Source organism: Pinus tabuliformis, chromosome 5_2 (assembly GCF_031772625.1).
Source record: "Pinus tabuliformis cultivar Carrire ecotype Pingquan chromosome 5_2, CPIR1, whole genome shotgun sequence".
NCBI classification, from domain to species: domain Eukaryota; kingdom Viridiplantae; phylum Streptophyta; class Pinopsida; order Pinales; family Pinaceae; genus Pinus; species Pinus tabuliformis.
This window is the reverse complement of record NC_142306.1, coordinates 936,240,268-936,384,446: the sequence shown is the minus strand read 5'-3', so window position 1 is coordinate 936,384,446 and position 144,179 is coordinate 936,240,268.

Genomic DNA, 144,179 nt, shown 5'->3' with positions numbered 1-144,179 from the left:
ATGTGGTTGCCTCATCTCTAAAGTTCTGCACTATCCACCATTTCCAATTGTTGTTCCATAGCCATTTCTGTTTTTTTATGTATTCTTCAATAGTAGGACCATTATCTTTTCCTGTAAACAATAGAACCTTGCTAGAAGCCATGAAGAGGGTTTTGAAAAAAAATGGTGAAAATTTGAATTTGTCACAATTATGTCAATATTGCTCAGAATCCCTATTATGACCTATTTTCAGAAATGGAACAATCATTTTGCATCTACCCATGTGATAGAAATCTTGATCCAGACACTACAATTTCAAATCTATGCTGCAACTCTCCCGCCGTCACCCAAAATTTCTGAAATAAGAGCCGATTTTAAATCAGCGATATCTCTCTCATCCAGACTCTGATTCCACTGATTTGTTTTTTGAAATTAGGTGTTTTTTCACAAAGATTCCAGATCTACAATTAGATTTTGTAGATATTGCACCAAGATGTCTAGATCTGCGCCACAAACTCACTGCCCTGAAAAATTGTCTACAACACCACTGATTTTTAGATCAGCGATATCTCCTTCATCCGGACTCCGATTCAACCGATTTTTTTTTTGAAATCGGCTATTTTTTCAAAAAGAATACATATCTGCAATTAGATTTTGCAGATCTTGCACCAAAACATACAGATCTGATCTGCAAACTCGCCGCCCTCGAAATCCTGCAAAAAATTAAAAAAAAAATTCTCCCCTTGTGCCCAAGAAAGTGCTCTGATGCCACTTGTTATAGATCTGATCTAAAATTATAAGATAATGCAAATATACCCAGAAACAATAAGAGAGAAATAGATAGAAATGCTTCCTTATTATCAAACCCTTAAGGTAGGGCAACACCATACATTCACTCCTTAAGGAAGGAGAACACTCCACAAGCCATATGCTTGTTCATATAATAATCCTTCACTCTCTTCCTTGACATGGAGTCTCTAGCCTCTATATAGGCCTCATACATACAATACCATGGGTCATTACCATGGTTCCCTCATACCATCAACTAATACCATGGGCCCATTACATTATTATTAACTACTTGTGGTCCCTTACATGATATGGGTTAACCACCTTATTTATTACTATGGCCCATCCCATTATTACATTATTACCTTGGGTACCTCCCTTGGTACCCCATATTATCCCCCCTAGGCATATAACAGAAAATTACTACCACGGTCTGTGACAATAGCTTGTGGGACACCAAACTGAGAAATCACATGATTGAAAATGAAAATAGTTGCAGCTTCACCATCGTCTCTATATGTAGGCATCGCCTCAGCTCATTTTTTAAAGTAATTGACTGCAAGGATGATATGTCCATGCCCCCCAACTGAGTGAGGTTTACAAGTGATGAAGTCGATGCCCCATTTAACAAAAGGATTGACAACTATGATTGGGTGAATAGGAGTGGGAAGTGCTTGCATTTTGCGATCATAAATTTGGAAATTATGGAATTTTCGAACTGTAGTGATGGAGTCTTTAAACATTGACGGCCAAAAATTTCTAGCACGTAATATATTTTGGGCAGTAGCATACCCAGACATGTGAACACCACATGCTCTAGAGTGGCAGTCATTCAAAGTTTTTTCGGCTTCTTCAAGAGTTAAACAACGTCGGAATACATAATTGATACCACAACGATAAAGAGTGCTGCCAATAATGTTGTATTGTTGGGAATGGTATCGAATTCGCTGATGATCGGTTTTGGATAAATCAGGCCTAAAATTTTGTGTTTTGAGATATATAATGATGTCTCCATACCACGGATCAGACACACTAATAAGAAAGAGAGATTCGTTAGAAAAAGAATCTTTTGCTACAATTTCTATATCAGTGTGGGGGAAGTCAAGCAATAATTCAATGAAAACCAAGGATTTATTTGATTTGGATTTTTCAAATTCTAGATCAAACTCTTGTAAAATGACCATCCACTTCAAGTATTTCCCCCTAGCAGTTACTTCGTGAGAATATACATCATAGGGTTGCAATCTGAAATGACAGTCGTTTTTTGGAGAAGTATATAGTGATGGAATCATTGAACAACTTTCACAACTGCCAAGGCTAGCTTCTACAAATGTGCATATTTAATCTCAATTTTAGTGAGACTCCTACTCAGATATTAAAGCACATGTTCGCTGTTAGAATCATCCCCCTGGACTAACACCATGCCTATGGTGGCATCAGATGCAGCTACTTACAAAATGTAGTCTCGATGATAATTGTGTGGATGCAGTAAAGGCGCATTAGTCAATGCATACTTTAACACACCAAAATCTTTATCAACAAGCTCATCCCAAAAAAATGGAATACCCTTTTCAAAAGTCGAGTAAAACCCTGTGTTAGTTCAGCATAATTATGGATGAATCTATGCAAAAAGTTTGCTTTCCCTTGCAAAATTTGGAGTTTAGTCAAGCTAGGAGCAGGTAAATTCAAAATTTCCTCTACCTTGAGAGGATCGACATGAATGCCTTCCTTTGAAACGATGAATCCTATAAGGCAATCAGATTGCACACAAAAAACACATTTGTGCAGATACAAGCGAATATTGTAATGCCTACACCTAATGAAAATCACTTTTAAGTGCATTGGGTGATCCCATTTCATGGAATGAGTTGGGAGGTCATCTAAATAAGGCTTAAATATATGCTTGATATCATGGAATGCGTAAGACGTTGCTTGTTGAAAAGTTACATCAACATTTTTTAGGCCAAATGGGAGTTTGCGATAAGAAAAAGTCCCCCATAGGAATATAAACGTGGTTTTATATTGATCGGCAGGGAGTATGTTTATTTGATTGTAGTCATAAAATCCATCCATAATGGAAAAATATTCATTTCCGGCATAGTCGTTGACAATTTGGTTGATATACGAAGTTGGAAATTTGTCCTTGGGAAAAGCTTTATTGATATATTGATAACCAACACACACTCTAATGGTTCCTTGCTTTTTAGTAACGGGCACAATATTTGATACCCAATCGGTTAAAGGAACATGGTAAATGAATCCTGATTTCAACAATTTCTCAACCTCAGTTTTGATAGCAACAAATTTTCCCAGATGTATAGGAAATATTCGTTGTCTGACTGGCTTAACATCCAAATAGGTTTTTATTTCATGTACAACAATGCTAGGGTTGATTCCTGGCATCTCTTCATAGGACTAGGCAAAAATGTCATGGAATTCTTGAAATAGGGCTTTGTAAGTTGAAATCTCTTCTAATGAACAAGAGGCTCCTATATGAATATTTTCAATTATTTCGAGTTTCACTGAGATATCGATAGGTATTGTTGCTGATATGTTCCCTAAATTCTATTCAGAACTGGAAGAAAGGGTAGATATTGGATTCTGAGGATCGCTAAGGGTATCATATAAAAATAACGATGAAAAATTATTCTCCATTTTATCAAAAGATGGTAAGAAAGTTGAACAATGATGAGTATTGTCCCATGGCATTTCATCCAAGGTCATAACCTCCATAATCCCTTCATCAGTTAAAAAAACTTTGTTAAAAGGATCAGGCATAGAGATTGGTTCTAAGCGTGACAAATGAGAATATTCATCTGATCATCATCAGAGGTTGATGATTTTGAAAAAGACTGAATGGCCTCATAGGCTAATTCGAAAGGACTACGAGGCATTTCATCACCATATAAGATCATTTCTGATTCCGATAGTACTTTCCATGGATCTCCCATTTCGAAAGTACTTGATGTAATCATGTTGATCTGTGCTTCATTCTAAAGAAGAACAAGTGGAGGGAACACTAAAGTTCCCATCAAAGATGAGTCTTTGAGCATGCTAACAACAACTTCTTCATATGGAGTGGTCAATTTTCCAACAAATGGGATATTACCGATAGAATTAGGGTAAGAGTTATAGTAGGATAATTGATCTACTTTCACAATTATTCCTTTGTGAAGGAAAATAATCATCCTAAAATATGACAAGACTATTGCCGCCATCGCATAAGTCCAGCTCTGGCCAAGCAAAAGGTTGTAATCCAGTTGAGCATCAACAACCTCAACATCTATTGCAATTGTTTTTCCTTCTAACTTGAATGAAAAATCATTTAAAATTCCATACGGATGAAAACCTCTTCCATCGAAGGCTTTCAAAGTCATGGGAGATTGATTGATTGTTGGATAACTTAAAGCTTTCCAACATGAAATGGACATAATACATGTTGACGCTCCTTCGTCAATCACTGTTTGAAAAACTCCTCAAGTTTTGACGTGAATTGGTATCTAAAAATCCAATTAGTGTGGGAGACCCAGGACATGATTATCGAGATAAAAAAACAATCAAATGGGAGTCTTGAGGATCTATAGCTCCTATCGTTGATAATAATAATTTCCTTTGCGTTGGACAAGTTTGCAGCACTTCAAGGGAAGACATGGTTGAAGGTGACATATCCAAATCTTCGATAATGTTATAATTTTGGGCAGCCCTCGCGTGAGGATTAAAGGCTGACTTGCGAAGCATACCCTTAGGAGGAAGATGAAATACCATATCAAGATTTGGTTTTTCAATGTGTAATGGTTCAGAAGAAGGAGAAGTAGACGTGAAAGTTTGACCAGATGAATTGGAGTCATCTCCATTTTCAATAGGACTCTTCGATGTGTAATATTTGGATCTCATTGCTACCATAACTCTGGAAGACATCATCATGATATCTGCCGACAAGGATGAGGAGGATTGGTAGTGAGAGATCATTTTACTGTCTTGAGGAAAAGGATCCTTCAAAACAACAAGTGTGGGTGAACTTTTGATGAATTTTGAAACTTCAGCTCGATGAGGGCACTCCTCAATATAATGATCTTCCTCATAAATCAAGCAAGGATATTGAGGTTTCCTCTTTTCGTCAGATGGTTCATTCTTAGTTAATTTCTCCTTAGAGCGTTGTCTTGTTTAGTTTTTCCTTTCCCCTTTTTATTATTTCTGACTTATTTACCTTTGCCAGTAGATGAATCTACAATGTTGATTTTAGAAGTATTTCTGGGAGAAGGATCTTCTTCAGGTGAATCACACAGAGCCAAAACTTGAACATTCTTAGAATTTTTCTTTTTGTTCTTAGTCTTTTGGCTCACATAACCAATCATGCCATGTGCGACATGTTATCTTGGAAGAGGTTGATTATTTGGAGTAGATTGGGGTAAATCTGGGATCTTTTCACACAAAGTACCAGACTGAGTATAAACAAGATCAAGATATTGAGCGTGAGCAATTACCTACACTTCAGTTACAATACCCCTTTGGCCACATCTTCAGTTATTACTGGTAAAAGTGATTTTATAAACCATTCAACCAGAATCTGGTCTGGAATGTATAGTTTGACTAGGCGACGTCTTCGTCTCCATTAGTGAATGTGATTTGAGATATGGGTAAATGTTGTCTGCTTTAAATAAGTCAAAAGTTTAGTTCCATTTTCATACTGAACAGGTAATTGAAATTGGGTCAAAAAGGTTGTAGCAAGGGAATTGAATGTGTTGAAAGAAGCACGTGGTAATTCCACATATCATTTGGCTACTGAACTGATTAGGGTTTGTTGAAAAAGTCTTAATTTAATAGAATCATCATTTAATGAGTTGGACGCACACCAAACATGGTAGGTCATGACATGGTTGGACGGACCTTCACCCGACTTACCTTCAAACTTAGGAATGTCAATGGGAAACTTAGTAGGAATGGCTGGTCAATAGGGTAAATAAAGTAGTGGATCATTACTTAATCGAGAGAGGTCAGGGAAATCCAAAGTTGTAATGAAAGGTAACTAGTGATTGGGGTCTTGCGATGGATATTGATAACCCTGAGGGGCAAGTCCCGTACTAGGAGGAGGATATCCAGTATATCTTGGGATAACCAGAGCAATTGGGATCTGCATACCTCTTGGGTATCCAGGATGAGCCATACCATATTGCAGTTGAATAGGTTGTTGAAACGTATGACCTGAGTATGGTTGATTCCGGAAGGTGAGATTTTGACCCATTTTACCTTGAAAAAACTGTCCTTGAAAGGGTCGACCTCAGAGAAAGTGAGTTTGAAAAGGTGTGGCTTGAACAAACTGACTCTAGGGTATAACTTGGAAAGATAACCCTTCAAAAGGTACTTGCGTATGTTGGAACACTAGGTTGAACAACCGGTATTTGAGGTGTCGATGGAATTGTAGGAATGGATTGAACACCAGATGCCTGAGGTAAAGACTGAACAAGAGGTTGCATAGTAACTTGTGACGTAAGTGGGTCAACTATTTGCGATACTCCTAGAAATGGCGTTTTAGGTGAACTTGACCCTGGGTTTTGAATAGATGTTTCCATAATAGACTGCCCTACACTTTGATGGGTACTTTGAGTGAGTTGCTGAAGTGATTGTTGGGCAGGTGTCGATGAGGTAGCCTGGACGGTTGGTTGAATTTGAGAAGACATACCTTCAAAAGGTAGTTGTTGCATAGGTTGTTCAAGAGGTTGGCCAGGTTGATACAAAGGCACTTGAGAAGCAACAAGAATTGACTGTTGAGAAGGGTTCCAGATTGTATTCAATCCAGGGTAAGGCATTCCATAGGTGGATTGAGGCATAACAGGCTGACCAAAACTGGTTTGAGGCATTTGAGCATAGTTAAAATAGTTTTCGACAGGGAGTTTCCCCCCAGCTGTAGGATAAGGTCCACCAAAAGGCTATCCTCTAGGTGGAGGATGTGATGGTTTACCCTCAGGTGGATAATAACCACCTGTTGGGTTAGCTTGTGGATTACCAACATTACCAAAAATCATATTAATGGCTTGTTTAGATGCCAAACCTTCATTGATAGGGTTAATTACACCATTTGACATGTTTGAAGACGGGTTCAAGGAAAAAGCTCCTGAATAAGCTCCTGTGAGAGAGTGATATCCAGGTGGTAAAAGACTACCATACAATGTGGACTTCGGAGAAGTGGAATACATGGATGTATCTGCCACGACACCTCTAGGAATCATTGTGGACCAGTCAAAATCGGGTACGGTAGAATAAGGAGTAGTGTAACGCAGAATCCCTTGCTCTAAAAAGTTCAAGGGTGTAAAATACCAAGGTTTAGGGTGAAGAGATCGAAAGAAAAGTTCTAAGATATCTGCAGGTTCATTGATAGAAAATAGAGGTTCTTCTTCTTCGTTTGAAGCAATTTCTTCAATGTCAATAAGACCAGGAGGAAAACTATCAATAATGATAAGTTTCAAACGTGGTGAAAGTGGAGGATCTAGAAAATGTGTTGTAGCAGGTGTACGAATTTCAGGCTCAGAAATATCAGACTTAGGTTCGTCAATATTTGGTTCAGAAACGAGATTTCTATTAGAAGTTTCTCTAGTATCTGATTCAGTTTGAACGATTTCAGTAATTTGTAAATCAATTGCTGTTGAGTGTGATGTTAAATTCCAAGTTTGATCAAATTCAGGTTTTGTTACTTTAATGCTTGAAATAGTGGATTTATAGGTTGATTACCTTCAATTCCTTTTACACTAGAATCTATAATAGTAGAAGTTTCAGTTTTTGCTGCAGTTCCAGTTTTAGATGATTTATATTTTTCTGCTTTAATCTTCTCTAACTGACTTGGTGTATACTCGGGGGGATCCCCGAGTATCCTACATGATTTTCTTGGTAGTTCCACCACAATGAAATTTTTTTAAATTATTAGTCACACAATATCTAAATTACACCTAAAGTCTCTAAAAAGTAAAAAAAAAAACACACATAAAGTAACACGTGCTAAAAAATCTAGTAGTTCAAATCACACAAACTTACTCTTCACATAGATCAATATATACTAGTTGGCGATGAAATCCAACATTGAAGAGATCAAGGTGAATTTTTTTATAGAAAATGAGTATTTGGACTAGTTACCCTGACAACTTGCTTAATGAAATGGTCTAGTGCAAGTAAATCTGCTATAAACCATCTCGAGCAAAGATTAACCTCCAAAGTGTCCAAGTGAGTCTAGTAAATGTCTATTCAAGGTACAACAATACCTTCCCTCTGTCGTCACCTTAGGTAGAGCCCTAGGATTATGGTCACTATGTTCACCAAATACAACAATTTTACCTGGGGGGACAGTTGTAGATCAGACATACGCACAAGGGCAGAGTAACAAGCTCAATCCCCTTGAAGGCTCCTCTATATGATCAATTGGAGGTTTACTGTCAAGTGAACCCAAGTACCTTTTGGCACCGTTGTAATACGTGTAAATCACTATATCTAAGCCAATGAAGTGGGTTGGATCACTTCACCAGAGTCAACATGACCTCGTGCTTAACTCATGTATAAGAAGAGCTTCCCCGAGAAAAATGGAAATACTCGGATTTTCTCTCCCTAACTCAAGATTCTATTGTTTGTTTGTAGCTTTGGAAAGTTTACTTCCTTCCCTATTCCAAATCCCTACACTTAAGCTAATGTAGGTGAAAAGAGCCCTAGAAAATATAAAATTCTAAGGGAGTTTTAATTAGCGTTGTATTATTAAGCTGTTTCTTTTACTCAATGTGTAATGGAGGTGAAACTTATGATGTTGTGACGAATAGAAATCTTAATGCACTCTAAAATGCAAAAGGAACTTTCAATTTTTGAAGAAACTCTATTTAGAGAAAAGAAAGAGTTGTCTTTGATTTTTGAGAAATAAAATGCAACAACTCACAACTTTTCAACTTTCCTAAAAACAACCAATTTCACTATTTTGTAATGAAAAATGTAGCCAACAAACTAATTTCCAGATTTCCCTAATTATCAAAATAAACTAACAAACTCTTTTCTTCTAATCACTTGAAACTTTCAAGCACATAGAAATCAATCAAGAAGATGAAGAAAAGACATATTCTCATATGAATGCTTTGATTTGATGATAATAACAATGAAATCACAATTTTTTTTCCAAGATGAAAGCAGCAACTTCTTTTATCAAGCAAAAGTAACTATGATTTTTCCACAAAAGGGCAGGGTCTTCAGAAACCATAACTTGTAATTCAAAGTGATTTTGACTACAAATAGAAAATTTTTGAAGCTTAACCAATGTGTTTGACAGAAAAAAATAAGAATATCAATGATAAAAAGACATTCAAACTTGTTTTGATCAATCAACAAATCAACTAGTCAAAACCCTAAGGTATTCTTCCAAAAAGACATCATTTTCAGAAAATCATTAACAAAGTAATCAAATGAGTTCAGAAAAGACAACACACAATCCAAACAAATAGAATGACACTTTCAGAAAGACAAATTCAGATCTGGCTTGAAGCTATAATGAAATTTTCAAGGCCTGCGCAGGTGTTCAGTAGGTAACAGTGCGCATGCGCTCAGTTGCTATGACAAAAAGGGTGAAGATCTATGCTTTGTGTACAAATAGAAACAATGCAGGGAAGAAAAATTAAAGAAAAAAACTAGAAAATCAACCAATCAGATCTAAAAGGCCATTAATTTATGAAGACTTAGGGTTGGATAAATCAGAAAAATCAGAAATCAAGGCTAAGGAAAAAGATGTGAACAGAGATGTTCCCTAGTGGAGTCACCAGTTTGTTACACCAGAAAATCCCTCTTGCGGACAAGAGTGATCTCCCTAGATCCTAAATGGAAACTAGAAACAATCATGACAAATGAACTGACTCTTTCCCTAAGTTGAACTTAATTGAATTACAAGCAGTCTAACTGATAGATAGACCTCTTACCGGTTTCACGAAATGCCTAATGAAGATCATTGGCTGTGACTTGATGCATCTATTCAATGCTTAGTAGAACCTGCAAACATAAACCATAAAAAGGATCAAAAGCACATGTGATATAGTAATTCAAAGAACTTAGCCTAATGATCAAGGAAATTAGGGATTGAACTTGCCTTAATGAACATAATAACCAATTGCAAATTATTCATCATTCATAAAAGACAAAAATAAATGGGAGAAAGTGCTCATTTGTATTAATCAAAAGATAAGAGGAGCCTTACAACCTTCGCCTTGATGTCGTGAGGTCCCTCCCAAATGCCTTCAATCTCCTCCTTAGATCCCAAGCTCTCCAATCTCAAACTAGCAGCATAAGTTTGTATTCGTTGAATTATGACCTCCTTCATCCCTAAACGCTCTAGTCCTTTTATAGATCAAAGAGGGGGAAGTTTCAGATCCCTACAAAAAGGATGAACCTCATTTAGTGAAGGATTAGGTTAGCATGCGAAAAGAGATGGAGATGCATCTTATGAGGGTTATATTTTGAATAGTCATCACTTGGAAGCTTTCAGTTGGGAAATATTCGACCAACTAGGTTTCTAGAATGTACTTTTTATTTTTACTTTATAGAATTCACTTGCACGGATTTATAGTTACAGACAGAGCACAACTCTATGTTGTTCTCATATTCAATTTTAGGCATGCGTGGGAAACACTAGAGAAATCGGCGCAGGTGGAACTAAACAAGGTGTGAGAGCTATTTGACCCAAATTTCTCATGGACTTTAACATATTTTGAGTTGTTGGACTTCTAAGGGAGATAGTTTCAACATGTTCACAAATGATAATAATATCGATAAACTGATCAAGTGACATGGCAACAAATTGACGTGTAACAATGAGGCAAATAATTTTAACAAATGGAAATTAGTGAGGGCTGCAAAACATGAAGCATCCATTTAGATTTGGTCCAAAATAAGTGTGGGTTATAATTGTGCATTGTTGGAAACAAAGTTGTGTTGGTCATGTATCCTTAACAATTTTCATTTGTTTCTTATTATGATATTCTCATTCACCAACTATAGTATTCATATCTATAGTAAAATGAAATAAATAATTTCATACGAAACCCATGATTCAAATCTTATTAGGTTAGCTTTTGTGGTTGAGGGTTGTGAATTACAAGGAGGAGGTCACAGGGTCAAGTCCTTGGGCTTGCCTCCTTTGTGAATATTGCAGGTCTCACTCATTGTCCCTGCTATATTATGTTGCCAAAACTATAGTCAACCAATTTACCCTAGGTACCATCGTCATTTAAATGAGGAAAAGTTCCTCACTAGTTTATCAATATATATATTTCAGTAGACCCATAAAAATCAAATAGAAAATTTATTTCATCTACAAATGAAAGGGACTTTACACGGAGATAGAGAAAGAAAATTCAAATTATAAAATATAGGCCACAACATCTTCAATTTATTTCTTGCTGACCAATGTCTTGTGTAATAAGATAGAATTACAGGTAAGAAAGTTTTATTTTGATCTATACAAATAGGGATTCTATGTGCTCTGATGTTTTTTAGTAGAACATGTAGAAAATTAATAATGGGGTTGTCATGTGCCTACCTCAAAGATGAAATCAAAGTAGTCATATGTAAATCTTGTGGTATGTTTAAATCAAATTTATTTTAAACTTATATTGAGGAATAAATTATTAGTTTCATAGAGAATTAATTAAATATTAACATATGTTGTAGAAACTCCAACTCTGTTTTTGTCTCAATCACTTTGCAAAGATGTAGTTGAATCCTATTAATACCTACCCACTACATCAATTCAAGTGTTGGAATTGATACTTTGATGCAGTGTTATTGGTTGGCATTGATGTCAACCTACTTATGGTGGCTCTATTAATGCATATGTTTGATGGTCTAGGCTCTTATGTTCCTTGTAGAAGTTTGATGGTCTAGGATCTTATGTACCTTGCAGAAGTTTGACCATTTAGGCCTCTTGCTCTTGATTATTGTAGATATATTAGTATCTTATGTTGGTGAGTTTCAGGTGATTGGATCGATGTTTCAAGGTTTTCATGTTGTCCACTGATTATATATGAAGTTGAGTTGCAAAAGGTGCTGCAGAACAAGGCGTTGAAGTGCATACTATGAGGTGCTACAAATGACTAGTTGAGGATGGCTTGATGAGCTGAACAGAGGTTGCAGAGTTATTTATGAGACTTTTCATGGCTTGGACAATTCCTACAGATGTTGGAGGAGATAAGAAATAAGTAGGATGCAGTTCTAAGCTAGAGTTTGGTTTTGGACCATCCTCTGGCCACAAAACATGGAGATAAGTTTGTGCATGCGGTTGAAGGACTCCAACCACATGGAAGAAGGCTTATCCATGCGGTTGCAAATGAAATCTAGTAGTATTGTGCATGTGATTATGGCTTGAAATGAAAAAACCTCTGAATTCCTAGCACATCTTAGTAATTCCACATGATTGACACCAAGGTAATTGCTTGTGGTTTTGTGAATAAGTTTCTATTGACTTAATCAACAAAAAAAAACAAGTGGTTAAGGTGTGAACACATTGATCAAGCGAGTAGTGGAGAAAATGGATAAAATTGTTTGAATAGATTAAAAACGCTATCATTTGGTGGTTACACAATGCACATATTGGAGAGTAGAGGTGTATGTAGAGCCAAGAGGTCGAAATTATATAGTAGAAGAATATTCAGAGGAAAATGGTAGCGTTCAGAGTATAGAAATATGCATGGAGAGGCCAACATTGGTGATTGAATGACGTAGTTCGATTTGCTGGTAATGACATAAATTGCAACAATTGTAGTAGAAATAAATCTAAGCCAAAATGTGTTGATGATGGTTGAGAAAATTTTAGAGCATGTTACTATTGCAGAGTTTTAGAGCTTGATGGAACATGAGATGAGGAGAGCATAACTCCTTGGTTATATGACTAATTTATTTGTGTTTGTAGGGGAAAAGAATTCTCATACATGGTTGTAGTTGTGTTTCATGTTTTATATGGCTATTTATATTGCATTATTGAGTTTTTGCATCTAGATTAATTGTAGAAAATGTATTGAGGTAGTGTGAGTTGAGTATGGTGTGTGGATGCGAGAGAGAGCTATGTATTAATTTGATTTGCAGCTAATGTATTTGAATTTTTTTTGATGATTCAATGACTGATGTTTTGTTTGAGAAGAAAGTGTTGTCTTGTATTGAGAGTTTTGATTATGTGCTATGAAAATATTGCTGTTGTGATGTTCATATTGAGCAACTCAATGACTCCAGTTTGAAAATGCATGAAATGTGAACCACGTAGAGGTGTGGAGTGGGGGCTCTAGAAAAATAAGTATTGAGAACAATTTTCTTCATAGTCCAATGCAAGTTGGGTGAGGCTTGTTGGTCGTGGAGGCTTCTATTGAATGGTGATCCGTAGAGTCGTGAGATGAAGATCAAAGTTCCTTATAGATAGTTTCCATTTGTATACTCTATGTATTGACTTTTTTGATAGATAGTAAAATATATTGAGAAACACAACAACAACAAGGGTGGTTTTTGACCGAGAGGGTGTTTTCCATAAGATATCCTATGTCCATATGTGATCTGATGATTTGTGTTTCATTGTGCATGTTTACTTTATATGCTTTGGCTCTTATGCGATGATAGTTATTGAAGTTTCATATTAAAATCTATTGCTTAAATGTTGATTTATGAATTGTTTAATATATTGGAGAAAAAGTTTAAAAGTTTGGTAATTGATACCATTATTGATTCACCCCCCTCCTCAATAGTGACCGTGGTTTCCAACAATTGGTATCAGAGCCCGATTCCTTCTAGTGCAACTTCACCACTGGAAGCTAGATCATGGGCAACTAGGGAAAATTTTCAGCAGATGGATTTCCTCTTCTAGATGGACCAGATTATATGCTTTGGAAGGTGAAATTTGAAGCATACCTTTTAACTCTTGATGTGAATATTTTTATTTCAATTGAATATGGTATGTAGGATGAATTTAATGAGGAAGCCAAGAAGATCATTTTAAAAGGATTATTAGATCATGATGTAGCTAAAGTGATACACAGTGTGACTGCAAAAGGAATCATGGACAAGCTACATAGTTTGTATGGAAGAGAAGGGTTTTAAGATTCAAAAATTGTTGAAGAACCCCATTGTATTCTTGAAGAGAAAGAGAATGATAAAAAACACTCCAAATTCATAGAAATAATATATCCAATTTTATCTCTAGGACATAGTGAGAGAAACGATGAGAGTAATGACATGAAAATCATTGATCTAAAGATTCAACATGAAGAAGTCATCAAGGAAAATGAGATATTATCAAATCAGCTGCAAGACCGAGAGGCCTATTGTGCAAGATTAGAAGTGGAATTATCCTCTTTGATATGTGAGCTTGAAAAATAAAATAATCAACTATCCTAGGAATGAAAGTTGGAGAAAAGCACCAGAATTTTGGATGAAATCCTTATCAGTCAAAGATCTCCTCTTATCAAAACCAGATAGGTTTTTGAAGGAGAATCATGCCTTGTGAAGGAAAAGGAGAAAGTGGAGGATAACCATGTAGTAGGAAATCACATGTCCACCACCATTGAAGTCAATAAAGGCTCTATGAAGCAACATGATCAAAAGAATCCAAAGAAGAAAAGAGATTATGCAAAGTTTTTCGGTAGAAATCACATAAGAGAAAATTTTGGCCGATGCATTTCGAACTAACAAGTGTGGTTCATCATATGGTCTTGATGATGAACCACACTTGTTGGTTCGAAATGCGTCAGCCAAAAAATTCTCTTATGTGATTTCTACCAAAAAACTTTGCATAATTCATTATGGATCACAGAAACCTGAATACAAAAAAAAGAAAATAGATTATCAACAGAAGCAAAGGAAAGAAGATCACAACCACACCATGCAACAATTTAGAAAAGTAAGGAAGCATCCAAATGTTTATGGTCGAGTAAATCAAAACCAAAGGTATAAAAATTTATTTTATGGGTATTGTTTTTCTTGTAATCACTATGGACATCGCTCTATTGAATTTAAATATTTTGCAAGAAAACAAAGATTGTTTGATAACTATTGTTTCAAGTGTTGAAAACATGGCAAGAAAGCTCTAGCTTTTAGATATGATAGTACCAAGCCTAGAAAAGAAGCAAGCTCATTGATGAGGATAAAGAAGGTATGGAGGAGAAAAGATGAGTTGCAAAGAACTAGCTCTTCAAAGGATTTCAAGGAAGGATAAACCATTTTGCAGAGAGATAATCTACTCAGGGGGAGTAGATATTTGTCTTATGCCCAATAAGAGATGGATTCAAGAGAAGCCAAATGTGATAGATGCATGCAAATAAGAGAAGAAATTTTATCATGCATCTAATTTAAAGTCCATAAGACCTACACGAGGCATGGAAGGAGAGCACATAAGTCTAGGGGGAGTTCTACAAGGTTTGAAAAATAACATGTCATTTCTATTTTTTTATTATTATCTCATGATTGAAGATGTTTGAAACCATGTTAGAAGAATATTATTTTTCTATATATGCACACTAACAAGAGTTAATGCAACAATAAACATAGGTTTATGGAGCAATGGCTCATTCTTAGGGGGAGCTTGTCATTGTTTTCATAATTTGCAGATCTAACTCTTATATCATACATGACATTTTGTTGGAAATATTGGTGATGATTTGAGTAAATAGTATTACTCTATTGAAACCCTCACTCATTGTGTTTCATTAGATAGTCATCCTTCTCATGAGGAAGAATCATTGATGTTTGCATGAGTTTAGAGGGTTTCTAGTTGGTTCTCTTAATTTTTAAGGAGTATTGATGCATAGTTTTTGCACATTGTATTGGTGCTAATGGTTGAATTATTGTACATTTCATGCGTACCCTCATTATTCATGTCCTCCACATTGTGTCTCCATGAAGCTTGTTGGCTTAGGGGGTCCTAACCTAGGTTCAGAGTTAGTTTCACCAAAACAATCCCTACACTACTGACCCTTTCGGCATCAATCCACGCTGCACGAACCGAAGTCTCACCCGAAGCAGTATGGGGGGATGCTGGAACCAAGTTTCCGCACCTAGAGATCAATGTGATGTCCTTTTGGTGACCTAGATCTGACTTCACGCAGACCTCTAGGCTCCTGCGACCTAGTGATGTAAATTCCCTTAATTGGCCTCTAGACCTACGTGAGGGTCTATGACTGACTTTTGCGGACCTTCAACAAGAAAATTAGCTACTTATGCGCCCCTTAGATTATCCTTAGATAAGTAATTACTCAGAATTACCTAAGTGTTTGATAACTTTAACAGAAAGCGTTAAGATCTTCATGTAATCACTTAACATTAATTGCATTCAGATAACAATACAGATCAAGTAAAGTCGCACATCAATACATCATTATTTTATAAAACCATCATTCATCACAGTATATAGCGCATTCATACATAATATAAGTAAAGGGACTAAATGCATGAATTTCTGGAACAATCTTCTTTATTGATATTCAGCAAAGGTTTACAGACTCGAAAATTCCCTGCGCACTCAGTTGCAGGGGTCCGCGCACTCAGCTGCAGACACTACTCTAGGCCTCTGTGCACTCAGCTACATAGACTTTCCCTCCTATAATACTTCTATCTCTGTGCTAGAATTCTTCCTTTGTGCCCATTGAAAAAGCATCCCCATGCCTTAGAATCTCTAAGACACACCTATTTATATAATCCCATGGTTTGCAGACCATGGGTAGATCTCAAAATCTGACTCAACTTTACATAAAGGAGGGTAAAAACTATTTTTGACTCTTAACTAGCTACGTGCTCTGCAGCCACAGTTTGCGGAGACTTTTCATCTTTTTACATCAAAACTTGGGCTTTTGCCCCAAAAATGACCCAGGGGACCCCATCCCAACAAAGCCATATGTCATTTTTCACATCATATTGCTTTGAAGACATGTAGTTTTATAGTTGCCATATATTATGTCATGTCATGCAAGTTAAGTTAAGGATTTAAATTCAATTTTTTCTTATGAGGATCTTATGTTGGGGACATTTAGATGTACTTTCTAGTGATGATGAGGTTCATTCTCGCTGATACACATTATATCAATAGAATGTGACTAGAGCTTGCATTGCATATCCTTCACCTATGATTTATAGTCACTTCATGCCTAGAGAATGTGTTAGAGAAACATGGTTGCATGGTTGCTATTGCTGATTTTATCTAAGGCTTACTTGCCTATGGAAGTCCTGAATTGTTGTTTTCATATCATATTATTGAATTTGTACCATTGATGTTATTGCTGATTATTATGCATATGTGTTGTTGATTCTAGAAAAAAAAAAGATCGGGTTGGTGGAGTGAATATCTTCACATATGTTAGTTACTTGATGATTAGAGGTTTTTTGTTGCTTACTCTTTAGCTAAAGGTTATAATGTTGCTTGATCCATGTGGATGGATAATAGTATTTTGTTGCTTATTACTACGTGTTGATGGATAGTTTCTGCTATTCTTTGAGGCTTGTGATGTTGGTGTTGCTAACTATTGATGTTTCAGATTTCTAGTTCATGACATGTATTGGAATGTTTTGGAGAGAGTAGTGTATACTCCTTATGGCATGAAGTTATTCATTTCTTGATCATGAGATGTTGTTTACATTGTCACAAAATTATACATATGACCTATAGCTCTGTGTTTGCATTATGAATCCTTGTGTTATCATTGCTTATCCTTAATGTGTTAGTTGAGTGATCCATGAATTGGAGAAAATTGTGAGTCATGGGTCATATTGTATGTGTGGTCATGAGTATATTCTATGTATTGCATCCATTTATTGTTGGGTTTTGTTAAATTATTTCCACGACTAACTGAAGTAGTGAACCGAGGGGTTAGAGGGGGGACGGAGCCCCCCCTTCATTGTGTCGATTGTGCAGTGGGGGGTTTGAGGGGGGCGGATAGCCCCCCATTACGGGGTCCAGGGCAACGCCTCGGGATTTTTTTTTTTGGACCCTATATTAGGTTGGACGAACCTACCTATGGTTTTCGGTCCATGATTTTGGACGCAATGGTTTTCGTTCCATGGCATTGGATGCTTCGGCATGTATAAATATGTATTGTAACATTGAAAGGAACATAATGAAAAATGAGGTTGGTAGTCACGGTTTTGGGATCCAGGGGAAATCTCTGTGTATATGTATTTTATGTGTTATGTTATGGCTATCATTTATTTTCTGTGTTTTAGAATTTGTATGCAGCTAATTTCTGTACAGGTTTAAAACCTACATTTGGTATCAGAGTTGTTTTGGCTTCAAGGGGACGCCTTTGTTGCTGAGGGGTTTCATTCGGCCCTGTGGTAGACCTTGTTCAGTGGGAGATCTGTGAGATCGATTCTGGGTGTGAAAGAAGATGGCAAGCAGTGGAAATATAGAGATCGAGAAATTTAATGGTCAGAGTTTTGAGTTGTGGAAACTCAACATGGAGGATCTGTTGGTGGATAAAGATCAATGATCGCGGTAGATCTAGGTACTAAACCAACGAGAGTGTCCGATGAAGAATGGAAGAAGTTGGATCGGAAGGTAAAGAGCACATTATGATTGTGCGTCTCAGATTCAGTATTGCTGAATGTATTATGGGAAGCTATGACGAAGGCTCTGTTGATATTAAAATTTCAGATGAAGATAAGTGCATCAGTTTGTTATGTTCTCTACTAGATTTGTGGGATAATCTGGTTATTGCAATAGGTAGCAATGCAACTGCCTTGCAGTTTGATGAAATAGTATCATCCTTGTTGACGGAGGAGATGAGGCAGAAAACTATGGAGAGCCAGAATGGTGATGCCTTGTTTGTACGAGGAAAACCTGTAAAGGTGGTGTGCTTGAAATTTGGAAAGGAAGGGCACAAAAGGGACTGTAAATCTAAAGCTCCTAATAAAGGAAAGGGATCTGATGATGCTCCTTCTACAGAGGCAAAAACCACCTCAGATGAAGGTGGGGATGTGTACTTGGCTTCTTCAAGTACACATGTAGATCATGAGGCATGGTTGATTGACTCAGGTGCATCCTTTCACTTCACTCCCCATAGAGAGTGGTTCTGCGAGTATGAGAAATACGATGGTGGTGATGTCTTCTTAGGGGATGATAGGAAGGATAGAATTGTTGGTCGTGGAAAATTAAAGTTGAATTTGCAAGGTGGAAGGGTTAGAACACTTCCAGGTGTTCTGCATATTCCTGCATTAGCCCAAAATCTGATTTCTGTAAGCAAGCTGGATGATGCAGGTGTAAAAACAGTGTTCGAGAAGGATACTTGAAAGATGGTTTGGGGAGCATTGGTATTGATGCAGGGATTTTGGATTGGAACTCTCTACAAGCTACAAGGTAGCACTGTTGTTGATGGGTGCAATAGTTTTGTGGTTCTTGAAAGTGGAGCGGAAAATCTAGTGGTCTCTGGAGAGAAGACCATGTTTTGGCATCAAAGGCTTGGACTATTGAAAATAATACTGAGAGGGGGGGGGGTGAATCAGTATTATCTAGCAATTTAACAAATCTTCCTTATTTGATCTTTTGAATTAATCTTGCATATCAGTACCATAAAATAATGAGCATGAACAAAGAAAATAGACAGTCACACCAAAGAACACAAGATGTAAGGTGGAAACCCAATGTGGGAGAAAACCACCTGCTGCAATATGTCTCTATCTTCTTTCAATTTAGAAATTCTTTTACAATGATTTTGTACTGGTGCAGTCCTTTACCAGTACGCAGGCTGCAACCTGCAGAGAGCTACAACTCTCTTTCGTTTTCCAGTCTCTCCTGGAAGGGAGCTACAACCCCCTACTTCTTTTCATACAAGGACCACTTTTCATAAATTTTCAAACTGGATCCATAAGCATTAATTGATCATCAAGAGTGAGAGTATCACCCAATCAACTGTAGTAACCAGATCAACAATAATAGGACCAAAACCCAGAACACAACAATGATAAACAAGGATTTTAAGAGAAGGAAGCACCCTGCTCAACTGCCAGCCTGAGTCCGGACTCACCCTGTTCAACTGCTAGCCTGAGTCCCTGGACTCACCCTGCTCAATTGCTGACCTGAGTCCCTGGACACACCCTGCTCAACTGCTAGCCTGCGTCCCGGACGCACCCTGCTCAACTGCTAGCCTGCGTCCCTCGCACTGAGTCTATTGAACTGCCTGCGTCCCGGCGCACCTGAACCCTTCCTGCACCTGCGTCCGGCGCACCTGAAATCTTCGCTCCTGCGTCCCGGACGCACCTGAACCCTTACTGCACCTGCGTCCCTCTGGGCAAAGATTTCAAGACTTTAGAAGTAACCCAGACAATCAGATCTACAGATCCGAGCAAGAGCCGAAGAGATCTCGGTCCATCAGATTCGCCTTGTTTAGATCTAGACCAGATCTTACCCTCATAAGATGTTCAACCAAAAACATGATTAATCCAAATGAACTCCTCTGCTTTATATAGGCAAGCTCCTCCCCAAAACATGGAACAATACCACGAGCCGACACCATAGAAACACAAAACCGTCGGCTAGATACCACACAAGAAACCCCCACGTGCTTTTCTCTGTCTTGAAATGTGTGCATTGAGTGGACGCACCCCCTGAACGGCTGGCCTGCGTCCCTGGACGCGGGTTCTGCATGGTATACCTGCGGGGACGCACTTTCTGAACAGATTGCCTACGTCCTTCTTAAAAATAGAGAAAAGGTTCCTCTACCGGTGAAGGTTCCTATTCCTGTAGGTGTAAAGTTTTCTCCTAAACAGTGTCCCAAGACACACGAAGAGGAAGAGGACATGTCCCGTGTTCCATATGCAAGTGCAGTCGGTAGCCCGATGTATGCAATGGTCTGTATTAGACGAAACATTGCACATGCAGTGGGAGTATTGAGCAGGTTTATGTCAAAACTAGGGAAGGAGCATTGAACATCAGTGAAGCAGGTTTTCAGGTATTTGCATGGCACTAGTGATTATAGTTTGTGCTACCAAGGAAGACCAGGATTGGACAGAGTTTTGGATATCCATGGCTTTGTTGATGCAGACTGGGCTGGAGACCTGGATCATAAAATATCTACAAGTGGGTATGTGTTTAAGCTGTTTGGAGGTGCAGTTAGTTAGATGAGTAAGAAACAATTAGTACTGGCACTATCAACTATAGAGGCAGAATACATGGCAGCCACTCATGCAAGAAAGGAAGCAATTTGGTTGCAGAGATTGTGTTCAAGTATGGGGTTAGTACAGGGAGCTATAAGGATACACTGTGACAACTAGAGCGCAATTTTCTTGGCAAAGAACCTTGCTTATCATTCAAAGACAAAGCACTTTGATGTTTAGTATTACTTTGTGAGGGATATGATAGAAGACAAAAAGGTGTCGCTGGTAAAGGTGGACACTTTGAAGAATACTGTAGATGAATTGACAAAATCTGTGAGCTTTGAGAAGTTCTCTTGGTGTAGAGAAACAATGGGCGTTTCAGGGCTGGATAAATTACTAAGCTCTCACGTGGCCCCCCGTGGAAATAAAAAAAAAGTGGGAGAATGTTGGGTTGTGTTATATTCTTTCCATGACTAACTGATGTAGTGAATCGGGGGGTTAGAGGGGGGGCGGTAACCCCCATTGTTTGGGGGGTTTGAGGGGGGCGGGTAGCCCCCCTCTACAGGGTTCGGGGCAGCACCCCGGGAATTTTTTTTTTGACCCTATATTAGGTTGGGTGAACCTACCTATGGTTTTTGGTCCATGGTTTTGGATACGATGGTTTTCGGTCCATGGTATTGGATGCTTCAATATGTATAAATATGTATTGTAACATTGAAAGGTACATAATGAAAAATCAAGCTGGTAGTCTCGGTTTTGGGATCCAGGGGAAAATCTATGTGTATATGTGTTTTATGTGTTATTCTCTCGCTATTGTTTATTTTTCATGTTTTATAATTCGTATGCAGCTAATTTCTGTATAGGGTTAAAACCTACATTTATTAGTTTTCAAAATCATTATGTAGCCAAGTGATATCATGTGTCAATTTTGCGTCATTGGTGGAGTCATATGAGTGATGTTCATGTATAAGTGAGGAGTCATATTTCAACTTTGAGGAGGCATTGTATAGTCACATTCTATCAATTTTGTAGCCATGTAATAGGCCTATGAAGCATTGTAATTTCACACCTTGGCTACATCTTTCTTCCATTGGGCTGGGTTTTAGGCATCAACTGATCATGGTTTTGGAATGTTTGTCGTAACATAATCCAACAATCCATTTTCATCAAACACTGCCTCCATGTGATCCTTCCAAGCAATAAAATTTGAGCTGCCTTCCAAGGCATACTCTAATCTCAGTCCATTGAAGGCATTTCTCCCAACTCTGAGGAAATCCTGCTACACTAAAGCTGCAAATTTAGACCTCCTAAGGAACAACTTCAAAATTATTGTTCTAATGTGAATCTCGCTTGGATACCATGTAGAAATTTGATAGAATTTTAATTACTCAAGAAATTTAATCTAAAATCAAGAGACACAATTCTAGTCTACTAATATGTGGAATGAAATTTAGAATTTAAAATAACATGCATAGACATGCAATAAGAAAAACAAAAAATACATAGTTATTTCTAGGGGAAGCCAATTGAGAAAAACCCCTTAAGCTTGTTTGTAATAATAAATGAATTGATAAACTACTACAATTGCTAGCTCTAGCTCTAATCACAACCTACAAAAGAATAATTGTTCTCCTTCTCAATGAACAACTTCTAGCCAACACTTAGCCAAATATTTTCTCACCAAGGCCCTTATTTCCTTGAAATATTCCTAAGGAAATTAGGCCCTATTCTTTAGTAATTTCCTCCAAATATATTGTGCAATTCCCAAGGATTGATCACTAATTACATGCAACACCTGTACACTCAACACTAGTTTAAAAATGGTGTTACACTACCTTGGAATCTCCACCATAGCTGAGAAATTCAAATTCCTTGCATGAACAAGCTATTTTTGGTTGATTGATCAGTTAATTGGATGATCTTTGAGTTAGACTATTGTCCCATTGCATAACTTACCTCCAACTAGTTTTATTAACTGTTAGAACTAATTTAACTGAGTACAACTAGAAATAATTGAATTGGATTGCTATAAATTAGAAATCATTCATGCATAACTAAACTCCAAGCCCTCTAACTTGAATTTACTGAGCTAATTGAGTGACAAGAGCCATGTCACCTCAGTTAGTTTCCTCCAAGTTGTCTACTAATGTGGAAATTTCTAATTTTCTCAATTTGACCAAGGCTAATCCAAATTGAGCCTTTCTTGCTACACTTCTCAAGATAGTTCTAGGGGTCAAGCGTGATGGACCAAAGCTTGAGACTATGCAATGTGCAGTTCTGGAGGCCTGGGCAAGATGACTGTGTAGTTGAGGAGCTTAGTGAGGCAATCTTGAGCCTTAAATTTGTCTAATGCATAGTATATGAGAGAGAGAGAGGCCTAGGAATTTGACAATAACGTAGCTCAAGAAGGTAGGATGATAACTTGAGGCTTTCCATTGCGCAATGCGCAGAAGGAGGTTGACTGGGAGGATGAATTACGCAGTTTTGGAGGTCAAGGGACCAACGTTGAGCACTAAGACTACACAATGCATAGTACTTGGAGGTAAGAAATGTGCATTGCAAAGTTCTGGGAGGAAATGGATCAACTTGAGGGTTGACACTACATAGTGTGTAGTTCCAGGAGGATGAGTGAAGTCAAGTTGATCAGGTAGGAACTTTCCAGTATTTGACTAAGTGTGGGATTAATGAGGTAAAAGTGAGCGAGGATAAAAATTGAGCACGATCACACACTTATAAAAATCAATGAAACAACATTGATCACTCATTACACAAGAATGACAAGATCCCCTCAATGCAACAACAATACAAGAAACTCCTCCAAGTGCAACACTTAGGATGTACTTTGCGACAATAGTGATGACACTAGTATCACAATGCATAAAAATTTGGGAATGAGTGCAATACATGTATATATGATAAATAGGACTCATGGGTACCCAAATTACCCCTTGAAATTAACCATAAATCTTCTTTTGCAATGTGCAACACTTCCCATGCCAAAAGATGACACTTGCGACATTAAGAGAAAAAGTGTAAACGACACTTGCAAAAGCTTAAAGAAAGTGTAAGTGGAGCATGCCAGAGTGAAGGTAACATGAAAATGACATTTATCAAAGTGAATTCAAGAAAAAATGACATTTGAAAACATGAAAGAGACAATTGAGAAACCAAAGGTGCGTCAGAGAAATAATTGGGAAAACTCACCAAAATAGAAGTACAATCGCAACCAAAAGTGAGAGACTATCAATTGAAGTTCTCATTGACTGTTGAAATAGGTTAAATATTACACAAGTACTATCTTAATGGATTTTTCTATGTCTGTTCAATCCTGTGTAAAGAAATTCGCTCATGAACTCTTTACGAACTAAGCATGTGTGAGTAAGTGACTTTGACACTTAGAAACCGAGAAGAAGACTTAAACACTTAGCGTAACATTAATTGATCATGAAGTGGCAAGGGTACAATAGCTTGTTAGATCCTTAGTAGGCTCCAAAATTCATGTGTAAGAATTTTTTTGAGGGTGTTGATCGTAGCGACAACACCATGGGAAAGAGAAAAGAACTAATGGGGCATATAGTAGCAGGTCTCAATCATGATACATGTTGGAGAGGGAGGACATAGTTATAGGTGGAATATGGTTGAATACACCTAACAGGAGAGGTAGTGCTTATGCGTCCATTCTAGTTTTGTTTCAGAGAGAGATCACCATCGTCATTACTTCCAACATCCTTATAGGAGGAGTGAGAAGTAGTCCTTACCAAAGGATTTTAAGAAATCCAAGCCTCCTACTTTCCATGGGGATGTGAAGAAACTAGAATATACAGAAGCATGGCTACTTGAGATGAAGAATTTATTTGAATTTCATGACTATTCAGAGAATATGAAAGCTAAGGTAGTAGTATTGAATCTAAGGGAATAGTAGATATCTGGTGGGAATATGTGAAGCATGTTAGAGGCATCATGATGGAGGATTTAGTTGGCATGAGTTTAAAAGACTCTTCAGGAAGAAGTACTTATCAGAGAGATATTATGATGGAAAGGCTAAGGAATTCTACAAGTTGAAGATGGGGTCTATGATAGATGAGGAGTATACAGCTAAGTTTTTGGAGCAATTGAGGTATGTGTCATACCTTAAGGATGAGAAGACAAAGGTTCATAAGTATATTTCCTTTAGCATTTAAGGATTATATTGAGTATGATGATCCTTGGTCATTGGAGGAGGCAATTAGGAAGCTGAAGCATTATTATGAGCAGTTTAAGCACAAGTATGATCCTAAGCGATATTGGTAAGGTAATGATAAGACTAAAGGAAAGTGGTCCAATAAACGAGGAACACCTTAGGATGCTATTGGTAAAGAGAATGTAGCACTTTACAAGAAGTTCAAGGAAGTTAAAAGAGGACATGGATTTCAATCTAAGGAGCAGAATAAGGGTGATGGCGGGAAGCCCTTGTAGGATTGGGCTTGTGGTGGAGAGAATCACAAGAGATATTGTCCATTGTACAAGGGTGGCAAGCATTATATCTACAATGATCAGGAGGCATAGACAGTTGGGGATGTTGGTCATAACATTCCTTGGATCTATGCAACACTTGATAACAAGCAAGTAGATCATCAGACATCGATTATTGAGATGGAAGGTAAGATTTGTGATCAATTTGTTTCCATTTTGATTGAACTTGGATCTAATTATAGTTATATCAGTCCTGACCTGGTGGATAAGTGTTGCTTGAATAAAGAAGTGCATTCAAAATATTGGTTGGTGATTGTAGAAATTTTGCAAATTCTCTACAAATCTCGCTCTGACACCTATGTAGAAAATCTAACTGTAGATTAACCCGATAATGAAATATACCAAAGAAAAATACTATAACCTACTTCTACTATCAATTTACGGAAGCTTAAATATCGAGCAAGATCGAGCTGAACACACATAACCAGAAGAAGAAGAATCAATGCACATGAAACACATGAAAAGACTTTGGGGAAAGCCTCAGCTAAAAACCCCACTATCTGTATTATCATACAAGGTGGAAATACATCAGAATTATACAAAGCCTTAGCTCTCACAGCTAGCTAGCTCTTAGTACAATCCTCTTGGATGCTCACAGGAAAACAAAGATTCTGACAAGCCTTCCTCTCTGCCCTCCAAGCTCCTATTTCCCTGTGCTATTTCTCCTGGGTGATCCTCCTGTTACCAAGTGGAAAAATCTCAACTAAGTGGAACATTGATCTCACACCCTGTCAGAACTACACAATCCTCAAGGAACCTTGCCTTGACTGCATGCATGAGTTTCCTTTATAGGAAAACACATGCAACTGATATTACACTGTCCTTGTCTTTAATCTCAACTAGGTATTTCTCAGAATAACCATGCATGAGTTTTTGATGAGGGAATCTTTAGTTATCTAGAGTACACTGGTTGAGTGCATGCATGGATCAACTGACTAATAACTCACAATTAGTTCCTCAAACAGTTTGGAACTAATTTAACTAGACTTAACTCAGTAAAATGAGTTAACTAATTACAACTCAAATATAACTCAATCTTATCTCCTTAATTAAGGGATAATCTCCTTAATTTAAGGGATAACTCTTGCATGACTTCATAAATACTTCTAACTTGAATTTCTCCAACTAATTAATCCATAATGAATTAATTAATTAATTCCAAGCAGCTAGTGAGACTAAATTTGATTTTAATTCACAATTTTAATTCAAGGACAAATTAAAATTGGAATATTCTGGATTCTATTTTTATCATTTCTTGTTGCTATTTTCAACAGTGATCAAATATTGATCAAGGACCTTAGTGATAGCTCAAATTTCAAAGTGTTTGAAAGAGGTCAAACCTGAGCGACTGGATAGATCTCATCTTCCTGATTCTGGTGCCGCAAACAGTTCAAAAAACTGACACCATATGAAGGAGTTATCACAATTTGAAAAGTCTAGTAGACTGCAATTTATGGACATTTGACCAAGAATAATTTGATTTTTGGAAATATTAAAAAAAAGTATATTCCATGGAATATACCTTGGAATATTCCTCAAAATATTCCCTTTTGGGGTAAGCGCTAAACCTTTCCTTAAACTTCTTTCTTTAAGTTCTATATTGAGCACGTGGGTAGCATTCGGAAATTGGGAAACGGTATCTTGCGCGAACAAAAAGTTGTAAATGGTATTCTACGATTTTAGATGATTAACCTTTGTGGTCAACATGTAGCACGTGAAAAATACTTTTCTCGTGCACTCTCGACCTGAATCGGTCATACAAGAATTCACACGAGATTGCGCGACAACTGTTCGATTGGACAAGTCACATCGACGGTGGAGATTGTCCAAGTTAGTTGGTGAGCAGATGACACGATATCCCTTGGATCGAGTGGGATAGATCAATGGTGGAGATTCCACTATTTGAAATGCTTCCAATGTATACGTAGCCACCGGTTGCAAATAGTTGACACGTGGTTACATGACTGCCAGCTCTACGTAGGATTATCCCTAACTGCTAGGATTATACTGCCTCATATGCGCGCCCAAATAGTTATGATAACAGCTACCTCCGAAGGTCCGACTTGGAGGAGCAGACAAAAAGTAGATATGCTAAATTTAACTATAGTTAAGTGCATTTCACCAAATTTGGTGGAGTATCCCCAGGGGATATTGACTAAATGCACTCCAGGAACAGTTTTCGACCAGAGAGAGAGTGAAAAAAAGAGGCTAGCTAGGCTAATTGGAGCCTTCTAAAGCCAATGGAACAGTCCAAAGAAGCTGAAGAAGTCATCTTCATAGAGAATTTCATCCAGGGAGGTTTTGGAGCTCAGGGCCACCAGGGGTTGGAGGCAGTTGTAGGACCTACCAATACTCGTTCTCAGGGAACCAACAATGATTCCTGACTGTAATGATCCTTCTAAATCCATTGCGGGGATTTTCAGAAGCATTTGAAGACTTCTAAAGTCTAAGATGCTACAGGGAAGTTTCAAGCAGCCTAGTGCTAACCGTGGAGGAAGGCCTAGTTTGGGGATGCAGTGCTCAATGGTGAACATGCGTATACCTCTCTTTCTTCATTATGTGAAGATTGATTTGTAATTCTTTGATGTTAACCTGTTGTACTGTTATTTATCATCTGAGATAGTTGTCATTGTATATTACTTTTGAATTGATTCCTACATTTTGTCACATCTGCCATGCATTTTGTCACATCTGATATATCTTCTGTAGATTCATCTAGTTACCATATACAAGTGAGTTGTTCTGCTACAAGTGGGTTTCCATGAAGTACAACACATACATTATAATGCCAAAAATTCCTAACTATAATGAGCCTTATGAATCCATTGCAAGGATTTGCAGAAGCATTTGAAGACTTCTAAAGGCCGAGATGCTACAGGGAAGTTTCAGGTAGCCCAGTGCCAACCGTGGAGGAAGGCCTAGTTTGGGGATGCAGTGCTCATTTTGAGCAAATGATCAGTCTATTTTCAGTGTCTGATATGTGCTAGAGATAGTAGATGAGGTTTTAATGATAGTTAAAGAATTATGAAGGAGTTAGTGCCATCAAGAAGCTCAGGGTAGCTCAGAGCACTGATTGAAGGAATCAAGTCTAAGGGAGCTTAGATCTATTTGCAGAGTGATGACAGCCATGACAGGGATATAGATGGTATTCTAAGCCCATTGGTTCAGTTCAATAACCTTTGGAGTTAAGTGTGGAACTTGTAAAATAAACTTTTCCATAATCCCAAAGAGCCAAGTCAAGATGACAAAAGCTCAAGGAGATGTAGCCCATGATATTTGGGTGAACTCCTAGATTAAATTTGTTGTTATGTGTTGATGTTTATTTGCTACATATATGTGTTTAATATCAGCATAAACAAGTGGACTTAAAGAACTTAAATAGTTAAAATAAAAAGACATACACCCGTTTCAAGTATTTAATTATGCAAATGTCATATATAAGCTAGATCATTTATTTGTTTAACTGAGTGGGAGGTTCTTGTAAGCATAACAAGTTATCAAACCCCCATTTCAGATCAGGTAGTATCAGAGCATGGTTTCTTTATTGACAGAGCAATAGGTTACTTTTTTGTTTTGAAAGGTGTTTAGATAGTACAAAGAATTTGACTGTTTGATTGTTTGTAAACTAACTATTGTTTGAGTTTGCGAAGGAGAAAGGAAAGCTACTGATAGCTAAGTCAAGGAGAGGAAAAGAATGAAGAAGGGCTGAAAGCATTCTCCTTACCCAAAGGACCTCAAGGAAACCCTTGAAGCACAAGAGGGTTTCTTTGCAAAAGGAAGTTTTAATAAGAGTTTGACTTTACAACCATGTAGTTCAGAAATTTTGTCAATAGATTCTAAAAGCTTTGTGAATTTTGTTGAATTTATTTTGTTCATTTTGATAATGACAACTTCTACAAGTGAGTTTTCAAAATCCTCCTCCTTCATTAGATTCTTTGATGAAGAAATGAAGCGAGAATTGTTCATCATGATGTATATGGTGAAATAAATGTATGAAGATGAAAGGAAGAGCACCAAACTTTGAGAGCAGTTGAATTCCGTGAAGGAAGAGAAGTAGTTGCTTTTTAACAAGTTGAAGGAAATGGAGAGCCAATTTCATATTGCAAATATGAACCTAGAAAGGATGCATGAGATGGAGACACAACTCCTTGTTGCCAAAAAAGCCTTAGCTAAGCATCAGTTTGAAGAAGAGGTAAGAAAATCCTAGTTTGTCTTCAATTTCCTCTAAGAATGTCTATGTTGGTTCTTTTGAAAAAACATACAAGAGTCATAGGTTCCAAGTTGATGTTAAAAATGGGCTATGAAGGAAAAGGATTGGAAAAACATGCACAAGGCATTGTTGAGCCAATAACAGTTGAGGAAAGGCCTCAGTATTTGGGTCTTGGCTATGGACAATCTTGTGGAAAAAAGTTCCAAAGTAGCCATGAAGGCGATTGAAACAGTTCCTATAAAGAGTTTCATTTTAGGTTCTCTACCTCAATTTGTAAAGATTTTATTCATGGGGAACGCAATTGTTTGAAACATACTTTGCAAGAAGAAGGTGTTCATAAGCATTCACTCGAACAAGGGAGTTGTGAAAGCTCTAAAATCATTGAAGAGATTGATGGTGGTCCGAAGGGAGCCACTTCTTCATTCAGTTCACCTTCTCATGAAGGAAACAAAGGTGAAAGAGAAAGGTATAAATCTGATTTCAATCACATTTCTTTTGATTATGTTAAGCATGGTAAATTTCCACATAATGTTATAGACAATTTTGTGCCTTACAGAAACAAGCATGAATTGTCAATAATCCAAGGGATCCAAAGTCCCTAAACATGATGTTCCTACCCCTAGAGGAACAAGGTCAGCAAACCAACAGCTCTCAGATCAGTTCTCCATCTGAAAACACTCAAAAACAAGCAATCCTGAAATCAAAGCAGGTGCTCCACTGGGTTTCTGCGCTGAAACACAACTGCTCCATGGTGTACCTGCGTTGCAAAGCAGGTAGAACAAAACCCACCTGCGTTGGGCGAGTTTGGACATGTGGCACAGTGAGTCATTGCTTTGGAATCTTCCAAAAATGACACTTGGATCAGGTATTTCGCCTTGTGATGAGTCAGAGGCTTTGTTTCTCCAAGTGGAAGCAAGGTTCACCAAGTGGACTCAAGAACTGAAGATCAACTAAAGATTAATTGAAGAGAGAGAGGACACAAGGCAGCTACACATCAGTTGCAAGCTGACTCATCCTTTCTCAATTCATCTATATATTGAGCTCTCTCCTATGAGCTCAGGAGGCTGGAATTTTGTGCAAAGTAATGATATGCTGTTGGTTTCATTCTCGAGTTATTGGGTGATTGTTTGAGAGAGGTGAAGAAGAGAAATTCTTTCTGCTGGGAGGTGTTGCTGGGTTGGAGCCTGCAATGGTTGTAATACTCTCAGAACCTTTATTTCTTCATTAATAAAAGCTATTGAGGTTCTTCTATGTGCTCTTGTTTCAATTATATATTGTGATGATTGCATGTTTGGTTTACACTAATCCATGAACCAGTTATTATTGCATGCCTCTTGTAGTTTCCTTCTTTGTTGTTTTGCAGGATCTCATTGTAGCTGGGCGAGGAAAAGGACAAAGAGCTAGGAGCAAGTGGTCAAAAGGGAGAGATTGGATTCGACATTAAGCGCAAGGCAACGGTTAGTGCTTCCTCCATTCTCTTTTGCTTTCATAAAGAAGAAAACCTTCAGTAGTTTGTTTTACAGTTGTTGCTAAGGAACTGTCACCCTTAGAGTGGGTTAGGGTCATCCGAGTCGGATACTTTTCCCTACAACAAACTGGCGACTCCGCTGGGGAACGTATCCGTTTGATTGTGTTTGTAGTATTTTTGCTATTCATTTCCTGAACAAAAGAGTACCAAATTGAAAAGCTTTTGACTATATCAAAAGCGAAGTAGAGGGGCTGCTACTCTTGCTCATTTTCTGAGCAGATTCATGATTTGAAGAGCTGATCTACAAAGATCCTTGTAAGCTCTTAGTGATAGCTTTGCACCTTCTAAATCATCCCTTTGAGTGTGCTTGACTGATTGCTTCTGATTTGAGCAAAAACCGTGCATTTTTGAGAAAATTATGACCCGGAAACTGTGAAAACGCAACTCTCGTTTTCCAAAGCAGGTAGTACACAGGCTACCTGCTTTGCAACGCAGGTCCCGAACTAGCTACCTGCGCTGAGAGCCAGTTTGACTGTGCAGAGCCTGCGTTGACCCAAATTTGCTTAGTGCATTTGGGGTTTCCTCCTTTCTCTTGCCTGTTTTCACTTAGTTTTGTTGCTAGGTGTCAGTCTTGTGCCTGTTTTGAAACCAATATTACTTGCCATCATTCTGCCTCTGTTATATAACGAAATTGTACTTGTTCTTTGTATTTCTTGCTCATTTACAATTTCCCATAATGAAAAGTAAACTAGTCATGCTTTTGGCCTCTTAGATCTGAACCTGTGTTAGGCGTTTTGCTGGTCTAAAGAGTTAGCTTGTTTGCTGTCCATAGCTGGTTAGTCATTTTACTTTCGTTCGTATGGTTTGATTTCATGTATTTCCAGTGACTAAGCAAGTGAATCTTAAGGTGTCTTTTGATTTTGGACAAGCTTGTTTACTTTCGCTTTAAATCGAAATCAAAGTTATATAACCACTTTCTTTTTGTATCCATCCACATTAAGAAAGGGAAAAGAAAATACATGCATTGTGCATTTTGCATTTGACTGTGTGCTTGACGATTTAGGAAAATTTGCATTTTAGTGTGTGCTCTATGATCTGTGCGAAAAGATTTGCCTTTCTTTTCCCTCAGTAGTTAAGGTTTTCAAAGTTGAAAGATTGAAAAGTTTGCTTCTCATCTTAGACTGCATTCAGGAATTTGTTATATACATCTCGTGGTGATCCTTAAAGACAAACTGATAAGCAAGATCAACATTAAAATAAATCCAATTTACATAACAACGCTTTGTAACATAACACAAACACATAGAGGTCTAGGTAGAGACGTGTTCCGGCGTCGTTAAACATAGTGACTGTCGATCTCTACGAAGGTGGGTGATTCCTCCTGAGAGTCGGTGGCACTAATACGGACTTGTGCTCCCACGTACCGTCGCGTATATATTGGGAGACCCCTATAGGCAATTATCCTTTATCCATAGGAAGCCGTGTCGACCGCCCTACTGATCGCGATGCAGTGAACACAGCATTCACGAAGATCGACCACCCGTACCGTAAAACGTATTCTGTGGTTTCGCGAAAAGTTTGGCACACCCTCTGCCTAGAACTCCAGAGCAGTTTCTTTTGGCCTTTTTCAAACTCTATAACTGAAAAAGTCCATCCGAGCATTTGTCACTTCGGGCTCGTTAAAACATCGAAGGTGACTAGAGTCATCTTTAGCTTTTTCTCGACTCTTAAAACATGAAAAAGCAAGTTTGTGTCTAAAAGCGTCGTTAATAAAATTTATTTTAAGCGGAACAAAATCACCTGTTATTCCCACGTTGATCTTTCAGTTGAAAAGTATGGAGCCCACCAACCAAGGAGGCAACCTTGGCGGAAGTCCAAATCCCTTCTCCTCTTGGGGAGATGTTGGTGCGCCTCATATGGCAACATTGTCACTTCCAGGATTGACAATTGGCCTACCTGTATGGCTCTTTTCAACTAATGTAGTCCAGATCGCCACTAATCCTGAGCAGTCGAATCAACAGTCAGACCAGTCTAGGACTACCCACCAGCCTTCCACTTCTTACCATACTTCCTCTGATCCTTCATCTTCGCAAGGTAGAGCTGGCAAAAGTCAGTCTCCCAAGGAGAAGAAGGAAAGGAAGAAGAGAGAAAAGAAGCAGAAGGAGCCTGTGGCGAAGGCGACTGGGGGCAAGCAAAAGACAGCTGACAAAAACCCACACACTGCACCGACCGGGCCTAAATCACCATGTGTCATTTGCGAAGGGGTCCATTTCCATCGTGATTGTCCTTGTATTCCCCGGATACTAAGGGACTGGTCCCCAAGATTGCACAATCCGGTAGCATCAACCTCTGGCAGTCATGTTGATTGCAATCCGTCAACTAGCGAGAGTGAAGGACGAAGAGGGAGACCAAGATCACCTTGTATATTGTGTGAAGGCGAGCATGCCATCCACAGATGTCCATTCCTAGATGAGGCAAAGAGAGTTTTGGAAGATCGTTCGGTTTTGCCGTTACGACTTCCTCCTGGATACCAAAAACTCGCGCCTAATCCCTCGATAGTTGAAAATCCAGCTGACCCGTCCAAGTGGTCAGCTGAAGTGTCGGTCATTGAGAATGAACCTACTCAATCCAGACCAGACGAAAGTCTAAAGGTCGAAACGGCAGTTGACCCGGTTCTTCCTTCAGAGGTTTCATCGTCCAATGACTCCGTCATTGAAGACCCATCTTCAAATGACACCCTCACTAAAGAGGATAAGGATGACACCGTCCATATTCTTTTCATCAACACAGACTCTGATGAGCATCAGGGCAATGCGCCCATTCCTTTATCGCAGGAAGGAACATCGTCAGGGTCGTATCCGGCCGTATATTCGGTCCCACCACCAAGCAACCTAGTTGTATCCTTTGATTGGAATCAACTAGGCAGACCCCGGTTACCAGCCAGTATCCCATTCAGAATCATAGTTCAAATCTACAGAATGGTGATGGCTGGAACTATCATTGATGAAGGGGCATCTGTGAGTATCCTTTCCTCTGTTGCTTGGAAAGCACTGGGTTGCCCGGCGCTTTTACCTGAGATGAGAAATCTATCAGGTTTTGATAAAGGAACCAGTCACCCGTTAGGGATTCTCCCCAATGTTCCGGTTACATTGAAGGGGAAGACAGTTCGCATGAACATCATGGTCGTCCAGGGACCCTTGGCATATAACTTACTCCTTGGACGAGACTATATATATTGCATGGAGGCAATAGTGTCCTCACTCTTTAGAGTCATGTGTTTTCCGCACGAAGGAAGAATGGTCCAGCTAGTAGACCAACTTTCATTTCCAGGATCACGCATTGCAAATAGTCAAATACCATCCCTTAACGGTTTATTCGCTCAAGGAATGCCACCGCCCCCGGTTCTACTTCCCGATGAATGCGAGTAATTCGGAAAGAAAGAACTGGGACCCAGGGGGCATGCGCCCTGGCCTGCCTCGGGCAGAGAAAACCTTAGGTATAAAGTTAATTTCCGCAGAAGGATGGACTAGTCCGTACCCCGTCCGGCAGAGGAAGGGAGGGTTGTTCTAGGATAAAATTCTTTTGTCAAATTTATGTGAGCGAAGCAATCGCTCCCTTTGTCTAAAGAAGTGGGCTCTCCTAAGGAGGGGGTCTATTTGTGGCAGCAAGAAGCCACCATCTTTGAATGTCAAGCCTCACCCATTAAAACAAGCTGTTTTGAAGGATAAGTAGGGGCAGTCTTCAAAGAAAGAGATGAAATTGCTGCAACAAGTAGTCACCATCCTTAGCAACCTAATGATAGACATCGCCGAAAAGAGAGTTTAGTTTGCGGCAGCAAACAAAACCATTTTTCGGATAATAAGTAAGAGATGGCAGAATCTCGAAATTATACTTTATACCTGGGGGCATGCAAACCTTTTGGAGTGCAAGCACGGGACGACTTTTTATTTTTTTAAATTTTTAGGTCCTCCCTTTAAACCTGTAGGTCTAACCCGTTAAACTCGTAGGATTAGCCGTTTCCAGCTTGTACAAAGAAAGGATGAAGGGCAAAAGTTAAAACCTGCCAAGTTCGAGTAATTAGTGAGGTATCGCTCCTTAAATAAGATTACCTCACCTAAAGCATTCCTTGTATTAAGACTGGTATAATCGAGCAGTTTTAGCAATGTTCATGCTCGTTAAAAAATAAACGCAATCATCGAGCAATTTTTGTGCAGAAGTTCATGCTCGTTAAAAAATAAACGTAAATTGTGAGCAATCTTTCCCTAGCAGTTCAAGCTCATCCAGAAAAAATGAACCGGTAAACAACCTCGAGAAATGTAACCTTTGAAAGCCATATTAAAAGCCCTTGGTCGTGTTTATATGCCATCACCTCCATCTGTTCATTTGGCCAATCGTTCACCTCCATATGTTTGTTTACCCATTTTGAGGAACAGCTGCGAAGAGTGATTTCACTTAGCCATCCTTGTGACACTGCCGTGATTGGAGAATTCCAACCTGTACCTGGAATCTGCTGCTATCCCTGTTCATCACTCGTTCCTCAAAAGACGAGTCTTCTTTGAGCTCTTTTCACTAACTCGTAAAATATGAAAAGTTTGCCGAGTTTTGGCCTTCCAGCTCGTTAAAGCGACCGGAAAGCTATCCCTCCTCTAGATTTTAATCTTTTTGGACCTGAGGGATTATTGCACAAAAAGATCGAGCGCTTGTTTTGTTCGGCTCGTTAAAGCAACCGAAAATTCATCCCTTCTGTATTGTTTTAAACTTTTTCGGACTTAAGGGATTAGATGACGAAAAAGGAATTTCGGAGTTAACCTTTCGTACCTTTTCAGACTCTCTAAAAATGAAAAGGACCGAGTTTTCCTTGTCGTTAGACTCGTTAAAATGATTAAATAGCGACAAACTTGTCTTTAGACGAGAATGAGTTTCCCTATCGCTAGGCTCGTTAAAACATAGCGATGGGCTTGCCCGAAGGGCAGGTTATAGAACAAGCATATGTTATCCTCCTCAAGCTTGACAAAAATAAAGAGGTACTGGTTAGCAATGACTGGGGAAAAATTGGGAGAACCTCACAGTATTAATGGTAGCAAGTCGCTCTTGAACATGACACTTTGTCCTCCGTACCGCATCGGGTTGGGTTGTTTCATTCACCGGTCGCAGAACCATGGTCCTCACCACACCGTCCACAATTGGGGTAATGCTACCAATCCATCACATCAGTGTCGTTATATGTTCAAGAGATGTGGTTCTGTAAAGAGTCAACCGTGTTCCACCCACTACCATACATTATCCTTCATCCACTTCATGACCGCCACCCTGAATCATACATCACAGTTTGTTTTCACCTCATCATAATCACTAGCTCCGTTCCGTGTCACTAATGTGGGATTCATTAAGGCCCTCCTTTGACGGACCGCTCCTTGTCGACATCAGCTCATTATCCAAGGAGTTGATCTAGGAATACCCCCCCCTCAGTACTTTGAAGCTTGCATGCCTCAATGGCAAGTTTCTCACTTCTGGCGACAGGTATACATCAATGACCTTCGACCAGAAGATTTTGCATGGTGGTCAACGCCAAGTCCTTTATTCCCACCATGTAGATTGTACTGCCGTACCTTGAGGGTCATCATCCTTATCGGTGATTCCTCTCGCGCTTGTTAACGGTTTACATCATTGACCGGTAATCAAGCGATGTCTTTCCATGTTCGACTTTAAGAAATTCTCACATGGATCGACTTGTACATCGAGTGAAGATCGGAAGAGATTGAAGACCCCGGATCTAGTTTCATCCATCCGGGCTGCGATATATATTCAGGACATAAAGACATTTGATATGTACATCATTGCAACAGATGATCATCCTTTTCAAAGGATGATAAATTCGGCAGAGAATTATCAGTCTAGCATCAGACGATCGTCTGTTCTATGTACCAAAATGTATTTATAAAGCTGAGCATGGGAATGCCCGCCTCAGCTAGATCATGAAAAATGTATGAAAAATAATGTATTGTATTGTATCTTATTACAGGACACTTCTCAGCAGATCGAATGAACTTCGGATCCTCTCAATAAAGCATTTCACCCGATAAACGACCTCATACTTTAGGGGGCATCTGTTATAGACAATTTTGTGCCTTACAGCAACAAGCATGAATTGTCAATAATCCAAGGGATCCAAAGTCCCTAAACATGATGTTCCTACCCCTAGAGGAACAAGGTCAGCAAACCAACAGCTCTCAGATCAGTTCTCCACCTGAAAACACTCAAAAACAAGCAATCCTGAAATCAAAGCAGGTGCTCCACTGGGTTTCTGCGCTGAAACACAACTGCTCCATGGTGTACCTGCGTTGCAAAGCAGGTAGAACAAAGCCCACTTGCGTTGGGCGAGTTTGGACATGTGGCACAGTGAGTCATTGCTTTGGAATCTTCCAAAAATGACACTTGGATCAGGTATTTCGCCTTGTGATGAGTCAGAGGCTTTGTTTCTCCAAGTGGAAGCAAGGTTCACCAAGTGGACTCAAGAACTGAAGATCAACTAAAGATTAACTGAAGAGAGAGAGGACACAAGGCAGCTACACATCAGTTGCAAGCTGACTCATCCTTTCTCAATTCATCTATATATTGAGCTCTCTCCTATGAGCTCAGGAGGCTGGAATTTTGTGCAAAGTAATGATATGCTGTTGGTTTCATTCTCGAGTTATTGGGTGATTGTTTGAGAGAGGTGAAGAAGAGAAATTCTTTCTGCTGGGAGGTGTTGCTGGGTTGGAGCCTGCAATGGTTGTAATACTCTCAGAACCTTTATTTCTTCATTAATAAAATCTATTGAGGTTCTTCTATGTGCTCTTGTTTCAATTATATATTGTGATGATTGCATGTTTGGTTTACACTAATCCATGAACCAGTTATGATTGCATGCCTCTTGTAGTTTCCTTCTTTGTTGTTTTGCAGGATCTCATTGTAGCTGGGCGAGCAGAAGGACAAAGAGCTAGGAGCAAGTGGCCAAAAGGGAGAGATTGGATTCGACATTAAGCGCAAGGCAACGGTTAGTGCTTTCTCCATTCTCTTTTGCTTTCATAAAGAAGTAAACCTTCAGTAGTTTGTTTTACAGTTGTTGCTAAGGAACTGTCACCCTTAGAGTGGGTTAGGGTCATCCGAGTCGGATACTTTTCCCTACAACACATAAGCGTTGGAAAAAAATTACATGTTCCTTTTTTGGTTTGGTTAACCATAGTGTTTCTAGATGTTGGAAGAAAATGGCCACATACAAGAAACTTTTGAAGAAAAGGAGGCAAGAAGCCAAAGGTCCATTAGAAAAGGAAAATTACGTTGTAAAGTGGATGAACATATGTTGCACTTATTGCCATAAGAAAGGACATATTTCTGAAAAGTTTTGGACTTTCAATCCAACAACGCTTCCACGAAATTTGAAGAAAGTGGAAAAAGAGAATGGAAAGAATGGAAAGGAAGTTTCCATAATTGATGTGTTTCAAGATGATTCACATGTTGATGTCGATGTGTAGTTAAAGGAAGTGCCTTTAATGTGGATTAGTAAGAAATTTATCCAACTAAAGTTGCATGTCTTTTGATTTGATACACTTCTTTGCCAATAGAATGCAAGTTGCAGGGTGTTACCAAAAAGGTGAATAGAAAAGTTGAGTATGAGACATGCTTTATTACAACAAAATTATGTTCATGTCAGCTTTGTAAGTACATTTACATATGATTGAGGATCTTGTACTTATGGTTGTTCTTGAGAGAAAGTTGAAGAATGGAATACATACATGAGGATGGTATGTATGAACAAAGGAATGTTGATAATTTCATTACATTTGAACATGTATGTGTAATTAACTTGATGGTCGATTGCTTTGTTCAAAACATGCATGCAATGTCATGCAGACTTGGAAGAGTTGATTTTATCTCCAAGATTGAAAAAGGGAGATAATGATGAAGTGTTTCACAAGAGGTGGAATTCTTTTTACTTTGAAAAAGAATCATCAAGTTCTTTTTGTACATGTTTGACTTGAAGAGTCAGTTGTTTGAAAGGGTATGATTTTTTCGGCTTGTGATTTAGTTGATCATTTGTATACAAGATGTAAAGACATGATGATGATTCACTTGTTGTGAATTTATGTCGTCAAGTTTTTTTTTTTCTTGCATTATGTTGCTTTTGACAAGATGTTAGAAGAAGATTTGCAGCAGCAAAATTCGCCATAGGAGTGGCTTGGTAAGAAGCAGTTTGACTTCTTGACCCAGTAAAACATACTTTCATTGGTACATATGCAAATTTCAGTTTAGTATGCATGTGTTTATGATGTAATCTCACGTTTTTTTGAGCCACCTTGTGTCGATGATTAAGGAAGTGATGTTCAACTACCTTTTGTAAACTTCTCAACAGAAATTCTGAATGAGTTCAAGGAAGACAGTTCTTAATAAGAGGAAAAGGCCATCTAGGAAGGGAAGTGTTGACTACCTTCGAATTTTGGTTCAAAGGCACTAGCCATGCAAGGCGAGTGTATGGAGGGTGAAAGAAGAGGTTGCTGTACTCTCATCTACTGTACAGGTCAGTATATTAGTCTTTTGGGGTCCAAAAGATTCCTAATGGGGAGGAGTGATTAGATATTGATCAAGGACCTTAGTGATAGCTCAAATTTCAAAGTGTTTGAAAAAGTGTCGAACCTAAGTGACTAGCTAGATCTCGTCTTCTTGATTCCGGTGCCATGAACGGTTCGAAAAATCGATACAGTATGGAGTTATCGCAATTTGAAAAGTCTAGTAAACTGCTATTTATGGACATTTGACCAAGAATAATTTGATTTTTGAAATATTAAAAAAAAGTGTATTCAAAGGAATATACCTTGGAATATTCCCTTTTGGGGTAAGCACTAAACCTTTCCTTAAATGTATTTCTTTAAGTTCTATATTAAGCACGTGGGTAGTATTCGGGAAGTGGGAAACTGTATCTCGCGCAGACAAAAAGCTGTAAATGGTATTCTACGATTTCACGCGATTAACCTTAGTGGTTGACACATAGCATGGGAAAAATACTTTTCTCGTGCGCTCTCGACTTGATATCGGTTGTGCAAGAATTCACGTGAGATTGCATGACAACCGTTCGATTGGACGGGTCACATCGATGGTGGAGATCGTCTGGGTTAGTTGGTGAGCGGACGACGCGATATCCGTTGGATGGAGTAGGATAGATCGATGGTGGAGATTCCACTATTTGAAATTTTTCCGATGTATATGTAACCGTCGGTTGCAAACAGTTAACTCGCGGTTGCATGACCGCCAGCTCTACAGAGGATTATCCCTTACCACCGGGATTATACCGCCTCATATGCGCACCCAAATAGTTATGTTAACGGCTACCTCCAACGGTTCGGCTTGGTGGAGTAAATAAAAAAGGCAAATATGCTAAATTTAACTAGATTTAAGTGTAGTTCACCAAATTTGGTGGAGTATCCTTAGGGGATATTGACTAAATGCACTCCATGAATAGTTTTTTACCAAAGAGAGAGAGAGTGAAAACAAGAGGCTAGTTAGGCTAATTGGAGCCTTCTGAAGCCAATGGAACAATCCAGAGAAGCTGAAGAAGTCATCTTCATAGAGATTTTCATCCAGGGAGATTTTGGAGCTCAGGGCCACCAGGGGTTGGAGGTAGTTGTAGGAGCTACCAGTACTCATCCTCAGCGAACCTACAATCAATCATAATGGAAATAATACTGAGAGGGGGGTGGGGGGGGGGGGTTTGAATCAATATTACTAACTCAATAAATTTTCATTTCCATAGGCAGATTTGCATACGCTACTTTAGCTAAGTGAACTAGCATGTACACGCAACTGCTATTAAAGCAACCAACGTATATGCAAAGAACTTTTGATTTACCCAATTTATCATGTATTGAACTTTAACCAGTATGTCAGATATTAATTAGAAAATGCAGTAAAAGAAGAATAAAGTATAAGCATCACACATGAACACCAAGATATAAGGTGGAAACCCAATGTGGGTAAAAACCACATGCTAATGTCGTCTCTGTCTTCTTTTAATAATAAGAAAATTCTGTTTACAATTTTGTACCGGTGCAGACTTATACCAGTACGCAGGCTTCTACCTGCAGAAGGCTACAACTTTCTATAATTTTCCAGCTACTACTCGAAGGGAGATATAATCTCCTAGCACTTGTACTAGCCGATATGTTTACTAGTACGTAGGTGCTGACCTACAGAAGGCTACGACCTTCTTTCTTCCTCCAGGGACCACGTTTCATAAATTTTCAGACTGGATCCATCAACAACATCACAAGTGTAATTCAATCATCAAATATATATGCATCAACTAATCACCTTTTGAACCAACCACAATTGAATCAATCAATCACTTTGACAACCCATCAATCTGATCATTCAGAATACTGTCACCAGACTTCAGTAACCAGAACCCAAACCAGAACCCAGAACTCTGCAACATCAAACATAACCAACTAAAACATATTTTATAAGGTATACACTTCTTTCATGTGTCGAACCTGTGTGTATACACACTTTTCTCAAAGCCAACCAGCATAAACATATGCAAATATTAATTCATAATTCTACAGCTATTCCAGACTTCAATTATACCCAGATCATATCATTTACAGAATAATATATGCGTCAGTGTTCAGATCTAGAATATTCATGAGAAAAAACACATAATTATAGTTCATTTTACGCCTTAAGATCCTGATCCATCATTATATCTAGTTCCTCATCATCCACTAAGGTTCATCCTTGGTTCAGATCAAGCAATGCACCATAACCCGATAACCTGCATACTAGATCTCACACTTCATCAGATATTCAATACTTGCACACCTTGGCCTAATGATCTTCTCCTCCTTTTATAGTTTTAGGTCTTTCTCAATACCATGGACCAAAACCACTTAGGACCAAATACCTAGGGTCAATACCTCGGACCAGATACCTTAGACCAATACCATGGATCAAGATACCATGGAGAAAATACTTCAGACCAAAAATTTATTTTTCCAAGGTATACACACTTTTCCTTTTGTGAAAGTGCGTGTGTACATATACGCAATTTGTATACAATGAACCTGTGTGTATATGCAACTTGGTCAATGGTGAACCTGCGTATACCTCTCTTTCTTCATTCTGTGAAGACTGATTTGTAATTCTTTGATGTTAAATTGTTGTACTGTGATCTATAATCTGAGAGAGTTGTCATTGTATATTACATCTGAACTAATTTCTGTATTTTTTCACATCTTCCATGCACTTTGTCACATCTAATATATCTTCTGTAGATTCATCTAGTTACCATATAGAAGTGAGTTGTTCTACTACAAGTGGGTTGCCATTAAGTAGAACACATACATTATAATTCCAACAATCTCCCCCTTTGGACTTGATGGCAACAACAACACCAAGTCACTTTCCCCTTTTGACATCAAGGGCAAAGGGCTAACCAAACTGACGACTTTCAATAGCTGAATATTGATCATGCTCCCCCTAGGCACATGTTGAATTATTTGATTGAACTCCCCCTTTGTTCATGTTGAGATGTACTGTATCATCCTTGCTCCCCCTGAGCACATGCAGAGTCTGCAAATATTTTCAAGCAAAAATAACATGACTCTATAACTCAACTGAGTGATTTTCACCTCCCTATCACCAATGACTCATACATACATCCACTCTCCCAACCAAGTGGGGATATACCAATTGTTTATACACATGACTGAAATATAGCAATTATTACATCATCCTTCCCATGCATAGTGGAGGTACAAATTACATCATATGACCAAAAGGGACTCATCAAAATACTACAACAGACAGAGACAAATTATTACATCATAGGTCTTGATATGACCTTTACATCGAATGATAAACATGATATTTATAACAGGGACCAAAAATCTAAACAAGACCATGATAGTCATCAACAACTATCATACACCATGTATGATTTGCTCCATAAGCATTTGTGAAAAACATCCAGACCATCAACCTGTATATGTCCATAAAAAAGAATCACCTGAATCAACAACTATGTGGATCTGTACCGAGATATTCTAAGATAATGCCAACAATGCATTATTATAAGCATATGCTCCCCCTGAACTTGTGCTAAATGTTCACTGTCAGATTTGATCATTGCATATATCAGAAGAATTATCAAGGAATCATCATCAATTAGATATACATCAAGTTATCAACAATGGATGAGAACCAACATATTTCCACATGTCATCAGCAGATTGTAACCATCATCAAACAGAGCAGATAATTCACTAAACCATATTAGACCCCTTTCTCCTGAGTCTGGCCCATTGCTTTTCCTCAAACCAACATATACGCGACTGTGCCCACAGAAACCAGCGTATTCATGTGACTACACTTCATGAAACTTGCGCATAACAACCTTTCTCAAAAAAATGGATTTTAACAGTAGGATGATGCAGCAACTACTCCTAGCTTCTGTCTGAGATATCCGGATGTCTCTCTGGGTAGGGGTTTAGTGAATATATCAACAACCTGTTCTTTGGAGGGAACATACTCCAATTTGACATTTTTTTCAAGCACTTGTTCACATAGAAAATGATATTTGATGGGTATTTTCTTGGTCTTGGAGTGCATGACTGGATTTTTTGAAGTACTGATGGCACTTGTATTATCACATAGAATGGAGATGGGTGGAGTACATGTGATCTGAATGTCTTGCAATGTTTACATCATCCAAAGTAGTTGTGTGCAACAAGATGCAGCAGCCACATATACTGCTTCAGTTGTAGATAATGCAATTGAAGTTTGTTTCTTGCTGAACCAAGACACTAACCCGGAACCCATATAGAATGCACCACCACTTGTGCTTTTTCTATCATCAACACTTCTTTCCCAATCTGCATATGTATATGCATGAAGAATAAGATCTGTATCGCTAGGATACCATAAACCAAAGTTCTGTGTTCCTTGAAGATATTTGAAAATCCTTTTGACTGCCTGAAGGTGTGATTCCTTTATATTTGCTTGGAATCTTCCAACTATTCTACTGCATGCATGATGTCAGGTCGGGTACCTGTTAGATAAAGCAGACTGCTAATCATGGATCTATAAGTTGGTTGATATACTTCTGCTGATTCATCATTTGAGATGAGACTACATCCTCTTACCATTGGGGTACATACTGGTTTAGAATCTTCCATGCCGTACTTTTTCAAGATCTGTTTGAGATATTTGGTTTGTGAGAGAAAAATACCATCTTTATTTTGTTGAACTTGTAGACCAAGAAAATAGGTAAGCTCACCAAGCAAGGACATTTCAAATTATTACTGCATTACTGAAGCAAAAATTCTAACTCATGGATTCTTTATTGCTACCAAAAATGATATCATCAACATAAACAACAATTATTAGCAATTTATCAGCGTCAATCTTTGTATATAGATTGTTATCTGCTAACCCCTTTGAAAAACCTTGTTGGTGGAGATATTTATCAAGACGGTAATACCAGGCCCTTGGAGCCTATTTTAGACCATAGAGAGCCTTTCTGAGTCTGCGTACAAGTTTTTCATCATTTCCAAGAATGAATCCTTCTGGTTGTTCAATATAGACTTCTTCTTCTAAGTCTCCATTAAGAAAGGCAAATTTTACATCCATTTGGTATACTTTAAATTTCTGAAAACTAGAAAGAGAAAGAAACATTCGCATGGCTTCAAGTCTAGCAACAGGTGAAAAAGTTTCTTCAAAATCTATACCTTCTTGTTGATCATATCCTTTACAAACAAGTCTGGCCTTGTTTCTAATAACTTCTCCATTTTCTTTTAGCTTGTTTTTGAATATCCATTTAGTTCCTATGATATTTTTATCATGAGGTCTAGGAACTAATTCCCAAGTATTATTCTTTTCAATATGCTCAAGTTCTTCATTCATGGCCTTGACCCAACATTCATCTTTGCATGCTTCATTTACATTTTGAGGTTCACTGGAAGATAGTAATGCTAGATAGCTTGAGGCTTCTATAATAGTTCTTCTCTGCACACCTGCCCCTTTTTCCCCTAAAATTTGAGTTTCTGGATGATTTTTTTTAACATACCTAGACGAAGTATTTTCTTCTACTGTTACCTCTTCTTCTGGCATTTCATTGGTTTCTTCTTCAGAATCAGTGTGATTTGATGTGGGAAAATGATCTTCATCTTCTTCATTGTCATAATCTTCGATTTTTATCTGTTTTGGATTTTTGCATGCTTCATCAACCACAACATCAATACTTTCAATAATTTTCCCAAGTCTTTTATTATAACATTTATATCCTTTACTTCGGGAATAATAGGCAAGAATAATACCTTCATCTGCTCTATGTTCAAACTTACCAAGTTTTTCATCAGCCCTTTTGATGTAACATTTGCTTTCAAAAACTTTGAATTATTTTACAATAGGGGTCTTACCATACCAAAGTTCATGTGGAGTTTGAGTGTTGTTTACTCGAAGATTTGCTTGATTGAGAATAGTGACGGTGGTGAATGCAACTTCACCCCAGAAGGTTGCAGGAGTTCCAGATTCATCTAGCATATCTTGAGCCATTTGTTGAACAGTTTTGTTCATCCTTTCTACCACTCCATTTTGCTGAGGAGTCCTTGCAGTGGAGAACTATCTTTTTATTCCATGTTGTTCACAAAAGTCAAAGAATTCATCCGAGATAAATTCCCCTCCTTGATCAGATCTAAGGCATTTGATTTTGCGATTTGATTAATTTTCAACTAAAGCTCTGAAGGATTTGAACTTTTCAAATGCTTCATATTTATGCTTTAGAAGACCTATCCAACACATTCTAGAAAAATCATCAATGAATAATATAAAGTATTCTTCTCCATGAGGTGACATTTTCCTTGATGGTCCACATAAATCAGTATGAACAAGTTCAATAGGCTTACTAGCTCACCCTTCCTTTTCGACGAAGTGAGATCTGGTTTTCTTACCAAATTGACATGATTTGCATATAGTATTTTCAGGAATTTTAATATCTGGAAGATCATGAACAACCTAGAATCTGTATGCTTTTCTTATTTGAGAAAATCTTAGATGTTCCAATCTTCTTTGCCATATCCAGTTTCCATCATTTTTGCTTAGATAGCACTGTTGTTGTCCTCCCTTGAGTATGTATAGGTTGCTTGGAGTTCTTGTAGCTTTGATCACGGTTTCTCCTGTATCAAGCTCACAAACAACACATCCATTTGATCGAAACACCACTTCATTTCCTTGATCATACATTTGACTTACACTCAACAGGTTATGGTTTAAACCATCTGTTAGAGTTGGTCTAGTTATCCCTCCGTCAGAGATCAAAGCTCTTTTTTGCATTTCATGTTTAGGTGTCCCATCAGTTTCAATTAGTTGCATTTCGTTAGGCATGCCATAACTCTGACGGAATGGTTTGTGTTACTCATTCCCCTCGTGCTTGGCACTGCTGGCTCAGGTCTATTCATAAAAACAAGTCTTCAAAGGTCATGTACAGTCCTGTTTCAAATTTCTGGGTCATAACAATGGTTCTTGGTCATTAGGTCTTGGGTTGAGTCAGTCTATGAGCAGGAGTATGATAGTGATTCTACACCAGAGGTAAATGTGCCAAATGTTCCACGGAGGTATCACAAAGGTGGCAAAAGTGGTCAGCATGTCAGGGAGGAGCCTACTTCTTTGGCCCAATTGCAAGCTTGCCCACTTGCAATGGATTGTTTTCGGCGTCAATCATGTTTCCAATACTGTGAGATGATCTCACAAATCTAGCATCATCAGGAACTAGTCCGTTTACTTGTTCTACATTTACAGGATGGTCATGTAAACCTTGCCGGAGTGAATTTCACCTTGTCACCCGAGACTATTGCTCAGGCCACCAGGATACCAAATGTAGGGGAGGAATGGAGTAAACGCCAGCTGTTAGACAGATTCTACTATGAGCCATATATCAAACCCGAGTATATGAGACACTTGAGCGCAGTTTTTCCTTTCAGATTCCTGAGGGATGAGTATGCACCATTGATGAAACTCATCATTCGATATTTCAGTTGCGAGGGCAGATTCTCGTGTCTCTATGTGTACCATGTCCGTTTGTTGATGCATTTCATGAGGGTACGTATGATGAACATTCCGTTTTTCATGTGTCGCAACATAGAGAGGATGGTGCCTTTAGTACAAAGGAAGAGCCCAACACATCAACATAAGAGCATATATCATTATGCGTTGATCAAAATCATACTGATGCATCAGTTGGCACAGCAGGGCATTACTTGGGAGGATTTCATCTCCCGTGATTACTTTGCAGCACTACAGCCGCCTCCCAAGATAGTTCATGATGAGGGAGCGCCTTCACACCAGCCAGGCATTCCCGAGACTGAGCATATAAGTGCTCCTCCATATGTGACATACCAGCGAGGACACATGGCCTTATTTTCATCTACACGACGAGTACTATCTCCACCTGGGGTGGAAGGGGTCTCGTTGACTTCATCAGCACAGCGAGTATTATCTCCACATCATGTGGATAGGGTCTTGCCTTCTTCTTCAGCACAGGTACAGATCCAGGATAGGGGCAAGAGGCCCATGTTTGATGGGGGTCCTTCAGGAGGTCAGGACACAGATATCATTGATCTTGATGCGAGCTCTCCTAGCTCGGAGCTAAAAGAGATCATCCGACAGCAAAGGGCTGAAAATGACTCACTGCAAAAGAAATTACAGATGGCTAAGTGGATGATCAAATACTGGGAGCAGCGCAACAAACAACTGGAAGATGAACATACACTTTATGAGCTACGGCAAATCTGGGAAGATCGAGAATTGGCCCGAAAGAGACCTGGTGATTTGACACCGATTGATCGAGAGTCTATGCTCATCCGGGTGAACACTCATTTGGAGAAATTGTTGGCAAAGGCAAACAAAGACAAGGACATGCTTCGTCATATGAAAACTCACTATTGGGCTCACATGCATGTTTGCAAAGCAAAAATGAAGATCCTTAAGAGGCGATTGAGCAAGGCAATAAAACGACAGAAAAAGCCCGATCCACTCCAAATTTTGGCCGAGGCTTCATTGGCGGGGAACAATACACGATAGAGGGTCTTTACTCCGAATTTGAGCAAATTCGGAGAAATATTTGTCATTTTTGAAAATTTTGTCCTAAAAACAGGTTTTTTGGCTCAACGCGTAGCGCGCCGTGCCCAAATGTCTTGTAGTGTTGGATTTGTCATGATGAAATATACATGATAAGCTATGTCCAAAGCATTTCATCAAGTTCTGGGTGACCAAAAGGCTCAAAAACACCATGAAAATCACCTTTCTGCCCCCTTTTGCACCAGCAGGAAGTACTTCCAGGAGAATGCACGTTTGGAGGGGCAAATGGACACCAAATTGGAAAATTCCACTTGGGTTGGAAAGTAGACATCCAGGGCTTTCCAACAAGCCAACCTAAGCTCAATTTGGATGCTGGGAAGTGCCCCAAAAATATGTGGAAAGGCGTGCGGCGTATAGGGCTCAGGCGCGCGACGCACAAGGTTTTTTTGGCACAATTTTCATCTTCAGCTCAGGAAATGAATCCAATTGACTAGTTTTGACTTGTGATGTGATTTTTTCACTCCTCTTGATGTAATTAATGAAACATGATGTAATTTTGGCACTTTAGTACTTGTTCTAGAAGATTCATTCACTAAAAAGTGAAAATTAAATGAATGAATCAGTTTCCTACCTTATAGAGGCAAGTTGTTTTGACTGCCTAGATTGTAGTGCTTTGTTTAGAATTGGTTGAAACAACTCCTAGGATGATGAGATCGACCCCTAGAGGCAAGGGAATGGGTTGGCTTGCCTATATTATGTATTTTCTTAGTCATTTTCATGGTTGTACTCTTGGGGGAAAAGGTTTTGAGACTCTATTGTACATTTTACTTCAGCATTTTGGCAAAGGAAAGAACAGGGTTTTGCAGCACTGTTTGGAATTCATGTGGCTTTATGTCTTGATGGTGTGCTTCTTTCAGTACTTGTAAGTTTTTATGTGTATAATTTTCCTTCTCTCATCTTCTACAATTGAACAAATGAAGTGTTAAGGTAGAATTCATAATCTGTAATGCTCTGCCTTTAAGTTTGTTTGATCTCCTATGTTTTCATCTATTTAAGGAGAATTCTTGAGGTTTCCTTGCTCTCCTTAGCTCCTCACCTGTCTGATATACTCACCTCATTAGCTTTTAAGGCATCAAACAATTGCCTACCTTGCTCCAATCAGACCTCTGCAGAAACTGTGTCTCATCCCCACACCCAAAATTGCCTTTCCCTTTGATTCAACAAAAACCCCAAAAGATCACCTTTAAACCTCTGCACTTAATACCTAGCCTAAGATTAGTTACAATTTCAGTCATCTCGAGCCTCATTGATTATATTTTTCCGAGATTGACCCGGAGAGAGCCCTCTCCTGTCATCGTAGGTCTAGCTACGAGGCTGAGCGTGGTTTGATGTTGCCTTGAGTTTTGCCTTCCTCTGCCTGGGGCAAATTCGAGCGTTAACATAGTGGCGACCATACTGGGGAAGAAAATGGTTTGCTTGTTTATGTCATTTGTTTTATAAGCTACAGACGGAGCCTGAAGTTATGCCAGGTAGCCTTCGAAATGCTTTTGCTTTGCATTAGTGGAAGTAGATAAACGCTGCTTCAGTCAATCTCCGGTCTAGCTTGTAATCGTGACATCTAACTTGTTAATTGCCCCAGTACATGTATCAAGTTCAGATCTGATTGTTGATGGTGGACAACGATCAGACACTGGCAAGGCTGAAATCATTCACCTGGCGACTTCATTCACTGAAAAATCCAGAGATCAATGCTTCATGGTGACTCCATTGCAGGAAGATTAGTAGCTTTGAGCTTTTCAAGATGGATCGGGTTGCAAGAAGATATGCTCCCATGAGCCGAGATCACATTCCAGGTTTTCCAAATAAAATGCCCAAGGTAGATTGGTCAAAGAATTTGCCTATGTTCAGAAATGTGGATGGTAATGACGTTGCTCTTCATCTGGTGAAATTTCACATTCATGTGCATAAATTAAATATCGACTTTCCTGAAGACTGTTTGATGAAGATGTTTATGGCTATTCTGGAAGATGAAGCCCGATCTTGGTATGAAATTTTGCCATTTGCTTCTATTTACTGTTTAAAGGATTTTCATACCATGTTCTTTGACAAGTATAAAGAATATTATCCATCCTTGATTTTAGTTCAGAACTATTGTAGCCATGTTCATAGTTTTATTGAAACTCTTGAGAATTTTTTGGGGATAATGGATTGATGGACGGAGAAATCATGGAGGCTCTGTACGAGAATCCATTTCAGCAACATGAAGAGAACCTAGAGGATTCCCATCAAGATGCTCAGGAAACTTTGCAGCAGGATCAAGATCTTGGTACAATGGAAAATAATAGTGAAGGTTTTGTTTCAGATATGTCCATAGAAGAAGATGATATGCAGGAAAGTCAAGTTTCGACTTCAGAAGGTGATAAAGTCAAGACAGCTATTTCAGATCTAGATTCAAAAAGTGACGATCAAGAATACCTTGTGCTAAATCCCATGAAGGAGAGCTCTGCCGTTGAGATCGTTCTCAGTTCATTAGAACACAACCTTCATGAGGAGGTAATCCAGTCAGTTCATGAAAAACAGAATGAGATTTTTGTTCAGGTAAGTGATAAGTCTTCTTTCAATAATTCAGTGATAAATGATAATTTGATTGCCATGTCATATGAAGACAATTACTGTTTGAGCAAAAGGAAACAAAAGGCATTATCTCCTTTGTCTGAAGATGAGATAGATCGACTCTTGAAAGGTCATGTTACAGCCCAAGCTAAAGCAGATTTGCAGTGCACACATGGTCAAGAAAGTGTTGGTGAAACTTCTTCCTCTTTTGAAAATTATGACAGTATTGTAATTAGTTTTATAGATCAGCAAACAGATAATATTTTCTTTCACAAAGATGATAAGGCTGTCATGTTTGATAATCTTGAAGATTGCTTTTTGTTTATGAATAACCTAGACTATGAAGTTGAGGAATATGAGTTTGAGAGAGACAATATGCTAGGATTTCTCATGGTCAAGGAACCTACAACTAATACTCAGATGGCAGAAGCACATACCTCTCTATGCATTCCTATCCCTCGGAAATCAATTGTTCTTTCAGATCAAAATGGAGGGAGTACTTGTATTTTTGCAGCTGGATCTCAAGATAAGCCAGTGCTTCAGGATTTTCAAGATCCCTTCGGCATTCTTCTGCAAGCATTAGAAAAGATAAATATTGCCTGGTTCATCATCATAAGCTTTGGTTTTAGTGGTTATTTTGAGTTGCCTACAGGTTCATCGTTCCGCTTGCTTGAGAAAAGTGAGAGCATAAATTTGGTATGTAGCCATCTACTGGATTGGTTACATTGGAAAGCTCATTACACATGATTGTACATTTTTCATTAGTATGCAGGTGGTTGTCATCATGATTTGAAATCTTGATGGACTGCTGCCCTTCAATAAGCTTTGTAAGTTCTTGTTTTAGTTAAGTCAGTCATGAGTCATTTGTGAGTCAGTTTTCAATCATGTTGGTTTCATAATTGTGTCGGCCTGAGTCAGGTTTCAGTCAATAAATGAGTCAAGGTCTTGTGTCGTTTGCCGAAATAATGGACTCCATAGCTCAATGGATGAAGGCACTATCTGCTCTCCCAAAGATCTACCATTCTTGGCACCTCCAAGGAGCTACCATCCCCATTGGAGCCAATGTTAGAGTCGGTCTAGTATCCCTCCATCAGAGATCAAAGCTCTTTTTTGCATTTCATGTTTAGGTGTCCCATCAGTTTCGATTAGTTTCATTTCGTTAGGCATGCCATAACTCTGACAGAATGGTTTGTGTTACTCATTCCCCTCGTGCTTGGCACTTCTGGTTTAGGTCTATTCATAAAAACAAGTCTTCAAAGGTCATGTATAGTCCTATTTCAAATTTTTGGGTCATAACAATGGTTCTTGGTCATTAGGTCTTGGGTTGAGTCAGTCTATGAGCAGGAGTATGATAGTGATTCTACACCGGAGGTAAATGTGCCAAATGTGCCACAGAGGTATCACAAAGGTGGCAAAGGTGGTCAGCATGTCAGGGAGGAGCCTACTTATTTGGCCCAATTGCAAGCTTTCCCACTTGCAATGGATTGTTTTCAGCGTCAATCATGTTTCCAATACTGTGAGATGATCTCACAAATCCAGCATCATCAGGAACTAGTCCGTTTATTTGTTCTACATTTACAGGATGGTCATGTAAACCTTGTTGGAGTGAATTTCACCTTGTCACCCGAGACTATTGCTCAGGCCACCAGGATACCAAATGTAGGGGAGGAATGGAGTAAACGCCAGCTGTTAGACAGATTATACTATGAGCCATATATCAAACCCGGGTATATGAGACACTTGAGCGCAGTTTTTCCTTTCATATTCCTGAGGGATGAGTATGCACCATTGATGAAACTCTTCATTCGATATTTCAGTTGCGAGGGCAGATTCTCGCGTCTCTATGCGTATCATGTCCGTTTGTTGATGCATTTCACGAGGGTACGTATGATGAACATTCCATTTTTTATGTGTCGCAACATAGAGAGGATGGTGCCTTTAGTACAAAGGAAGAGCCCAACACATCAACATAAGAGCATATATCATTATGCGTTGATCAAAATCATAGTGATGCATGAGTTGGCACAGCAGGGCATTACTTGGGAGGATTTCATCTCCCGTGATTACTTCGCAGCGCTACAGCCGCCTCCCGAGATAGTTCATGATGAGGGAGCGCCTTCACACCAGCCAGGCATTCCCGAGACTGAGCATATAAGTGCTCCTCCATATGTGACATACCAGCAAGGCCACAGGGCCTTATTTGCATCTACACGACGAGTACTATCTCCACCTGGGGTGGAAGGGGTCTTGTTGACTTCATCAGCACAACGACTATTATCTCCACATCATTTGGAAAGGGTCTCACCTTCTTCTTCAGCACAGGTATAGATCCAAGATAGGGGCAAGAGGCCCATGTTTGATGAGAGTCCTTCAGGAGGTCAGGACACGGATATCATTGATCTTGATGCGAGCTCTCCTAGCTCGGAGCTAAAAGAGATCATCCGACAGCAAAGGGATGAAAATGACTCGCTGCAAAAGAAATTGCAGATGGCTAAGTGGATGATCAACTACTTGGAGCAGCGCAACAAACAGCTGGAAGATGAACATACACTTTATGAGCTACGGCAAATCTGGGAAGACCGAGAATTGGCCCAAAAGAGACCCGGTGATTTGACACCGATTGATCGAGAGTCTATGCTTATCGGGTGAACAATCATCTGGAGAAATTGTTGGCGAAGGCAAATAGAGACAAGGACATGCTTCGTCATATGAAAACTCACTATTGGGCTCGCATGCATGTTTGCAAAGAAAAAATGAAGATCCTTAAGAGGCGATTGAGCAAGGCACTAAAACGGCGGAAAAAGCTCGATCCACTCAAAATTTTGGCCGAGGCTTCATTGGTGGGGCACAATACACGATAGGGGGTCTTTACTCCGAATTTGAGCAAATTCAGAGAAATTTTTGTCATTTTTGAAATTTTGTCCTAAAAATAGGTTTTTTGGCTCAAAGCGTAGCGCGCAGCGCACGACCCATAAGATTGGGAGGTCCAAATCACAAATGGCTTGCAGTGTTAGATTTTCATGATGAAATATACATGCTAAGATATGGCCAAAGCATTTCATCAAGTTCTGGGTGACCAAAATATTACCGGGAAAAGTGTCTATTTAGAACTGCTCTATCCCACTAAGGTGTGACAGCTGCCTTAGAAACTAACAGAGAAAACTACTTTTGTATTTCCTTTATGAATTAAAGATAGAGGGGGATAGAAAGAACTGACCTGTGTCTTGCGCTATTCCTTTGATCCAATCCCTCTCTTCTTTGACAGCTTCTAGCTACCTGGTCCCTTACTTGCCCAGCTTCACCAAGTTCCTGTAAGATCACAGAAGAAGGAAACTACACAAAGACATGGATCTATATTCATAAACAACTTAGGATCAGATTTAAGCTAAACATACAAATGTAACAAGCATCAATGATACACAAGCATGTAGGAGAAACTCAAATAGTTTTATTGATATAACAAGAAGATCCAGGAGGAGTTACAACCGATGATTCCTGACCCAACATCAACCTCCCAGCAAAGAAGCCCCTTCTTCACCTCCAACAAATCATAAATCACCCAATACTCTGATATCTATCTCCAAACCAACAGCAATTCCTTGCAATGTACAAAATTCGAGCCTCTGGATCTCTGGGATGAGGGATCCATATATAGATGTATGCAAGGAGGATGAGTCAGCTCATGATTTGATTAGTGTCTTCTCTCTGTCAGTTCTTGCTTCCACTTAGAGACTGAAAGCCTCTTACTCATCGTTGGTCGAATTCAGTGAGGCAAGTGTCATAGGAGAAGATTCTAGAAGCTTCCATTGTCTTTCCACCTCGCGGACTGGCACTGTCATTTGTCATTTCCCGCTCAATGCACCCTGGTATTGCATTTAGGTGCATTGCAACGCACCCAGCTAGTGTATTCAGGTGCTATGCAACACAGCTGGCTAGTGGAGCAGCTGAAATGATCCTGATTTGACTGATTCTGAGCAGTTTCTGGTGGAGAACTTCTGGGAGAAGCTGTAATTTGTTGACCTTGTTCCTTTAGGGGTTGGAACAACACTTTTAGGGACTTAGGAGCCCTTGTTTTATGGACATTTCATGCTTGGTGCTGCAAGGCACAAAAATGTCTATAACGGTTGCCCCCTAAAGTATGAGGCTGCTAATCAGGTGAAATGCTTTATTATGAGGATCTGAAGTTCTTTCAATGCTGGGAGGAGACCTGTAATAAGATACAATACAATACATTATCTTCATACTGTTTTTTATGATCTAGCTGAGGTGGGCATTCCCATGCTCAGCTTTATAAATTCATTTTCATGTACATAGGATAGACAATCGTCTGAGTGTAGACTGATGATTCTGATAGAGCCATCATCCTTTTGGTAGGATGATTATCTGTGTTGCAATGTTGTACATTTTAATGTCTTTATTTTCCTGAATATATATCGCAGTCTGGATGGATGAAACTAGATCCGGGGTCTTCAATCTCGTCTGATCTTCACTCGAAGTACAAGTCGATCCATGTGAGAAATGTTTTGAAGTCGAACATGGAAAGACATCGCCCAGTCAATGATGTAAACTGTTAACAAGTGTGAGAGGAATCACCGATAATGATAATGACCCTCAAGGTACTACAGTACAATTCACGTGGTGTGAATAAAGGACTTGGCGTCGAACACCATGCAAAATCTTTCGGTCGAAGGCCATTGATGTAAACATGTCGCCGGAAGTGAGAAACTTTCCATTTAGGCATGCAAGCTTCAAAGTACTGAATGGGGTGTTCCTAGACCAACTTCTTGGATAATGAGCTGATGTCGACAAGAAGTGATCCGTCAAAGGAGGGTCTTAATGAATCCCACATCAATGACATGGAACGGAGCAAATGATTTTGATGGAGGTGAAAACAATCTGATGATATACGGTTCAGGGTGGCGGTCATGAAAGTATGGAGTATAATGTATGGTAGTGGGTGGGACACAGGTGACTTCTCTGGATGACTTCTCTTGAACATATCGGCGACACTTATGTGATGGATTGGTAGCATTTACTCCAAATGTGGATGGTATGGCGTGACCATGGTGATGTGACCGGTGAATGAAACAACCCAACCCGACTCAGACAGGGAGTGGAAGTGTCATGTTCAAGAGCGACTTGCTACCAATAAAGATTCTTTGAGTTTTCTTCCCAATTTTTCCCCAGTCATTGCTGACTAGTACCTATTTATTTTTGTCAAGCTTGAGGAGGACAACATATGCTTGTTCTATAATTTTCCCTTCGGGCAAACCCTTCGCTATGTTTTAACGAGCCTAGCGATAGTGAAACTAGTTCTCGTCTAAAGACAAGTTTGTCGCTATTAATCTTTTTAACGAGTTTAACGACAAAGATAACTCGGTCCTTTTCATTTTTAGAGAGTCTGAAAAGGTACGTAAAGGTAACTCCAAAATTCCTTTTTCATCATCTAATCCCTTAAGTCCGAAAAAGTATAAAAGAATACAGAAAGGATGAATTTTCGATAGTTTTAACGAGCCGAAGAAAACAAGCGCTCGATCTTTTTGTCCAATAATCCCTCAGGTCCAAAAAGATTAAAATCTAGAGGAGGGATAACACTTCATGTCCCTTTAACGAGCTGGAAGGCCAAGGACTCGGCAATCTTTTCATATTTTACAAGTCAGTTGAAAAGAGCTTAAAGAAGACTCGTCTTTTGAGGAACGAGTGATAAAATGGGTAGCAGCTGATTCCAGGTAAGGTTTGGAATTTTCCAATCATGGCAGTGTCACAAGGATGGCTAGTGAAATCACTCTTCACAGCGGTTCCTCAAAATGGGTAAACAATCAAATGGAGGTGAATGATCGACCAATGGAAAAGTGGAGGTGACGGTGCAAACACGACCAAGGCTTTAATGACTGAAGTACTACATTCACGGTGGTTATTTATCGAGGAATAGTTCATTTTTTAACGAGCTTAAACGCGGGTAGAAACATTTGCTCGGTCCGAGTTTATTTTTTAACGAGCTTGAACCTCGCAGTAAACACTGCTCGATTAATCCAGTCATATGATAAGAATGTCTCATATAAAAACGGAAATTTTTAGAGTTTTGCGCCACATCCTTTCTTTATGCAAGTTAGGAGACGACCAATCCTACGAGTTTAAAGGGTTATAGGTCCTAAAAATTTAAAAAATAAATAGTCGCTCTTTGCTTGCACTCCAAAAGGTTTGCATGCCCCCAGGTATAAAACAGAGTTTCAAGGTCACCCTCTATTCGAGCTGACCAAACATTCGTTTTATCAGGAAGGGTACCTCTTACAGGTTACCCAAAGATTGTTTTATTCACAGCGCAAACAAAACACTTCTTTGGCAATGTTTACCGAGATGAACAAAGGTAAGTGGCGGCGCTCGCCAACTCACATAACTTTGACAAGAGAATCCTGTACTAGAATAACCCCCTCTTCCACTCACGGACGAGGGTACACACTAGGCATATTCTCCCGCGGAAACCTACTCTATACCCGAAGTTTTCCTGCCGAAGCAGACCGGGATGCATGCCCCCTGGGTTTCAGTCATATCCCTCTGAATTACTCGTGCTCATCGAGAGGACGGACTGGATATTGAGGCATTTCTTGCGTGAAAAGACCATTTAGGGATGGTATATGACTATTTGCTATGCGTGATCCGGGAAATGAAAGCTGGTCCACGAGCTTGACCACTCTTCCTTCAAGTGGAAAACACATTACTGTAAAGAGTGAGGAGACAATTGCCCCCATGCAATAAATATAGTCTCGTCCAAGGAGTAGATTGTAATCTAGGGGTCCTTGAACTACCATTACGTTCATGCGAACTGTTTTCCTTCTCAATGTTATGGGCACATCGGGAAGGATCCCTAAAGGTCGACTGGTTCCTTTATCAAAGCCCGTCATATTTCTCATCTCAGGCAAAAGCGATGGCAAACCAAGCGCTTTCCAAGCAGTTGAGGAAAGGATACTCACGGAAGCCCCCTCATCTATGATGGTACCAGCCATGATCATTCTATATATTTGAACGATAATTCGGAATGGTATGCTTGCCGGTAAACGGGGTCTACCTAGTTGATTCCAGTCGAAGGAGACAACTAGGTTGCTTGGAGGTGGGACCGAATAGACTGCCGGGTACGACTCTGACGAACTTCCTTCCTGCGGTAAAGGAATGGGTGAATTGCCCCCATGTTCGTTGGAGTCTGTGCTTATGAAGAGAATTTGGACGGTGTCATCCTTGTTCTCCTCAGTGACTGTATCATCTGAAGGTGAAACCTCTAGAGGCAAGACCGGGTCAACTGCCACCTCGAGCTTTTGACTTTTGTCTAGTATGGATCCAGATGGTTTATCTTCAATGATAGGTGCTTCAGCCGACCACCTGAGCGGGCCAGCTGGATTTTCAACTAGTGATGGACTCGGCAAGAGTTTTTTATATCCAGGAGGAAGTCGCAATGGTGAAACCGGACGATCATCCAAAACTCTTTTAGCTTCGTCTAAGAAGGGACAACGGTGGACGGCATGATCTCCTTCACACAATTTACAAGGAAATCTATATTTTCCTTTTTGTCCTGGGGCTTCACTTTCACTAGTTGACAGTGTGCTTTCAACATGATCATCAGAGGTTGACGACACCGAGTGGTGCAATCTAGGAGACCAGTCTTTTAATATCCGAGGGATGCAAGGACAATCTCTGTGAAAGTGGTCTCCTTTGCAAATGACACATGGCGATTTAGTCCTGGTCGGTGCAGTGTGTGGATTTTCATTAGACGACACTCGTTTTCCCCCATTTGCCTTTGGCTCTTTCTTCTTATTTTCCTTCTTCTCCTTAGGAATTTGATTTTTGTCTTTACCAGCCCCATCAAGTGAAGAGGAAGGAGGAGAACAATAATTAGAGGAAGTAGAAGGTTGGTGGGCAACTTTGGACTCGTCTAATTGCTGATTTGATTGTTCAGGAATAGTGGTGTTCTGAACGACAGAGGTTGAGAAGAGCCATACAGGCAAACCAATTGTCAGTCCTGGAAGCGACAATGTGGCCATATGGGGTGCACCAACATCTTCCCAAGAGGAGAAGGGACTAGGATTTCCTCCAAGGGGAATTCCTTGGTTGGTAGACTCCATTTTCTCAACCCAAGATCAACGTAGGAAAGGGGTAATGAATATTCCATTTAAAATAAATTTTTAGACGCTTTGACACAACAACAAAAGATGAGTCTAGTCTCCTTCGATTTTTAATGAGCCTAAAGTGACAAGTGCTCAGATGGACCTTTTCCGTTAAAGACTCTGAAAAGGAATGAAAGGGACTGCTCTGGAGATCTAGGTAGAGGGAGTACCAAACCAATCGCAAAACTACAAAATACTTTTTACGGTATGGCAGTCAATCTTCCCGAATGCTGTGTTCAGTGCATTGCGATCGATAGGGCGGCAGACACAGCTTCCTATGGATAAAGGATTTAAGCCTATAGGGGTCTCCCAAAATATACTCGACGGTACTTGGGAGCACAAGTCCGTACTGACACTTATCGTCTCAAAGTGGAGGAATCACCCAACCATCAGTGAGGACAACAGTTACCAGGCTTTACGACGCTGGAATACGTCTCTAGCCTAGACCTCTAAATGTTGTGCGTTAAGTTCCAAAGCGTTGTTAGAATCATTGAATTTATTTTAATTTGATCTTTCTTATGAAGTTTGCCTTTTGGGTTCACCACGAGATGTAGATGTAATTCCTAAAATGCAATCTAAAGATGATAAACAAACTTTTTATCTCTTTTCTGCAATGAAAATCCTAGCTACTAGGGGAAAAGAAAGACACAATCTTTTCACAAAGAGCAAAGAGCACACTGTAAATGCACTTTCCTAAATCAAGCCAAACAGACTTTCAATATGCAAATGCACATGTGCATGTATTTGTTTTCGACTTTCTTAATATTGATGCTAAAAATAAAGTTGATGTACAAATCTGAATTTGCTTTCAAGCGACAAACACAAACAAGCTTCTTTTTGAAATCAAAAGGTAGAGATGATTACGACACTTTATGATTTTGAAATAAATACTCGTTTTGACACTAGAAAGTCACAAATTCAAACCAAAGGCAATAGTAAGAGAATAACCAACTATCAACAGCAAATAAACTTTCTCCTATGATCAAAATCGACACTTGTGACAGATCTAAATCAAAGGACGACAGTACAACTATTCTACTTTTGCAATGGGAAACTGTAAATGACACAACAAACACACAAAAAAATCTACAGTTCTTTTGTACAAAGGAGGAGGAATTACAACAAGGAAAAGGGGTTTTTAAACAGACACATACACTGATCACAGGCTGCAAAAATCAGAGACAAAACTGGAAAGAATGAAGCACAAGAACCTCAGCTGCACAGGGCTAGTTTGATCAGCGCACTTGTAACACAGAGAAACTAGATTGCAGCGCAGGTTGCCCTCACGGGAACTGCGCTGAAATGTAGGAACTCTTCACAGTACTTGTGCTAGGGTAGAAACGAGAATTCTATCCGGGTTCTGGGTCACGGTTTACAGTTTAGGCTTTGGTTTTTGGCCGAGTAAAAGCAATCAGTAATGCACAATCAGGGGGTAGATCTAAGGACGGTCTAAGAGCTATCACAAAGGGCAATCAGATCATTTGTGAATCAGCTGTTCAAATCATAAACAGATCCAGTGAATGGATTGAAGTAGCAGATGTCTACTTTTCATTTGTTATGGCAAATGCAGTTCGAATGCTACTTATAAGTTTATGAAACAAACAACAAAAAGATACACAAACAAACTAATTAGACAATCGTCCCCAGTGGAGTTGCCATTTTGTTACCGGGAAAAGTGTCTATTTAGAACTGCTCTATCCCACTAAGGTGTGACAGCTGCCTTAGAAACAAACAGAGAAAACTACTTTTGTATTTCCTTTATGAATTAAAGATAGAGGGGGATAGAAAGAACCGACCTGTGTCTTGCGCTAGTCCTTTGATCCAATCCCTCTCTTCTTTGACAGCTTCCAGCTACCTGGTCTCTTACTTGCCCAGCTTCACCAAGTTCCTGTAAGATCATAGAAGAAGGAAACTACACAAAGACATGGATCTATATTCATAAACAGCTTAGGATCAAATTTAAGCTAAACATACAAATGTAACAAGCATCAATGATACACAAGCATGTAGGAGAAACTCAAATAGTTTTATTGATATAACAAGAAGATCCAGGAGGAGTTACAATCGATGATTCCTGACCCAGCATCAACCTCCCAGCAAATAAGCCCCTTCTTCACCTCCAACAAAGCATAAATCACCCAATACTCTGATATCTATCTCAAAACCAACAACAATTCCTTGCAATGTACAAAATTCCAGCCTCTGGATCTCTGGGATGAGGGATCCATATATAGATGTATGCAAGGAGGATGAGTCAGCTCATGATTTGATTAGTGTCTTCTCTCTGTCAGTTCTTGCTTCCACTTGGAGACTGAAAGCCTCTTACTCATCTTTGGTCGAATTCAGTGAGGCAAGTGTCATAGGAGAAGATTCTGGAAGCTTCCATTGTCTTTCCACCTCACGGAATGGCACTGCCATTTTTCATTTCCCGCTCAATGCACCCTGGTAGTGCATTTAGGTGTGTTGCAACGCACCCAGCTAGTGTATTCAGGTGCTATGAAACACAGCTGGCTAGTGGAGCAGCTGAAATGATCCTGATTTGACTGATTCTGAGCAGTTTCTGGTGGAGAACTTCTGGGAGAAGCTGTAATTTGTTGACCTTGTTCCTTTAGGGGTTGGAAAAACACTTTTAGGGACTTAGGAGCCCTTGGTTTATGGACATTTCATGCTTGGTGCTGCAAGGCACAAAAATTTCTATAAGAAAAAGGCTCCAAAACACCATGAAAATCACCTTTCTGCCCCCTTTTGCACCAGCAGGAAGTACTTCCGTGAGAATGCACTTTTGGAGGGGCAAATGGACACCAAATTGGAAAATTCCACTTGGGTTGGAAAGTAGACATCCAGGGCTTTCCAACAAGCCAACCTAAGCTCAATTTGGATGCTAGGAAGTGCCCCAAAAATAGGTGGAAAGGCGCGCGGCGCATAGGGCTCAGGCGCGCGGCGCACAGAGTTTTTTTGGCACAATTTTCATCTTCAGCTCAGGAAATGAAGCCAATTTGACCAGTTTTGACTTGTGATGTGATTTTTTCACTCCTCTTGATGTAATTAATGAAACATGATGTAATTTTTGCACTTTATTACTTTTTCTAGAAGATTCATTCACTAAAAAGTGAAAATTAAATGAATGAATCAGTTTCCTACCTTATAGAGGCAAGTTGTTTTGACTGCCTAGATTGTAGTGCTTTGTTTAGAATTGGTTGGAATAGCTCCTAGGATGATGAGCTCGACCCCTAGAGGCAAGGGAATGGGTTGGCTTGCCTATATTATGTATTTTCTTAGTCATTTTCATGGTTGGACTCTTGGGGGAAAAGGTTTTGAGACTCTATTGTACATTTTACTTCAGCATTTTGGCAAAGGAAAGACCAGGGTTTTGCAGCACTGTTTGGAATTCATGTGGCTTTATGTCTTGATGGTGTGCTTCTTTCAGTACTTGTAAGTTGTTATGTGTATCATTTTCCTTCTCTCTTCTTCTGCAATTGAACAAATGAAGTGTTAAGGTAGAATTCATAATCTGTAATGCTCTGCCTTTAAGTTTGTTTGATCTCCTATGTTTTCATCTGTTTAAGGAGAATTCTTGAGGTTTCCTTTCTCTGCTTAGCTCCTCACCTGTCTGATCTACTCACCTCATTAGCTTTTAAGGCATCAAACAATTGCCTACCTTGCTCCAATCAAACCTCTGTAGAAACTGTGTCTCATCCCCGCACCCAAAATTTCCTTTCCCTTTGATTCAACAAAAACCCCAAAAAATCACCTTTAAACCTCTGCACTTAATACCCAGCCTAAGATTAGTTACAATTTCAGTCATCTCAAGCCTCATTGATTATATTTTTCCGAGATTGACTCGGAGAGAGCCCTCTCCTGTCCTCGTAGGACTAGCTACGAGGCTGAGCGTGGTTTAATGTTGCCTTGAGTTTTTCCTTCCTCAGCCTGGGGCAAATTCGAGCGCTAACACCATCAACATACATAGCATTCCCAGCTTTAACTTTTTATTTCAAGAAAATAGAGCCTTTACCTTATATGACAGTAGGAGTGTCGTTTCCAAATGAGACATTCTTTTCCTTTTCTAAAGCATTATACGAGTGTAGTTTTTCTTTGTCACCTATCATGTGTTTTGAGCATCCACTGTCGATGTACCACTGGTTTTCTTTTCCTTCTGCATACAAGGCTATACCACATCTTTCTGTTTGCGGTTCTTTCTTTCTCCATATTTTGGGATTTAATAGAGTTTTCTCCTTTTGAGATATTAGCCGAAATTTACTCCTGCATTCAGATTCTTCATGGCCAAAGTTGTTACAGATTGAGCATTCTATTTCATTTTCAAGAAGAGAAAAGTTATTATAGGAAATTTTCTTGATCCCTGTCACATTTGTTTGAATTTGTGCTTCTCTAGTCATGATGGTTTTGTAAGCAACATATTGTGCAGCTTTGTGTCCAAAATTATGACATGAGAAACATTGACCATTGAAGAAGTTCCTGCGATTATCGAATCTATTGATCTGGTGATTGTAGTTTATATTCATCTTTGAAACATATTGAGTATGATTTACCTAAGGTTGGTTGTGACTTTTGTTTATCCTTGGAGAAAAATGAGCCTGATTTACCTGGTGATCTGCCTTATGCTTTTGTTGACGATTGTCATACTGTTCACTGTTCTTTGCTACATCAAGATAGATTTTAGTGGAGGTTGACGACTTTTGCGATTGAGGTGCTTCTTTAGTATATCCAAGACCTGTCTTTATCAGAGGAGAACATTGTACTTTGATAATTTCATTTAAGGTTTCTGATCCTTTAGCAAATCTAATATTGAGAGATTTTTTTTTCTCAAGATCCTTCTTAGACCCACAATTTCACATTCTAGTTTTTCATTGTGGTTTTCTCTTTCAGCAAGATAATATGTCAAGGTATCTATAATCATATTCTTTTCTTATAAACAGATTTTGAGTTTAGAAATTTCTTCATGAAGTTCATCTTCTTCTAAAGCAACCAAAAATTTAACATCTTCATAAGCCATTAGAAGTCTATAGTCATTACTATTTTCATCTTCATCACTATTTGATAATCCATCACTATCTTCATGAGTATAGTAGCTCTTTTTACTTACACTTTGTTTTCTATTCCATTTTGCAGATTCCTTCCCTTTATCATATTTATCTTTATGAGGACATTTGGCAGCATATTGACCAACTCTACCACAGGCAAAATAGTTGAAGGGTATTTTACCTCTAAATCTTCCGAAACCCCGTTGAAGCTTCTTGACAAAGTTTACTTCATCTTCTTCTTCTGAAATATGTCCTTATTCATTGAGTTCTCCTTTTCCTTTTGATGAAGCTTTAAATGCGGCTACTCTCATATCCGATGGGCATCCTTTTCTCATCTCAAAGGAAGTTAAGATTCCGTGTAGTTGTATCATAGTAATAGTCTGTAGATCCTATTTTTATTCTATGCAGATACTCTTGATTCAAATTTAGCAGACAAGGATCTTAAAACTTTCTCAACTAAGGTAACTTCCTTTATCTCTTCACCTAGATTTTTCATTCAATTAACAACCTCATCTATACGTAAGAATTAACTAGCAATACTTTCATCATTGTGCATCTTAAGCGTTTCATATTGAAGTCTGAGAGTTTGCAGTTTAGCACGTTTTACCTGAGAGTCTCCTTCGTAGATTAGAATGATTTTGTCCCATATTTCTTTGGCTAATTTGAGCTGCATAACTTTGAAAAAATATGACTGTGATAGACTTCCCAATAATGTATTGACAGCCTTGGCATTGGTTTCATATTGCTTTTATCTACCATATCTATAGGAATTGCTGATGGAAATGTATATCCTCCTTCCATGATTTCCAAGACATCTATTCCAAGTGATTGAAGGTAGGTTGCGGTTCTTATCTTCCAATAAACAAAGTTGCTCCCATCAAAGATTGGCGATCTGATAGATCCCCCGCTTTGTTGATTACTCATGATGATGGATCTTCCTTCAAGCGATCAAGCTTCTTCAAAAGGACTTGCTCTGATACCAATTGTTGGAAATAATACTTGGGGGGGGGGGGGGGGTGAATCAGTATTAGTAACTCAATAATTTTTCATTTCCATAGGCATATTTGTATACGCTACTTTAGCTAAGTGAACCAGTGTGTACACGCAACTATTATTAAACCAATCAGCGTATATGCAGAGAACTTTTGATTTACCCAATTTATCATGTATTGAACTTTAACCAGTATGTCAGAGATATTAATTAGATAGTGCAGTAAAAGAAGAATAAAGCATAATCATCACACATGAACACCAAGATATAAGGTGGAAACCCAATGTGGGTAAAAACAACCTGCTGTTGTCATCTTTGTCTTCTTTTAGTAAAAAGAAAATTTTGTTTACAATTTTGTACTGGTGCAGACTTATACCAGTATGCAGGCTTCTACCTGCAGAAGGCTGCAACCCTCTCTCATTTTCCAACTACTACAGGAAGGGAGTTACAACCCCCTAGCTCTTGTACTAGCCAATATGTTTACTAGTATGTAGGTTCCGACCTACAGAAGGTTACGACCTTCTTTCTTCCTCTGGGGACCACATTTCATAAATTTTTAGACTGGACCCATCAAAAACATCATAAGTGTAATTCAATCATCAAATATATCTGCATCAACTAATCACCCACAACCGAATCAATAAATCACTTTGACAACCCATTAATATGATCATTCAAAATACTGCCACTAGACTACAGTAACCAAAACCCAAACCAGAACCCAGAACTCTGCAATAGCAAACAACAACAACTAAAACATATTTTATAAGGTATACGCTACTTTCATGTGGTGAACCTGCGTGTATACGCACTTTTCTCAAAGCCAACCAACGTATACATCTGCAAATATTAATTCATAATTCCGCAGCTATTCCAGAATTTAGTTATACCCAGATCATATCATTTATAGAATAATATATGCGTCAGTATTCAGATCTAGAATATTCATGAGCAAAAACACATAATGATAGTTCATTTTACACCTTAAGATCCTGATCAATCATTAGATCTAGTTCCTCATCATCCGCTAAGGTTCATCCTTGGTTCAGATCCAGCAATGAACCATAACCCAATAACCTGCATACTAGATCTCACACTTCATCAAATATTCGATACTTTTTGGCCTAATGATCGTCTCCTCCTTTTATAGTCTTAGGCCTTTCTCAATACCATGGACCAAAACCACTTAGGACCAATACCTTGGACCAAATACCTCGGGTCAATACCTCATACCAGATACCTTGGATCAATACCATGGATCAAAATACCATGGACCAAATACTTCGGACCAAAAACTTATTTTTCCAAGGTATACACACTTTTCCTTTTGTGAAAGTGCGTGTGTACATATACGCAACTTGTATATAGTGAACTTGTGTGTATACACAACTTGGTCAATGGTAACCATGCGTATACCTCTCTTTCTTCATTATGTGAAGACTGATTTGTAATTCTTTGATGTTAACCTGTTGTATTGTTATCTATCATCTGAGAGAGTTGTCATTGTATATTACTTTTGAACTAATTCCTGCATTTTGTCACATCTGCCATGCACTCTGTCACATCTGATATATCTTTTGTAGATTCATCTAGTTACCATATACAAGTGAGTTGTTCTGCTACAAGTGGGTTGCCATCAAGTACAACACATAATGAGCCTTCTGAATCCATTGCAGGGATTTTCAAAAGCATTTGAAGACTTCTAATGGACGAGATGCTACAGGGAAGTTTTAGGCAGCCCAGTGCCAACCGTGGAGGAAGGCCTAGTTTGGGGATGCAATGCTCATTTTGAGCAAATGATCAGTCTATTTTCAGTGTCTAATATGTGCTGGAGATAGTAGATGAGGTTTCAGTGACAATTAAAGAATTTTGAAGGAGTTAGTGCCATCAAGAAGCTTAGGGTAGCTCAGAGCACTGATTGAAGGAATCAAGTCTAAGGGAGCTTAGATCTGTTTGCAGAGTGATGACAACCATGATAGGGATATGGATGGTATTCTAAGCCCATTGGTTTAGTTCAGTAACCTTTGGAGTTAAGTGTGGAACTTGTAAAAGAAAATTTTCCATAATCCTAAAGAGCCAAGTCAAAATGACAAAAGCTCAAGGAGACATAGGCCACGATATTTGGGTGAACTCCTAGATTAAATTTGTCGTTATGTGTAGATGTTTATTTGCTGCATTATATGGTTGTTATATGTGTTTAATATTAGTAAAAACAAGTGGACTTAATGCAATTAAATAGTTAAAATAAAAGGACATACACCTATTTCAAGTATTTAATTATGCAAATGTCATATATAAGATAGATCATTTATTTGTTTAGCTAAGTGGGAGGTTCTTGTAAGCATAACAAGTTATCAAACCCCCATTTCAGATCAGTTGGTACAGTTGGATACAAGGACCAAGATAAGAGTTCATCATTTGTTGATATCTTGTGAATTTGATTTGAATGGTATGCCTACGTCAACACATCTAAATTTGTTTCCTTTGGGTTCATACGATATGCTTTTGGGCATGGATTACTTGTTCATTCATAGGGCTAAGTGTTGTAGGGAAAAGTATCCGATTCGGATGACCCTAACCCACTCTAAGGGTGATAGTACCTCAGCAACAACTGTAAAGGAAACTACTGAAGGTTTACTTCTTTATGAAAGCAAAAGAGAATAAAAGAATGCACTAACCGTTGCCTTGCGCTTAATGTCGAATCCAAACTCTTCTCTTCGCTGCTTGTTTCCAGCTCCTTGCTCTTTTGCTGGCCCAGCTACAATGAGATCCTGCAAAATGACAAAGAAGGAAACTACAAGAAGCATGCAATCATAACTGATTCACGGATTAGCATAAACCAAATATACAATTATCACAATACATTATTGAAACAAGTGCATATAGAAGAACCTCAATAGCTTTTATTAATGAAGAAGTAAAGGTTCTGAGAGTGTTACAACCATTGAAGGCTCCAATCCAGCAACACCTCCCAGCAGAAAGAATTTCTCCTCTTCACCTCCCTCAAGCAATCACCCAATAGTTCTATAGTGAAACCAACAGCATAGCATTACTTTGCACAAAATTCCAGCCTCCTGAGCTCATAGGAGAGAGCTCAATATATAGATGAATTGAGAAAGGATGAGTCAGCTTGCAACTGATGTGTAGCTGCCTTGTGTCCTCTCTCTCTTCAGTTGATCTTCAGTTCTTGAGTCCACTTGGAGAACTTTGCTTCCACTTGGAGAAACAGAGCCTCTGACTCATCACAAGGCGAAATCCCTGATCCAAGTGTCATTTTTGGAGCAATGACTCAGTGTACCACTTGTCCAATCTCGCTCAACGCAGGTGGCCTTTGTTCTACCTACTTTGCAACGCAAGTACACCATGGAGGAGTTTTGTTTCAGCGCAGAAGCCTAGTGGAGCACCTGCTTTGATTTCAGGATTGCTTGTTTTTGAGTGTTTTCAGGTGGAGAATTGATCTGAGAGCTGTTGGTTTGCTGACCTTGTTCCTCTAGGGGTAGGAACATCATGTTTAGGGAACTTTGGATCCCTTGGATTATTGACAATTCATACCTGTTGCTGTAAGGCACAAAATTGTCTATAACAGATGCCCCCTAAAGTATGAGGTCGTTTATCGGGTGAAATGCTTTATTAGGAGGATCCAAAGTTCATTCAATCTGCTGAGAAGTGTCCTGTAATAAGATACAATACAATACATTATTATTTCATACTTTTTCATGATCTAGCTGAGGCGGGCATTCCCATGCTCAGATTTATAAATACATTTTGGTACATAGAACAGACGATCGTCTGATGGTAGACTGATAATTCTCTGCTGAAATTATCATCCTTTGAGAAGGATGATCATCTGCTGTAATGATGTACATATCAAATGCCTTTATATCCTGAATATATATCACAGCCCGGATGGATGAAACTAGATCCGGGGTCTTCAATCTCTTACGATCTTCACTCGATGTACAAGTCGATCCATGTGAGAATTTCTTGAAGTCGAACATGGAAATACATCGCTTGATTACCGATCAATGATGTAAACCGTTAACAAGCGCGAGAGGAATCACCGATAAGGATGATGACCCTCAAGGTACGGCAGTACAATTCACATGGTGGGAAAAAAGGACTTGGCGTCGACCACCATGCAAAATCTTCTGGTCGAAGGTCATTGATGTATACCTGTCGCCGGAAGTGAGAAACTTGCCATTGAGGCATGCAAGCTTCAAAGCACTGAAGGGGGTGTTCCTAGATCAACTCCTTGGATAGTGAGCTGATGTCGACAAGGAGCGATCCGTCAAAGGAAAGCCTTAATGAATCCCACATCAGTGACACGGAACGGAGCTAGTGATTGTGATGAGGTGAAAACAAACTGTGATGTATGATTCAGGGTGGCGGTCATGAAATGGATGAAGGACAATGTATGGCAGTGGATGGGACACGGTTGACTCTTTGCAGAACAACATCTCTTGAACATATAACGACACTGATGTGATGGATTGGTAGCATTACCCCAAATGTGGATGGTGTGGCGAGGACCATGGTTATGAGACCGGTGAATGAAACAACCCAACCCGATGTGATACGGAGGACAAAGTGTCATGTTCAAGAGAGACTTGCTACCATTAAAGCTGTGAGATTCTCCCAATTTTTCCCCAGTCATTGCTGACCAGTACCTCTTTATTTTTGTCAAGCTTGAGGAGGATAACATATGCTTGTTCTATAACCTGCCCTTCGGGCAATCCCATCGCTATGTTTTAACGAGCCTAGCGATAGGGAAACTCGTTCTCGTCTAAAGACAAGTTTGTCGCTATTTAATAAATTTAACGAGTCTAACGACAAGGATAAATCGGTCCTTTTCATTTTTAGAGAGTCTGAAAAGGTACATAAAGTCGACTCCAAAATTCCTTTTTCGTCATCTAATCCCTTAGGTCCGAAAAAGTATAAAACAATACAGAAGGGATGAATTTTCGATTGCTTTAACGAGCCGAACAAAACAAGCGCTCGATCTTTTTGTGCAATAATCCCTCAGGTCCAAAAAGATTAAAATCTAGAGGAGGGATAGCTTTCCGGTCGCTTTAACGAGCTGGAAGGCCAAAACTCGGCAAACTTTTCATATTTTACGAGTCAGTGAAAAGAGCTCAAAGAAGACTCGTCTTTTGAGGAACGAGTGATAAGCAGGGATAGCAGCAGATTCCAGGTACAGGTTGGAATTTTCCAATCACGGCAGTGTCACAAGGATGGCTAAGTGAAATCACTCTTCGCAGCTGTTCCTCAAAATGGGTAAACAAACATATGGAGATGAACGATTGGCCAAATGAACGGATGGAGGTGATGGCATATAAACACGACCAAGGGCTTTAATATGGCAGTCAAAGGTTACATTTCTCAAGGTTATTTACCAGTTCATTTTTTCTGGGTGAGCTTGAACTCTAGGGGAAGATTGCTCACAACTTATGTTTATTTTTTAACGAGCATGAACTATGTGCTAAAACTGCTCGGATCTTGCGTTTATTTTTTAACGAGCATGAACATTGCTAAAACTGCTCGATGATGACTTCATTTTTTAACAAGCTTGAAAGCGATCAAACCTTGCTCGATGATATGTTTGCATGCCCCTAGCATAATAACGCAAATCGAGGTGCATGCCCCCCAAGCTTCATTGCATTCAACTTTGTTGGTTGGAATGAAGGTTTACCATTGAGATCTGGAAAGGGGATCGTTTCATTTTTTAATGAGGTTGACATAGTAAAAGAACTATCCTCATTGCCCACTGTATTTACAGTACTCGATAGAAAATCGAAAACTGAAGGATGAGAAAGGTTATTTTGAGTATCTTCCCCACAACCCGGGAGAAGGGAACGATGGTGGGAATCATTCCATGGTGCCCCGTCAATTACCATTGATTGGACTATTCCTTTGTCGGTTCCATGCACTCGCGACCAAGGACTTAAAGGGGTGCCATATTCTCTAGACCTATCTATCCAAACGCTTGATGAGCGTTGATTTGGGGTTGCCTCCCAGGCCAAGAAAATTGATTGCTACAATACTTCCATTGGGCTTGGGGACAAAACCTTTGCATGATCCATGCTGATATCGTTTTCTGACATCTTTTGTGCAGAAGATATCATATTGCAGGTTCCTACTGTCGCCACTTCTCCCACAATGAACGTTGGCGGAAGGGTGAAAGTTCCCATTAATGTAGGATCTTTTAGTAGGCCTACTCCGATATTTTGAAACGAATGGTCGCTTCCATGGATCAGAGGAACGCTTCCTGTAACTTGTGAACCATTAGGGAGGAAATTTTGTTGGTCAATGATCGTAATCCCTCCTTGAAAGGGGAATGCGATTTTCCTAAAATAGGTTGACACAACAGCTTCCATGGCATAAATCCATGGTCTTCCCAGTAGGATGTTATAGTCAAGATTGCCATCGATGACTTCAACATCTATTTCTACTGTTTTGCCCCCTAGTTCAACTTTCAAGTTACTAAGGATACCGTAAGGGGTATATGTCCTTCCGTCGAATGCTTTCAATGTTGTCGATGATCGCGACAAGGTTGGAGATCCTAAAGTTTTCCAGCAACTCATCGACATAATACATGTCGATGCCCCCTCATCAATAATTGTTCGATGAACAGTTTTGTTGAGGGCTTTCACTTGGACGAGGAAAGCTAGTTGAGCTGGTAACTGAGGATCATATCATTTGTGATCAAAGGATACAAGATTGGAATCTTTAGGATCCACCCCACCAATTGCTGATAACAATGCCTGCCTTTGGGATGGGCAATTTTGTAGTACTTCAAGAGTCGACATAGCAGACGGCGATTGCGCCAAATCTTCCACTATATTATAATGTTGTGCCGCTCTGGCACGAGGATTAAATGTCGACTTGTGTACTACTCCCTTTGGCGGTTTTATTGTTAATTCATGTGTGATGGGGGGTACAACTTCTGCCGAAGTTGTTGTCGAACTGCTAGGTTGATCTTTACCTTTATCGTTCGACACCTGTGGATTCCCGTAATCTTTGTTCCTTGTCGAAATCAAAGCATCATTCTGTTGCTTCGATATCGATAACATAAGCACTTGCGACGGTGAAGCATTTCCACTACCAACCAGAATTTTTCCTCGATCGGGAAACGGATCAGTTAACACAGCTAGAGTTTGCGAACTCTTTAAGAATCTTTTTAGATCAGCTTTGTATGGACATTCTCTCGTCCAGTGATCCTCATCACATATCTGACACCCATAAGGTGGTTTCCTATCTCGAGGAGGGCTTGAAGAAGTTTTTCGAGGAGATGACTCTCCTTGTTTCTTCTTCTTCCCTTTGTTTTGATTTTTCTTGCTTCCTGGTTGATTGGTTTCTTTGCCCTTATCTGTCGATACAACATTTACTTCCGAAGCAAGAATTTCTTCATGCGCATTTTGATTCGAATCCTTACAGGCCTTCTTTTGATTGGTCCTTTTCGGATTCGTGTTTGCCGTGCCAATCACACCATCGCCGGCATGAGAATCACTATTTGATTTAGGAGGAGGAGGGATTGAAAACTCTGGTCTAGGGGTGTCTGGTATTTTGTCATAGAGCGTGCCGGACTGAGTATATACTAAGTCCAAATATTGTGCACGAGCGATAACCTGCTCTTCTGTTACGACTCCCCCCTTTGCCACATCTTCCGTTATGGCCGGAAGTAACGACTTTATAAACCACTCAGCTAAAAGCTGATCAGGAACGTATGTTTTAACCATTCTTCGTCGACGTCGCCACTCATGTATATGATCTGATATATGAGTTGCGGTTGTCTGTTTGAAGTTAGTCAATATCTCTGTTCCGGTTTCATACCTTATTGGTAATTGAAAGTGGGTTAAGAACGTCGTGGCAAGGGAGCTAAAATTGTCGAACGAAGCTCTTAGCAATTCTATATACCATTTCACCGCTGGACCTGTCAATGTCCTTTGAAAGAGGCGAAGCCTTATCGAATCATCATTTAAAGTGTTCGACGAACACCACAAATGAAATGTCATCACATGATTCGACGGGTCTTCACCTGGATTTCCATTGAATTTAGGAATGTCGGATGGAAGTTTGTGCGGGATCACTGGCCACCATGGGGCGTAAGCAATTGGATCATTGGTTAACCGATGTAAATCAGGCAACTCTAAAGTCGCCACGAATGGTAACTGTTGATTCAAGTTAGGTGAAGCGTAACCAGGGTACGATGGAATTGCCTGAACAGTTGGTCTTTGCATACCAGCATAATGGAGTTGATGTTGGTATGACTGATACGGTTGATGGACTTGACCACTATAAAGTGGTTGATTTTGACCATTTTGGATATATGGTTGTCCCGTATTCGCAAAGATTTGCTGTTCAGAACCCTGGTACACTTGTTGGAATTGTGGCTGTTGGTATTGCACTATCCACGGTTGCGACACCATGGGTTGTTGCGCTATACTAACCATTGGACCAAGATGTGGGGTAGTTGTACCCGATTGTACTTGTGTTGCCCCACCAGTAGGCGATTGTGGTTGGGTCGTAGGGTCAAGGGGCTATTGCATGAGAACCTGAGAAATCTGAGGTTGACATACAACAGGCATCGTTTGAACTTGCGACACGGTTACAATAGCCGGTGTAGTTGGGATGTTCGTCACAGGTACACACTGTTGCATAGAATATACAACTCTTGGTGGCTGGGATAGCATAGGTACCCAACTACTCGCTGCAATTCCACCATAACTTAAATAAGGTTGAGAACTCCCGTATGGGTACCCTCCCGGAGGGGGTAATGAAAGGGCATACTGCCCCCCATACGGTGGTAACCCAGAACTCAAGGCAATTGATTGTCCTGGAGGACTGGATGGCCTAATTAGATTCCCAAAAGGGTCAACTTGATGAGTCTCACCGTAAGAGTTACCAGACATTACTCCGGAACAAACAGGAACAGACCATACTGTCGAGATAGTCCCTTGGTGGACTCCTTCTAGCGATTGAGAGCTAGTTGGGACAGATGGTATGCCGGCGAACATTGTTGGATTTGCAGCAGGTAATTCTGCCGTCGCCGTGTCATTAGACACAGTCCTATATGTCGACGGTTTCTCAGACATTTTGAGTCTATCCAATTGATTGCCTAGTGATTCTACAGGAACTTCCACTGGTGATGGACAAACTTCTGTTGTAGCAGGAAATAGAGTGACCCCTACTCCAAAATGAGTTGGAGTGGATACTTGCGGTTCCTCTATAATTTCCTCTATCGCAATCAGACCAGGTGGAAGAGGAAGACCGTCAGGTCCGAAAAATATTTCTGGTGCCGAAGAAGGGGTTGTATCGACAGCGACAGATGTTTGAGGAACAAAACTCTCTGGACCGGTTACAGATGGAACTGGTTCAGTTATACAAGTATTTGCCCCCAGACTAGGATCAGTATTACTGTCCTTCTGCGGCGGTTGAACTTCTTCTATAGAGGCAGGGTTTCCGGAAATGTTTGGAGTAACCAGAATCTCAGATGTCGTTGGAACACTTGCTCTAACTTTTAAAGGAGATTTTGAACTGGTTCGACGAGCTCGCTTTGTCCGGATTGTTTTCGATTCCGGAGATAAAGACGGTTGACTCGCAAGCCTCCGAGAACGACGGATATTCAATTGACTTTCTTCCACGATTGCGGATTACTCGATCAACTAAAATATAAAGGGGAAAATTTGTGTTTCCGATTTGAATGAATTTTATTAGACGCTTTTAAACATAACTTTGCTTTTTCATGTTTTAAGAGTCGAGAAAAAGCTAAAGATGACTCTAGTCTCCTTCAATGTATTAACGAGCCCGAAGTGACAAATGCTCAGTTGGACCTTTTCAGTTATAGAGTTTGAAAAGGGCCAAAAGAAACTGCTCTGGAGATCTAGACAGAGGGTGTGCCAAACCTTTCGCGAAACCACAAAATACGTTTTACGGTACGGGTGGTCGATCTTCGTGAATGCTGTGTTCACTGCATCGCGATCAGTAGGGCGGCTGACACGGCTTCCTAAGGATAAAGGATAATTTCCTATAGGGGTCTCCCAATATATACGCGACGGTACGTGGGAGCACAAGTCTGTATTAGTGCCACCGACTCTCAGGAGGAATCACCCACCTTCGTAGAGATCGACAGTCACTATGTTTAACGACGCCGGAACACGTCTCTACCTAGACCTCTATGTGTTTGCGTTATGTTTCAAATGCGTTGTTAGGTTCATTCAGTATATTTTAAGTTGATCTTTTTAAAGTTTGCCTTTCAAGGTTCACCACGAGATGTATATGACAAATTCCTAAATGCAGCCTAAGATGAGAAGTAAGCTTTTTCAAATCTTTTTGACTAATGAAAATCTTAACTACTGAGGGAGAAGAAAGGAAAATATTTTCACACAGTTCATACAGCACAAACTAATGCATTTTCTCCTAAATCATCATGCAAACTTTTTCAAATGCAAAATGCACAATGCAGGTATTTTCTTTTCCCTTTCTTAATGTTGATGGGTTACAAAAAGAAAGTTGCTATATAACTTTGATTTCGATTTAAAGCGAAAGTAAACAAGCTTGTCCAAAATCAAAAGACACCTTAAGATTTACTTGTTTAATCACTGGAAATACATGAAATCAAACCATAATGACGAAAGTAAAATGACTAATCAGCTATGGACAGCAAACAAGCTAACTCTTTAGACCAGCAAAATGCCTAACACAGGTTCAGATCTAAGAGGCCAAAGCAAGACTAGTTTACTTTTCGTTATGGGAAATTGTAAATGACGCAAGAAATACAAAAGAACAAGTACAATTTCGTTATATAACAGAGGCGGAATGATGGCAAGTAAGGTTGGTTTCAGAACAGGTACAAGAAAGACAACTTGCAGCAAAATCTAAGTGAAAACAGGCAAGAGAAAGGGAGGAAACCCCAACTGCACTAGGCAAAATTGGGCCAACGCAGGTGCTGCACAGCCAGTCTGGCTCTCAGCGCCCCTTCGGGACCTGCGTTGCAAAGCAGGTAGCCTGTGTACTACCTGCTTTGGAAAACGAAAGTTACGTTTTCACAGTTTCCGGGTCACAATTTTCTAAAAAATGCACAGTTTTTGCTCAAATCAGAAGCAATCAGTCAAGCACACTCAAAGGGATGATTAGGAAGGTGAAAAACTATCACTAAGAGCTTACAAGGATCCTTGTAGATCAGCTCTTTAAATCATGAACATGCTCAGAAATGAGCTAGAGTAGCTGCCCTCTAGTTCGCTTTTGATATAGTCAAAAGCTTTTCGATTTGGTACTCTTTTGTTCAGGAAATGAATAGCAAAATACTACAAACAATCAAACAGATACGGTCCCCAGCGGAGTCGCCAGTTTGTTGTAGGGAAAAGTATCCGATTCGGATGACCCTAACCCACTCTAAGGGTGATAGTACCTCAGCAACAACTGTAAAGGAAACTACTGAAGGTTTACTTCTTTATGAAAGCAAAAGAGAATGAAAGAATGCACTAACCGTTGCCTTGCGCTTAATGTCGAATCCAAACTCTTCTCTTCGCTGCTTGTTTCCAGCTCCTTGCTCTTTTGCTGGCCCAGCTACAATGAGATCCTGCAAAATGACAAAGAAGGAAACTACAAGAAGCATGCAATCATAACTGATTCACGGATTAGCATAAACCAAATATACAATTATCACAATACATTATTGAAACAAGTGCATATAGAAGAACCTCAATAGATTTTATTAATGAAGAAGTAAAGGTTCTGAGAGTGTTACAACCATTGAAGGCTCCAATCCAGCAACACCTCCCAGCAGAAAGAATTTCTCCTCTTCACCTCCCTCAAGCAATCACCCAATAGTTCTATAGTGAAACCAACAGCATAGCATTACTTTGCACAAAATTCGAGCCTCCTGAGCTCATAGGAGAGAGCTCAATATATAGATGAATTGAGAAAGGATGAGTCAGCTTGCAACTGATGTGTAGCTGCCTTGTGTCCTCTCTCTCTTCAGTTGATCTTTAGTTCTTGAGTCCACTTGGAGAACTTTGCTTCCACTTGGAGAAACAGAGCCTCTGACTCATCACAAGGCGAAATCCCTGATCCAAGTGTCATTTTTGGAGCAATGACTCAGTGTGCCACTTGTCCAATCTCGCTCAACGCAGGTGGCCTTTGTTCTACCTGCTTTGCAACGCAGGTACACCATGGAGGAGTTGTGTTTCAGCGTAGAAGCCTAGTGGAGCACCTGCTTTGATTTCAGGATTGCTTGTTTTTGAGTGTTTTCAGGTGGAGAGCTGATTTGAGAGTTGTTGGTTTGCTGACCTTGTTCCTCTAGGGGTAGGAACATCATGTTTAGGGAACTTTGGATCCCTTGGATTATTGACAATTCATACCTGTTGCTGTAAGGCACAAAATTGTCTATAACACTAAGGTAGAATGTTATGTTAAGGCTATTGAGTGCCTAGATGATGATGGAGAAAGGAGAACATTGTATGGAAAGAAGAAGCCTACATTAATGAGAATGGTTACAACTATGAAAGAAAAGCACAATTGCAAGAAATGATGTGTATTATTTTCATTTCATATTTCTAATGAAAAAGGAAAGGATGCTGAGGATGATGAAGTCATGAGAAGTATCATATTTTGCATAAGTTTCAAGATGCGTTTCCAAAAAATATTTTAAAGTTGCATCCTCATAGATAGGTGGAATTTTCTATTGAATTGATAATGAGAGTGACACCAGAATCTAAGGAACCTTATAGGATGAGCACTCTAGAATTGGTGGAATAGAAGTTGCAGCTTAAGGAAATACTTGATAAGGGATACATAAGGCCAAGTGTATCATCTTGGGGTGCACTAGTATTGTTTGTAAAGAAGAAGGATGATACTCTCAGATTGTGCATTGATTACAGGTAATTGAACAAGGTGACTATCAAGAACAAGTATCCATTATTGTGGATTGATGATTTGTTTGATCAGTTGAAGGGAGTAACAATGTTTTCAAATATTGATTTGAGATCAAGATATCATCAAGTGTGCATCAAAGAAGAAGATATTTATAAGAACACATTCTATACTAGGTATGGAGTTATGAGTTTGTGGTGGTTCTTGGTCTTACTAATTCTCTATCGACTTTCATGTGTTTGATGAAAAATTTGTTACATCCTTATCTGGAAAAGTTTGTGATAATATTCATTGATGATATATTGATATATTTTAAGAATGAGGAAGAGCATGCAAAGCATCTAGAAGCAATGTTGATATTATTGAGAGAGAATCAATCATATGCTAACCTCAACAAGTGAAGTTTCTTTCAGACTTAGGTTCATTATTTGGGGCACGTTGTTTCCAAGGAAGGTATAACAATGGATCCATAAAATATTAAAGTTATCATGGAGTGACTAGCTCCTAGGAATGTGGATGAGGCCAGATCATTCACGGGACTAGCGGGTTATTATAGGAGGTTCATCAAGAACTTATAATGGATAAAATATCCTATTACATATTTGCAGAGAAAAGGGAATAAGTTTGAATCGACCAAAGAGTATGCAACTAGTTTTGAGCAGTTGAAGCATTTGCGTACAAATGCTCCAGTCTTAAAGATTGCAGATCTTAATAAAGAGTTCCTAGTGTGTATAGAAGCTTTAAAGGAAGGACTTGGTGGGGTCTTGATGCTATTGGGTGTGTGTTATATTCTTTCCATGACTAGTTGCATGCAGGGGGGTGGGGGTCACAGGGGGGCAATAGCCCCCCTTTTTCGATGCGCCGAGCACATCAGGGGGGTCACAGGGGGGGCACAGTTTCAAGGGGGCGGTACCAACCCTGCATGGGGTCTGGGGTACCATTTGGGAAAAAAATTGGACCCTATATTAGGTGGGTGGACATACCTATGGTTTTGTGCATGGGTTTTGCACATGGTTTTGGTCATGAAGGTTTTTTGCGCATGGTATTTTGTAGATCCGGCTGAGGGAAATATTGTTATGTTTTAATATAGGAATAATGGATTGGGGTTTATGAATGATTCGACATGTATATATATGTATTATAACATTGAAAGAAAAATAATGAAAAATCAATCTAGTAGTCCCAGTTTTTGGATCCAGGGGAAAATATCTATGTATTTGTTTTGTGTTTCTCGCCATTGTATATTTTCTATTTTTTTAAGAGTTCATTTGCAGGTAATTTATGTACAGGGTTAATAACTACATTTGGTATCGAAGTTGTTTCAGCTTCAAGGGGACGCCTTTACTGCTGAAGGGTTTTACTTGGGCCTATAGTAGATCTTGTTTAGTGGGAGATTTGCGAGATCTATTGTTACAGGGAAAGAAGATGGCGAGTAGTGGAAAGATAAGATCGAGAAATTTAATGGTCAGAGTTTTAAGTTGTGGAAACTCAGGATGGAGGATCTGCTGGTGGATAAAGATCAATGGTTCACGGTAGATCCGGGTACTAAACCAATGAAAATGTGGGCGAAGTTGGATCGAAAGGCGAAGAGAAAAATATGGTGTTGTATCTCAGATTTAGTATTGTTGAATGTATCGGGGGAAGCTATGGCAAGGATTTGTGGGATAAGTTAAGGACTTTGTACCAATCTAAGTCTCTGGTGAACAAAATGTTCCATGGAAAAAGTTGTATAGCCTAAGGATGAAGGATGGAGACTCAGTGACAAAGCATCTAAATTCCTTTAATACTGTGGTAAGCCAGTTGTTATCTGTTGATATTAAAATTTCAGATGAAGATAAGTGCATCAGTTTTCTGTGTTCTCTACCAGATTTGTGGGATAGTCTCATTTTTGTAATAGGTAACAATACAACTAGCTTGATGTTTTATGAAATAGTCTCATCCTTGTTGTCAGAGGAGATGAGATGAAAAAATATGGAGGGCCATAATGGAGATGTCTTGCCTGTACAAGGACGATCCTAGAACAAAAACAAAAATAAGTCCTTGACTGGGAGATCTAAATCTCTAGGAAAAACTATAAATGTATGTTGGAAATGCGGAAAGGAAGGGAACTTAAAAAGGGGTTGTAGATCTAAAGCTCTTGAGAAAGGAAATGGATTTGATGATGCTTCTTTTGCAGAGGCAAAAACCACCTCAGGTGAAGGTGGGGATGTGTAATTGGATTTTTCTTCTAGCACACATGTAGATCATGAGGCATGGTTGATTAACTCGGGTGCATCCTTTCACTTCACTCCCCATAGGGAGTTGTTCTACGAGTATAAGAAATATGATGGTGGTTATGTATTCTTAGGGGACGATAGGAAGGCTAGAATCACCAAACGCGGAAAAGTCAAGCTGAAGTTGCAAGGTGGAAGGATTAGAACACTTCCGAGTGTTCTGCATATTCCTGCATTGGCCATAAATTTGATTTCAATAAGTAATATGGATGATGTAGGTGTAAAAACAATGTTCAAGAATGATATTTTTGCACTAAAAATTGTCACCTTGACATTCTTCAATCTGTGTGAGTCCATTACCACTCATACTTTCCTCCTTTGCAAGTCTTAAGCCTCAGTTCTTCATATCAAGCCTTGAAAATAAGAGAAAGTCCTCAAAAGTCTCTAAAACTCTGGTTCCGCACTTTCTCTTAGCATTGCCTACAGTTCCACACCTGAAGGTCATTTCCCCTACACACCTAACCGCTCTGTCTCTGTGTTATGGGTGCGGACCCCTGTAAAAGTTAAAAAGGCGCAAGTATATTCTTAAAAATTCACTTTGAGTCATTTCTAGAAGCTTCTAGAAGGAATCTTGAGGTGGCAAGTTTGCTCCCTTAAGGTTCATGCATCCCATACCTTAAGTAGCTAACCCCTTGATGTGAGGAGCTTAGCCCTTTGAAGGAGGACTCTATCCCTTCATAGGTGGACCTGTAACCTCCTTCCTCTACACTATAAAATGAAGCATTGGGCTGGTTACTTGGGGGGTTGAAAATATTTTTGAGGTGAAATGTTGTTGGAACTTAGTCTTCCTATTTGAGCTTTTATGAGGAGAGATTACATACCTCTTTGATCTCATTTGGAAGAGTGTAAGGCTTGTCAAAGTAAAGGAGATTCCTGTTTCGGACCCTAGGAAGAGCTTGTTCAACATCAAGGCTGAAAAGGTTGTAAGTTTCTTCTACTTCAAAGTTAATACAAATAAGTTTGTTTTTCTCAATAAGCTCTATTTTATGGTTTATTTTGTGGATTCCTTGATCACCACAATGAACATGATTTATGATATTAGCTATGCAGGTGTTATTTGATGTTTTCTTGTTTGTGTTTGCAGGTTCTCAAAAGGAAACTCTTTCGGACGGTTGAAGGATGGCTACTACAAACTAGCATTGGACTTAAGGTAGGGTCTAAACACCTCTATAGTTTTTATTAATGAATCGAAATATGTTTAGAGAAAGATAGATTTGCTTGTCTGCTTGTTGCTAGATATCTTTTGATACTAGGGAGATCGGCCTTGTCTGCAAGATCGATTTATCTGGCCAACAAATTGGCGACTCCATTGGGGAATTGAATTTGGTTTTTGGTTTTCCTTTGTCTTTGACTTGAGAAGCTTGTTTGCGTTTCTGGTTTTTGATTGATGTATGTTGACTTGGGTAGTTTTTAGGATCTAGATTATTATTATTATTATTATTATTATTCTCCGAAGTTTTCAGGGGACCACACTTTTGTTTTACAGACAGTGTGAGCATTTCCACACTTTTCCTTTAGTACACAGAGCGGTATCGTTCCTTTTTCTTCTGGAAGCCTGCGGACCCTATAATTTTTTTTGAAAAACCTAAAATGTTTTCTTCCAGTTAAGTTTAGGTTTTATTTACAGCTTTTAGTGTCTACCCAGATCTGCATTCCTTCTGTCAAAAATATCTTGTGAGTAAGTTCCATTAGTATTTTTGTTTTAGATGATTTTCTAGAAGTTTTGCATGCCTGGAGTGGTTTTCACATGGTCTCTATAGTGACTCAAAGATCAGAAGCTTGAGAAACCTTAGATTACCCTGGTGTCTTTTTGTCTTCTTGATGAGTCTGACTGAATTGTGAAATCTATCCTTTGTGAGAAATAGATTTACTTTTCTCCTTGCAAATCTTTGAACGAACTTGGTTATAAGTTTTGAATTTCATTTTTATAAAAGAAAACATATTTGGATGTTTTTTGATTGATTTGTTATTCTAAATGAATGAATCCTTAGTTTGCTGAACAACTAAGTAAAACGTCCTCAAAAAGAATTGAAGCTTTTATTCAATTATATTTTTAAAATTTTTTAGATCTCAAGATTAGTTTTGGTAATTTTGAGTTTTTTCTAGAAATTGTAGAATCTCTTTTGAAAAAAATTGTTTTTTGTAGTTTTGAATGTTGAAAAAGGAAAGGGATTTATTGTGAGATTTAATTCGTAGTCTCGTTTTGAGTTCTTATTGAAAAATACAAAAAGATTTTCTTTCCATTTCTATGTTGAAAGAAGGATTTGTTTCTTAAAGAATTGCATTCTTGAACTCTTTCTTTTAGCTAGAATTTCATTGAAAGAAAAACGAATTGCTTCTCATTTTAGGTGCATATTTTTAGTGTTTTTGGAGTCGAGTCTTCACACCATCAAAGTTTCATCTCCATACCTATTGACTTAAAGAACATCCTATAAAAGCAACGCTTAATTAAAATTTATCTAGTAATCTTTTTTATTCTAGGGCTCTTATCACCAATATAGCTTAGGCTAGTATCTTGGAGTAGGGAGTAATTAACTCTCCAAGATAGTTAAAACAAACAAGTAGCTATATCTTACGGTAGGAAATAAATCCAATTGTAATTGATATAATCTGGGAAGCTTCTCGTAAAGGAGTCAATCACGAGATCATGTCCGAACCTTTGAGACAATCAAGTATGTTTCATTGGGAAAGATAGAAGATTTGCACGTATTAAAAACGGTAAACCTCGAATTAACCATTGTCGAGGAGCTTGGGGTCACTTGTTGGTAAACCTCGGATTGATCATGTCGAGGAGCCTTCAAGGGGATTGAGCTTTGTTACTCTACCCTTGCACGTAGATTGGATCGTAGATTGTTCCCCCAGTTGTATTTGTTGTTGTTTGTAACCTTAGTGTCCATAAACTTAAGACTATTTCCTAAGGTGACGGTGAAGGACAGGTCTCACTGTACCTGGAGCAGACATTGACTAGACTCATTTGGACTCTCTGGGGGGTTCTCTTCACTCGAGATGGTTTTGTGAAGAAACTTGTGCTAGTCTGTTTCATTAAGCAGGTTGTTGGGGTAACTGTTCCAACCGCCCTTTCTGTATTAAATTTCTACAATGTTGGATTTCATCACCAACTAGTGTTTTTAGTACGGGAAGTTACTGTTTGTGTGTGGTTTGAACTCTTAGATTTTTTATGTGTGTGATTCAGTTGTTTGTTTCTTTAGAGACTTTAGGTGCTTTTATTGAAATATTATTTATTTACGTGTGATTATTTTCATCCTACACCCAGAGATTATTATTCTTGGTCAATCATGTCAAGACAGTCATCTATGTTTTCCCAATCACTGGAAACATTTTTATATGGCGGTCTTACTGTTCCTTTGGGGTACCAGTCACTTTCTGGTACTTTTTCAGGAGCAACTTCTCGACCAACTGAACATCAATTATCACCTGGTAATAATGGAACTAAAGCGTTGAACACAGAGCAGATTTTATAATGTCTGGTAGTATTCCAAATCCTTGACCTCAAGGTAGTCAGTTACCACCTGGGGAGAAAGGTAGTCAGTTACCGCCAGGGGGCAAGGTAGTCAGTTACCACTTGGGGTGCAACCTCAAGGTAGTCAGTTATCCCCTGAGGGGCAACCCCAAGGTAGTCAGTTTCCGCTTGGAGGGATACCTCAAGGTTTTCAACCTTCAGGACAGTACATACCCCAAGGTCAACCCCAAACTTAGTATATTCCTCAGGATGCTTATCAACCCCAGATTCAGTACGTGCCTCAAGGTTATCAAACTCAAGGTTAGTACCCAAATCAAGGTTTCCAACCGCCTTCTGGTCAGTCATTTTTACAAGGAGCTGGAAATGTACCTCCTAATTATCAGCCCTACGTTCAACCAGGTTATGGTCCTCCATACGTAAAACCTTTTATGGGTCCTGGAATGAATATGGTGTAGGATCTGTCTCAAAATCAACAGACTTTGCAACCTAATGTGCAGTTACCTTATCAAGTTGGACAACCTTTGGTTTCTGGTCCAACCTAGCAACCTGTCCAACCTACGGTTCAAACCTCTGCACTTGGTTTAGTTCAGTAGCCTGGGTCTAGCTCACCTCAGACTCCGCCTTGAACTGCTGCTGCAACTACTGCATTTTCTGTTCAATCTACCACACTTGTTTCTGGAGTATATGTAGCTCTGGTTTCTACTATCCCTGCATCATTGCAAAATACTCAAGTCTCTGTGCCGCAGTTAGGACCTACAGTTTAGACTTCGGTCCAAATGTTTGTAGGACAAGCTTGTCCAAGTATAATTGCCATGAGTCAACTGTACCAGGGACAGTATCAATCCGGTCCTACTGTACAAAACCTAGTTTATCAGTATCAATTGTACCCTAGATATACTTATCAATAGCCTCAACAACCCCAATTTGGTCTGATTAATCCTGGTTTCCCAGGAGGTTTTAACATTCCTAATGCACATCCGATTCCAGGTTATCCTGGATATCCTCCTCCTGGAGCTGGTCTCATTACACAAGGTTTTTGAGACCCTAATCGTCAGTTACCTTTTATTGCAACTTTGGATTTACTTGATTTGTCGCGCCTTACAAACAATCCAATTTAATATCTTCCGTATTGGCTGCCAATGCCTAATAAGTTGCCCAGTGATATCTCGAAATTCGAGGGTAAGTTAGGTGAGGATCCATCAAATCATGATATGACTTATCACCTTTGGTGTGCATCTAATTCAATCATTGATGATTCAATTCGATTGCGTCTTTTTCAAATAACTCTTTTTGGTCTTGCCGCCAAATGGTACATTGAGTTACCATGAGGCTCTTTATATAATTTCAGTCAGTTAGCCACCTCTTTCTTAACTCATTTTCAGTTGCCTGTCAGATACGACAATGGCATGGAACTGTTAACTTCACTAAAATAATCCACGTCCACATATATTTTTGATCATATTCATGAATGGCAACGTAGAAGGCGTTTAGTGAAAGTTTTCATTCCGGATTAAATTTTAGCGAAATGGTTTGTTAAATCATTGTTACCTAAAATCACTAAAGATGTAGCTAAGGCAAGAGTTGTCACTGAAGAGCAAGTCATTGCTCAGGCTCAGTACCTTGACCTCGTTTATACGTAGTCAGGTACTTTACATGAAAAAATCCCTAATCTTCCAAAAACTACAACTCCTTCAAGGTCTCATGCCGCTGATGGTATGATTGGTTCAGTTAGTATTAAAAGCAAGAAGAAATCTTCAAAGAATTCTTCTCCTACAATAACTTTACCTGATTCCCCGAAAGGAGATTCTTCCGCTGAAGTTTATGCCGACGTCCATGTCGTAGATTCATCTACGACCAAATCTGGTAGTAAAGAGAAGGGGAAAAACAAAAACAATCAAAATTCAAAAGATAAAACAAATAAAAATGAATCTATTGACGAAAAACAAAAACCTCGCTATCCTTGTTTCATCTGTGACGAGGATCATTTTACTAAAGAATGCCCATATCGAGAAGAGTTTTCAAAATTTGTTAAAGGTTCTCAAACGCCTACTGTCTTGAAGGATCCTTCTCCTACTCAAGATAGTAAAGTAGTTGCTTCTTCCTCAAATGCCTCAGAAGAACCCATTATGGTGATGTCTCATGTTAGGATTGCAATGCAATCGTAAGATTATGGTAGTAAAAATATTGTTGATGGTAAAGAAGATGAATCTTCTAATTTAAACACATCAACGACACTTCCTCCTGGGCCTGCTCCACTACAGATTGAGAAATCCAACCCAGACTTAGTAACCAAACCGCCTGCTAAAGGTATATTTTGGAAATCAGCTTTCATTCCACATGTGAGAGCTGCTCAGAATTATAACATTGTTGAAGACTTGGCCATTTCCCCTTCAGAAATGTCGGCTTTGGAAGTGCTGCAATCATGCCCAGCACAATGTAAATTACTATTGGTTGTTATAGGAGCTGTCGATATTCAGGATTCGAACCTAATAATCTTTGATTTAGAGAATTGTACACCCCACCTACCTCATCAAATGGCTTTCCAGATTCCAGTGTTAGTCAAAAATAGACCTTGCTTTCGGACTTTGATTGATGAGGGATCTTCTATGTGTATTATTTCAATCCAGTGTTGGAGATCGCTTGGTTCTCCCACACTTAATCAGTCTCTGACAACTCTAAAGGCTTTTGATGGCCGAGGATTCCATCCTTTTGGTATTTTGGAAGATTTACCTATAGGGGTTGAAGGAAAAACTGTAAATCTAGATGTGGAAGTGGTTGATGCCCCTCTAGATTACAACCTTCTCCTAGGTCACATTTGGTCTTATGCTATGACTGCTATTGTTTCATCGGTCTTTCAGCTTGTTAAGTTTCCTCATAACAGAAAGATCGTTGCAATTGACCAGTTGAGTTATTTCTCATCCAACCCAGCCTCTTCAGATAGTATTCAGCATGTCGATAAAACAACTATCCCTTACAAGGATGTTGGGGTAGGTTTGATTAAAGATTCTGGTTTACTAGGAACTTTTTCCTTCCCTCCTCCTAACGTATCACCTTCTATTGCAAATATTCATATGATTTCATCAAACACTGTTACTTTTGATGATCCTTGGATCGTACCTTCCAATTTTGAGGTGGATTCATTTGATGGTGCGATGCCTTTGAATCCATTTGAAATTGCATATCAGGCAATATAATTTTTTTCTGATTCCTAACCTATCGCGAGGATAGTTTGTTCCTGTCTCAACCTCGTTAAAAAATGAAACTAGGAGTTGCGAGGATAGTTTGTTCATATCTCAACCTTGTTAAAAAATGAAATTGGATGTCATGAGGATAGTTTCTTCCTGTATCAACCTCGTTACAAAATGAAACCAGATGTTTGGAGCATAGTTCCTTATCTTGTGTCAAGCTTGTTAAAAAATGAAATAAGGAGTTAGGAGCATAGTTCCTTGTCTTGTGTCAAGCTCGTTTAAAAAATGAAACAATGATTACGAGGACAGTTCTTTTCTTGTGTCAACCTCATTAAAAAATGAAACAACTCCCTTTCCAAATAGAGCCTTTGAGTCTTTTCAAGATCTCGAAAGTGAACCTTCTTTCCATCCACCTGGTTGAATGCAATGAAGCTTGGGGGGCATGTACTTCGATTTGAGTCATTATGCTGGGGGCATGCAAAATTATAACAAGCATAGTTTTTCATTTCAAGCTTGGTTAAACATGAAACTGAATCCAAGCAGAGCTCTCTACGGTTCAAGCTTATGTAAAAATGAACCCATACCCATTTTACATCTCGTGATTTTCGTCTTTATCCGCTAAATTTTGTTAGATGAGCCTTGGTTGTTTTCATTCCATCACCACCATCTCTTTGGCTGATCATATGCTTTCACTTGGTTGTTTTTCCTTTCCTGAGGGACCGCAGTTATGAGTGGTTTTGTTAGCCAACCTCTTAACAATTACATGTTTTGAGCAGTTCCACCATTGTTGGAACTAGTTGCTACCCTTTATACCACTCGTTCCTCTAGGACGAGTCTTTTTTAAGCTCTTTTCTGACTCCTCAAATGTGAAAAGATTGCCGAGTTTTTCACTTTTAACTCGTTAAACATATTAAAAAGGCAGTCCACTTACAGCTCTTTTCCGACTGTATAAACATGAAAAGATCGCTGGATTTTTGTCGTTTCAAGTTCGATATTGGTTATAAAACGATGTGTCTTCAATCTCTTTTTACTTTTTTCGGATCGGAGCCACTAATTATGAAAAGTACTCCTTGATCGTAATGGTCAAGCAGTTCTCTCAAGTATTATTATATACTTTTTCGGGCTTGGGGGACACAAATTTAAAAAAAGGACACCCATGGAGTTTTCTTAAGTTTTTCTTCTGACTCCCTAAAATTGAAAAACACTAAGTTTTTCCTATACTGGACTTGTTAAAATTTAACAATAAAGGACCTGTTCAATTTTAAACAGGGACGAACCACTCCTTCTTAGGGTTCGAATTTTAAACTAAGTTGGACTCATCCAAAGGATGAGCTTATAAACAAGCAAATGCTATTCTCCTCAAGCTTGTCAAAAATAAAGAGGTACTTGCCAGAAATGGTGGGGGAAAAGAGAGAAAAATGAAACTGTTTGTTACACTTTGTGTTTTAGAAAAGCAGTTAACCACTCTTGAACACGACACTTTTTGTTCACCTGGGTTGGGAAATCCTTTGCCTAACAGTTAATCAAACCATATTGAAAGTCTTCAGCCAGTTTCTGGGCATTAGCTTTAGGTCAATTGTCACCAAACCATCTGTAGTGTTGTTATTTGTTCAAGAGGTCTGTCATCCATTTTGACCATCCCTGAGTTAGTCCGTGCTAAATATATTTCTTCAAAACTTGATCTATGATTTCGTGTTGTGGTCTTTCCTACGACAGATCGCTTTCTATCGACTTCAACTCATTATATAGAAGGATGATCTAGAAATCATCAGTACCTTGGAATTTGCATGCCCTAATGGCAGGTTTCTTGCCTTTGACGATAGGTTGCATCATTGACCTTCTATCAAAGGATTCTGTGACATGTTTGACATCAGCTCATTTATTCACATTTCATGGATTGTACTGAGTACTTTGACAGCCATTGACATTACTGGTGGTTTCTCTCACACTTGTTAACAGTTCACATCATTGACTGGTAATCAAGTGGTTTCTACCATGTTCGACTTCGACACATTCATTCACATAGAATCGTACTAGTTTGGGAAGCAAAAATCAAGACCCTGGATCTAGTTTCTACCATCCAGGCTGCGAGGAATTTTGTTATTCATTATACAGTGGACTATTCATAAACAGATGGTTGCACCCATACTGTGTCTACATATGTCTACACTCGTGATGTATTACAAAATCATTCTTGTATCAGAATAGTTTAGTCATTTTTCTAGTCAGTTTTGATCTGAGTATGGGAATGCCTACCTCAGCGATGATATGTTCACATATATATATTTTGCATTGAATGTTTTTACAGGTTCCGACTGTGGTGTCCGTAGGATGATCCTTGAAATGATTGAGTTCTTCACTCTTCATACATGAAAGACTTCATCTTCATCTATTACAAACTTTTCACTTTAGGGGGCAATCTATTGCACTAAAAATTGTCACCTTGACATTCTGCAATCTGTGTGAGTCCATTACCACTCATAATTTCCTCCTTTTCAAGTCTTAAGCCTCAGTTCTTCATATCAAGCATTGAAAATAAGAGAAAGTCCTCAAAAGTCTCTAAAACTCTAGTTCCTCACTTTCTCTTAGCATTAGTTGTGGTCCCGCACCTGAAGGTCATTTCCCTTGCACACCTGACCGCTCTGTCTCTGTGTTATGGGTGTGGATCCCTATAAAAGTTAAAAAGGCGTAAGTATATTCTTAAAAACTCACTTTGAGTCATTTCTAGAAGCTTCTGGAAGGAATCTTGAGGTGGCAAGTTTACCCCTTGATGTGAGGAGCTTATCCCTTTGAAGGAGGACTCTATCCCTTCATAGGTGGACCTGTAACCTCCTTCCTCTGCACTATAAAATGAAGCATTGGGATGGTTACGGGGGGCTTTGAAAGATGAATATTTTTGAAGTGAAATGCTGTTGGAACTTAGTGTTCCTAATTGAGCTTTTATGAGGAGAGATTACATACCTCTTTGATCTCATTTGGAAGAGTGTAAGGCTTGTCAAAGTAAAGGAGATTCCTGTTTTGCACCCTGGGAAGAGCTTGTTCAACATCAAGGTTGAAAAGGTTGTAAGTTTCTTCTACTTCAAAGTTAATACAAATAAGTTTTTTTTTCTTAATACGTTGTGTTTTATGGTTTATTTTGTGGATTCCTTGATCACCACAAAGAACATGATTTATGATATTAGCTATGCAGGTGTTCTTTGATGTTTGCTTGTTTGTGTTTGCAGGTTCTCAAAAGGAAACTCTTTTGGATGGTTGAAGGATGGCTGCTACAAACTAGCATTGGACTTAAGGTAGGGTCTAAACACCTCTACAATTTTTATTAATGAATCGAAATATGTTTAGAGAAAGATAAATTTGCTTGTATTCTTGTTGCTAGATATCTTTTGATACTAGGGAGATCGGCCTTGTCCGCAAGATCGATTTATCCGGCCAACAGATACCTACAAGATGGTTTGGGGAGCACTGATATTGATGCAGGGAGTTCAGATTACAAATTTGTACAAGCTTATGGGTAACACTGTTATTGATGGGTGCAACAGTTTTGTGATTCCTGAAAGTGGAGCAGAAAATCTAGTGGTCTCTAGAGAAAAGACCACATTATGGCATCAAAGCCTTGGACATATTGGAGAGAAGGGCCTTCTAATACTTCATGGAAATGGTATGGTAGAAGGCATGTCTAATTTCTTTCTGGATTTCAATTTCTATGAACATTGTGTATATGGGAAACATAATCAGGTGAGTTTTCCCTTTGGTGCTAAGAGGGAGAAAGGGATATTAGAGCTTCTGCACAATGATGTGTTTGGACATATGTCAGTTCCAACACTAGGTAAGTCAGTGTACTATGTATCATTTATAGATAAATTCTCAAGGAATACATGGATATATTTCCTTAGGAAGAAATTTGAAGTCTTTGACAGGTTTAAAGAATTGAAGGCTCTCGTGGAAAACCAAACAAAGAAGAAGATAAAGGTGTCAGGGACAGATAATGGTGGAGAGTTCTTCAAGAAGGAATTTGAATATTTCTGTAAGAAATGTGGTATAACACAGCAGAAGACTACTCGATACACACCTAAACAAAACATATTTGTAGAAATAATGAATGAGACGTTGATGGAAAAGGCAAGAAGCATGCTCAGTGGTGTCAGGTTAGGACAAGAATTATGGGCAGAGGTGGTGGAGACTGCATGTTACCTAGTTAATAGATCACCTTCATCAGGATTGGAGGATAAGTCTCCACATGAGGTATGGACTAGTAAGAAACCCTGTCTTTCAAATTTGAGGGTATTTTGATATGATGCATATGTACATGTTAAAAAGGAGAAAAAAACCAAGTTGGATAGTAAATCTCAAAGGTCCATCTTTATTAGGTATAAGGATGGTAAGCTTTGGAACACAGAAACAAGGAAGGTTATGTACAACTGAGATGTGGTGTTTAGAGAGGTGAAAGATGTTATTAAACATGAAGTCCTACCAAAGGAACCTGAGAAGATAGAGTTTGAGCTAAAGGAAGAATAATCATACTCTACAACAAAAGAGGAATCAGAAGATGAAGAGCCACAAAATCCAGTTGTGAGAAGATCAACTCGAGAAAGAAGGGAACCATAAAGGTATAGTCCATCTGCTTTCTGTTCAAATTTTCTTTATATATTATTGATGATGATCCTAGAAATGTCAGGGAGGCAGTAGATTCAGAGGATGGAAAAATCTGGAAAGAGGCCATGATTTATGAAATGGCATCTTTGAACAAAAATGAGGCTTGGGACTGGTGGATTTTTCGATTGGAAGGAAACCCATTGGAAGCAACTAGATGTTTAAGAAGAAGATGAATGTAGAAGGAAATGCGGAGAAATACAAATCTCGGTTGGTATAAAAGGTTATTCCTAGGTGTCGGGAATTGATTTTGTTGATATTTTTTCTCCTGATGTGAAGGTAGCTTCTATTAGATTAATTTTATATGTTGCTATTGCTTTTGATTTTGAGGTAGAATAGATGGATGTGAAGACAACATTTCTTCACATGGATATGGAAGAAGATATCTAAATGATGCAACCTGAAGGATTTGCGGTGAAGGGAAAGAAAGAAATGGTATGTAGGTTAAAAACATCTCTATATGGGTTAAAACAGTCACCAAGGATGTGGCATAAAAAATTTGATACATTTATACGAGGAATTGGCTTCACCAGAAGCAAAGTGGATCACTGTGCGTATTTTAAATTAATTGGTGACACGTTATTTATCTGGTATTGTATGTGGATGATATGTTGCTGATTGGAAATGATAAATAAATTATCTAGAATTTGAAGACCCAATTGTCCTCCAAATTTCACATGAAGGATCTCGTTGCTGAAAAATGTATTTTCGGCATGGAAATTAAACGAGATTGGGAAAAGAGGAAGCTTTGGTTAAACCAGAAGAAGTATGTCGAGACAATACTGTAGAGGTTTAAAATGAAGGATAGTAAACTGGTGAAGGTTCCTATTCATGTAGGTGTAAAGTTATCTGTTGAACATTGTCCCAAGACATAAGAAGAGGAAGAGGACATGTCTCGTGTTCCATACACAAGTGCAGTTAGTAGCCTGATGTATGAAATGGTCTGTACTATACTAGACACTTCACATGCAGTGGGAGCATTGAGTAGGTTTATGTCAAAACCAGGGAAGGAACATTGGACAACAATGAAACGATTTTTCAGGTATTTGTGTGGCACTAGTGATTATGGTTTGTGCTACCAAGGAAGACTAGGATTGGATAGATTTTTGGACATCCGTAGCTTTTTTGATGCAGATTGGGCTCGAGATTTGGATCAGAGAAGAGCTACAAGTGGGTATGTGTTTAACCTATTTGGAGGTGCAGTCAATTGAATGAGTAAGAGCCAGTCTATAGTGGCACTTTCAACTATAGAGGCATAATGCATGGCAGCCACTCATGTAAGAAAGGAAGAAATTTAGTTGCAGATATTGTGTTCAAGTATAAGGTTAGTACAACGAGCTATAATGATAGAACATGACAACCAAAGTGAAATTTTCTTGGAAAAGAACCCTGCTTATCATTCAAAGACAAAGTACATTGATGCTCAATATCACTTTGTGAGGGATATGGTTGAGGACAAAAAGGTGTTTCTGGTAAAGGTAGACACTTTGAAGAATGTTGCAAATGCATTGACGAAGTCTGTGAGCACTGAGAATTTTTCTTGGTATATAGAAACAATGGGCATTTCAGGGCTAGACCAATGACTAAGCTCTCGTGTGACCCCCTGTGTGGAAAAAAAACAACAAGTGGGAGAATGTTGGGTGTGTGTTATATTATTTCCATGACTAGTTGCATGCACGAAGTGGGGGGTTAGAGGGGGGGTGACAACTACCCCTTCGTTGGGTCAGGCACAGTTGGGGGGTCATAGGGTGGTGGTAGCACCCCTCTACAGGGTCGAGGGTAGCGCCCCGGGAAAATGTTTCTTGGACCCTATATTAAGTGGGCACACCTAACTATGCTTTTGTGCATGGGTTTTGCACATGGTTTTGGGCATGATGGTTTTCTTCCCATGGTATCTTGTAGATCCGGTTAAGGGAACTACAGTTATGTTCTAATCTAGGGTTAATGGAGTGGAGTTTATGAATGCTTCGACAGTTATATACATGTGTTGTAACATTGAAAGGAATATAATGAAACAACAATATAGTAGTTCCGGTTTTAGGATCTAGGGGGGAATCTCTATGTATTTGTTTTGTGTTTCTCACCATTGTATATTTTCTGTTTTTAAGAATTAGTTTGCAGGTAATTTTTGTATAGGGTTAAAACCTATAGATGCAAGAAGGATATGTGGTATGTTATGAGTCAAGGAATTTGAATTAGCACGAGTAGAACTTTGTGACTCATGATCTCGAGTTGGCAACTATCATTCATGAATTGAAGATGTGGAAACATTATCTTCTTGGAAAGATGTTTGTCTTGATGAGTGATCACAGTGGGTTAGGGTACTTGTTTGACCAACCCAATAGGAATTCTAGAAAAGCTATATGGTTGGATGCCCTTAGTGAGTTTGACTTCAAGATAAGGCACATCAAGGGCAAGGAGAATAGGGTTGTTGATGCTATCAGTAGGAGAGTGCAGGTGAATCGCATTTCAATTGTGAGTTATTATGGGACAGATTTACCAAAGTGGATCTTGTAGGCAGGGCAGCATGATGACATGATCAACAACTGAAGCACAGGTTGCAACAACTGGGTGAAGATGATAGGGATGAGGAGTATCACCTCACAGTAGATGGTTCAGTCATATTCAAGAACATGATTTATGTCCCAGATAATAGTGAGCCTAAGAAGCTTACCTTGAGGGAGTTTCATGTTAATCCATATTCAGGTCATCGAGATATCAAAATAATTCGACATCAGTTAAGAAGTTCTATCATTGGATGAACTTGAAGAAAGAGGCGGCTGAGTTTGTTGATAGATGTTTGGAATGCCAACAAGTAAAAGAAGACTGTAAGCATCCAAATGATTTTTTGTAGTCTATTATGTTTCCATAATGGAAATGGGAGGTCATTTCCATGGACTTCATTACAGGTTTTTTTAGGACATTAAAGCAACATGATTCTATCATGGTTGTGGTTTATAGGTTAAGGTATCTCACTTTGTTGTAATGAAGTCTACTAATTCAGCTAGCGAGGTAGCTCATATTTTCATCAGAGAGATAGTGAGATTGCTTGGTGTTCCCAAGAAGATCATATCATAGATAGATGCCAAGTTCACTTTTAGGTTTTGTTGTGGGGAAAAATGCCTATGCAGGACGATCCTATCCACCTAAGGTGTGACAGTGCCTTAGCAACAAACGAGTACAGCTACGTTGGTTTCTTCCTTTATGAAATGTGAAAGAAGAGAGATCAATAGACTTACCGGTGTCTTTCGTTTGTCCCTCGATCCGGTCTCTCTTCCCTTTGGGTGTTCACAGCTACTTGCCTTCTTGCTTGTCCAGCTTCAACGGGTTCCTGCAAGATCAGAAGAGAACAGCTACTTGCGACAAGAGAACAACTACTTGAGACAAGAGAAGAACACTACACAAAGACAGATGTTCACATTCATAACTGGTTTAGGATTAGAAATAAACCAAATACACTAATACATTCATACATCAAAATACATTAGCATATAGGAGAAACCAAGATAGCTTTATTGATGAATAACAAGGTTCAGGAAGAGATACAACCCAGAGGGCTCCAATCCAGCATCTCCTTCCCAGCAAATGGAATTCCTCTCTTTTCCCCCTTCAAAGCATTAAGCACCCAATGATTCCAGTCTCAAACCAACAACAATTCTTTGCAATAACAAAATTCCAGCCTCTAGATCTCATGGATGAGAGATCCATATATAGATGTTTGGAGAGAGGATGAGTCAGCTTGAGATCTGACTAGTGTCCTCTCCCTCTGTCAGTTCTTGAGTCCACTTGGAGGTTCTTGCTTCCACTTGGAGATTTGGAACCTCTTACTCATCACCAGTCGAATTCCCTAAGGCAAGTGTCATTTTGGAAGCTTCCTGGGTTTTGACACCTTGAGAAATGAGCCTGCCACTTGTCCACTCTCGTTCAGCGCAGGTAGCTAATGTTCCAGTTGACATTCAACGCAGGTAGCCAGTGTTGGCTTTGACATTCAGTGCAAACAACTAGTGTAGCCACTGAAATGATCCTGAATTGACTTGTTTTTGAGCAGTTTCAGGTGGAGAACTTCTGTGAATTGTTGTGGTTTGTTAGCCTTGTTCCTCTAGGGGTAGGAACAACATGCTTAGGGAATTTGGATCCCTTAGATTATAGACATTTCATGCTCAATGTTGTAAGGCACAAAAATGTCTATAACAGTTGCCCCCTAAAGTATGAGGCTATTTATCGGGCGAAATGCTTTATCAGGGGGATCCGAAGTTCATCCAATGCTGGGAGGAGACCTGTAATAAGATACAATACAATACATTATTTTTCATACTGCTTTCATGATCTAGCTGAGGCCGGCATTCCCATGCTTAGCTTTGTAAATTCATTTTTCTGTACATAGAACAGACAATCGTCTGATGGTAGACTGATAATTTTGATGAAATTATCATCCTTTAAGTAGGATGATTATCTGCTGCAATGATGTCAATGTCTTTATCTTTCCTAAATATATATCGCAGCCCAGATGGATGAAACTAGATCCGGGGTCTTCAAACTCGTTCGATCTTCACTCTAAGTACAAGTCGATCCATGTGAGAAATGTTCTAAAGTCGAACATGGAAAGACATCGCTTGATTACCGGTCAATGATGTAAACCATTAACAAGCGCGAGAGGAATCACCGATAATGATAATGACCCTCAAGGTACTGCAGTACAATTCACGTGGTGTGAATAAAGGACTTGGTGTCGAACACCATGCAAAATATTTCGGTTGAAGGTCATTGATGTATACCTGTCGCCGGAAGTGAGAAACTTGCCATTGTGGCATGCAAACTTCAAAGTACTGAAGGGGTTGTTCCTAGATCAACTTGTTGGAGAATGAGCTGATGTCGACAAGAAGCGATCCGTCAAAGGAGGGCCTTAATGAATCCCACATCAGTGACACGGAACGGAGCTAATGATTTTAATGGAGGTGAAAACGATCTGTGACATATGATTCAGGGTGGCAGTCATGAAAGGATGAAGGATAATGTATGGCAATGGATGGGACACGGTTGACTTTTATGAACGACTTCTCTTGAACATATGGTGACACTGATACGATGGATCGGTAGCATTACCCCAAATATGGATGGTATGGCGAGACCATGGATGTGACCGGTGAATGAAACAACCCAACCCGATTGTGGTACGGAGGAAAAGTGCCATGTTCAAGAGCGACTTGCTACCATCAAAGTTTTCTTTAGTTTCTCCCAATTTTTCCCCAGTCATTGCTGACCAGTACCTCTTTATTTTTGTCAAGCTTGAGGAGGATAACATATTCTTGTTCTATAACCTGCCCTTCGGGCAAGCCCATCACTATGTTTTAACGAGCCTAGCGATAGTGAAACTCGTTCTCGTCTAAAGACAAGTTTGTCGCTATTTAATGATTTTAACGAGTCTAACGACAAGGATAACTCGGTTCTTTTCATTTTTAGAGAGTCTAAAAAGATACATAAAGTTAACTCCAAAATTCCTTTTTCGTCATCTAATCCCTTAAGTCTGAAAAAGTATAAAACAATACAGAAGGGATGAGTTTTCGATAGTTTTAACGAGCCGAACAAAACAAGCGCTCGATCTTTTTGTGCAATAATCCCTCAGGTACAAAAAGATTAAAATTTAGAGGAGGGATAGCTCTTCCGGTCGCTTTAACAAGCTGGAAGGCCAAAACTCGGCAATCTTTTCATATTTTACGAGTCAGTTGAAAAGAGCTTAAAGAAGACTCGTCTTTTGAGGAACGAGTGATAAACAGGGTTAGTAGCTGATTCCAGGTACAGGTTGGAATTCTCCAATCACCGCAGTGTCATAAGGATGGCTAGGTGAAATCACTCTTCGCAGCTGTTCCTCAAAATGGGTAAACAAACATATGGAGGTGAACGATCGGCCAATGGAAAAGTGGAGGTGATGGTGCAAACACGACCAAGGCTTTAATGGCTGATGATATTGCATTCACAGTGGTTATTTACCGGGATGGTTCATTTTTATTTTAAAATGAGCTTAAACGCTGGTGGAAACACTTGCTCATTTCTTATGTTTATTTTTTAACAAGCATGAAATTTGTGCTAAAACTGCTCAAATACCCAATCATATGATAAGAGTGTCTCATCAAGATTCTATTTTTTATGGAGCTTCATATCACTAAGCTTTGCTCCGGATCCTTTCTTTATGCAAGTTTGGAAACGACTAATCCTACGAGTTTAAAGGGGTAGAGGTCCTAAAAATTTAAAAAATAAATAGCCGCCCCTTGCTTGCACTCCAAAACGTTTGCATGCCCCCAAGTATAAAGCACGATTTCAAGGTTACCTCTACTTCTCTTCCTTCAAAACAATTGTTTTAAAGAGAGAGGCTTACCTCTTTCAGGTTACCCAAAGACTGTCTCGTTAATCTTTCAAACAAAACTTCTTCTTCGGCAATGTCTACCGAAATAGACAAAGGTGAGTGACGGGTCCCGCCCTCTCACATAACTTTGACAAAAGAATCTTATTCTAGAATAACCCCTCTTCCTCTACGGACGGGGTACAGACTAGTCATATTCTCCCGCGGAAACCTACTCTATACCCAAAGTTTTCCTGCCGAAGCAGACCAGGACGCATGCCCCCTGGGTTCCAGCCATATCCTCCCAGATTACTCGTGCTCATCAGGAGGACGGACCGTGGGTTGAGACACTTCTTGCGTGAATAGACCATTTAGGGATGGTACATGACTATTTGCAATGCGTGATCCGGGGAATGAAAGTTGGTCCACGAGCTTGACCATTCTTCCTCCATGCGGAAAACACATTACTCAAAGAGTGAGGAGACTATAGCTCCCATGCAATATATATAGTCTCGTCCAAGGAGTAGGTTATAATCCAAGGGTCCTTGAACGACCATCACGTTCATCTGAACGGTCTTCCCTTTCAATGTTATAGGCACATTGGGGAGGATCCCTAAAGGTCGACTGGTTCCTTTATCAAAACCTGATAGATTTCTCATCAGGCAAAAGCGTCGGCGAACCAAGCGCTTTCCAAGCAATAGAGGAAAGGATACTCACAGATGCCCCCTCATCAATGATAGTGCCAACCATTACCATTCTGTATATTTGAACGATAATTCTGAATGGTATGCTTGCTGGCAACCGGGGTCTGCCTAGTTGGTTCCAATCAAAGGACACAACCAGGTTTCTTGGCGGTGGGACCAAATAAACGACCGGATATCTCTCTAACGAACTTCCTTCCTACGATAAAGGAATGAGGGCATTGCCCCCTTGTTCATCGGAGTCAGTGTTGATGAAGAGAATTTGGACGGTGTCATCTTTATTCTCCTCCGTGATGGTATCATTCAAAGATAGAGCCTCTGAAGGCAAAACCGGGTCAACTGCCGCCTCAACCCTTTGACTTTCGTCAGGCATGGATCCAGACGGTTCATCTTCAATGATAGGTGCTTCGGCTGACCACCTGGGCGGGCCAGCCGGGTTCTCAACTAGTGAAGGACTTGGCAGGAGTTTTTGATATCCAGGAGGAAGTTGCGCTCGTAAATTCGGGCAATCTTCCAGAACTCTTTTAGCCTCGTCTAAGAAGGGACAACGATGGATGGCGTGATCGCCTTCACATAGTTTGCAGGGAAATCTAGCTTTCCCTCTCTGTCCTGGGACTTCACTTCCACTAGTCGACGGTGAGCAGTCAACATGGCTATCAGAGGTTGATGCTACCGAATTGTGCAAACAGGGAGACCAGTCCCTTAGTATTCGAGGGATACAGGGAAAATCTCTGTGGAAATGGTCTCCCTTGCATATGACGCATGGCGATTTAGGCCTGGTCAGTGCTGTGTGTGGATTTTTTTCAGACAACAGTTGTTTGCCTCCAATCACCTTTGGCTCCTTCTTCTTCTTCTCTTTCTTCTTCTTTTCCTTCTTCTCCTTAGGAACTTGGTTTTTTGTTTTACCAGTTCTGTCAAGTGAAGAGGAAGGAGGAGAGGAAGATGAAGTAGAAGGCTGGTTGGCAGTTGGTCTGGTCTAACTGTTGACTCGACTGTTCAGGAATGGTGGTGTTCTGAACGACATTGGTTGAAAAGAGCCAGACTGGCAGGCCAATTGTCAGTCCTGGAAGCGACAATGTGGCCATGTGGGGCGCACCAACATCTCCCCAAGAGGAGAAGGGACTAGGATTTCCACCAAGGGGAATTCCTTGGTTGGTGTGCTCCATTTTTTCAACCTAAAGATCAACGCAGGAATTAAAGGGTGATTGTTCCGTTTAAAATAAATTTTTAACGACGCTTAGACACAACTTTCTTTTTCAATTTTAAAGAGTCGAGAAAAAGCTAAAGATGACTCTAGTCCCCTTCGATGTTTTAACGAGCCTGAAGTGACAAATGCTCGGATGGACTTTTTCCGTTATAGAGTCTGAAAAAGGCCAAAAGGAACTGCTCTGGAGTTCTAGGCAGAGGGTGTGCCAAACTTTTCGCAAAATCGCAGAATACTTTTTAGGGTACGGGCAGTCGATCTTCCTGAATGCTGTGTTCAGTGCATTGCGATCAGTAGGGCGACCGACACGGCTTCCTAAGGATAAAGGTTTTATGCCTATAGGGGTCTCCCAATATATACGCGATGGTACGTGGGAGCACAATACGTACTGGCGCTATCGTCCCTCAGGAGGAATCACCCACCATCCACGCGATCGACAGTCACCAGGCTTAACGACGCCGGAACACGTCTCTAGCCTAGACCTCTATGTTGTGTGTTATGTTGCAAAGCGTTGTTAAGTTCATTCAATTTATTTTAGGTTGATCTTTTTAAAGTTTGCCTTTCAAGGTTCACCACGAGATGTATGATACAAATTCCTAAATGCAGTCTAAAGATGATAAGCAAGCTTTATATCTTTTCAACTTTGAAAGTCCTAGCTACTAAGGGAAAAGAAAGACACCATCTTTTCTCAAAGAGCAATCCGCACACTCTAATGCACTTTTCCTAAATCCAACATGCAAACTATCAAATGAAAATGCACAATGCAGGTGTTTGTTTTCCGCTTTCTTAGTATTGATGCCTACAAAGAAAGCTTTTTGTACAACTTTGAATTTGCTTTTAAATGATCAATACAAACAAGTTTACTTTTTCGAAATCAGAGAGGGTAGAAGAGATTACAACACTTAACGATTTTCGAAATGAAGACTTGTTTCGACACTTAAAAGAGACAAATTCAAACCAATAAACAAAAGTAAATGTATAATCAATCTGCAAATAGCCAATGAACTCTCTTCTAAGATCACAATCAATCAGATCTGAATCAAAGGCTACAAGATGACTATTTCACTCATGCAAAGGAAAACTGTAAATGACGCCACAAACACATAAAAACACTCACAGTCTTTTTGTACAAAAGGAGGCAGAATCTAAGCAGAGAAAAGGATTTATCAGACTGGTACCTATGCTGGTTACGGGCTGCAAAAAAAAGAGATCAAAACAAGGCAAAACAGAGCAGAGAACCCCAGTGCAACCTCAACACAGGGGTTTTGAAATTCAGCGCAGGTAGCCTTCACGGTACCTGCGTTGAAATGCAGAATCCCTTCACTGGGTCTGCGCTGAAGGAGAAACTCTCGTTTCCCTCAGGTTCTGGGTCATAGATTACTATTTAATTCACTGTTTTAGGCCAAATAAAAGCAACAAGCAAGGTGTAATCAAAGGGATGCTTTGAAGGGTACTAAGATCTATCACAAGGATCATCAAATCATTTTTGAATCCATTGTTCAGATCATAGACAAGTCCAGCAATTGGATCAAAGCAGCAACTTTCTACTTTGCATCCGGGAAAGATGCAGTTCGATTGTTGTTGTCAAGTCTATGAAAGAAACAATGATAGAAACACAAATAAAATGACTAAACAAATCTCCCCAGTGGAGTCGCCAATTTGTTGTGGGGAAAAATGCCTATGCAGGACGATCCTATCCACCTAAGGTGTGACAGTGCCTTAGCAACAAACGAGTACAGCTATGCTGGTTTCTTCCTTTATGAAATGTGAAAGAAGAGAGATCAATAGACTTACTGGTGTCTTCCGTTTGTCCCTCGATCCGGTCTCTCTTCCCTTTGGGTGTTCACAGCTACTTTCCTTTTTGCTTGTCCAGCTTCAACGGGTTCCTGCAAGATCACAAGAGAACAGCTACTTGCGACAAGAGAACAACTACTTGAGACAAGAGAAGAACACTACACAAAGACAGATGTTCACATTCATAACTGGTTTAGGATTAGAAATAAACCAAATACACTAATACATTCATACATCAAAATACATTAGCATATAGGAGAAACCAAGATAGCTTTATTGATGAATAACAAGGTTCAAGAAGAGATACAACCCAGAGGGCTCCAATCTAGCATCTCCTTCCCAGCAAATGGAATTCCTCTCTTTTCCCCCTTCAAAGCATTAAGCACCCAATGATTCCAGTCTCAAACCAACAACAATTCTTTGCAATAACAAAATTCCAGCCTCTAGATCTCATGGAGGATAGATCCATATATAGATGTTTGGAGAGAGGATGAGTCAGCTTGAGATCTGACTAGTGTCCTCTCCCTCTGTCAGTTCTTGAGTCCACTTGGAGGTTCTTGCTTCCACTTGGAGATTTGGAACCTCTTACTCATCACCAGTCGAATTCCCTGAGGCAAGTGTCATTTTGGAAGCTTCCTGGGTTTTGACACCTTGAGAAATGAGCCTGCCACTTGTCCACTCTCATTCAGCGCAGGTAGCTAGTGTTCCAGTTGACATTCAACACAGGTAGCCAGTGTTGGCTTTGAAATTCAGCGCAAACAGCTAGTGTAGCCACTGAAATGATCCTGAATTGACTTGTTTTTTAGCAGTTTCAGGTGGAGAACTTCTGTGAATTGTTGTGGTTTGTTAGCCTTGTTCCTCTAGGGGTAGGAACAACATGCTTAGGGACTTTGGATCCCTTAGATTATGGACATTTCATGCTCAATGCTGTAAGGCACAAAAATGTCTATAACAGGTTTCAGAAGGAGTTGTTTGTAGGGGTGGGGAGAAAGTTAGCTTTCAGTACAAATTATCGTCCATAGACAAATCAACAGATAGATAGGTTCAACAAGATTCTTGAGGGCATGTTGAGGATGCATTTCATGCATCTATAGAGGAAGTGGGAGGAGTATCATCCACTAATATAGCTGCATATGATAATGGGTATCAAAAATCCTTGAGGATGAGTCCATTTGAGGCACTTTATGGGATGAGTTGTAATACTCCTATCAGCTGGAGTGATCTAGTGAACAAGGTGATAATTGGACTGGATATTGGAACAAGTGATGCAGGTTATTAAGAAGAATTTAAAGGCAACACAGAACATGTAGAAGATTTATGCAAATCAACGTAGAGGATTCAAGGAGTTTCAGGTTGGGGAGTATGTGTACTTGCGCATCAAGCCCAAGAGGATCTCCTTGAGGATTGGATAATTTTCCAAGCTAACACCTTGGTGTTATGGGCCTTTTGAGATCCTTAATACGATTGGAAGAGTGGCCTACAGATTTTCACTACCACCAACACTAAAATTCCACGATGTTTTCCATATTTCATTTCTTAAGAGATACGTCCAGGATGTTGATAATGTGACTAATTGTTTTGTATTGCAGGTGGAATCATAGGGATAATTCTAGCCAAAACCTAAGTGCATTTTGCAACAAAAACAACTCATGATCTGGAACAAAGAAATCAAGCAATTTAAAGTGGAGTGATAGGACTTTGGGCCTGATGAAGATACAGAGGAGATGGTTGATCATATGTGGGCTTTGTGTCCTTCCTTATTTTTTGGTTGAGTAGATGTGTTTGGTTTATTTGTTTTGGCTCCAATAAGTAGTATCGTGTTCATGGTTTCAGCAATTTGGTATGCAATAAATGCCACATCGAGTTGTGTTATAAAGATATATGGGAAACATGTGTTTTACTGGTTATAAGCATCATTGAACACCAAGGATGGTGTTCCCCTAATGGGGAGGGGTTTGCAACAACCCCTGGTTGATTTTCCATGTAAATAAAATAAGACCAAGGTCATGGAACACATATTCCAAGATGAATGTTGGGAAAAACATTATAGTGGGCATCACTTGTGATTTATTTATAGCTATAAAAATTGGAGAAGGCATTGGTAAAGGAAAAGAGGCATTAATTGACATTTATTTATGAAAATAAAGTAAAATAGGAGAAAAGGAAGGTGAAGAGACACATATTTTCATGCAAGGGAAATTAGAATAAAAGTGAAGGAAAATGAAGAAAATAGAGGCATCAATGATAAAAAGGTTTAAGAGAATCAATTGCTAGCTCTTTTCCAGTTTAGCTTTTGATAGTTTTGTGGTATAGCTTTAGTTAATTCTCTTATTCTCTCATACTCTTTCATGCTTAGAGCATTCTTGGATCATGCTTGGAGCATTCTAGCATTCACTTGGATTGGAGAAAGAAAGCAAAGGAAAGAAGGGAAGCCCAAGGAGATAGTTGGATCAGAAGCTACCATAGGGATACTTTGCAGGTACTAGGTTGCATGTGTGTTTTCCTTATTTATTTTTGGATGCATGGTATATACATGTGATCTATGGTTATGTGTTGTCATTTTCATGGAGATTTGACTGGATTGACAATGGTTTCAACCTTGCCTTATCATTTCTTGGATAACCATGGTGTTTTGGGTTTAACACTTGTTTTTCTGAATGGTGCTCAGGTTCCCTATGGTTGTGGGTTAGAACAAATTCTCTGGAAATACCTGGAACAACTTAGTTTGAGTTATTAGTTCTTGGAGTCGTAGATTGGGACAAATGCTCTAAATCCCTTGGTGGGTTGAGATACTAGTTCATCGAGCCACAACTGGAACAAATTATCTGGAGCCCTACGTTATTTTTGGGTTGAGTTACTAGTTCATGGATCCCTGGAAAACTTGGGTAGAGCCCGATCTGGTTGATGTTAGTGACCAACAGACTGTAGATGTGGAATCACTATGGTTGAGGGTTTAGGTGGTTTGGCCTATGGAAGCCCTAGTTGTTTTTGTCATGGTTTATTCCATGAGATACTGCATTCATTCTTGGAATATGGAATGAAGGTGATTGGCTGGAAGAGAGATTTGGTTTAACCTAATCTATGGTTAGGTGTTACATGGAATTCCCCCACTTGGTTGTCATTTTCATATGCTAATATGAGACATTTTCCTATTGTGATCTATGCGAATTTGTATTGATTATTATGGTGATGTCATGACTTATTATCCATGGTTTCTATGATGGTTATATGTTGGTTATACGATGTATTCTATATATTTCTCCTGACATGTTTTGATAAGTTATAAAATGGTTGATGAATGCATGGACTAACAAGTGTTATTGCAGCTAGCTAGGGAGGGTTAGAGCCTTCTTGTGATTCTCATACGAAGACTATCAATTTATTATCATATATGCATTCATGACCTGTAGCTTATATGTTTATTATATCAGTTTATGGTCATATATGCATTCATGATCTGTAGCTTATATGTTTGTTATATCAGTTTATGATCATATATGCATTCATGAACTGTATCTTATATGTTTGTCATATGTTTGAAGAAATGTCTATTATGGATTAGGAATCTTTGGGTCAATTTCTTGGTTGAAATTGTTGGATTTGTCATCACCTTTGATTACATTTTGGAAAGTTGTAGGAAAATCTGAGCAGTGGTCTAGAGGCCAACCTAAAAAAGTGGCTTATGTCTCAGAATCATTGGCACTAAAATGGGGATTTTAGGTCATAACCACATTTAGACTGGATTATGAGTGTGGTTCGAGGTTCATAACCACATTCATGTCGTGTTGTGCATGCATTTGGGGGTTAATATTGTGAAAAAGAAGTTCCAACTCAAGATTTGGTCATCTGGGTGATCTAGTGTTCCTGAGGGATGTATGCAAGTTGTCGATGTGTTGGCCCCACTTCCATAACTGGAACATGGAGTTCAGGTCATGCCATAGTGACACTTGTCTCATGTGTTACCGCAACGAGCTAGTAAAAGTGGGTAAATGTGGGAGGCAACATTTATAGGGTGGTATCAGAGATCCTCGGTTCAAACACTTGGAATGGATGGGAAAGATGTCATTATTATGCATGCATGTCAATTTTCGATGTGTTTGTTATACATGCATTGTGATGTTCATTGGTGCAACCTTATGTCATCATGATGATGTTGAGATGTTTAATATCTTGATGTAATTATGTGCACATATATCGTAATTGTGCAGACGAGATAACCTCCCCTGAAATGTAGGTTTTAACATTGTACATAAATTATCTGCAAATGAATTCTTAAAAATACATAAAATATACAATGGCGAGAAACACAAAACAAATACATAGACATTTTCTCCTAGATCCCAAATTGGGTCTACCATATTGATTTTTCATTATTTTCCTTTCAATTTTACAATACATATATATACATGCCGAAGTATTCATAAACCCCAACCCATTAACCCTAGATTAGAACATAACCGTAGTTCCCTTAACCAGATCTACAAAATACCATGGGCAGAAAACCATCATGTCCAAAACCATGTGTAAAATCCATGCACAAAAACATAGGTAGGTCCGCCCACCTAATATAGGGTCAAAATTATCTTTTTCCTGGGGCGCTACCTCAGACCCCGTGCAGGGGGGCTACTTCCCCCATGAAACCCCCTGACAAAGGAGGTTGCGCGCTCCCTGTGACCCCCTTGTTGCATTTGATGCAATGAATAAGGGGGCTAACTCCTCCCCTTTAACCACCTGAGCGTGAAACTAGTCGTGGAAGGAGTATAACACACACCCAATATTCTCCCACTTGTTGTTTTCTTTTCAACATAAAGGGTCACATGAGAATTTAGTCATTGATCCAGCCCTGCAACGCCCATTGTTTCTCTACGCCAAGAAAAATTCACAGTGCTCACAGAGTCCATCAATGCATTTGCAACATTCTTCAAAGTCTCCACCTTTACCAACAACACCTTTTTGTCCTCAACCATATCCCTGACACAGTGATACTGAACATCAATGTGCTTTGTCTTTGAATGATAAGCAGGGTTCTTTGCCAAGAAAATTTCACTTTGGTTGTCACAGTATATCCTTATAGCTCATTGTACTGACCCCATACTTGAACACAATCTCTGCAACCAAACTTCTTCCTTGCTTGCATGAGTGGCTACCAGGTATTCTACCTCTATAGTTGAAAGTGCCACCCAGTGATGGAACCGAAAAAGGTCTAAACACATCACTGTGCATAAGCTCTAATATCCCTTTTGTCCTCTTAGTACCAGAGGTGAAACTCACCCGATTTTTTTTCCCATATAAACAATGTTCACAGAAATCTAAATCCAGAGAGAAATTAGACATACCTTCTACCATACCATTACCATGAAGTATTCAAAGGCCCTTCTCTCCAATATGTCCAAACCTTTGATGCCATAACATTGTATTTTCTCCAAAGACCAATAGATTTTCTGCTCCACTTTCAGGAACCACAAAATTGTTGCACCCATCAATAAAATTACTACTAAAAATCTAGTACAGAGATCCAATCCAAACTCCTCGCATAAATACTAGTGCTCCCCGAACCATCTTGCATGTATCTTTCTCGAACACTGGTTTTACACCTACATCATCCATCTTTCTTACATAAATCATATTTTGACCAATGCATGAATATGTAGAACACCTGGAAGTGTTATAATCCTTCCACCTTGTGAATTCAGCTTAACTTTTCCATGTCCAATGATTCTAGCCTTCCTATCATCCCCTAAGAAGACATCACCACCATCATATTTCTCATACTTGTAAAACCACTCCCTATAGGGGGTGAAGTGAAGGGATGCACCTGAGTCAATCAACCATGCCTCATGATCTACATGTGTACTTGAAGAAGAATGGGGAGTGAAGTGAAGGGATGCACCTGAGTCAATCAACCATGCCTCATGATCTACATGTGTACTTGAAGAAGAAGCCAAGTACACATCCCCACATTCGTCTAAGGTGGTTTTTTCCTCTACAGAAGGACATCAGATCCATTTCCTTTCTCATGAGATTTAGATCTACAATCGTTTTTGTAGTGCCCTTCCTTTCCGCATTTCCAACATACCTTTCTAGGTTTTCCTGGAGATTTAGATCTCCCTCTAGATTTAGATATCCCACTTGAGGAGTTATTTTTCTTTCTATTCTCAGACTGTCCTCATATAAGCAAGGCATATCCATTCTTTCTCTCCATATTTTTCTGTCTCATCTCCTCCGACAACAAGTATGAGACTATTTCATCAAACTTCAAGGTAGTTGTATTGCTACCTATAGAAACAACCATACTATCCCAAGAATTTGGTAGAGAAAAAATCAAACTAATGCACTTATCTTCATTTGAAATTTTTATATCAACATATAACAACTGTCTTACCATATTATTAAAGGCGTTCAGATGCTCTGTCACTGAGTCTCCATCTCCATCCTCAGGTTATACAATTTTTTCTGCAAGAACAATTTGTTCACCAAAGACTTAGATTGGTACAAAGTCCTTAACTTGATCCACAAATCCTTCACCGCCAATTCCTCTTATACATTCAATAATACTGAATCGGAGATACACAACCGTATTGTGCTATTTTCCTTTCAATCCAACTTCACCTAATCTTTTGTTGACATTGTCGTTGCTTTAGTACCCAGATCTACTGCAAACCACTGATCTTTATCCACCAGTAGATCCTCCATCTTGAGTTTCCACAACTTAAAACTCTGACCATTAAAATTCTCGATCTCTATTATTCCACTATTGCCATCTTCTTTCACTGCAAGAATTGATCCCACGAATTTCCCACTGAATAGGGTCTACCATAGGCCCAAGAAAAAACCCTCAACAACAAAGGCATCCTCTTGAAGTCGAAACAACTATGATACCAAATGTAGGTTTTAACCTTGTACAAAAATTACTTGCAAACGAATTCTTAAAAAGATAGAAAATATACAGTGGCAAGAAACACAAAACAAATACACAGATATTTTCCCCTAGATTCCAAAACCACGGCTACCAGATTGATTTTTCATTATTTTCCTTTCAATGTTCCCTTGACTGGATCTACAAATACCATGGGTAGAAATCCATCATGCCAAAACCATGTGCAAAGCCCATGCACAAAACCATAGGTAGGTTCACCCACCTAATATAGGGTCCAAATTTTTTATTTTTTTAATTTAATTTAATTTAATTTTATTTCTTTATCTCTTTATTTATTTTTAATTTTTAATTTTAATTTTAATTTTTAATTTTTAATTTTAATTTTAATTTAATTTATTTATTATTTTAAATTTAAATTTATTTTTATTTTTATTTTATTTATTTATTTTCAGGGCGCTATCCCAAACCCCATGCAGGGGGGCTACCGCCCCACTAAAACCCCCCGAAAAGGGGGGATGCGTCCCCCCTGTGACCCACCTACTATGCCTGGTGCATCGAACAAGGGGAGTTATTGCCCCCTCCTAATCCCACTGTGCGTGCGACTAGTCGTGGAAAGAATATAACACACATCAACATGAAATTCATTTAGGTATGATTTTGATTATGTGTATAGTTGGTTTATCTAGCATGACATGTTTGCAGGAGATAGGAGATCAGAGGTGCAGTTCACGTGACTCTCCTTATAGATAAATTGAGTAGCAAGGAGACAAGTACACTCCTGATATAGCATATACATTGAGAATTTTGAAGCCATAGATCAGAAGTTGCAAGAAAGACAATACTAGGTTGACTAAGTCACAAGAAATACTTGTCAAAGCCCAAGAAAAGCAAGGATAGGTTAATGCAGTGATCCTTTAAAGACTTTCAGTTTTGCAGAGATACAGACAATTTGAGGATTAGCCATGGGCAATAGGAAAGGACTAATGGGGCATATGGTAGCAGGTCTCCATCAAGATATAGGTTGGACAGGGATGACACAGCCAGAGGTGGTAGATGGTTGAATACAACTAACAGGAGAGGTAGTGCTCATGGGTTCCATTCTAGTCCTGGTTCAGAGAGAGATCATAGTCATCATTACCGCCAACATCCTTATGGGAGGAGTGATAAATAGTAATTTCCAGAGTGATGAAGAGTATATGACTAATTTTCTGGAGTTTTTGAGGTATGTTTTATAACTTAAGGATGAGAAGACAAAGGTTCACAGGTTCATCAGTGGATTACCTTTAGCATTTAAGGATCATATTGAGTATGACGAGCCTTAGTCAATGGAGGAAGTCATTGGGAAGCTGAAGCATTGTTATGAGCAGTGTAAGTGCGAGTCTGAGCCTAATAGAGATTAGAAAGGTAATGATAAGACTAAAGGAAATTGGGTCAAGAAACAAGGAATACCCCATGATGCAGGTGATAAGGAGAATGTAGCACCTTACAATAAGTTCAATGCAGTTTATAGAGGACAAGTATTTTAGTCTGAGGAGAAATATAAGGGTGATGGAACGAATCCTTTGTAGTGTTGGATTTGTGGTGGAGAGCATAATAGGAGAGATTGTCCATTGTACTAGCGTGGCAGGCCTTAGATATACAGTGCTCAGGAGGCATATACAGTTGAGGATGTTGGTCATAACATTCCTTGGATCTATGCAGAAATTGACAACAGGTAGGTAGATCATTAGATGTCCATTATTGAGATGGAAGGTAAGCTTTGTGATCAAGTTGTTTCCATTTTGATTGACCTTGGATCTAATTATAGTTATATCAATCCTGACCTGATGGATAAGTGTTGATTGAAGAAAGAAGTGCATGTAGAATATTGGTTGGTGCAGCTGGCTACAAGGACCAAAAGAAGAGTTCATCATTGGGTGAGATCTTGTGCATTTGACTTGAATGGTACACATACATCAACACATCTAAATTACTTCCTTTGGGTTCATACAATATGATTTTGGGCATGGATTAGTTGTCCATTCATAGGACTAAGGTAGATTGCTTTGACAAGGCTATTAAGTTCTTGGATGATGATGGGGAAAGGAGAATATTGTAGGGAAAGAAGAAGCCTACATCAGTGAGAATGGTTACAGCTATGCAGCAAAGCGTAGTTGTAGGAAAGGATGTGTATTGTTTGCAGTTCATATTTCTAGTGACAAAGGAAAGGATGTTGAGTATTATGAAGTCCTGAAGAGGTATCATGTTTTGTAGCACTTTCAGGATGTGTTTCTAATAGAGATTTTAGATTTGCATCCTCATAGAGAGGTGGAATTTTCTATTGAATTAATGTCGGGAGAAACATCAACATCTAAGGCACCTTATAAGATGAGCACTCTAGAGTTGGTGGAGTTAAAGTTGTAGCTTAAGGAAATTTTTGATAAGGGATACATATGGCCAAGTGTATCGCTTTGGGGTGCATTAGTATTGTTTGTGAATAAGGACGGTAGGCTCAGATTTTGCATTGATTACAAGCAGTTGAAAAAGGTGACTATCAAGGAAAAGTATCCATTTCCACAGATTGATGATTTGTTTTATTAGTTGAAGGGAGCATCAATGTTTTTGAAGATTAATTTGAGATCAAGATATCATCAGGTGTGCACCAAAAAGAAGATGTTTACAAGATCGTATTCCATACCAAGGATGGGAATTATGAGTTTGTGGTGGTTCCTTTTGGTCTTACTGATGCTCCATCCACTTTCATGTGTTTGATGAACAATTTGTTGCATCCTTATCTGGACAAATTTGTGATAGTATTCATTGATGATATATTGATATATTGTAAGAGTGAGGAAGAGCATGCAAAGAACCTACCAACAATGTTGAGATTGTTGACAGAGAAGCAGTTGTAAGTTGAGCTTAGCAAGTGCAATTTCTTTCATACTTAGTTTCATTATTTGGGGCATGTTGTTTCCAAGGAAGGTAGAGTAGTGGGCCTAGAAAATATTAAAGCTATCACGGAGCGGCCAACTCCTAGGAATGTGGACGAGGTCAGAGAATTCATGGGACTATAAGGTTATTATAGGAATTTCATCAGGAAATTCTCACAGATTGACTATCCTAATAAATATTTGTAGCGAAAAGGGAAGAAGTTTGAATGGAACGAAGAATGTGCAACTAGTTTTGAGCCAATGAAGCATTTTCTTACAAATGCTCCATTCTTGAAAATTGTAAATCCTGAAAAATAGTTTGTAGTATGTACAAATGCTTGCAAGGAAGGACTTAGTGGGGTCCTATGCAGGAAGGGCATGTGGTATGCTATGAGTCAAGGAAGTTGAATGAGCATGAGTGGAATTATGTGACTCATGATCTTGAGTTGGAAGTTATCATTCATTCACAAAAGATGTGGAGACATTATCTTCTTGGCAGGAGGTTTGTCTTGATGAGTGATCACAGTGCGATGAAGTACTTGTTTGACCAACCTAATCTGAATGCCAAGCAAGCTAGATGGTTGGCTACCCTCAGTGAGTATGAATTCAAGATTAGGTACATTAAGGGCAAGGAGAACAGGGTTGCAGATGCTCTCAGTAGGAGAGTGTAGGTGAATCACAATTCAACTATGAGCTCTTACGGGACAGATTTATAGGAGTGTATCTTACAGGCAGGTCAACATGATGATAGGTATTAATAGTTGAAGCACAAGTTGCAACAACAGGTTGAAGGTGACAGGGATGGGAGTATCACCTCAAAACAAATGGCTTGGTCAGTTTTAGGAACAATATTTATGTGCCGGATTGCAATGAGATCAAGAAGCTTATCTTAAGGGAGTTTTGTGTTAAGCCATATTTAGGTCACCTAGGATATCATAAGACTTTGATAGTAGTTATGAAGTTCTATCATTGCCTGAACTTAAAGAAATAGGTGGTTGGATTTGTTGCAAGATGTTTGGATTGTTAGCAGGTAAAAGTAGAGTGTAAGAATCCAATTGGTTTGTTGCAACCTATTTCGATTCAAGAATGGAAATGGGAGGTTATTTCCATGGACTTCATTATAGGTTTTCCGAAGACATCGAAGCAACATGATTCCATCTTGGTTGTCGTTGATAGGTTAAGTAAGTTATCTCACTTCATTATATTGAAGTCTACTAATTCAACTAGTGAGGTAGCTCAAATTTTCATCAAGAATATAGTGAGATTACATGGTGTTCCCAAGAAGATCATATCAGAGATAGATGCCAAGTTCCCTTCTAGGTTTTGGACAAAGTTGTTTGTAGGTGTGGGGATAGAGTTAGCTTTCAGTATAGCTTATCATCTGTAAATAAATGGATAGATAGAGAGGGTCATCAAGATTCTCGAGTACATGTTGAGGATGTATGTCATGCATCAACAAAGGAAGTGGGAGGAATATCTTCCACTGGTAGAGTTTGCATATAATAATGGGTATCACGAACCCTTGAGGATGAGTCCACTTGAGGCACTTTATGGGTGGATCTATAATACTCCTATTAGTTGGAGTGATCCAGTGAACTGGGTGTTGATCGGACTGGATAATGGAGTAGGAGATGCAACTTATTAAGAGGAATTTAAAGGCAACACAAGACAGATAAAAAAGCTATGTAGATCAACATAGAGCATTCAAGGAGTTTCGAGTTGGGGAGCATGTGTACTTGCATATCAAGCCTAAGAGGATATCCTTGAGGATTGGATCATGTGCCAAGCTGAAACCCCAATATTGTGGGAATTTTTATATCCTTGAGAGGATTGGACCAGTGGCCTACAAACCTACACTGCCACCAACAATGAAAATCCATGATGTTTTCCCTGTTTCATTTCTTAAGAGATATGTCTAAGATGTCGATCATGTGATTGATTGGTCTATATTGCAGGTGGAACCAGAGGGATAATTCCAGCTAGAACCTTAGTGCATTTTGCAACGGAAACAACTCATGCTCTAGAATAGAGAAATCGAGCAAGTTAAAGTGTAGTGGAAGCACTTTGGGCTTGATGAAGCTATATGGGAGATGACTGATCATATGCGAGCTTTGTATCCTACCTTATTTGTTGGTTGAGCAGATGTGTTTGTTTCATGTGTTTTGGTTTATGTTTATATATGCACATGAGTATTGTATATGCTATAATGAGCTATGTTATAAAGCTCCAATAAGCAATATGGTGTTCATGGTTTCAACAATTTGGTATAATGTAAATGCCGCATCGATCTCTGTTATAAAGCTCCATGGGAAACATGTGTTTTGCTGGTTATAAGTGTCATTGAAAATTGAGGACGGTGTTCCCCCAAGGGTGAAGGGTTTGTATCAACCCATGGTTGATTTTCCATGTAAATAAAATAAGACCAAGGTCATGGGACATGTATTCCAAGTTGAATGTTGGGAAAAACATTATAGTGTTCATCAGTTGAGATATATTTACGGCTATGGAAATTGGAAAAGGCATTGGTAAAGGGAAGGAGGCAATACTTGACATTTATATATGAAAATGAAAGGAAAATAGGAAAAAAGGAAGGCGATGAGACACAAATTTGCATGCAAGGGAAAATAGAGGGAAAATGAAGGAAAATGAAGAAAATAAAGGCATCAATGATAAAAAGGCTTAAGAGAATCAGTTGCTAGCTTTTTTTCCAGTTTAGCTTTTGATAGTTTTGTGGTAGAGCTTTAGTTCATTATCTCATACTCTTGCACACTTAGAGCATTCTTGGAGCATTCTAGCATTCACTTGGATTGGAGCATGAAAGCAAAGGAAAGTAAGGAAGCACAAGGAGATAGTTGGATCAACAACTACAATGAAGATACTTTGCATGTAATAGGTTGCATGTGTGTTTTCCTTGTTGATTTTTGGATGCATGATATATGCATGTGATTATCTGGTTATCTATTGCCATTGGCATGGATATTTCCCTAAATTGACAGTGGTTTCAACCTTGCCTTTCCATTTCCTGGATAGCCATGGTGTTGTGGGTTTCCCACTTATTTTTCTGAATGGTGCTTAGGTTCCTTATGGTCGTGGGTTGCAAAAAACACTCTGGAATCCTTGGAACAAAATGGGTTGATTTAGTAGTTCATGGAGTCATAGGTTGGGACAAATGCTTTAGGGTTACTAGTTCCTGGAGCCACGGTTGGAACAAATGCTATGGAGCCTTGGGTTAGCTGTGGATTGAGTTACTAGTTCCTGGAGCCCTGGACAACTTGGGTGGAGACCGATCTCGTTGATGTCAGTGATCTCCGGACCATAGAGGTGGAATCACTGTGGTTGAGGGTTGAGGTGGTTTGGCCTTTGGAAGCCCTGGTTGGTTTTGTCTTTAGTTTATTCCATGAGATCCCACATTCATGCTTGGAATATGGCGCAGGGATGATTGGATGAAAGAGAGATTTGGTTCAACTCAATCTATTGTTGGGTGGTATGTGGAAGTCCTTGACTTGATTGACATTTTCAGATGTTCATATAAGATATTTTCCTATTGTGATCTATGAGCATTTGTATTGATTATGTTGGTGATGTCATGGCTAATTATACGAGTTGAAAAAGTAGTTTTTAAAATTTTTAAATTTTATCATCTTTTTTACTTTATTACTCCAAAAATGGTGAATCAACCCATGGTTGACATTATCATCTTGAATCCTATTGGTTCTTATAAAGTTGATTTTAGTTGTACATTTTGAGACCCATTTTTTACCTCAAAATTTCTCCAATATTATGTTGTTCTAATTGTTTAGTAACACCTAATCACAAATTAGTATATAATCTATTGTCCCATTATTATCATCATCAATATTGTCATTATCAATCTCCTCACTCTTCTAACTACTTCCTTATAATAATAAGATTCACATCATTGTAAAAAAAAACATCATATTTTAATAATATACATATATCTATCCCATTTTTTTCCACTCCGAAAACAACACTAGATCTAAATCCCCACTCCACTCCTAAACGTATACAACTTACCTTATTAAATTTAAATTAAATTAATCCTTTTTATTTTAAAAAGGATATAACAAAATCAAAATCCACACTCTTAGTTTAAAACTTAGAGAAATATATACATATAAGAGAGGAAACATGTTTGATATTTCAAAATTCACACACCCAATATACGCAACTTGTAAAAGGAAGCAAAAATTTAAATAACAAATTATTATTGAATTATATAAGTTGTACCTTTATTTGAGAAAACAAAAAAAAAAATTGGTCCACACTCCCAACGTGCGCAACTTCAACGCACCAAAACTTGTTAAAAAAATAATAATTTATATGACAAATTATTATTGAATTATATGAAGTAAATGTCAACTTTATTTGAAGAAAAAACATAAATTTGGTGTATGAGAGAGATAAGAACCCTAGGTGATCCTCGTCTTGACATATAAATCAAAGGAAGAAAACAAAAAATTGCATAGATGATTTGATAAGCACTCAATCATTGGTGTATTGTCATGTCTCTATTGTGATGAGTACACCAAAATATTTTATTCCAATTATCAACACCTGTCCTTTTCTCCTTTTCCTTTTTCCTCACATTACTTGTTAGTGACAACTGCAACAACATATATTAGTCTTACTCCCATCAACTTGCATATCCCTTTCTCCTTATCCTCTACCCTAACGAAGACAATAAAGTCATGTTAGTTGACCCATAATATAACATCTACTTTTAAAAACTCGTTCCAATTTGAATTTTTAACACTTAATGACACCTCACATTACTTTTATGCACAAATTTAAAAGTAACATGATTGGATCTCTCACTTTAGACATTACACTGATATAAAATGAGGCAATAGTAAAATATGATAGTAACCCTTTGTCCTTTTTCCTCTCATAATATACTTTTTATCAATTACCTTAACCATGAAGTAACATAATCATTTAAAAAACCATAACCAACCTCACTCAATCCCAAAAATCATAATTAAAAAATTTTCCAACTTTCATATCATAAATTCATAATGATCTTAATTTATATAAATATAAAATTTTGAAAGGTTGGGTTGCTTTCCTTTTACTATCATAAATTCATAATGATTTTAATTTATATAAATATAATATTTTGCAATGTTGGGTTGCTTTCCTTTTACTATCATAAATTCATAATGATTTTAATTTATATAAATATAATATTTTGCAAGGTTGGGTTGCTTTGCTTCTACTTGCTTTATTGCCATGATTGTTTCAATGATTGAGGGACTTGTTATAGAATTATATGATGATGAGGAGATAATGGAGTATAGGGTTACAAGACATTAAAATTCCAGTTGAGTGACTTATCTATTAATACTTATCCCAACACCCATAGCCCAGGAACTTTGTTGCGAGGTTGAACGACCTTGTTCTTGTAGCTGCTACAAGAACGAGAGAATAGAAGTTGAAATGTCCTCAATTTTGGAGTTATTTTGTTGTATAAGTGCATGTTCATTGGTCCTTGAGAACCATTAGGGCCCGCTAGGAAAGGCCGTGGCCTCAAAAATTAAGGCTGGGAGCACGCCAAAGTAGGAAGAATGACACAAAGGCAAACTAGGGGGAGGTAGAGGTCCCCACTTGGTGTACACATGAAGCTAAAAAATTTATAGGGTAGAGGTCCCCTAAGATCAATGAGCCAATCTGTAGACAAGCAAATGAGAGCCTTTGATTAGCCACCACAATTTGAAAATCATTTTAGAAGGATTCCACTGAGTTGATGGGTATCCAATAAGAACTGTAAGTGTGCCACCAACAAAGACACCAAGCCAATGAACCACCACCATAATGGCCACCTAGTTCGTGGACCACCTCTAATAAATCCACCAATAAACTTACAAATAAATACAAGGTATGTGAGGAGAGAGAATACAAAACCATAGGGAAAGGGTACTTAAAACCAGAGAAGGGTTGAACAAGCAAGCAAGGAGCTAGCAACCCCTAAAATTGAATACTCTAACCAACATCCCCAACAGTTTGTGCCTCTTGTGCACTGTATATCTTAGGCCTTCCACCCTGATGTTGTAGACAATTTCTCCTAAGATGTTCCTCACCACATGTCCAACACTCCAACCGACAATGCCCTCACCTCTATGTTGTTGATGTTGTTGTTGTCACCCAATGTCCCTATCTAGTTGCATTCAATCTCTTTTGCAGTGCCATATTTTCTTTCCCATCTGCATTTTGAGGCCTTGTCCTCTTAGGTTTGCCATTTACCTCTACCTTTGTCTTTTCCCTTCCATCCATGCTGAGATTCATTCTTATGCTTTGACTGCTCATAGCAATGATTTCAATTTCCCAATGACTTCCTCAAGTGACCAAGGCTCATCATACTCAGTCCGATCTCTAAATGCTAATGGTAAACCGCTGAAAAATCTCTGAACTTTAGCCTTCTCATCAGTAAGATACGGTACATACCTCAATAGCTCTAGAAGCTTGGTCGTGTACTCTTCATCCATCATTGATCCCATCTTTATCTCATAGAATTCTTTAGCCTTACTGTCATAGTACCTCCCTAACAAGTACTTCTTCCCGAAAAGCCTCTTGAATTCCCACCAACTCAAGTCATCTGTCTTGATGTCTCTGACCCACTTAACATCTTCCCACCAGATGCCTTCTTTACCTTTCAAGCTAAAGATAACTATTATGGCCTTCATGTTATCTGTGTACTCATGCAACTCAAAGAATTTGTTCATCCCGAGTATCCAAGCTTTTGCCTCTTCCAACTTCTTCACATTTCCATCAAAAGTAGGTGGCTTCACTTTCTTGAATTAATCCGACAAGTATCCCCTATCATTCCTCATTTAAGGATGGTAACGATGATGATCATGATGTCTATCAGAACCAGAACTAGAATAGTACCTGTACTCATCGCCCCTCCTATCTAGAGTGTCCAACAACCTGCCATCTCTCATTGTACCATATCTAACCAACCTTCTTTAATAAAGGCAACCACTTTATTAGTTGTCTAGTTCAAACTATCTTAGAAAAGTTCCAATCAAGTAGTATTTTTAGATTTTTATTGCCTATGGGGATAAAAAAAATAAAAATTGTGGTGGACAATACAAGTATGAGCACTTGTAATGCAAAGTTTTAACTAGTGGTAACATTTAAGTTTCAAAAATGGATAAGTTAAAAGGGATATTTGACTTTTGAACAAAGGAGAAATTAAATGTGTCAAAAGATATTAACAAAAGGGGAGAATAACAAGCAACAATGCAGAAATATAAACAAGTGTTTGCAATATGATGACATGTTGACTAGAATATTAGGATTTATTTGAATATGATGTAGATTTATTGTGGCATGAAAAGATAAAATCATAAAACCAAAAATGAATGTATTAAGTAGTGTTATGGTCTTAGGTAGAAAATTTATTTTTTGGCAATAAACCTATAAAGAACACAAAATGAAAATAGTATAAAACCCGTGGAGAAAATATAATGACAATAAGATTATAGAAAGCAACAAATAGACCAAAACTGTCATTGATTATTGATAATTTTAAAGACCATTTCAGTGTGAGCATGAACAAATCATAACCATGCTTTTTGTGAGCCATATCCAAATGTCCATATAAGCAGTGAATAAAGTGGTTTTATTTAGAGCTATGGCAAGACTAAATAAAGATGTGGGTGTAGTGAGCAACAACATAGATAGAAGGATAGATTAACCACTGACAACGGACCTTGACCATAATGATATATGAAAATTCATAGTGTAGATCTTGAGAAGAGGCCTAGATAGATCAAAATTCAAGAGCAGGTCTTGATATGAATATAGACTGAACCTTGACTAGGAGTGGGGTTTATGGTTTTAGGCTTAAGGAGTTTAGGGTTTTGGAAGATTTTTAATTTTTAAAAAATGTTTTTATTTTTGTGTGGGATAAGTGGGTAAAAAAAAGCACTAGAATTTTCAAAGTATGTTCTAAAATTTCAGGATCCTTTTCACTTTGCGCAACATTTGTTTCCTTCTCTATGAGATCCACTTCCATGATGGACCCTGGAAGGATCCTAGTGGAACCAAATCAAGATTTACAAATCCTACACACAGGGGTGGTGGATTCGATAACACAATGTAAAACCTCGACGAGTGTTGTCAACAGTGTATGATGGCGCCTTTTAACCAACAAATAAATAGATCAAATGATAGAGACACAAAATGTTGAAGTACTTGTCTAAAAGTTGTTTCTAATTATTAAATATTTATTTTGAGAACCTGAAAATGCAAGCATCAACATCTAATGGAAATGTGGAAGATGAAAAAATGATTTGTCTTATGTCTTGCAATCAAATTATTTTGGAATTGATAGTCAGGAGTGATATGCTTGCAAATTGTCTAAGGTCTTGAAAAAAAAAGTTTTGGTCACAAGAATTATTTATCAAATCTTTGATTGATAAAATTATGTTAATGATTTTGGTCATCCCAACACAAACTATTTGGTTTATGTTGGTACTAGCCACATGAGTATTAGAAACAATACTTTAATTTAGATAAAGCCAAAGTATATTACCAAAAGATGTACAAAGAGGAAAACAAAATGGTTACACCTAGAGGGAAAAATATGATCTTAGAAAAAAAAGGAAGCAATGGGTTATGCAAGTTGTAAAGGCATAACAGATTGGAGAAACTAGGAAACCATTAAAGAATATAAACTCAAGTTACTCCACCTGTTTAGGTTATGAAGAGCATCGTAGTTAGCTATTGTTGGAAGGGCTAGTCGACTTAATAAACTACCCCAGTAGAATCAGATAAGGATATAATGTAAATATGACTATTAAGATAACTTAATTTAGATTAGTTAAGAGTCTAGTTAGACAATGAGGCTATTGTAACTGTCACAACATGATATAAATATCTATCTATGTATCGATGTATCGGTTTGACTTGGATTTTAAGAGATAATATAAAATGTGCTTCTTCTGGTTCTCCACTACTTGTATCTCTCCTCTTTCTTTCTATTTTGTGCTTTGCTATGTAAATACTTGATGTCTATGCTATTGGTAACCATGTGCACTTTTCCCTAGATTACAACATCGGTTTAGTTACCGGTATTCTATACTCGAGTCATGAGTATGTAAGCATAAATGTTAAAATTGGAAGAGATACAATTGTGGTGGAAGAAAAAAGCAAATAACTACATGAAGAACTATGCGTGAAGAAATCGACTGTCTTTAGTAGAAGCCAGAGCCAATTCTTTCGCTAAAGTACACGAGAGGTTCATCGAAGGTGTCTCGACAAAAATCAAGAAATTCCTTGATCGAATCACTCATGAAATACCTCATAAATAATCTGATGCTCAACTTTTACTAAAACTATCAAATGGCGGTCAGATGAAACTGCATGAGTGGGTCGAGTCTATTTTGGACAATTTTTGTGAAAAATGAGAAATAAAAGAATGAATGTCTATCGACCATGTCAAATCTAGATTCTTTGAGGATTTGCATGCCTGTTTATTTTTCTCGATTCCCACCCTTTTACATAAGTTCCTCATCGACAACCATTCAAGCCATATCATCGAATACCAACCTCCATTCTAGACTCCAATAAATATCGATTGACAAAAGCGACAAACTGATTGGAAAAACTTCTTAGATGAACTTTGCAAAGACATAAGAGAAACTTGGGATTACTTTTTAAGAAAATAAATATGGCCAGTGTGTACTCCCTCGCTCACCGACACTAATTCGTGTTGACATGGGGAGGTAACGAGTAGTGACATGTAAATAAAAGAAAAATAAAGAAGTAAAGTTGGAGAAATAGTCTACATTAATCAAGATGGAAGGAAGATAGTTGACTTCCAGAAAACAACAACAAGAAAATGCTTGAAATATTTATAATCGACAATATAAGAAATTGGTTGTTATCTAGAGAATAGCAAGGTACAAGCAACAACAATGATGGGAAAAAATAAGAGAAGAATAACATAGAATGAGATTTTAAAATCGTGGGCATGTGAGCAAAGATGCATGGGACTCCTCAGATGATTTGATAGGTGTTACACTGCCCACTTCGAAAAAGAACACTGGTCTACTTATAAGTCCTATAGGGAAGGTAGATGCAATGGAGGTTGATGACTTTGGTGCCACTATCGATTGAATTCCAACTATATTAATAACAAGTCCCACTGTAAGAGAATTCCTTCAGCGAACATTACAACACTATTCAAATATAGCTGCTATTTGGCATAATGGAGATGATCAAAGAAAGCAGCCGGAATTTGCAAACTTTGATGAAAATCATCCAAATAGTGAGAATCAAGAAATTGAACAAGTACTTCTCCAACTCAGTAATCTCACGATCATTCCCCCCTTGCCGGAATTAATATATGTCAAAGAAGTTTAAAGTATGAGTCCAGTAGGCAAAGAGACGTGACCCTGAGTGAATCGGTTTACTAAATACATAGATAAAGCATGCCAAACCGATGAGTCACTATCAAGAGACATCGTTGATAAGGATGAAAGTAGCATGCATGAGAGAAGTCAACCCACCATTGATCCTACCATAAGGACCAGTCAAGTAATATAGTTAGAAAATTGTAACAAGCACAATGGGATTAAATCACATTCTCCTCTATGAGGGTGATGAGGATCCAAAAAGCATTGGTTCGTTTGTGAAAATTCTGGTCTACAAGTGATATTACTGATGAAAATAAGCAAATGACTTAGTTTGCATATGCCTTGAGGAAGCATGCATTGACATGCGTTATGAATCTTACTGAGTAGAAACTAAAGTCGAAGGATGAAATCAAGAAAAACTTTCTCACCTTCTTCAAGGCCCAAGATGTCAAACACCTTACAGTACAAAAATTAAAAAAAATCAAATAATGACCAAACAAGATAGTAAGAGAATAAGATAATTCAAATATTTGTTGCATGAGATCCCATACGCTATTAATGAACGCTTATTAGTCTAATGGTACATGTATGGTCTCCTCCAAATGATCTGCGACCCCCTAAGAATGCATGAAGTCACGACATGCAAAGAGGCTCTTAAATTGGAACAATGAATAAAAGAATATGATTAAGGTCAGTCGGTTGTCTCCTCGACTGATAACAAACTTGAAGATAAAATTGAATAATTATAGAATTTGCTGCTCACACTAACACTCCAAAAGAACAACTTGTGGTGCACTAACTATCAGACTGAAGGTCATACCAAGGTCAGTTGTAAATATGTAAACTATTCTAATCAGGATGTCTGACTAATATAGTCTGATTTATATTGTGATATATGTCAAATAACTTCTAATCATATGACTAAATACTGTCAATACAATATTCGGAATGCTAAGCCCAAGAAGTGTGCCATTTGTGAAGATAACACACATTCAAAAAAAAGTGTCCACTAAATGGAAAACAAAATACCAACTATCATGTTGTGTACCATACACGAGTTGAATATCAATTTAATGATCCACCATCATATGGAAGACATGGAAACGGTCAAGGATGTTATGATGTCCGATGTAGGGGATAAAAAAATAGAGGTCAAGCCCGAGGTTGAGGTCAAGGAAGTTTCTACTGTTTTACTTGTTGGATGGAAGGGCATACAACCCTTAACAATCTACTAAAATATAAGATCAACCTGCACTTCTACAAAATGTGTGGCTTGGGCTATCATTCATTAGAAGATTGCCCCAAAATTATCGAAAAGGTTTTAAATAAAAGAACTGTCAACCTACTACAAACCATTTCGAAGCAAGATATATTGATTTCAAATTATATTCATGTGGTTACTAGGCCGGGTACCAAAAAGGATAATAATTAAAAATTCATTAGACCAACCAAAAAACAACTAGATATATAGATATGTAGGCACAAAATGACGTAATGGCAAGAGTAGTTTCTTCCTTCTCCAGGGAATTTGACTCACAAAAACTGGCAAGGCCATCATATTAGAATAATTTTTAGAAATTTCAAAAGAAGGGAATTCAAATGGTCATTTAATATAACTTATGAACATGTTAAAGGATTGTAACGAAAGTAGAGAAAAATGTAAAAAGGTCTGACAATTCTCATAGGAAAGAAATTTGAATACCATGATCCACAAGTCAACCTTCAAATAAATCGATATATGGTAAAACAAGTCATTGTTGACTTTGGGTCTCAAGTCAATATACTTTCATGAGAGACATGGATAAACATTGGCATACCAAATCTACATAAAACAACTAACTATCTTAAACTTGTTGATAAAAGATTCATAAAACCTATCAGAATGTTAAGGAAAGTGAAAACTTCAATAATGGGCATCCAAATGATAGTTTATTTTGAAGCCATTTATTTAGTTGATAAAATACTTCTAGATCCTGCTCTAGTCAAAAGACTGTGGCGTCGGAGGATGAAAGAAAGTATACCACTAGAGAAATATAGAAGCAATCTTAAAGGCAATGACAGGAAATTATTATTCCTCTCGACCCATGTGAAGGAAATTTGTGGATTGAAGGTTATGAAGAAGAAATAAAAATGAGATGGTTGTACCAAGTACTACATGAAGATTGCAACAATGTCAAACCAAATGAGTTTGGTGAAATTTTTATAGGCTCACCTCTCTCTATTGGCCGAAATTCTGATACGAAGCTCTATGAGTGGAAAGTTGAGAATTACAAATCAAATGCTAAAGAGTGTTGAATGATTGAGGCAATCTCGATGATAAAAATCTAACCTTGTTACTCTATTAAAACAAGTCCTGTTTTAAAAGAGAAGAATTGTAGAGTAACTTTATCACTGCTCCTGACATATTTAATGCAAGATACCAACAATATGATTCACTTTAATGAATCAATATCACCTATAAATCATGTTGAACAAGTTGAAGAAAACTTGAATAAAGTGAGAGGGCGGAGGGGGGTGTGAATCAGTTTAGTACATTCACGAACATTAATTTTATTTTCTTTAAAATCATTAACTGAACTATTAAATGAGAAAATTAACACATAATGACAAACATATTTAATGTGCAAACAAAAAGTAATAAGTAAATCAAAAACATCACATAAGCACATAATAACGACACATATGGACACCAGATATAAGTAGAAACCCATAAAGGGAGAAAACCATGATTTTATTATTGTTGAGATGCAAAGGAAATCTCTTACTCTTTTATTACATTTGATTTTCTGTAGGCTCCAACCTACATGAGGCTACTACCTCAATTTTTCTGTAAACTAAAACATGCAAGGAAGCTCCAACACCCATTAATTTTCTGTGGGCTACAAGCCACAAGAGGCTCCAACCTATCATTTATCAAGATGCAACTTGAAAGGAGAGTACAATCCCCTAATACATAAAGAAGACAATGTGTTGGTTACCTAGTCAACAAATATGCATACCTCCATCCTTGTCTTTGTTTCTCCTCCTTCTCAAATCTGCATCACATCAACTCTTTTATTTTCCAGATAATTAATGAAGAACACCTCAATCAACTCTCACACATTATCTAACACTCTAACTAATATTCCCTCCAAAATAACATTTTTTATAAAGATAGTTTGGTGGCTATTTGTATTCCACATAAGAATATGAAGTGAATAGGGTTGACTCTTTTCCTTCCACTCATTCGTTTCCAAGCTCTTCATGTTGTGAATATTAGAACATAAATAAGTGCTCCACCACATATTATTTCAACCATCTATAATGATTAGGTACACCAATATCAACGTAATGCCAAAAACAACATTATAACATCACAATACATGTGCACAATGTAAGCACTCTCCAATGTAAACAATATGCACACAACATATGAAAGCAATGCAAGCATATGTATGTAATATTCACTCGCCAAATCCATCTATATGATCATTGAAGCCATCTTTTCTTCATGCCATTGCCTCAAAAAACTTGAGCCTTGTCTTGTCTTTGTTGTCATGGATTTTTTCCTTTGTTGTCATGGAGTATTGTATTTGCCTTGCATCACAACAATTCAACTCAACAACAATTTAGCATCACACCAAATTATTGAACGTAGCAATCTCTGCAACATTATCCAAGCATTTTAAGACATGTATCACAACCCTTTTAAGCCTTTACCTTGCATTACATCAACTTATCATGAATTATCAAAGCCATCAACAAAAGCATCAAGTCATTAACACAAATATACCCAAATGCAACAAAATCTTCATTCAACTAAGTCACACCATTCTCTTTCTTCTCCTTTGCATACATTTGTTGATCTTGTTCATTAGTGCATACATTATCATTTAAATAACAACATAAGGATATATAATATGTCAATCATCACATGTCATATCAAAATGCCATATCTCTATTGTGTTGTTTTTGCTCCTATGTTGTTCCATTATTGTTCATTTGCCTTGCTATTTTGCTTTGGTGCTGCTCCTTTGTTGTTCCTTGCTATTGTTCCTTTACTTTTGCTGATCTTTTGCCATCAATGAAAATAATTTCATCAATCTCCCCCTTTGGCATTGATGGCAAAACACTGATCCTCCATTCCTCTCATTACCTTCCCCTTTGACATCAATGGCAAGGAGGTATAGTGAATATTTGCAAGGTCATAAGATTCAGATATTGAAGTTCTTTATGCATGAAATTATAACCAACACATGGTTAAAGATAATTACCTATCCAAATTGTCTTATAACAAAAAATTTTCCTAGTATTCATCTCCCATAAAAGGATCATAATCCAGTTACATTCATACGAAAATCCAGACCATTGTGAATCATTCTCTTCCTCCAATCTTGATAGACATAAGCATATGTGGATTAGAATATGTGTTATTCAATGTACTATGCAAATTGTGAAAAATATATTGATATGGGATATAAAAAAAATTCAACCAATATTACTATGAATACAAGACCCCAATATTACTATAAATACAAGATCCCAATTATACGGCCTAAAAGTTCTATTACAGTCCATGTAACCAATCGACCTTGAAAAGGTAATATTCTTAGCAAATGACTAGACTTTCAGACTTGGGATTTCGAAAGAAACATCTGACTATATTATATTTTAAAAATACCAAAGTTGTTGCAAAGCTACTTGCTACTTAATATGCTCCAATCAAAGCCTTAATTACATATGTAATTATTTCTTATTCAAAAATCAAAAGATGTACTCCGTGATCTTGGCATTAGTGGATATTTTTCTCAATAGCCTTGATTACTCCAACAAAAATCATTTGACGCATGTCTCTCACAACAAAATGTCCCAGTGGGGATACTTAGATGATGTCCCCACAACCATGGTATTTAACACATGTCTCTCATAGCAAAATGTCCAAGTGAGGATACTTAGATGATGTCCCCACAACCATGGTCTGGGAGGGAATCATCCTTATAAACCCAACATCTCCTTTCTTCATAAATTTGGGTTCCTTTTCAAGTTATTTACCAGATCATCTATCAACCTTAGTCATTATTTCAACAAATGTGACAATGAAGTGGGAGGTTTGGAATTCCAACAAAGGAGTATGGCCATTTAAAACATTTCCAAAAGTCAGATGCTACAAGCTTACATTTCAAATTCTTAACTACAACGTTTGTTTACTTTGAAGCCAACATTGTCACGTGGTAATGCTCTATTTATAAGCAAAGAATGTAAGACAAAAAGAAACTTCACCTTCCCACCAAAGAAAGGATCGTAGAGCTCCTTTCTTTCACTCTTCCCTGATATAATCCTCCATGTTGCATGTTTAACCCATTATCAACAACGCACAATTGTTAACGCAACATGATGCATTAAAGATGTTAATATATTTAAGGCTTTAACAAAAATATGTGCCAATGTTTATGTAAGGTGTGGAGGGAAATGATAATTGTTGTTGTTTTTTGCCAACCAATGTTCTAAACTAGGGGTGTTTAAAATTCCATGAAGTCATGCACGTGGAATGAAGGCAGGTCTTCTTCGCATGAGAACTCTGGCTACGTTGAATACATAATGAATACATATAACATTGTTGTTATACAGTGACAATATCCATGTTAAGTCCACATCCAAATATATTTTTAAGATTATACAACCAAATCCAAAGGAATCCTTTTGCATCTATACAAATAGATAAACCTTGGATGTTGGAAAGTCGTGTCCTTATTGAATATTGTGCTTCAGCTGACCTAATGACTTCCACTTGGATCCTCTTCAGTCCTCACGTTGCTTTAATGTGCGGATGAGTTGCCGTTCGATCCAACTATGTGTGTGTTGAATGGAAGTTTCTATAACCTTGATCTAGTCCCCGATAAATGACATCCACATCAATTTCTGTCGTGATGACATCTAAAGTCGAAAATATGTCCTCTATATTTTCACAATTATTCTGTCAGCCCAAAACAATGGTAAAAATACGTGGTGATGCAGAAAGAAAGTGTTAGAATGTAGTTATGCTAACCACATCGACCAGTATCAACATCACATGTTCGTTGATGATTCATCTCCACAAGCTTGAGAAGCTCGTAAAGGGAACTTTCCATGCACGTTATCTTCATTTTCAAGAGTGCACTAGCATTAATGTCGTGACTCTAATCCACAGCTCCGACAGATAATTTATTCAAAAGTGTCAAGGCCAAACAGACTATTCTCTAATCCATAGCTCCAACAGATAATTTATTCAAAAGTGTCCAGGCCAAACAGACTACGAATAATACATGTATGGTTTTGGTAATCCCATGATCCAACACCAGCACTCCCATCTGATTTTGTATCTGAATTAGTGCCATTTGAAGTAAAAACACGGTCATGGCAATCAGAGATCACCGCTAGCACTCATCTGAGCCTGCTGAAAGAAATTACTCTTGGGATAAAGAGTATTGAGAGCGATCCTAAAGGGAACTTTCCATGCACATTATGTTTCCTTCTCTATGAGATCCACTTCCATGATGGACCCTGGAAGGATCCTAGTGGAACCAAATCAAGATTTACAAATCCTACACACAAGGGTGGTGGATTCGATAACATAATGTAAAACCTCGATGAGTGTTGTCAACAATGTATGATGGCACCTTTTAACCAACAAATAACTAGATCAAATGATAGAGACACAAAATGTTGAAGTACTTGACTAAAAGTTGTTGCTAATTATAAAATATTTATTTTGAGAACATGAAAATGCAAGCATCAACATTTAATGGAAATGTGGAAGATGAAAAAATGATTTGTCTTATGTCTTGCAATCAAATTATGTTGGAGTGATATGTTTGCAAATTCTCTAAGGTCTTGAAAAAAAAAAAATTTGGTCACAAGAATTATTTATCAAATCTTTGATTGATAAAATTATGTTAATGATTTTGGTCATCCCAACACAAACTATTTTCTTTATGTTGGTACTAGCCACATGAGTATTAGAAACAATACTTTACTTTAGATAAAGGCAAAGTATATTACTAAAAGATGTACAAAGAGGAAAACAAAATGGTTACACCCAGAGGGAAAAATATGATCTTAGAAAAAAAAGGAAGAAATGGGTTATGCAAGTTGTAAAGGCATAATAGATTGGAGAAACTAGGAAACCATTAAAGAATATAAACTCAAGTTACTCCACCTGTTTAGGTTATGAAGAGCATCATAGTTAGTTATTGTTGGAAGGGCTAGTCGACTTGGTAGACTATCACAATCGAATCAGACAACAATATAATGTAAAGACAACTATTAAGATAACTTAATTTAGATTAGTTAAGAGTTTGGTCAGACAATGAGGCTATTGTAACTGTCACGACATGGTATAAATATCTATCTATGTATCGATGTATCGGTTTGACTTGGATTTTAAGAGATAATATAAAATGTGCTTCTTCTGGTTCTCCACTACTTGTATTTCTCCTCTTTCTTTCTATTATGTGCTTTGCTATGTAAATACTTGATGTCTGTGCTATTCGTAACCATGTGCACTTTTCCCTAGATTACAACATCGGTTCAGTTACCGGTATTCTATACTCGAGTCATGAGTATGTAAGCATAAATATTAAAATTGGAAGAGATACAATTGTGGTGGGAGAAAAAAGAAAATAACTACATGAAGAACTATGCGTGAAGAAATCGACTGTCTTTAGTAGAAGCCAGAGCCAATTTTTTCGCTAAAGTACACGAGAGGTTCATCGAAGGTGTCTCGATAAAAATCAAGAAATTCCTTGATCGAATCGCTCATGAAATACCTCATTAATAATTTGATACTCAACTTTTACTAAAACTCTCAAATGGCGGTCAGATGAATCTGCATGAGTGGGTCGAGTCTATTCTGGACAATTTTTGTGAAAAATGAGCAATAGAAGAATGAATGTCTATCGACCATGTCAAATCTAGATTCTTTGAGGATTTGCATGCCTTTTTATTTTTCTCGATTCCCACCCTTTTACATAACTTCCTCATCGACAACGGTTCAAGCCATATCATCGAATACCAACCTCCATTCTAGACTCCAATAAATATTGACTGACAGAAGCGACAAACTGATTGGTAAAAATTCTTAGATGGCCTCTGCAAAGACACAAGAGAAACTTGGGATTACTTTTTAAGAAAATAAATATGGCCAGTGTGTACTCCCTCACTCACCGACACTAATTCGGGTTGACATGGGGAGGTAACGAGTAGTGACATGTAAATAAAAGAAAAAGAAAGAAGTAAAGTTGGAGAAATAGTCTACATTAATAAAGATGGAAGGAAGATAGTTGACTTCCAGAAAACAACAACAAGAAAATGCTTGAAATATTTATAATCGACAATATAAGAAATTGGTTGATATCTAAAGAATAGCAAGGTACAAGCAACAACAACGATGGGAAAAAATGAGAGAAGAATAACATAGAATGAGATTTTAAAATCGCGGGCATGTGAGCAAAGATGCATGGGACTCCTCAGATGATTTGATAGGCGTTACACCACCCACTCCGAAAAAGAACACTGGTCTACTTATAAGTCCTACAAGGAAGGTAGATGCAATGGAGGTTGATGAATTTGGTGCCACTATCCATTGAATTCCAACTATAATAATAACAAGTCCCACTGTAAGAGAATTCCTTTAGCAAACATTACAACGCTATTCAGATATAGCTGCTATTTGGCATAATGGAGATGATCGAAGAAAGTAGCCAGAAGTTGTAAACTTTGATGAAAATCATCCAAATAGTGAGAATCAAGAAATTGAACAAGTACTTCTCTAACTCAGTAATCTCACAATCATTCCCCCCTTGCCAGAATTAGTATATGTCAAAGAAGTTTAAAGTATGAGTCCAGTAGGCGAAGAGACGCGACCCTGAGTGAATCGGTTTACTACATACATAGATAAAGCATGCCAAACCGATGAGTCACTATCAAGAGACATCGTCAATAAGGATCAAAGTAGCATGCATGAGAGAAGTCAACCCACCATTGATCCTACCATAAGGACCAGTCAAGTAATATAGTCAGACAATTGTAACAAGCATAATGGGATTAAATCACATTCTCCTCTATGAGGGTGATAAAGATCCAAAAAAGCATTGGTTCGTTTGTGAAAAATTCTGGTCTACAAATGATATTACTGATGAAAATAAGCAAATGACTCAGTTTGCATATGCCTTGAGGAAGCGGGCATTGACATGCGTTATGAATCTTACCGAGCAGAAACTAAAGTCGAAGGATGAAATCAAGAACAACTTTCTCACCTTCTTCAAGGCCCAAGATGTCAAACACCTTACAGTACAAAAATTTAAAAAAAACAAATAATGACCAAACGAGACAGTGAGAAAATACGATAATTCAAATATTTGTTGAGCCAGACCCCATACGCTATTAACGAACACTTATTAGTCTAATGGTACATGTATGGTCTCCTCCAAATGATCCATGACCCCCTAAGAATGCATGAAGTCACGACATGCAAAGAGGCTCTTAAATTGGCACAACAAATCAAAGAAGATGATTAAGGTCAGTCGGTTGTCTCCTCGTCTGATAACAAACTTAAAGATAAAATTGAATAATTACAGAATTCGCTACTCACGCTGACACTCCAGAAGAACAACTTGTGGTGCACTAACTATCGAACTGAAGGTCATGCCAAGGTTAGTTGTAAATATGTCAACTATTCTAATCAAGATGTCCAACTAATACAGTCTGATTTATATTGTGATGTATGTCAAATAACTTCTAATAATATGACTAAATACTGTTAATACAATCTTCAGAATGCTAAGCCCAAGTAGTGTGCCATTTGTGAAGATAACACACATTCAACATAAAGGTGTCCACTAAATAGAAAACAAAATACCAACTATCATGTTGTGTACCACAAGCTACATATCAATTTAATGATCCACCATCATATGGAAGACATGGAAACGGTCGAGGATGTTATGATGTCTGATGCATGGGATAAAACAATAGAGGTCAAGCCTGAGGCTGAGGCCGAGGAAGTTTCTACTGTTTTACTTGTTGGATGGAAGGGCATACAACCCTTAACAATCTACTAAAATATAAGATCAACCTGCACTTCTACAACATGTGTGGCTTGGGCAATCATTCATTAGAAGATTGCCCCAAAATTATTGAAAAAGTTTTAAATAAAAGAACTGTCAATATACTACAAACCATTTTGAAACAAGATATATTGATTTCAAATTATCTTCATGTGGTTACGAGGTCGGGCACCAAAAAAGATAATAATAAAAAATTCATTAGACCAACCAAAAAACAAATATATATATATATATATATATATATATATATATATATATATGTATATGTATATGTAGGCACAAAATGATGCAATGGCAAGAGTAGTTTATTTCTTCTCCAGGGAATTCGACTAACAAAAACTGGCAAGGCTGTCATAGTAGAATAATTTTTAGAAATTTCAAAAGAAGGGCATTCAAATGGTCATTTAATAGAACTTATGAACATATTAAAGGATTGTAATGAAAGTAGAGAAAAATGTAAAAAGGTCTGACAATTCTCATAGGGAAAGAAATTTGAATACCATGATCCACAAGTCAACCTTGAAATAAATGGATATATGGTAAAACAAGTCATTGTTGATTTTGGGTCTCAAGTCAATATACTTTCATGAGAGACATGGATAAACATTGGCATACCAAATCTACATAAAACAACTATCTTAAACTTGTCGATAAAGGATTCATAAAACCTATCAGAACGTTAAGGAAAGTGAAAACTTCAATAATGGGCATCCAAATGATAGTTTATTTTGAAGCCATTTATTTAGTTGATAAAATACTTGCATATCCTACTCTAGTCAAAAGATTGTGGCGTCGGAGGATGAAAGAAAGTATACCACTAGAGAAATATAGAATCAAGCTTAAAGGCAATGACAGGAAATTATTATTCCTCTCGACCCACGTGAAGGAAATTTGTGGATTGAAGGTTGTGAAGAAGAAATAAAAATGAGATGGTTGTACCACGTACTACATGAAGATCGCAACAATGTCAAACCAAATGAATTTAGTGAAATTTTTATAGGCTCACCTCTCTTTATTGGACGAAATTCTCATACGAAGCTCTACGAGTGGAAAGTTGAGAATTACAAATCAAATGCTAAAGAGTGTTGGATGATTGAGGCAATCTCGACAATAAAAATCTAACCTTGTTACTCTATTAAAGCAATTCCTATTTTAAAAGAGAAGAATTGTAGAGGAACTTTATCACTACTCCTGACATATTTAATGCAAGATACCAACAATATGATTCACTTTAATGAATCAATATCACCTACAAATCATGTTGAACAAGTTGAAGAAAACTTGAATGAATTGAGGTGGGGGGGGGTGTGAATCAGTTTAGTACATTCACGGAAATTAATTTTATTTTCTTTAAAATCATTAACTGAACCATTAAATGAGAAAATTAACACATAATGACAAACATATTTAATATGCAAACACAAAGTAATAAGTAAAACAAAAACATCACATAAGCAGATAATAATGATACATATGGACACCAGATATAAGTGGAAACCCATAAAGGGAGAAAACCATGATTTTATTGTTGTTGAGATGCAAAGGAAATCTCTTACTCCTTTATTACATCTGATTTTTTGTAGGCTCCAACCTACATGAGGCTACTACCTCAATTTTTCTGTAAACTAAAACATGCAAGGAAGCTCCAACTCCCATTAGTTTTTTGCGGGCTACAAACCACAAGAGGCTCCTACCTCATCAGGCTCCAACCTATCATTTATCAAGATGCAACTTGAAAGGAGAGTACAATCCCCTGATACATAAAGAAGACAATGTGTTGGTTACCTAGTCAACAAATATGCATACCTCCATCCTTGTCTTTGTTTCTCCTCCTTCTCAAATCTGCATCACATCAACTCTTTTATTTTCCAAATAATTAATGAAGAACACCTCAATCAACTCTCACACATTATCTAACGCTCTAACTAATATCCATCGAAAATAACATTTTTTATAAAGATAGTTTGGTGGCTATTTGTATTCCACATAAGAATATGAAGTGAATAGGGTTGACTCTTTTCCTTCCACTCATTCGTTTCCAAGCTCTTCATGTTGTGAATATCAGAACATAAATAAGTGCTCCTCCACATATTATTTCAACCATCTATAATTATTAGGTACATCAATATCAACGCAATGACAAAAACAACATTATAACATCACAATACATGTGCACAATGTAAGAACTCTCCAATGTAAACAATATGCACACAACATATGAAAGCAATGCAAGCATATGTATGCAACATTCACTCTCCAAATCCATCTATATGATCAAAGCCATATTTTCTTCATGCCATTGCCTCAACAAACTTGAGCCTTGTCTTGTTTTTGTTGTCATGGAGTTTTTCCTTTGCTGTCACGGAGTATTGTATTTACCTTGCATCACAACAATTTAGCATCACACCAAATTATTGAACGTGGCAATCTTTGCAACATTATCCAAGCATTTTAACACATGTATGACAACCCTTTTAAGCCTTTACCTTGCATTACATCAACTCATCATGAATTATCAAAGCCATCAACAAAAGCATCAAGCCATCAACACAAATATACCCAAATGCAACAACATCTTCATTCAACTAAGTCACACCATTCTCTTTCTGCTCCTTTGCATACTTTTGTTGATCTTGTTCATTAGTGCATACATTATCATTTAAATAACAACATAAGGATATATAATATATCAATCATCACATGTCATATCAAAATTCCATATCTCTATTTTGTTGTTGTTGCTCCTATGTTGTTCCTTTATTGTTCATTTGCCTTGCTATTTTGCTTTGCTGCTGCTCCTTTGTTGTTCCTTTGTTGACTTTAGTGTTCCTTGGTACTCCTCCTTTGCTGTTCCTTGCTATTGTTCCCTTACTTTTGCTGATCTTTTTCCATCAATGACAATAATTTCATCAATCTCCCCATTTGGCATTGATGGCAAAACACTGATCCTCCATTCCTCTCATCACCTTCCCCTTTGATATCAATGGCAAGGAGGTATAGTGAATATTTTCAAGGTCATAAGATTCAGATGTTGAAGTTATTTATTCATGAAATTATAACCAACACATGGTTAAAGATAATTACCTATCCAAATAGTCTTATAACAAAAATTTGTCCTAATATTCATCTCCCATAAAAGGATCATAATCCAGTTACATTCATATGAAAATCCATCATTGTGAATCATGCTTTTCCTCCAATCTTGATAGACATAAGCATATGTGGATTAGAATATGTGTTATTCAATGTACTATGAAAAATGTGAAAAATATATTGATATGGGATATAAAAAAAATTCAACCAATATTATTATGAATACAAGACCCCAATATTACTATAAATACAAGATCCCATTTATACGACCTAAAATTTCTATTACAGTCCATGTAGCCAATCAACCTTGAAAACGTAATATTCTTAGCAAATGACTAGACTTTCAGACTTGGGATTTCGAAAGAAACATCTGACTATATTATATTTTAAAAATACCAAAGTTGTTGTAAAGCTACTTGCTACTTAATATGCTCCAATCAAAACCTTAATTACATATGTAATTGTTTCTTATTCAAAAATCAAAAGATGTACTCCGTGATCTTGGCATTAGTGGATCTTTTTCTCAACAGCCCTGATTACTCCAACAAAAATCATTTGACGCATGTCTCTCACAACTAAATGTCCCAATGGGGATACTTAAATGATGTCCCCACAACCATGGTATTTAACGCATGTCTCTCACAGCAAAATGTCCCAATGGGGATACTTAGATGATGTACCCACAACCATGGTCTTGGAGGGAATCATCCTTATAAACCCAACATCTCCATTCTTCATAAATTTGGGTTCCTTTTCAAGGTATTTACCAGATTATCTATCAACCTTAGTCATTATTTCAACAAATGTGACAATGAAGTGGGAGGTTTGGAATTCCAACACAGGAGTATGGCCATTCAAAAAATTTCTAGAAGTCAGACGAAACATGCTGACATTTCAAATTCTTGATTGCAACATTTTTTTACTTTGAAGCCAACATTGTCACCCCGTAATGCTCTATTAATAAGCAAAGAATGTAAGACAAAAAGAAACTTCACCTTCCCACCAAAGAAAGGATCATAGAGCTCCTTTCTTTCACTCTTCCCTGATATAATCCTCCATGTTGCATGTTTAACACATTATCAACAACGCACAATCGTTAACGCAACATGATGCATTAAAGATGTTAATATATTTAAGGCTTTAACAAAAATATATGCCAATGTTTATGTAAGGTGTGGAGGGAAATGATAATTGTTGTTGTTTTTTGCCAATCAATGTTCTAAACTAGGGATGTTTAAAATTCCATGAAGTCATGCACGTGGAATGAAGGCGGGTCTTCTTTGCATGAGAACTCTGGCTACGTTGAATGCATAATGCATACATATAACATTGTTGGTATACACTGACAATATCCATGTTAAGTCCACATCCAAATATATTTTAAAGATGATACAACCAAATACAAAGGAATCCTTTTGCATCTATAAAAATAGATAAACCTTGGATGTTGGAAAGTCGTGTCCTTACTGAATATTGTGCTTCAGGTGACCTAATGACTTCCACTTGGATCCTCTTCAGTCCTCACATTGCTTTAATGTGCGAATGTGTTTCCGTTCGATCGAACTATGTGTGTGTTGAATGGAAGTTTCTATAACCTTGATCTAGTCCTCGATAAATGACATCCACATCAATTTCTGTCGTGATGACATCTAAAGTAGAAAATATGTCCTCGATATTTTCACAATGGTAAAAATACGTGGTGATGCAGAAAGAAAGTGTTGAATGTAGTTATGCTAACCACATAGACTAGTATCAACCTCGCATGTTCGTTGATGATTCATCTCCACAAGCTTGAGAAGCTCATAACGGGAACTTTCCATGCACATTATCTTCATTTTCAAGAGTGCACTAGCATTAATGTTGTAAAAAAAAAAAGTGTATCTTAAATGTTGTGACTCTAATCCACAGCTCTGACAGATAATTTATTCAAAAGTGTCAAGGCCAAACAGACTATTCTCTAATCCATAGCTCCAACAGATAATTTATTCAAAAGTGTCCAGGCCAAACAGACTACGAATAATACATGTATGGTTTTGGCAATCCCATGATCCAACACCAGCACTCCCATCTGATTTTGTATCTGAATTAGTTCCATTTGAAGTAAAAACATGGTCATGGCAATCAGAGATCACCGCTAGCACTCATCTAAGCCTGCTGAAAGAAATTACTCTTGGGATAAAGAGTATTGAGAGCGATCCTAAAAAAAAGTAGGTGCAACAACTTCGTTGCTCCTCTCTATTGTTGTAAAGTTTAAAGCAACAAAGATATTATAGAGAGCACAAACAACACAAGGATCACCTACGTGCACATGGGGAGAGCTTGCTACAACTAGGAACTCTTCCCAGAATCTGCTCAAATGCCATAGTGACTATATGACGACACTCAAGAAGCAGTTATATTCCCCAACTTCATTCAAAAAACACTTTCCCAAAATATCCACTTCAATCATTGATTTTGTGAGCAAACCATTCGCACTGTGTATAAACCATTTATGATAGGATATCCATCTTCATCTTTTGTAGCATCAGGAAAATGCAAAGAACTATGATGATCATTATAGGTATGTAATTGAGACCATATATAAGTCTCAACACATATTTTGTAAACATGCTCGAGGATGACATCTTCAAAATAAAAATCTTTTGTAGAGCATCAAAGTGTGAAGGTGCAGTCAGCATGGACAACCATTTTGATGCTCTTCTTTGTTGGAGGTACTACACATTTAGGACCTTCATTATTGGCACATGTAGACACTTAGTTAGATCATTCACTGACATGCAAGGCTTCAACATTGGAATTTTCACCAGATTGACTCCTTTGACTGTCCATGCATGCTGTGGGACTATATGCAAGATCCTTTATGCATGATTTACTCCCTGATTTTCTCCTCCTTTCACTCTGCAACTGTCTAGTTCTCTCCAGAACTTGCTCTGGGACTACATGCAAGATCCTTTCCGCATGATTTACTCTCTGATTTGCTCCTCCTTTCACTCCGCAATTGGCTAGTTCTCTGTGGAACTTGCTGTAGGTGTCGAGTCCTCTCATTGATCACCACTATGGTGCATTATCTTGGGATCTTCACCCAGTGATGCTATATCATGAGCATTGTAACCTATTTTCTGAATCAATCATTTTTTTTTGTTCTTTCGATTCTTTTAGTGTTTTTGCTCCGCAAATTTGTGTTCAACCTTTACTAGCTAGATTCATTTGTGCAGGTTTTCTAACACATTTACATGGTATCAAAGTCCACAGGTTGCTAGATAAAAGGCGCACCAGTGCTTTATTTTGCAGGTATTACAGCTTGGAGATCGAAGATCGACAGAAAAATGGAGTTTTCCAAAGCATCAATCCTAACACCGTACAACTATCATGAATGGAAGGACCAAATGGCTCGATACCTTCGTCAGAAAGGGTTGTACACGATTACCATGGCTGCAAAAGTGGAACCCACTTCAACCATAGAGAAATCCAAGTACCTCAACCGCATGGATGAGGCCCACAGATCCATATACATGTGCATCTCCCCAGAGTTGCAATTTCATCTATCTGCCTACAATACTCCCAATGAGATTTGGAAAAAGGTTGAAGAACTCTATGGGAAACAGGATGAGATGAAAGGACATTTTCTCGAAGTGGAACTGTTCTCATTAGATCCATGGAACTATGATATAATTCAAGACTTCTTCACCAAATATAATGATCTATTGCTGCAACTCAAGGGTTGTGGAATTGACAAATCCAAAGAGGAGAGTCGCCAAGTTCTCTCTATTATGTCAAAGCTCGGACCAAAATACTCTGTCTTTGTGTCTAAATTTCATTCAGTAAGGCTCGCAACAAGTAAATCCTACACTATGCCTTCTCTCAAAGAGTTCATGGAGTCCCTCACTTTTGAGCAAGATAAAATCATTGGCATGGGGAAAATCAAACCTCCAAAAGCGCATGTAGTTGTTGTGCATGATGGCAGCCGTAATAAAAATCACAGATCTGATTCAAATCATAAAAATCAATAGCAAAAAGACAAGAGAAAAGCGCATTCCCATCCAAATAAGGAAGGGTACACCAAGCCCTTCAATGACTCCTCCAGCTCCAGGAAAGAGAAAAGGAAGAAAGGAGACAAATGCATATATTGTCACTGAGGATTCCATCCAGAATTCTCTTGCATGAGGAAACAAATTGACCAAATGGCAGAAATCCTTCAGAAGCAAAAACTTGGGGACCACATCCCTCAGGGCGCCAAGAAGAAAACTAAGGATCTTCCACACAGGAAAGGTAACAATTTTCATGCTTTATTTGTAATTAACTCTTCCCCTGATGCATGGATTATAGATTCTGGTGCATCACATCATATGGCTATTGCAAAGGAAGTCTATTCCTCTTTGGATGCATGCAAAGGACCTCCCATCCTCATGGGAGATGACTCACCTATTGAGGTCACGGGAAAAGGTAGAGTGGAACTTTTACACATGAGCTTTGAAGATGTGCTTCATGTTCCAAAATTTTCGGTAAACCTGCTTTCAGTTTATCATATCACTCATTCCAGTACAAGAAAGAGAGTGGAATTCACTCTAGATGTAGTGAACATATATGACCTACAAAATAGCTCCAAAATTGCAACCGGTGAGGTAAACAATGGAGTTAGATTGTATACATTTTCTGAATTTATTGAATTTGAATCCTCCTTATTGCTTACACATGCTGATGATAGTAGTAGGTTTTGGCACGAGAGGTTTGGTCACTTAAATTACAAGTATATGCAACAACTAAGCAAGCATGAGATGGTGGAAGGCTTGCCAAATATTAGTTTCTCCAAAGGAGTTTGTGAAGGGTGTGTCCTTGGCAAACATCCTAGAGAAAAGTTTGACACCGGCAAAACTCACAGAGAATTCTCTCCTCTAGATCTCATCCATAGTGATCTCATGGGGCCCTTTCCTCATCCTTCCATCAACAAAGAAAGGTATGTGCTTACATTTATTGATGATTTCTCACGGTATACTTGGGTGTATCTTCTCAGGGCCAAATCTGAAGTTCTTGCATAATTTGAAGATTTCAAAGCACTAGTTGAGACACAGTCAGAGAGAAAGATCAAAGCCCTTCATAAAGAAAATGGGGAATATAACACAACACTTCAGAACCTTTGCCTTGAGTCTGGCATACAGTTGCAACACACAGTTCCATACACTCCGCAGCAGAACGGAGTTGCTGAGAGAAAGAACCGATCTCTCAAATAGATGGCTTCCTGCATGCTGCATGCTAAGTCACTACCTCATAAGCTATGGGCTGAAGCACTTAATTGTGCTAACTACATCCAGAACAGATCTCCTCATAGGTCTGTCAAGGATCAGACCCCCTTTGAGGCTTGGAGTGGCACTAAACCGGAGGTCACCCACTTTCATGTTTTCGGCTCCCAAGCATGGGCCAGGATCCCCTCTGAAAAAAGGAAAGCTCTTGATCCATAGAGCATTGAGTGCATCTTTGTTGGATACCCTGGTGGTGTGAAGGGATACCAACTCTTGACTTCCTCTATAGACAAGCTTATCATTGAGTGAAGTGTCAAATTTGAGGAAAGTCTCTCACATGCACCTCAATCACCGCATGCAAACACCTTTTATCTACCTCATGTCCGATATGATGACTCAATACACTCAGATTCATATACAGAGCATGCAGATGACGAGGTAGAGCATGCAAATGTAGAGACTAAGTCTTCAGATACAAATCTAGTGCATGCATATGATGATCCACATCCAAACTCAGATCGGGCTTCCAGCAGTAAATCAACTTACCCTGTCATAAATCAGAGAACAAGGAGCTTAAATGAGATATATGCACAAGACCACCCAGCTACTAGAAATGGTCTTTTGGGGGATAATTCTGATCCGTAGAGGACTAGATCAGAGTTTATTGAGCCTCCTCTTGCCCTCACTGCCACTGAACCAATGCCATCCCGACATTGTCATTTGGTTCTGTCTTCTGATCCGCAGTATTATGTTGAGGCTGCTGGGCATCCCTTTTGGGAGTCTGCCATGGAGGAGGAGTACAACTCCCTCCTTGAGAACCAGACCTAGGATCTGGTCCCCCTTCCTTTAGGAAGGAATCTTGTCCGATGCAAATGGGTCTACAGGACCAAGAGTGCTACAGATGGGCAAATCACTAGACAGAAAGCCAGGCTATTAGCCAAAGGCTTCTAGCAAGTGCATGGAATTGATTATGATGAGACCTTTGCTCCAGTAGCAAAGATGGATTCCATACGCCTTGCACTTGCATTGCGGCTGCCCAGGGGTGGGAAGTACATCAGATGGATGTATGCCTTTCTTCATGGAGACCTATCTGAGGAGATCTACATGGAGCAGCCACATGGTTTCATTTAGGATTCATCTTCGGTCTGCAAACTGAAGAAGTCTCTCTACGGCCTTAAGCAGGCCCCAAGAGCTTGGTATGCGAAGATGGATTATTTTCTCTTATCACAAAACTTCGAAAGATGTAAGTCTGATCCAAATGTTTACATGCTCAGGACACATGATTCTCTTCTTATCTTAGTTTTGTATGTGGATGATCTCCTAATCACTGGTAGCTCGGCTTTAGCCATTGTTGCAGGCAAGAGGGCCTTGCATGATAGGCTCTTGATGACGGACATGGGTCCATTACACTTCTTTCTTGGTCTTGAGATCAACCAAGATGCCACAGGCATCAAACTCTCTCAGGCTAAGTATGCATGGGATCTCCTTGAGAGATGTCACATGACTGACTGTAAGCCAGCACCGACTCCTTTTCTGTCTGGGGTCTGCCCTGAGGATGGAGGTGACACTCCATTAGTTGACAGTACTCTCTACCGACAGCGAGTGGGGAGCTTACTTTACCTCCCCCACTCCAGACCAGATATCTCATATGCAGTAGGGGCAATTTCTAGATACATGCAGGAGCCGCATGAGCTACACTAGAATGCTGCCAAGAGCATCCTCCAATATGTGCAGGGCACCATCACCTTTGGGATTCACTATGCAGCAGGCACCGAATTGAATCTCCTTGGCTTCACAAATTCTGATTGAGCATGCAATAGCATTGATTGCAAGTCCACCTTCAGATATTCACTCAGTCTAGGGTCTGGCCCTATCTGTTGGTCAAGCAAGAAGCAGGCTACTATTGTTCTCTCTTCAGCTGAGGCCGAGTATAGAGGAGTAGTCAACATCACCATTCAGGATCTGTGGCTACAACACTTCCTCACTAAGTTGGGCGTCCAGTTCCATCAGCCCACTGTCATCTGGTGTGACAACGAGAGCACTCTCAAATTTTGTAGGGATCTAGTATAGCGACAGCGGACGAAGCACATAGAGATCCATATGCACTACATCAAAGACTTAGTACATGATCGAGTCATTGATTTGCAGTTCTTTCCTTCAGCAGAACAAACTGCAGACATCTTCACTAAGACATTCACTGAGCAGAAGTTTCACTCTCTGCGCGATCGTCTTGGAGTGAAGGACACAGTTGCTTAGTAACCGTCTTTTCTTCCTCTTTTCTTTTGATTACATTGTATTTTGAGGGGCGGCTTTTCCCATGAGGTTTTCTCTCTTTCCTCAATTTTAGTAGAAGTTGAACTATATTTTGGGTGACGTTTGGCCTTAGTTGCTAGGGCCCATTTTCTATTTTTCCCCATAGTGGTGTTCAGGGAGGGTGTTGGAGGTACTACACACCTAGGACTTTCATTACTGGCACATGCAGACACTTAGTTAGAGCATTCACTGACATGCAAGGCTTCAACATTGGAATATTCATGAGATTGACACCTTTGACTGTCCATGCATGCTGTGGGACTAAATGCAAGATCCTTTTTGCATGATTTACTCCCTGATTTGCTCCTCCTTTCACTCCGCAACTGGTCAGTTCTCTCCGAAACTTGATGTGGGACTACATGCAAGATCCTTTCTGCATGATTTACTCCCTGATTTGCTCTTCCTTTCACTCCACAACTAGCTAGTTCTCTCTGGAACTTGCTGTAGGTGTCGAGTCCTCTCATTGATCACCACTATGGCGCATTACCTTGATATCTTCACCCAGTAACGCTATATCATGAGCATTGTAACCTATTTTTTCAATCAATCATTCTTTTTTGTTCTTTCAATTCTTTTAGTGTTTTTGCTCTGCAAAGTTATGTGTTCAACTTTTACTAACTAGATTCATCTGTATAGGTTTTCTAACACATTTACATTCTTGAAATCGATGCCACTCTTTCATGGCAATTTGAAGGAATCCAAGAATAAGCATCCTCCTAGATGATGCGATTGAACTACTAGATATAGTATTTTTCCATGTCGGTTCATGGCCAACCTCTCTATGTATTTCTGCTAGTAAGCCACATTTTATATTTCCAGTGATTGTTGTCCTCTTCATCCATTCATACGTTTAACTCCCTTTCTTTCTCCCAATTGCATCACCTTCAGCTAGATTATATCACTTTTGCCCAAGATCATTAATTTTTTATTCTTTCTCCCAATTGCATGGCCTTCCCGTAGATTGTATCACTTTTACCCCAAGATCATTAATTTCTTATTCAACTATCTCTGAAAGACCAAAAATGTTGAGCTGCCACCACAAACAAAATTTACGAACGTTGTTGTAAACTTTACCAACGCACACCATAATTTACCAAGCCACCATATGATTTCACCATGGGAGGATAATCAACCATTGCATGATAATACATCATCATTCTCATAACATATTTCTGTCATTGATGTCTCTCTCGTTCATGCCTGAGTGGTGCCACCATTCTCATAACTCCTTATAACCATATTAATTAATATTATTATAAATAATATTCTAAAATGTATTAATAGTTTAATCTTATTCATATAAATATTAAATAACTATAGAGTGTCATTAGATAATATTAATGAATATTATTATATATAATATTCTAAAAAGAATTAATGGTTTAATCTTATTCATATAGATATTAAATAATTTTAGAGAGACAATAGGTGGATTAACAAATAATAGTAATATAACGTAAAAATATTGTTTAGGGTAATAAAATTGGTAAGGGTTTTGACCAAAAAGGGGTCAAGGAAACTAATTAAAGAATTTAAAATTTTTAATTTTGATAAAATAAAACTAAAATAATTAATTTTGTGAAACTTTTTATAACCCTTATAACCTTATTAATGGATATTATAATATTCTAAAAATATTAATATTAAGTTTAATTTTGTTCATAAATATAAAAACAATTTTAGAGAGTCATAAACTAACCAATATGTGGATTACCCAATAATAATACTATAAAAGTATAAATAATATTAAAAAGAAATAAAAAAATTTAGGGGAATAACCAAAATTAAAATAATTGATAAAAAAAAAACTAAATATAAATAAATAAACTTTTAGGAAGAAATCATAGGAATCCAACAT